Below are 144,179 nucleotides of genomic sequence, written 5' to 3'. Positions count from 1 at the left end.
CTGGGGTCACCAACCCTGGAAAAATTCAGAATATTCTTGGTGTAACAAGCTTTCAGACCAAGTAGCCGATTCTTAGTTCCTATCAAAGTTTAATTCAGCCTTGCACATCCAGTGGTCTCACATCCTGCCCTTCACCACACCCCTGGAGCATTAGGACGCTGGCAGGCATTCCTGTGCCCCAAGGTCAAATATTTGTGCGCAATGCAAATGCCATTTATATGAAGCTTTAACATGGTGTGTGACTGTCATGGATTTCAGAGCAGCTTGCACATCTCCTTCTGCCCTTCAGAGTTCCAGGGAATACTGCGCAGAACTGGGTGAAAAACCCACGGCGGCGGCAGCTCCGGGCGCCACCCGCTCCCCTCAGCGTTCGCCCCAGGAGCCGCAGCTCAGCGTGGGCAGGAGAAGTGCGGGGTTTGGGGGCGGAGGGGGCAATTTCCCCCTCAGGAGAGGCCAGTTCTGCCGGGTGTCGCTGCTGAGCGGAACACACCGCACCCCGCCGGGACAAGGCGCTGCCGCTGCCCCGGGGCCCAAAATGGCGGCCCGCCGAGGCGCCGCCGCCTCGTTGCTACGCAACCGGCTGGTCCCGCCTCCCCCCGGGAACTACAACTCCCAGTCATCCCGCTGCAGAGGGACTACAACTCCCGGCAGGCCCCGCGCGCCAAGAGCTGCCAGCCCGCACTACATGTCCCGGCAGGCAGCGGGGGCACTGGCCAATGGGCGCGGTTGATGCTGCGGGGTGCGCGGCCGGCGGTGAGCGGGGGAAGCGGCGCGGTGACATTTCCTGCCGGGCCGCCCCCGGAGCCGCTGCCCGAGCGGGGCCCAGGATGGCAGCGCTGGGAGGTCGGTGCGGGGCACGGGGGAGCGCCCAGTGCGACACGGGGGGTGCTGGTGCGGGGTACCGGGGCAGGGTGTTGAGGGGTGTCTGTGGGGGAGCGGCCGTGAGGGGGCTCGGGCCTGTGCTGTGTGAGGGGGCTCGGGGCTGTGAGGGGTCCCCGGCAGGGCAGCGGGGCTCGGCCGTGCGAGCTGATGGCGTGAGGGGACGGCTGCTGTGTGTGGGAGCGGGGCAGTGTCTGTGTGAGGCTGAAGGAGCTGTCCCGTGAGGGACCCCCCTGCTGGGTGAGGGGAGGGGGCTTGATGAAAGGCTTCTGTGAAAATGGGTGTGCTCTCTCGCTCCTCTTTGCCCCTTTGTGTTGCCTAAATTTTGTCGGAAGCACTCTGTTGCAGTCAGCAGCTTTACCTGATTTGCAGCTCTGGCCACCTAATGTTTTTCTTTTCAGCTCGCCTTTGTTGTTTTTGTTGCGTAAAAATTTTGGTGCTATTACGAAACAGATTTTGTGCTTGAGCTATTGCTCAATTTTCACTTTGGGATTTACTTCATTAGGCTTATCACATGTTATTTAGCAGCATATGCTCTACTAAATATGTTTCCACGGTCATATATGAGCTCCTTCACACGTGAGAAATTTCAAATTATAATTCTATTTTATTTGTAGAGAAAAGATGTAACTGTATCTACAAATTTATGAGTTTTAAGTTAAGACTTATTGTAGGGCTGTTTCTTCATGAGCCTCTGCTCCAGCTATTACTTGTGTAAGGCAGGAGCCAGTTCCTGTTTCAATGTGAAGTTAAATATTTACATACAGGCTTGTGTAATGGTGGGGGTAGTCTGGGGACTTATTTTATTCCTCTGTGTCCCTTTCTATTTTAAATGTCAATATGTGTTGTGTTTCTTGACTTGATTTCCCCTTCCCCAGTTGTATGAAGTATTTGTATTGTTTTCCTTAATGGATATAAACTCTTCAGGGGGATAGAACAGAACTTTATAGTTGAATAGTAACTGACAAGTACATTGTGAAAAGGAAGAAAAAGTATTGAGATCTCTTTAGGTATTTACACACCCATGACAATGTTTGGCTTGCTGTTGAAGGATGATGATGCTGAGAAATTATGGAATATCAATTTGTGCTTTTTGGGTTTTGGCACGTGCATGAATTTTTTTGGAGGCTTTTTTCTTTTGTTACTGGTTGTTTTCTGTTAAAGTTTCAATTTTGCTTTGTAGAACCAAGTCAGTTTTCACAAACACTGAACGGAGTCCCTCCCTCAAACCAAGTCAGCAGTGGAATGGACCCCTTCCATGCTTGTAGTATTCTCCAACAGCTGAAGACCATGTATGATGAAGGACAGCTGACAGACATTGTGGTGGAAGTGGATCATGGGAAGACATTCTCCTGTCATAGGAATGTTCTTGCTGCAATCAGTCCTTATTTCAGGTAAAACCATCCATTGTTCTAGTGGGGATCAAAGCAGACAGAGTATTAGTGTAGGTATGATTTTTTTAGATTTTCATGTAATGAAAGTAAGTTCTGTGTATTTCTAGATAATAACGTGCACTAGCAAGTAAAGATTATTGTTCTCTTAAGGTCAGTGGATTATCTGTGTCTGTTTCTCAAAGGAGAGTTTCATTGGAGACAATGTCACACAATTTTAAACCAAGCAAAACTGCCCCTGCTACTGAGGGTATCAGAGATACAGTAAGATCATATTGCAACTACTTGTTTTTTTCTCAAGTTACATATTTGAGCATGCATGTGAAATAACTTGCTGAAGGTTGAATGCAAAGACTTGGAAATGCCAAGATCTTTGCTTGTAAACTCAGTGAATTTTAACATGGGGTTAATGAGATAATTAAGAAGTTCCACTTTTGATTCAGTAAGAGTAGAAATGATCTTAAATTTAGGTACCCCAACAGGAGAGTTTAACACCTGTGCTAAATATGTTTGTGCTGACAGAGGGGCAAAGGCATTGGGACTAGATGTGTTTAATTTGTGCCAGTTTAATCGGTTTAATTTTGTGCCAGTAGCTAAAGGCAATAGCAGACAAACTGCTGGGTGTTCCTGCCTTGCAGATCGATGTTCACGAGCGGCCTTACCGAGAGCACGCAGAAGGAAGTTCGGATCGTTGGTGTCGAGGCAGAGTCGATGCATTTAGTGTTGAACTATGCATATACCTCCAGAGTAGTGCTGACAGAGGCCAACGTTCAAGCTTTGTTCACTGCAGCCAGTATCTTCCAGATCCCTTCCATACAAGACCAGTGTGCTAAATACATGATCAGTCATTTGGACCCACAGAACTCCATTGGGGTGTTCATCTTCGCTGATCACTATGGTCATCAGGAACTCAAAGACAGGTCGCAAGACTACATTCGCAAGAAGTTTCTGAGTGTCACCAAAGAGCAAGAGTTTCTTCAGTTGAGAAAAGACCAACTGATAAGTATCCTCAACAGCGATGATTTAAATGTAGATAAAGAAGAACATGTTTATGAGAGCATTATAAGGTGGTTTGAGCATGAACAAAATAAGAGAGAAGTGCACCTTCCAGAAATATTTGCCAAATGCATCCGTCTGCCTCTGTTGGACGAGACGTTTCTAGAGAAAATCCCTCCCGTGTTTGCACAGGCGATGGCCAAAAGCTGTGTACAGAAGGGACAACCCAGTGCCAATGGCTACACACAGCGGCTTGGAATGACCGCTTCCGAAATGATCATATGCTTCGATGCTGCCCACAAACACTCAGGAAAGAAGCAAACAGTGCCTTGTTTAGATTCGGTCACAGGGAGAGTGTTTAAACTATGCAAGCCACCAAATGACTTGAGGGAGGTGGGAATTCTGGTGTCTCCTGATAACGACATTTACATTGCGGGTGGTTACAGGCCGAGCAGCAGCGAGGTCTCCATCGACCACCGGGCCGAGAGTGATTTTTGGATGTACGATCACTCTGGCAATAGGTGGATTCCCAAGGCTCCTTTGCTGCGGGCCAGAATAGGCTGCAAGTTGGTTCACTGCTGTGGGAAGCTGTACGCCATCGGGGGGAGAGTTTATGAAGGAGATGGGCGCAACTCCCTCAAGTCTGTGGAGTGCTACGACAGCCGGGAGAACTGCTGGACAGCTGTGTGTCCCATGCCGGTGGCAATGGAGTTCCACAGTGCTGTGGAGTATAAGGATAACATCTATGTTTTACAGGGTAAGGTGGTTTGACTGCTTCTGTGATGTTTTATTGGAAGTGGGGATTGTTCAGTCTGTGTTTTCTTAAGCAATTTGGAAAAACCCCTTGGGCAATGGGGCACAGTGGGGGGAAGAGTGGGGGAACAAGGAAGAGGGGGGTTGCTGCTTGAATTCTCATGCCCTGGCAATGTGTCACTAAGTTGTAGTACTGAGTTATTGCACAGATGGCATTTTTGGTGGTATTCTGAGTGAACAATACAGTATTCAAATTAATTCTGAAAATTCTTTACTAAATATTTACCTGGATGAAATGCACCAAAGTTGAAGAAAAGATACTGTCCTGTGAAAAAGCAGTTAGCATTTTACTTGGCTAAAGCTGAGAAAATTCCTGGTGTCTTTATTCTTGGTGACTTGTAAAAGTTGATTAATGCCTCCTGAGTCTTCATTTCCTGCCCTACCCTGCTTTCTGAAGTCATCTTAGAAGCTAGAAAGAGATAAAGTATCTCAGTTAACTCTGTTTCTTTGGTCAGCAATTGCAGTACTGCCTTTACATTCAGTGCACACTGAGAAGTGCTGAGACTGGTCTGAGGCTGTGGTAAGAGGCCCACAAAGTGGGAAAGAAGAAGGAGGGGCAAGTGTCCCAGTTTTGTTTTGCTCTGTAAACACCTGCACAAGCTGGGGTCTCAGATGCACACCAGCTCCTTCTTGGGTCACTTCCATACAAAGCTGGACCACGGGGAAGAAAGAGTGCTGTAAGATCCTTATTATTAACCAAAAGAAGTTAACATTATTTCTTGACTTTGCATTCATGATCTTCCATATGATTTGCAGTTTTCTTCTTCCATTGTATCTGTATCATGTTCTACTCTTGTTGGTTGTGGCCTTAAATAGTTCTGTTGTGCTAAAAAGTTCTCTAAATCCCTCTCTCTTGGGTCAAATATCTGCTTTAGATATTTAGAAAGGAATGCTGAAGAATACTGAACTTAGTATTTGTTTTTTAGTGTTTCTTAGAACTGATAAAAGGTGGATGATATTATTATAACCTATAGAATAAGAGTGCTCTTTGTTCACAAATTTTAGCTGCACTGATTCTGTGCTTCAGTGCTTTTAGTGACAACTGACTGCTCATACAAATAAGCTACTTCCTGTGCTAACCAGCAAATTCTAAAGGGTAGTGTGATGGGTGGCTAGAAAAAAACTTGTTTGAGTTGTGCTGTAGTACAAAGAGGTTAGGTTTTAGTAATTTTTCTAGGTAAAACTCCTAAGTTAGATGTAGTCAATAAGAATAGATGAGAGTGGGAAAATGCCTATGGAATGCAAGTGTCAGTCACTGGAGATTGCACTGTGGAACAAAACTGAATAATTAAAATCAGTATTATCTGTAAGACTCTATCTCTTAAACTCTGTTCCACCAATTTTACTGTCTCACTTCTGTATTCTTTGTTATACTTGAGGTGTTTGGTCACACAACAGCTTGGTTAAAATTCTTAAGATAGCCAGGTGAAATCATGTATGATTTGAATTTTGCTAATATTGGCAAATGTAAGGCCTTTCTCCCACTGGACTTTACAAAAGTCAAGGTGGCCTTTATCCATGTTCTTTTCATGAAATGTACAGAGTGTGAGTTTTTGGTCATCTGAACTTCCTTTATCTGCAGTCTGTAGCTGCTGCTCTGGGCGCTGAGCAGCAGAGGTGTTTTATAATCTAACCACAAACCTAACCATGAATCAGTAGCTTCATACAGGTTCTCACCTGGCCTCCTTTCAAGCAAATCAGCCTAAATGTGTAACCCAGCCACCTGATACCACTAGCTTCAAAATCTGAGTGTGGTGTAAGATACAATTCAGGGTTTGAAGATTGCTAAGCCTGAGCAAATAATTGTGAAACTCCCTATCTGCAGATGACACATTGTTTCACTCTTTAACATCTTCACAAATGTACTTCAAATGTTTCAAGACTGGAATCTTGAAAGGTTTTGTCCTAAATGAAAAAGAATGCTTTAGAAGTAATAAAGGATACCTTGAAACTCTGTAAAATGTGTTTCTGATATGCTTCAAATTCCCTGTGCTTCAGCTGAACCAGAAACTCAAAGTAGGTTTTAGTCATGCTATTAACATTTTTGTAAAGCACTAAAAGGAAAGCATTTGATGGTGCTGGGGTGTTTGTTTTGGCATCCAGGCTCTAGAAAATTTAGAGTGTTTCTGTCTGTGGAAGAGCGTACTTCAGAGCTTAATTGCTGCAGATGCTGGTGTGGAAACAAAACACGAGTTATGTTTTATTTCCCCTCTCTTTTCAGGGGAGTTCTTCCTTTGCTACGACCCTCAGAAGGATTACTGGGGGTTTCTGACCCCAATGACTGTGCCTAGAATCCAAGGCTTGGCGACAGTGTACAACGACTCCATCTATTACATAGCTGGCACCTGTGGCAACCATCAGCGCATGTTCACCGTCGAGGCCTACGACATCGAGCAGAACAAGTGGACTCGAAAAAAAGACTTCCCGTGCGACCAGTCCATCAATCCATACATAAAACTTGTTCTCCTCAAAAACAAACTCCATCTCTTTGTCAGAGCTACTCAAGTCACTGTTGAAGAACACGTTTTCAGAACCAGCAGGAAGAATTCACTCTACCAGTACGATGAGGTCACTGACCAGTGGCAGAAAGTCTACGAGACTCCAGACAGGCTCTGGGATTTAGGCCGGCATTTTGAATGTGTTGTTGCTAAATTGTATCCGCAGTGTCTTCAGAAAGTTATTTAAATTCTTTTTTTGTTTTTTTTTTTTTTGTTTTTTTCAGTAACAGGCCTTAGTGATTTCAGTGGTAATTTGATGCTAGAGAAAACATGTCTTAAAAGAAAACAAAGAAATTCTGTCAGTATTTATTGTAAGATGAAACAGACAGTTTTTTGTATACGGGGATGGGTGCTCTTTAAAGGTTGCAGTCTGGGGAGGGACTTACTGGTTCAGTTTCATATTTACTGATGTTTTCCTGGGAAATGAGAAGGAGGTTACAAAGTGCAATTATCAGCATTTTTTTTCTGGTAAACACTTAATCATGTCATACTTAAGGTTTTTTTTTTGTGGTGAAAGCAAATTAAGTGGAAGAGCCAGGATAACTATGCACTACAGTGAAAGAAAATCTAGCATTAATAGTTAAGGATGTCCAAGATGTGTTGAAGTGACTTTTTTTCTCTCTTTTTTTTTAATACGGGTAAAATTTGAGGCAATATCACTAAGTTTTGTTGCTTTTTTAAAAAATTTATTTAGATTGAAAGTACATAGAGAGGAATGGTAGATCCTGATTCATAACGATCTCTTCTTTTTGTACTGTTTTTGAAGTCTGCTAAGATGTTTGTGATGTTGTTTGTGCACTGCAATTTGGAAGAAAAACTCAAGTCAGAATTGGATTGTGGAGTACCTTTGCCCCGGATGGAGGCCTGTTCATATTGTTGTACCAGTTCCTGTCTGTGGATTTCTGTTGAAATTGAGCTTAATAAGAGTGGGGGAAAAACCCCAAAACCTGTTTTTTGCCACATAGGTGTAGTGCTGTACAAACATTTTTTTAACACTGATTAAAAACTTTTTTTTCCACCCCGTAAAGGGCTTTAACCCAAAAGTTGATGGTGCTAGTACATTTTTAATACTTGTTTGTCTGAATTGGGCCAGCCTTCTGCTACTGTTTAAGACAGCCTGTTATTTTCCATGGAGTGTGTGTCTGTCTTCAGGCCCTGTCCTGTCATCAGATTCTTTTCTAACATGACATTTTTACTGCAGTGGTGTTCTTGCACAGAATGGTGACAGGATATGGCCTTAATAATACTAATTCTCTTTTATTTTTTCTCTTTGTGTGGAGTGTTCATTCTGTCTCCACTACAGTACAGTGCTATGTGCAGAGTTGGCATGTGCTCTGGTGATTTGGAAAAGTGTGGTTTAACTTTGCAAGTTGTTTTATCTTTGCAGTCAAGCCCCCAACTATCTTCTATTTCCTTCTGATCTATAATGTGAAAAATTGCACTACTGAGCTGTCAGCATTATCCAGTGCATTAAAGGAAAATTGACAATAAGCATCCATGGCTTAAATAATCTTAGGGGAAATACAGAATAAGGAATATATTGCAACACTTATCTTTATGTATTTAACATTTAACTTATTTTTAAAAAGTAAATAAGTTCAAAGTTCAGCCTCTACTTCAGTAGTGAAAATGAAATTTAAAAGGGAAAAGAGGACTCCTAAAACTTGCATCAGCTGTAATTTACCAGGTTTCTTACAGCTCTGCTTTTTGCAGAGCTTTAAGTTATCTTACTCTTTCCTGTTTTTTCTTGTTGACCTAAGTAAACCAGTTAACTTGACATGGCACTGGCCATCACTGCCTGAAAGTGCTTACCATTATCTGGCTTAACAGCTGATATTTCAGTCAGCCAAATATTGAGCTCATTGTTTATCCCCCTGGCATGGCTGAGGATTTGGATAATGTTTGTTTACTATGTGGTCTTCCTGTTCCCAAATGGAATCTTCCTAATACATGAAAATACTCGTCTGGTTCTATTTATTAATTCTTGCACAAAATGTTTGAGAGGCGAAAACAAACAAAAAACTGTGAAATGAAAAGCAAAATAAAAATGCCTCTTTGCATTACATACCTCATCTTCCAGAGATTCACCAAACTCTTCTTCCAATGCGAGCACCTGCATTTTGGTTTTTTCCTGAATCTGGCAATTCTCGCTAAGACTGCATTTTCCAATAGTGTTAAGGTGTATTGTTTCTTTGTTTAGTTTTCTTCTGGATAGTTTTATCTTTATGCATAGCCAAGAATAAGGGTTTTCTGAGAAGTACACCTAATTTAATTTTTAACTAATGATCCTTAGTCCTTGGCTAGCTCTCTTTGCGCTGTTGTAGGCCTCTAGCTGCAAGCTTTCTGAAGCACCCTCCCTAACAGTGTTGCATTTGTGTGTAAGACCATTTTTTTTGCGAAGTGTTGTGTAACTTTTTCCTTGTTTCTTTGTTTTTCTTTTTTTTTTTTTTTTTTTTGAGCTTGGTTGACTATTTACAAGATTTCTTGCTGCTTTTTGACAATCTATATTTATTTAGTAGAACAAATTTCAATATATTACTTGAAACTATGACATAGAATTGAGTTAGCAGTTGACTGGTCATGTGATGTATAGAAGTACAATATGCTGTGGTTAATTCTGCAGTAGGTTTGTTAATTTTGTTTATCTGCACTAAAGTACGAAGATCTCCATTCTGTTTAACCATTCAAACTGAGGGTGTGATCCAAGTCTGTCATGTGTTTGAAAGCTAAATCCTGGAAATTGCTGTGGGAGTAGAATATACTAAATCTTTTGCATGAGGAGTTTGTTGAGACAGTAATGTAGCTGTGACATTTTGCCAATTCTTAAATGCTTCTATGTTATGCTGAAAGTCAGATTCCTGGTAAAGTTTTGCTTTAGAGTCAGGCTTAAGTAAACTTGCACAGCACAAAAAAAAAAAAATAATTGCACCAAAGGTACTGATAATATTTGAACAGTAATCTGTACATTTTGCTCATTTGGAAATTTTTTTTGGCATTTGTTTATTTCCCTTTATGAAATGAATTTCTGGTGTTGTGAGAATTTAGGTGAGTGTAAATCTCTTCCAAAATTATTAGTTACTTTAGAAGGAAACATTTTGTAATTTCCACTTGCTTCCATCAGTGAAATTTAGAATAACTCAAAGCAGTTTTGGTGCACCAGACATGCAGTGTGTGTATGTTCTACAAGAGATCCAAGAGCTCCCTGTTGGCGAGGCTGTTGAGAAGTGGCATCCAACATTCAGTGCTCAGGTATGTTAGTAAGAAGTACTGTAGTCCTATGAGGGCAAATGTGTGGATTTTTAAACATTTTGCCATAATTGCACAATTTTGCATTTTTACTTAATGTCATGTTATGTTTCTTAAAATAAACCTATTGTTGAAATACAATGGAGTTCAACTGGTTTTGTGACAAATCTGTGTGCATTTTAGTAAATTTCTGAAAATTAATCTGTTGTATTTTTGATGTTTGTTCAGTTAGTCTATTTCTGCACTTGTGCCTCACCTGTGTGTAATGTCACTTTTTTTTTGATGTGGAAGGTGCTTTGTTCTTTTGTCTCATTCCTTGTGGCTGTTCAGGTGTAACTTCTGGTTTTTTTACACACAGGCAACATGGTCTTTCCCTTCCCTTTCTCCATGCCTTTGTCTGCAGCTGGCGTTCCAGCAGGAGTGAGTGTCAGGTGGGGCTTTCCCACCTGAGAACATTGGAAAACCCCAGCCCCCTGTACACTGAATTTCCCAGCACCCTTGCTGCAGAGCTGAGAACTAGAGACCCCTGGCTTTTAAGGCAAAGCTCCAGCATTATTTGTGGTTGATATTAAAGGATCACTTCCTTAGGGATCTAAAATGATACAACTTGATGAATAAGAAATTGGGTAAAATGGGCAAGACACTTGTGTGAGCAAAAAAGGAATTAAATTCCTGCATAAGCAGGAAACACACAGGCGATGGAAGCAGTGTCAGAACGAGAGAGGGACAGGAGTGTTTCAACCATGCTCTTTGATTCCCTAATTTCTCTTTTTTTGTGGCAAAGAACAGAAACAGGGATTGTCCCCCCAGTGCCCCAAGTTCCTGTGGAGCTCTTGTGAAATCCTTTCGATGCTGGCATGTTACAAAGCCAATGCTGTAACAGAGGATGACTTTGCAGGGTCAGGTGCAAGGAGGGTGAGCAGCTAACCGAGGGAGCTGGGGAGCCACAGGTTTGCAAATTATTATTCTCATTTAAGGATTAATAAAGATTTTCCTTCTTTGGGTACTAAAGTAAATTCCAATGTATTTTTTGAAGAGAGAAGTAGCTGAGCCCTTGAGAGATTCTTTCTCTCTGGAGGTAGATGGTGGAATTATTTGCTGGGCATTTTTTCCTTTCAGATTTCCTTTTGGAAGCGAGTTGTGCTATTTTGGAAACATCTGCTGAAGGACAGGAACACACAAACCCCTGCACACCCCCTAAAGCAAAGTAGCATTAATTAAATGAACTTATCCACTGTGTTTGTGCCCAAAAGCTGTGCATGCTGCCTGCAGGGGAATATCTCACAGCTTGGCACTCATGTGCAGCCAAGAGGTGGGGAAATAACCATCCAGCTGTTGCTTTCTCCTTATCTCTTTGCACATGTTCTCCCCTTTGGGCCTCTTGAAGATGGAAGAGTGAGACTAGGAAAGCTGGAACCTCCCTCATTCCTTAATATCTCACTAAGGTCCCTGTGCCTCACTGCTGATTTTTGTGTTTTACACAAATAATGATGTAAATATCCACCGTAAGAGGCAGGTATTGATTAACTTTTACAAAGATTATGTGATCAAGTTACTTAACAAGTAGAAGCTACAAAACCAACTGATTTTTAACATCTCTCCAAGAGGAATTTCTGAAGTACCACAAAGGTGTTTGTCAGCTTTCCCTTTCAGAAGGTGCTGGTGGGGTCTGTTTGTTTTTAACCAACCAGTAGGACACAAATCCTGTACAGACTCTACATCTTTGAAAGCTTTGGCCCTCTACAAAATGCAATTTAAAGCAGCCTCCACCTGAGGAGTTGAGGGGCTGTGAGCAGTGAGAGTGATGGAGCACATGTACAGAACCCTGAATATTATATTTCCTCAAGGAAAAAGTGCTGAAAAGCCCCACTTGGAGAACATTTGGCTGGGTTTGACTGTTTTTGAAGGATTAGGAGAATTCCTGCATGTCACAAACTTTGAGTGAAGAAGGCCTAGATCTGCCTGAAGAAGACCAAAAAGGAAATAGGAAAAGCATTATACCCTACTCATTGTAGCACCTGGATGATGGGGAGACCTTCCCAGCATGGAAGGACCTCTGTGTAATTCATGCAGGTGGGTCACAGCTCTCTCCTCTGCCCTCCCTCTTTGTGTGGCTGTGAGCCAGGGCATAGCCTGGTCCCAAATCCAGGGGAACAGGACTGGTTATTTTGTGCCCAAGTAACCTCAAGCTGCTGTCTTTTAACAGATCAGCTCCACAATTCCCACACGCTATGTGTGTATTTAGACCTTTAAGTGTCACTGAGTGCTAGCAATGATAACATACCTGTAAAACATCAACCTAAATGGTACCAAATAGATCAGTTTTAAGGAATGCCCTCTGTGTTCCCATGTCTCCTTAGATCTGCACGTGACCCCTGCTTTGCAGCCCTCACTGTCACACAAGTGTAAGAACTGTGAACTGTATGCTCACTTTGTGCCAGCTTTTGATCCTTTTGTTTAATGATAAATATCTACTTTTTTATTATCTACAAACCCAGTTCTAAATTTCATTAGATCAATTATTTTGAAGTCAAAATGGTATGTGACACATCAGTTGCAGAAAAAGATTTGCAGATAAACCCTTAAACCTTTCCAGACTGGTTCAGTTCATATTCTTTCAGTAACAGATTTCTTTATAGATTCTGAAAATTTCAGGGGAAGGAATAATTGGTGAATATCAAATTAACCTTCTCCAACAGCCAATAAATTAAGTGCTGAAATGGTCTTTATTCTGAAAATTTACATTTTATTTTTCCTAAGTAAAAGTTATACCACATTTTATATCAAAACTCGTATATGGAGAGGAAGTGTTAAGAAGAAAGAGTTGTTGGATTTGTCCTTCAATTTCAATTTTTCATAGGCCAATTAAATAGTAAAGGAGAGTTTCTGCTGCTTTTGTCCATCCCAGTCACAAGGGAGGTGTGCAAGATTTTCCAAAGTGATTTTGAAGAGCAGGCTCAATAGTATGAATTGCTATTGTGTCTGAAGTGCACTAGAAATGGTCACAGCCAATAACTAGCAGCAAAAACCTTTATAAATTAGGCAATTGCTGCTAACACAGAGATGGAAGGAGGGACAACACCTAACAAAGGCAAATCCATGTTTTGATTTTGTAAAGCACCAGTCTAAAATGGCTCAGTGGCAAGAGAACTGTTGAGTGTCCAGACGGAAAATAGAATGTACATCTTTGGAAGTGTCGAAGTTAACTAATTCTGAAAGTCTAAAAGGATTTCACCCCTTGCCATGCCATTCTATTTAATGCATTTTTCCAACACTACATCTTCAGGAATAAGTGACTCCCAAGAACTCTAGGTCTGGTGTGGTTGCATTCTCCTGGACAGGCAGCTCCTGGTGCCCTCCCACGGTGTGGAGCACAGAGGACCACATGCACCTCCAGCATCCTGTAACAAATCCCCACAGCACCTATAACTGTCTTTAAGGATTTACTCATTTTAGAAGACAGGAAAAGCACCAGATATGCTTGTTATATTTCTGGCTGTAAAACATTTTCAGAGAGAATTACTGGTAGGAGCCACGACTGGTGAGGCAGAAAGAGCAGGACCACGAGATCGATCAGCCCAAGGAATTGGAATTTGTTCCCTGACTCTGAACTAATGGTGGGTGCCTGGGGAGACAAGCATGGAGCTGCCTGTCAATACTTCCCAAGCTCCAGCAATTTGCCATCTGCAATGCCAGAGGTGACATCTCTGTGTTTAATAACCCTCAATGGATTTCTCCCCAGAATTTATCTTGCTGTCTTTTAACCACTGGAGACTTTTTTATCAAGCTGTTACAACTGCCTGGTAGAAAATATTTTTAAATGGTAGATATGTATTTTGTGTCCTGTGTTGTGAGAAGAACATCTGAGCTGGCTGGGAGAGCAACATTTGCAGCCTTTTGTGCTCATGCAAACTGGGAACTTGTGTGGGGGTTTGGGCATTTATTGTGTCCTTGCAAGGAAGGTATTTCTGCTGGGCCAAATGGAAGACTGGATAACTACATGTGGCTGCAAGGCAGGAAATGTGGGCTACAGGAGGTGCTGACTGGCAAAGTTAACTGGGATGTATAATTTGTCTATCTCCATTTACCTTTGATGAATTTTCTACTCAGATTGGCTGAAAACAGTTCCCTGGCCCACCTACAACCAGCTTTTTTCCTAATTTTCTTTTGTGCTTCACTAGTGTGTTGCAGCGTCAGGATTATAAACACGGCAGGAGAAGGTTTAAATCCCCCAAATGGGGATTTGCAAGGTAAGTCTGGTGGAAACATTCCTACTGAAATTGGGTTACATTAACCTTTACAAAGCACGGACTTGCTTTGTGGACATTGCTCATTTAATAGGTCCAAGTCAACTGCTTGGTTACTGGTAAAAAATGCAGGAATTTTCTGTATCTTTCCTCCTCACTCCAGGGTGACATTTACCCCTGATAAGCATTGCTGTGGCTTGTCAACTCCTTCATTTCTTGGGTGATCAAAGTCAGTCAGAGGCAGGATTTCGGGTGACCCAGAAGTCATGCAGGAGAACTTCAGGCAGAGGGGTGAAACACCCCTCGCAGGATGGGCAAAGACCTCCATATGCCAATTTCCTTGGACTAGAGTGGGAGCAGAGCCTGAAAAAATACATTGTAAAGAGAGATTAAGTTAATATGTACAAGGAAAAACGATAGCTGACAAATAATTTATCCACATGCACAGGGAGATGAGACATGCCAGCATTCCAAGCACAGCAAATGGAGAGTTTGCCCTGGATTTGTGGCCGGGCAGGTGAAGGGCCACCCCCGTTCAAGAGGAGTTAATGTGAAATACAGCAGCCTTTGGGTCTAACAGGTGGCAGAGGGTGTTCCAAGTGAGGGTAGAGCCTCTGATCTCAACCTTTGATCTCCTCTGGGGTGGGGGACGAGGTGAGCAGATGGGTTTAAAAGGCAGCAGGTCTCTCCCAGAGGAGCCAGCAGCCGGCACTGCCGAGGGCTCCGAGCGGCGCCGGATGGGAGCAGCCCAGTGCTCAGTGAGTGTTTGCATGTGCTGCTGTGCTTGGCTTGAGGGAACCTTGGCCCCATGGAGCCCTTGGATCAGCAGGTGAAGCTTTATTAGACTCAGGTTTGATTTTTCACAGTGCTGTCATCTTGCAAGAAAACCCAGCCCCAACCGAAAAAAACAAGCGGTGTAAAATAATTGTGCGGTCCAAGAAGAGCCCCCAGTTGATGTGGGTTACAGAATGAAGGTTGTGATTGTATGTGTTGGTTCCAAAAGACAGGCAGTTCATAAAGCAAGGAAAGAAGGTGGTAAATGTCAACTGGATTGAGATGTAAGGGCCTTGGTTGTGCAAGAGACCTGGAATTTCTTTATTCCCAAATTGTTGTTAACAGCCTCAGAGAGATTCCTGAAGAGGATTGAAGAATAGTGGAGAAAATATCCAGAATACCTGTCTAAAGAGTAAGTCTAAATAAACTAACAGGAATTAAGCAGGAAGCCTGCAGGGAGTGGTAAGTGGAGAAATGGGACATGCAGAGTTTTTTCACTTTACAAAAAGGAAATAGGGGTAAAGCAAGAGAGCTGACAAGTAAATTTGTGCCAGACAAAGACAACTTTTGCTTGGAAATGACAAAGTTGTGCTAAGAGGGTGTTAACAAAAGGGGTAATGCCCGTGGGAGAATCGTCCTGGGCCCTCCTTAGTGCTGATGTCTCACAAACCTCAAGGGATGCCACAGGAGAAATGAGGGGAGACTGGACTGTATCACATCACTGTCTGCTGATTGCCCCGGCTGTTAAACCTGCTAAAAACTATCCCAAATTTTATAATCCTCAAGTTGGATTCCCCTAAATCTTCCTCTGGAAGCCTTGTTTTGTAGTTGGGGAAGTAAGAGTCAGCTGGTGTGAGTTTTATTTTTTACTATACACTATATTTTCATTTAACTTTGGTTCCTCTCTTTGGATAACTGTATTAATTTGCTTTGATATAGAAAAGCTGGACAATGATCTGATACCATGGTCTGTTTTTATGCTAATGTTTTCTCAATATATCTCTCATTAAACAAAAAAAAACTAATTAAATGCACAAATATATTCATCATGTAAGACTTCTAAAGGTGGTGCATAGTCAGTCATAATTTTATAATTGGTGGTAATAAAAAATAGCTTTTCTTTTTAATCCCATATGTAAAGTTCAGGCTCAACCTTTTTAAAGGACTACCAGAAAATATGAATTTGAGGGGCCTGAGAATTTTGCATAGCCTAAATTTTGGTAGATTGTGAATACCAAACATAATGTTAAATAAGGAAATATGTCCTCACTCTAATCACCCCTTAATCAGTTTTATTTTGCCTAATTTCAGGACCACTTCTATATGTCAATATTTTTAGGACCTTGGTATTCTCTATAATATTTGAATGGCCTAAACTGAGTAGAATAACCATGAATGAAAGAAGCAGTGCAATGAAATGCAATTTGATAAGTAATAAGATCTCTTAAACATCAACAGACAGGCATTCCAACATCACCACTATTGCTTTTTAACTTGGGTTTTCCTTTTAAAATCTTAGCCTACAGTAATGAAGTTGACTTAATGTAATTCTAAATGAAAGTTATTTCTCTTTATGGAAAGGCTTAGGTGATAGTGTACAACAGACTCTGCATCAGAATGTTCCATATACTGTGGATACCTGTAAAGGGAAAAAATTAGTATCTGTCAGACCACTTTATTACCTAATATCAGAGCAAGAGTAACTTTGCAAGTACAATCTTGCTTGATCCTGAAATTAAAACATAGCACCCCTCATAGTGTGAAGGGGCATTTTCCTTATTATTTATCATTTCATTGTAAAATACTTAGTTGGTCGTCTTTTGATACAGCAAGGAAGTCTCAGGAAACCAAACAACTTGCAATCCTGGATATTATCCAGATAGAAATTAGAGTGGATTTACTAAATATTAGCATTTTGGGCTAATAATTTTCCCAGTTACAGTCAAGTTCCTCTCATGTTCCAGTGGAATCCTTGGAAAGGGTTGGAGCTGGATGATCTTTAAGCTCCCTTCCAACCCAGACCATTCAGTGATTCTGTGTGAAGGGCAGTGATCCTCTGGTGGGTCCCAGTGGATCAGTCTGTGCCCTGTTGCACAGGTCTGACCAGGAGTCCTCACCCACAGAGGCTGGGGATGGAGCAGGTGTGTGGTGATCCTCCCACCCTTTGAGGGCCTCTAGAGCCCTGAACATGGGCTTACACAAATTTCCTTCGATTAAAAATAAATGGAGATGAATGGTCTTGGTCTCTAGCAAAAAAAGACAGTGAAGAAAGGCCATGTCAAGAACAAAAATCAGCAATTACCTTTCAGAACAGGACTGAAAGTTTTCAGTGGAGGTCTGACTATTTTGCAAAGGGAACCCAAAACTCATCCCTGATGAATCTGAAAGATTCACAGAAAAGAGATGTATGTTTTATTTATTTTTCTTTGTATTCTCATTTTATTTTAATGACCAGAGAAAATGGGAGGAATGCAAATGAGTGAATGCCCTCTTTGATCTGTGCTGTTCCTGTGCATAATCTGGTAACCTGGCAGGCATCAGGCACGAGTGGAATTGCTGCCCATAAGTAGGAAGGAACTTCAGCCCCTTTGCAAGCAGTTTCTCAGTGTGGTTGCTGTTTTGAGGGGAGAAATATCCAAAAGAGCCCTGTCCCCCTGCAGAACAGGGGAGCTGGGCCCACCTGGGGCTGTTCACCTGCTGCTTGCATCATGGAGATTATTCTTTTGAGCAGGAATAACCTGAAATCATAAGGACTTCCACCCACGTCTGAAAAGCACACAGTGAAGGATTCACCCTGAAAAAGGTACAGCCACAGCATTGGGTTCTCTCCAGAGGACTGTGACAGGAGAAACCTCCAGAAGCCATCTCCCAGGGTGGGACACAGAGCCACAGGTGGATGTGGCAGAGAGCAGAAAGTGGAGGCACTGACTTCATCTGGGACTGGGGTCTGTCCCTGGACATGGAGGCCAAAGGAGTATTTTGAGGGTATGTATTTAAAATACAGGTGAAAGAGCTGTATTTATTGGAGAGGTTAGGATTATTGGAGAGTGAAGGGTGATCTTGGTTGTGTTAGAATTGAACAACAGAACTGTTAAAAGGCAGCACAAGGATTAAGGCTTCAAGAGTGGGTGATTCTATGTACCTCTAAATTATTTTAATTTGCTTTAAAACGATGCCTGACCACATGTTATGAGCATGCTGTACAACACACATCTCCTCTGCTCTGCAGGACACTGGGAAGCAGAGTTTGCTCTGGAATCTGCTCTGGCCATGTCTCCTCCAGTCCTTTCAGACCTGGGCTACGTCCCCCCCGATGGTGGATGGGGCTGGGCAGTGGTGTTTGGAGCCTCCATCTCAATTGGGTTTGCATTTACCTTCCCTAAAGCTTTCACAATCTACTTTAGAGAGATCCAGGCTGTTTTCAGCATCTCCTACAGCCAGATTGCCTGGACAACATCCATCATGTGTGCTACCACCTACGGAGGAGGTAAGTGAAGCAAGGCTGTGTCTTCCTTTGGAAAGAGAGATAGCACTTTCCAGGAACTTTCTCAAATAAATACATTCTCCCCTTTTGGTGTAGAGATCAGATCTTCTAAGTCTGGCTTTTTGTTTTCTGATGTTATATATTGGCAAAACTGAGAAAACCAGTAGCACTGAGTTTTTTTCTTGCCAAAATGTATGAAGCCATTAGTTGTTATTTCATCAGAAATCTTGCCATGTGTGGGTGAGTAGAGGCTTGGAATTATTTAAGTCTGGGCAGTTATTTCAGTATACTTAGTCTTTTGTTCTGTTCCTATTCTCGTCTTTCCTTTAGAAACAAAAATGTGTGACTTGTGCTCATGATTGCAGAGAAGCCACTGAAACTCAAACCCCAAATTTTGCTGATATACAGACATGGAATATGGGCATGTATATCTTGAGACAGCATTGAAATATGTTTTCCCCTAAATCTGTTGCTAAAATCTTGCTTCAGATAAGTAAGGGATTATGTTTATACTTTTCTCTGTAGAACCTTTCTAAAAGAGCAAATACATTCACCAGTTTCTTCAAATTAAGATGTTCACTGGGTACCTGTACTTTGGCTGCAAAAATTGCTTTTGTAGGAAGATATTTACTGTCCTCTTAATGAAATAATCAAATGGATGTTCCCTGAGGGACATTTCCAGGTTGTCAGTCTGCCACTTTGGTCTGAGTAGCTGGTTAATCCTGCTGTTAATGGTTAGTAGAGATCACCTGGTTTAGGCTGCTGGTGCCTGTGAGGTGCAGCTGCTGGCAGATATTCCTGGGCTCTGAGCAGATCCTGGTGCTTCTTAGCTGGTTTTGCAAGGGTGAAAGGTAAAAGGATTAACACTGAAGAACACAAGAATAGCCACCCAAGTTGAGTAACCTCACACCTACCCAAACTTGTATTCTCCAAAAAACCAAAAAAATCTGTGACATTCTTTGGGGAAGACTATTAGAAAAAATTTTGTAGATGGAAGGATCTTTTTGGTACCCTCTCAGCTTCAGGACAGGGTGCTTTGGAGGCTTCCTGGGTCACTCATTGCAAAGATCAGGGGTACACCCTGTGCACAGAAGACTTACACTCTCATGGGCTTTAGGAACTGGTTTCACATGGCAATAAAATGAGCTGGTGTGGGATGGATTAAGGTGAAAGGAGATGTAAGTGACCAGAGAGGTGTGAGGGATGAAAGAACCTTTTCAGGTCTGGCTGGAGTGGATCAGGCTGTCAGTGAGGCAGATTCCCTGGGCTCTTTGGGCTGTGCTCTCTGCTGCAGATGGACAGAAGGCTTCACTTCCAGGGGGAATAAATCAGCAGCTCTACTGAACACTGATTTCCCCTTGAACCATGGCTGAGTATCCTCTGGCTGCTGTTTGGCTCTGGTGGTTTTGTGTCAGGAGCTGAGAGAGTCAGAGTGACTGAAGAGAGATTCGTGTAGAGGGGTCATTTCCTTGGGGTGGCTGTTCAGAGCCCTCTGGATGTCTGAAGCTGAGCACCAGACACTGCACATGTCTCAGAGTGGTTGGGATTTCTGGCCTTTTATTCTCCACATTCCCTGAGTGAGGGCCCTTGACATCTGGATGGAAATAGAGGAGAGGACAGTGAGGGAACTGCTGGCTGTGGTGTTGATGGGGGAGGAAGCCATTACAGTGCCAGACCTGTGGCTTCCATTACTGATCTTCCCATCTTTAAACACAGATTTTTCTGACACCATCCTGCTGCAGAGCTGCTATTATAAACTACAGCTGTGTGTGCAAGTGCCTGACTTTCCCAGAGGCCACCTGTAACAACAGGAGGGTGCAGCATGAGCAGGAAAATACGAGATGCTGTGAAGAAAGCCGACTTTTCCTTTTCAGCATTGCATTTATATTCACCCAGACTTTGGGCCAAGAACTCTGTGCTGGTAGGGGGGTCCTGTCCCTTTCACAAACCCCTGTGTTCATTGCTCCAAGAGCACCTTTCCTCTCTGGGGGTTTGTCCCCCAGACAGTACCTGCTGCTCTTCACCTCACTCACCTTCTAAATCCTTGCAGCATCTGAAATAGATAATGGAAAAACATAAATCTGAGGAAAAATCCCTGTGTACTCTTCTAGAATTAAGGGAGATCAAGCATCTCATCTGTTTTTGTGCATGATTCATAATTCTAAACATTTTCCTGTCATGTTCTCATCTTTCAGTTTTGCTGCCAGTAACTGGTGTTGACATCTCCATAGATCTGAAAGCAGCAGCATACTAATAGTAAGAGAAGAGGGAATGGCAATAATAACAGATTTAGGACTTTCATCTCAGGGCATAAATACCTTTGAGTGCATAAGTAATTGAATACTCAGTTTGATCTTCCTTTCAACTATAGCAGCAAAAGTCTACAGCAATTCTGCAGCATCCAGTGAAGCTGCATGCTGTGTTTGAAGAAGGAGGAAAGCACCAACAAATCCTGCCCAGAGTGGTTGGAGGAATGCAGGGGATCCCTTCAAACCCCAGGTTTTACTTTGCAGTATTCAGAAAAGCTGCAGCTATCTGTATAGAAAATATTTGTTAAGGACAGCCTGCACTAGAGTAAATAGAAATAAAAATAAAGCTTCAACAAACATTGAATATAGTTTTTGGGTAAAGCCTGGGCTGCACTGAAATCACCAGGCATCTTGCCATCACCTTTAGTGGAGCCAGGATTTCATCTTTCAGCTGCTGAGTTTGACCTGCTGCACTGCAGCATTAGAAGCCTGGCATTTCGGGAAAGGGCTTCCCCAAAGGTCCTCAGGAATGGGAAGTAATGGAGTGCCCTGTGAACCTTACCCCGGTGATAGGTGCCTCTTTGAAGCACATCTCACAAGGAGTCATTTCTGTGGAACTTAGGAGGCTCATGGGAAGGTCAGTCTGCAAACCTGGGATTACAGCAGGCTCGAGTAAATACTGCACTTGGACCAAAAATCTCCTGGTTTTGTCCTTGTGGTTAACAGGGATGTACAGTGTCAGAAGTTCAGCAAGTTCCTTAAGAGCTCTCTGTGTAAGACCTTGGGAGTTAATGCTAAAGCACTGTGCTGGACAATGGTCAGCCAGAAGGGCAAAACAGCACAGAGGATTCAGGCTCTGGAGCCTGCTGAGTTTACCCCCAGCAATCCTGTGTGCTGCACAGGGCTGCTCCACACAGCTCTCTGCAGCCTCTGAGGAGCACTCAGCTCCTCCCAGGTTTGTTTCTGCCTCTTTTTCCATGTCCCAGCGTTGCACTCAATTTGAAGGGTAATGAGGAGTTTCCTTCATCCTACCAGGAGGAGCTGGTTGTGTTCCAAGGAGCTGCAGGTTTGATCCTGTTCTGCCTCACCTGCTCTCTTCCACTGGCCAGAGCCTCGCTGGTGACAAGCACTGTGTGGTGCCAGCTGGGGCTGGCTGCTGCCCAGGCCATCCTTGTCCTTGAAGCAGATCAAAGGTGCCCCACATGCATGAGCAGTACCTGCTCCCAGAACACTGCAGTCCTAGAGAGAGATCTCTTGGGGAAACTCATGTCAGGAGGAGACACCCTTGTGGAATTATAATTACAAGTTTATTTGGTGGGGAACCAAAACCCACAACAAAACCCTAACTGCCTCATTTTATTTTTCTGTATTCATAATTGACCATCCTTCCATCATCTTAAAACTTGGGTGAGGTGGGGTTAATCTTTTTGGAAAATACCTGCATTATGTAATGACTAGGAGTACTATGATCTGCAAACAACAGTGTTCCAGAGGCTACTTGGAAACTGCAGTGACATCCCCCTGTCCCCAGGTCATTGACCCTCAATTCGGGCTCAGTCAGCACTGTGCAATTCCAGGTTTTTGCTGCTGTGGAGCGAGGATCACTGTGCAGTGATTCTGCAACACATCTCCTCTCTCAAACATCATGAGGCTTTAATGAGATCTAAAGCTCTCCAACTTGGTGAAGTGTTACTCAGGCAGCCTTGAGGCAGCTGATCCTTTTCCTGCCCTGCTGACAGCTACTTGTGGGTTTACTTTTTACTTGGAAGTGGGCTGGAGGCAGCAGAGCTTTTCTGCGCCCAGATGTGCCACAGCTGCTGAGGGCCTTGCCTTGGACATGGTGCTGGTGCAGGGAGCTGATTTATCTCAATTCACCAGGTTAGTTTTGGCTGTCCAAGCTGCAGATCTCTGCTAACCAGGCTCCTTTTCACTGAAGGGAGTAAGGAAACCCCCACAAAAATTCTTCCATCAGAAAGCACAGGCAGGCTAAGTGGGTAAGGCAGGCTGGGATAAGGTGGGATACCACACTGGTTTTACTTTGGCAACACTAAGGAGTCTTTATTCATTATGTGTTTACCTTGAGCAAAAGTGTATGGGCTCCTTATCCTGTGGGAAAACCTCACAGCAAGGACAAGGCTTGAGTCTGGAACTGGAGGCAGGTTCCCCTCTGCACAGAGTGTCTCCAGTGGATTCCCCTTTATTTTCAGTACAAAGAAAAGTGACCTGCTCTGCTCTGGCTAATGTGTAATTGTCCTTCAACACAGCCTCCTGCCCCAGCTGTTTGTTTGCCTGTGTTTGTGTGCACAACGTTAAATGCCTTCAGGCTCTGCATTCAGCAGTGTTTGGAAAAAACACAGGATTTCTCCTCATTTTCAGCCATTTAGGACTTGGCATAACCAGACTTCTGACATCAAAGTTAGTAGCAAATTCTTCATGCATCTCTGAGTACTTCAACCATGTTGTGTTTTTCCTTTCTATGCAGTCATTTTCCAAATATAACAGAGGAAGATCTTCTGGGATTAAAATGTAAATGAGACAAAGATGCAATAGCAAAGGAATAATTTGTTTTAATTCCCCGGTGAAAACATTCCAGTTATTAGATCTAGATTAATTGTCACCATCTTTTTACCAACAAGATTGTTTTAGTTTGAGCTGCTGATTAAACTCCAGCAACAAGGGAAAAACAGAAGAAGTGATGTTATTGCTTAGTTTATTCTGTTTTCTCCAGGAAACCAGCACATCCTGCAGTGATGCTTCATGCACCTAGGTGGTTTGATGGCACAGACACAGGGCTGCAGCTGTCTGAGAGATTTCCTGGCTCTGGAGAAACTTATTTCATGTCATGAATGCCTCTGCCTGTCTGCACTTCATGCTATTAATACTGGGATTTAACAAAAAGCAACTTTGACATTTTATAACTTTCTATTTCAACCTCTTCTTGACCCTCTTGTAAAACATATTACTTAGTGAAAAACAAAGCCAGGAGGCCCTGCCAGTGCCCCAGGTGGTTTTGGTGCCAGCTCTGATGTCACTTGGCTCTGTGCAGTGTCACCTCCTCACCAGGTGCAGGGGTGAGGGGCTGGTGGCTCTGCTTGCAGCAAAAACATCTCACACAGCAGCAAAGAGGCTGCATGGAAATGAAAGGTCCCTCGTCTCCCAGACAGCCAAGGAGATATCAGGGCATGTGGACTGACCATGTCTGACCAACACATGCTGCTTGGAACGTGTTGGTCAGGTGCTGCCTGCACCCCTCCTGCTGCTCAGTGCCCCAGGAGCCACCAGCCAGAGTTAGGTTCCCTTTAATTAAAAACCCAGGCATGAAAATATTAGTGGTAAATCCCTGAGTGCTGGAGCCTTGTGGCTAAACACAGAGGAATGTGTTTTATCAGCCTGCTCATGCTCAGTGGTGGGGAGAACACAAGGTAGAAGAGTAATTCTGTGCCCGCTGGGAAGTGATGCTTTGTCCCCCAGCTGGCATTTTGTGGTGGCATCTGGCTGGAGTCCAGAGCCAAGAATTCTGGTGACTTAAAATCTACTCTCAAATGTTACTTTGTATCTGTATGGATTGATCCCTTGGAAAAAGTTAAGAATTTTATTAGGAACATAAATATATGGGCCTATTTTTTGAGGGTTGGGATGTCTCCTGGGACAGTTCACACAAGGCAACTGCAGAGGATGTTCTTTAGATGGCACCCAATTTAGTGTTTCTGGAGAAGGGAATGCTCATATTCCAGTGATGGTGTTGCATGGGTCCAGCCCTTTGGTTTTGCAGAAAATTGCTGCCTGTATTCTCATCCATTAATGCAGGAGCTCCATTTTAGCTGGCTATGGATTGGATTTCACTGCTGCAGCATTTTAGGAGCAAATGGAACATGACAATAGAACAGTTTTAAGAAATGGGGGGTGCCATTAAAGGCCCTTGAAAGAAGTGCAGAGGTACCTCTTCTGGCATTTACTAGATGCTGTTTTCAAACAGCAGAGTTAGGTATGGATTTCTTTATGTAAAGTGGAAGCAATTTCTAAAGTCTTTAATTGACTTCCAAAGACTCAATGAAGGAAAAACTCTGTTGGAGTTAGAGAGCTGTAGTTCTTACCTTTGGCTACTATAAACTGCTTTGCATAAAAGGCATTGAATAAAATGATTTCCAAGTACCAAAGTAGTTCACTGAAAATAAATAGAAATTGTTTTGATTCCTGAGGGGCCCAGGGGTTTTCCCCTGACCCTGTTTTTTTTTTTTTTTTCTTTTTTCAAGACAAGAAAAAACACTCAAGTTGTCCTCACTAGTCACCTTTTTGGGGGGAACTTAAGTGCTCCACTCTATGGGTGGAGTGAAATGAGGCCCTGGCAGAGGTTGCCCAGGAAAACTGTGGCTGCCCCATCTCTGGAAGTGTTCAAGGCCAGCTTGGATGGGGCTTGGAACAACCTGGTCTGGTGGAAGGTGTCCCTGCCCATGGCAGGGAGATAGTCCCTGTCCCCCCAAGCCATTCTGTAGTTCTATAATTTTAAATATTATCCATCAAACCTTGACCTTCAATAAGTAAAGGCTGTTTGATTAGAAAATCGTGGCCTGGGAATTGTCACAGAAAGCTTTGTAAAGACTGGAAGATGGGGGGAGAGGAAGAGTTTCAGATTCTGCTTTGCTCCTGGCCCCTTTTCCCTGTGTGTCCCTGTTTGAACAGCTCTGGAGCAGAGCACTGGGAATTACAATAGCAGGCACTTATTTACATGGAATACTGTGATAGGGAAATGAGTCATTCGAAAAGGTGTTTTGCAATTTTAATCAATTTTGTTGCTGCTTGCCAGCAAATTAAAAAACCTGCCCTCCAGGAAGTGTCTGCTGCCAGTGGATGAGAGCAGAGCCTGATCCCAGGAGAGAGCCTGTGGTCCTGACACGGAGGGGGAGCACTGGCACAGGCAGCTGCTGTGAGATGAGCCCCAAATTGCCAGAAAGTCTTTTTTGACCTAGTGAGCCATGGATTTCCAGCGTCAATCCCACCCTCTGCCCTCAGGCTGTTCTGCTTTGCTGGTGAACTTCTCTTCAGAGCAGCAGCAGCAGCACAAACACCACATTTAAACGTCTTTAGAAATCATTTGTTTGCTCCCAATATCACCTGCTGCGACTGGTTTCCTGCTCTAGGTCTGAGTTTGCCACGAGTTTGTGTGAAAGTTTACCCAGAGGTGTCCTGCTGGGGCTGGCTGCAGGGGCCATTCTTTAGCATGACACACAATTTAGCAGTTGTGGAGAAGGAAATTCTCCTCTTCCAGCTGAGAGTTGTTGCAGCTTCCATGGCTGAAGTTGTACCTGCTTCTTCATCTCTCTGCTCCCTGCACTTTCCATCTGTCCTCTCACCTTCCATGCTGCTGCTAAGGATGTGCCAAGTTCAATCTTAGGCGTGTTTATTCCATTTTAGTCTTATTTTTGGTTTTTAACAGAACACAGAAAGCAGGTGCTGAAGCAACTGAATGCTGGTATCCTCACAGCCCATAAAGTGAGTCAGGGCTGTACCAAAATAAAACTCTCCAAGTCATCATGCTGTGACCCCACAGCTGAGAGTAAAGACTTGTGGTCATTTTGAGTTTACTCAGTTTTATAGGAAGAAAGAAATGGCAGCAATAAAACATCTTACAGCTGTGTTGTGAGGAGATTTTAAAGCTCCAGATTAACTGTGCCAGGTAAACTGCAGAGCAAGGCCCTGATTTTTTTTCCCCTCTCAGTTGCTTCATGGTGCAAGTAGAAAAATGGAACACACATGGGGCTGTTAAGCCAAGGGGAGGCAAGGTTGAGAAAGATAAAATGTCTGTGGTGAAACTGCACCTTTCCAGCCAGAGCAAACACTGTTTAATGTTTTCCCAACCAGAGCTCCATGTGAAAACCAGAATACACAGCAAACTGGTGACCATGAAAGGGGGCAGAATTGTGCAATGATCACAGAACCATAGAATTCTGAATTATGTTGGAAGGGACCTTATATCCCATCCCACTCTAACCCCCCTGCTACCTTCCCCTATCCCAGATTACTTTAAGCCCTGTCCAGACTGTGCTTGAACACTTCCAGGGATGAGGCAGCCACAGGTTTTCTGGACAACCTGTGCCAATGCCCTGTCACACCCACAGGTGAAGAATTTTCTCCCAACACCTAACCTAAATCTCCCCTCTTGCAGTTTAAATCTATTCCCTCTTGTCCTATCAGCATCTACCCGTGTAAAAAATCACTCTCCTTTTTTTTTTTTTTTTTTTTAATAACGATGATGTGGTCCAGGGGCAGGAGAGCAGCAAACAACTTGGTATGGAGGAGAAAAGAGGAGGGATGCAGGTGGAAACACAGGGGAAGTAAAAACCAACAATTTGCGTTTAAGTAGCTGAAGGTGGCTTAATTAACGGGTGACTGGTGATGTTAGCTCGGCTGGGGGCGAGGACACAGGAGGGAGGTGACAGCCGGGGGGGTTCGGAGCGTGTCCCCGGCCGGGGCGGAGCGGCCGCTCCCCGCGGGTGCCGGGTCGCAGCGCTGTCCCAGCGCTGTCCCAACGCTGTCCCACGCGTGTCCCGGGGCTCGGCAGGCAGCGGGGTGGGGCAGCAGCGGGCTGGAGCCGCAGGTTGTGTTTTCCGCACGCACACGTGGCGTTCCTGCCCCGCTCCGCCCGGCTGGGGCGCGCAGCGCACGGACTCACCTGAGCCCAGGTGTGCGGGGCTGCGGGGCGGGATCGGGGCAGCAGCGGCCCGGACGGGGGCCCAGGGAGCGGCACCCCGAGGCTGAGGTCTGGAGAAGGAGCAGCCGGAGACTAGAGGTCCAGGGGAGCAGCATTCGGGGGGCTGGGAGCCAGGGGAGCAGCATTTGGGGGACTGGGGGCCAGGGGAGCAGCATTCGGGAACCGGGGGTCCAGGGGAGCAGAATCTCAGGACTGAGGTCTGGAGGAGCAGCACCCCAAGACTGCAGGTCCAGAGGAGCAAAATCTTAGGACTGGGGTCTGGAGGAGCAGTATCCTGGGATGAGGGGTCCAAGGGAGGAGCATCCGAGGACTGGAGCTCCAGGGGAGCAGCATGCAGGGACTGGGGATCCAGGGGAGCAGAATCTCAAGGCTGGGGTCTGGAGGAACAGGATCCTGGGACTGGGGGTCCAGGGAGCAGAATCTCAGGACTACAGATGTGAGAAGCATTATCCTGGCATGAGGAGTCCAAGGGAGCAGCATCTCGGGTCTGGGGGTCCAGGGTCTCAGGACTGGGGGTTCAGGGGAGCAGAATCTCAGGACTGGGGTCTGGAGGAGCAGCATCCTGGAACTGGGGGTCAAGGGAGCAGCATTTGGGACTGGGGGTCCAGGGGAGCAGAATCTCAGAACTATAGATGTGGGGAGCAGGATCCTGGGATGAGGGGTCCAAGGGAGCAGCATCCAGGGAGTGAAGCTCCAGGGGAGCAGCATTCGGGGACTGGGGGTCCAGGGCCTCAGGACTGGGGGTTCAAGGGAGCAGAATCTCAGGACTGGGGTCTGGAGGGGCAGCAGCATGCCAGGACTGGGGTTCAAAGGAGCAGCATTTGGGGACTGACCCCACCACTGCACCCTTGTGTTGCAGGGCTCCCCAGGCAGCGCGGGCCCGCCCGGCCATGCCGGCCCCCGCTGAGGCAGGGCGAGCGCCCGGCCCGCCGGACGGCGGCTGGGGCTGGGTGGTTGTTTTCGGCGCCTTCATTTCCATCGGCTTCGCCTACGCCTTCCCCAAAGGCTTGGCCATCTTCTTCAAAGAAATCCAGGATTTCTTTGGCGCGTCCTATAGCGAGATCGCGTGGGTCTCCTCCATCGTGCTGGCTACCACGTATGGCGCAGGTGAGTGGTCCTGCACCAGCACCCGAGCAGCAATGGGCCAGGAATCTCCACTCTGGGCCAGGAATCTCCCCTCTGGGCCAGGAATCTCCACTCTGGACCAGAGCAGAGGGACAGCAACCAAATGTCCATCTGTATGGGCGCCATCCGCAGTTCTGCTTTCTGATCATGTTTCCAAATGTTTGTTTAGGCAGACAAGTCATATGTGGAGCCTGAGGGGCTCCTAGCCAGAAAGCAGAAGATTACCTATGAAAACTTTCTGTGGGCATCAGGGAAAAAGCCCCGAGAACAGGCTGGTGGGAAATAACTAGGTCTGGGTTTCAGCCAGAGCTGAGTGTGGAGTAGAATAATAAATGAAGTAGCTGCTTGTTTATTGTGGCAGCTGATAATGACAGCAATGAAATTGCAAGTCGTTCTTATCTGCTGTAAAGCAGTGCATGTAACTGCTCTTTTTTATGATTTCAATATCACTTTCATGACTGGATGAAATACATGGGCTGCCCTTGATTAAATCTTCAGCTGGAGGTGGACAGGAACCACACTCTGCAATTGCAGGAAGCTTCATCAATATTTATCATGTCTATCAAAGAAATTCTGAGAATAATCTTTGTTTTTACAAAGGGTTGTTTTTATTTTTTTTCCCTTCATAATGCACTGTAGCGCTTTTTGAGGAGCACAGTTGCTAATGAAAATAAAGTTGCTTTGTATTCGTTTGTAAGGTGGAAGCAAGGCTTGAGTCAGGACCTATTGTAATCCACTCTCTTGTAACCCAGACTTGGTCCTACAGAGACGAGCTCTGCAAAGGCTGAGTTCCTATACAAGAACCCACAAATGAAGCACGTGGAGGGCAAAACCCAAGTAGTGATTTAGAAAGAGAAATCCCCTGCTTGTGCCAGTGCTGTTGTCCCATTTGCTGTCCCATTACACTGTAATAAATGTGCCAAAGTATTTACCTGTGGGCTGGGTCCCCTGTGAGTTGTTGGCAGCTCTGCTTTTTGTTCCAATAAAAAAATCCCCTGGTATGGAAGAGATGCTGTGTGCCTGACCATGACCAAGTGAGGAGCATGCTCTGCAGATCAGCCCTGCACCCAGCAGCACCTCAAGTTGCTCACAGGGGTTTGGATGGGGAGTTTGAGCCTCTTGGGGTTCAGCTCATGGCCAAGGAGCTGGTGCTGGAGCAGGTGAAATTCTGCTCTGATCACAGCTGCCTCCTTCTAGCTGCTCATTTCCCAACCCACCTTCTTCTCTGTCTCTCCAAGTGTTCAAGTCAGTGCTCTGTACCTGGGATGTTGCAGTGGACTTTTATCCCAATTAAATTAGCATCTCCTGCCTTTTTGCAGGAGCTTTGACTTCACTCTCCCTGATGCTGTTGCACGGTGGTGTGGGGGATGATAGAGCTGAATTGCAGGTGTCTGTACCTTTGTACAATCTCTTGCCCTGCACTGCTCAGAATTATGTCCAGTTACCAGGCTCCCCTCCTCTGCTCTGCCCTGGTGCTTGGGACCCTCCCTGTGCCCCTGGCTGAGGTGCTGGGTGGCTCAGTGGCTGCAGACAGGGCATGGTGGGAGCTGCTGGAGCACGGAGCAATGAAACACTGGTGCCCAGGAGTGTATTTAACACTCTGCTTTGACTGACTGGGCATTTAACACCAGAGTGGGTGCAGCTTCTGCATGACTCCAGTGATTTGGAAATCCTCATTAAAGGACAGCTCCTCTGAGCTGCCCAGGTTTTGCTCTGTGGCAGTGCCTGTTAGAACTGTGAGGATGCAAGGCTTGATTTACTCTGCTGAAAAACTAGAAAACAGTTTAACACTGGATTTTTGCTAATCTTTCAAAAAACGGAATTCTAAAAATGCTAAAATTTCAACATACTCCTAACTACCAGAGCTACCAAACCAGATGGTTATTGACACAGCATTTCCATCCCTTCCCTTCCTCTCCCAAATGAGGCAGAAGGGTCATGGCTGTGTGGAGGTGCAGGGGATGCTGTCTGCAGCCCCGTGGGGCACTGAGCATCTCCTGCATGCAGCATCAGGCACCTGTCCTTGGAGGGGGGACATGTCCCTGGGGGTCTGGGGGTGCCTCTGGTGGATCTGCTGGTGTCAGGGGGCCATGGAAGGGAATCCCTGTGAGGAGTGCCCCATCCCAGCTCCCTGCAGCCCCAGGGCACCCTGCCTGCCCGCTGCCCTGGCAAGGCACGCAGAGGTCGATGCTTTCACTGGCCACAGCTTTTGTTGACACAGTGCCCAGTTTCCTTGGTGTTCTCATTGGTCTAAGGACTTGTTTTTGGACTGTGCTGCTTACACTGTAACAGAGCTTGCATTTGCATTTCATAAATAATGCAAATGAGGCTTGTTTTCTGAAAATACATGAACTAACCCAAATCTCCGCTGGAGAAGCTGTGTTGATTTTGACAGCACGGATGCAGATTTACAGTGACCACCTGAGGCTTTGATTGTAGCACCAAAGGAGTTCCAGTTTTTCAGACTAAAACTGAAAATCAGCAGCCAGGGCTGTTTCTGCCCTTCACTTTCTGCTGAATTCCCCCAGGAAGCTGTTTTATACCAGCCAAGGCTCTGGCAATATATATTACAGAAGTTAATGTGTCTTATCCCCCAGTTTCTTAATCTGAACTAGGTTGCAGAAAACAATTCTGTCACTATAATACAAGTAGTAAAACAGATTACTGTGCAGTAAAGTGGATAGCCTGGACTTTATGATGGGGTACTTGCAGCCCTTGCCAGAACTCCTGTTCAGCAATTCCACATTTCCAATTGCAGAGAGCAGACTGGGAGGTTTGAGAGTGAGGAGCATCAGGGAACATTGCTTTTCTCTGACCAAATCCCACAGGCTAAAGCCCTATCAATCTGATAAAGAAGGATTTGTTTTACAATGTTTCTACTTTTCTTTTCTTTCTTGTCGTGGGTGGAAGAGCTCATTCCTTACCCCAAATGAGAAAGGAATTACAGAGCAGAGTCTTTGTTGTAGGGGAAAAAAAAAAGGAAAAAAAGATCTGATCAATGATCTTAGAGGTCTTTTCCAACCTTAATGATTCTCTGATTCTGTAAGGGACCAAGAGCCATGGCATCATCCTGCCCTAAAGGTGCTCTCACCTGCCCCTCAGCACCCAGGTAACCCTCTGGGGGTGAGGAGGACACAGCAAGTGTCCCAAAATGTGCTGCCAGGTGCCCTGGGCAGGGCTGCTTTCTGCAAACTGCCTTCTTGGGCACTGTTTGCTGTGCCAGCACAAGGCCAAGATTCCCAAGTTTTTGCCTCACGTACAGGGGTGAGTTTTGTCTAGGAAACAATTTCATTGCAAAGCCAAAAGCCTTTGGCCTTTGCACCTCCTGATTTGGGCTGTGTGGTGCTGCCAGGTTCACCAAAATGAGCTGTCCTTGTCCCACTTTTAAGGGTGACACGTTTCCAGCTAGGTTACAGATGTGTCCCTGGGGAAAGCAGGAGGCAGCAGAGCTCTCAGGAAAGAAAAGATAAGCAGTATTAATTTGCTAGTAAATTAGTTGCCCTATCCAGCATCAGGGGAAACAGCCAAACATTCTGAAAATAAGAAATAGTGATGCCACTAATTTAATAGCAGTAATGTTCTTGTAGCTCTTACAGTCTCCTGTGAGGCTGCAAGAGAGGTAAGGGTCATGGGAAGAAGTAATATCCTTCATTATGGCCAACTGTTAGAGCATGAACAATGAGCCAGCCTCCTGGCACATGTGCCAGAATAGAGAGAATAATTTAATACTAAGACAGCATCTGCATTTTCTTTTTTAAAAAAATTTAAAATGGTGACTCTGTGGCCAAATGCTTCCTCCATCTTTATAATGAAATAACAGGCTTCATCCAAGGGGAGCTCAGAGAGCAGATCCTCCTGCAGAGTCATTTCAGCTTGAATAGCTGGGGATACACCAGGGTACACTGGAGCTTCTTTTTAGCTATTTTGAAGAATTTCACTCTTTTGCAATTGCTGTGCATGTTTGTATGCAGCTTGCAGGTGTAAATATGTGCTGCTTCTGTTGCCCTTTAATACACAAAAAGCTCAGGCTCATGGCATCAGCAGCATGCATTGTTTTTATTCAGAATGTACTGCAGTGGAGTTTCAGCCTCACTACACCCTGCTGTAAAACTCCCCCCAAAATCTCCAGGGTGCTGCTCTCACACATCCAAATTTTTATTAAAATTAAGGAATCTCCATCTGTCCATTTTACAAAGACAGTATCAGAGAGACACATTTTGCAAACACAATAAAAATAAGAGTGTTTCTGGGGAAAAAGCCTCCACCTGAAACCAACCAGTGTTTATTAGTCTTGTTATTTATAGGTTTGTAATTTGGTGAAGATCAAATTACCTGAAGATTCAATTCTGGAAATGCTCCACAACTAAATCTTTTTCTCAAAAAAAACTTTCTCCCAGAGCTTGTAAGTGCTTAATAGAGCATCTGCTAAAGCAGCAAGGAAGAGATAGGGAAGCTGAAAGTCCACCATTGACCTTGAACATTTAATCCAAAATTTTATAGCTGTATTTTATTACACTGCTAGCATGATAAATTGCAGTGACAGCTTTAGAAAGAACCTTACAACATGCAGTGGCATAAAGCTATATTAATAATGAGTTTGATTCTGCAGTTTTTAACTTAATCAAAACTGCCAATGTTCTCTCCTGCTCTGGTCCAGACTCTATCAAAACCTTCTCTGCCTCCAGGAGACCCCACCCAGGGCTCTCCAGCCATCTCCATTGCTTTCAAATAGCTGTGAAGCACCACAGCACTACGAGGGGAAACTGAGGCATGGGAGGGAGGTGGGTTTTTCAAGGACAAGGTTATGATCACCTGTGTCAGCTCTCTCTACTGCTGTGCTTACAGCACTGGTTCCACAAACATTCATTCTCCAGTGGGGTTTTACTAGGATTTCCCTAGGGCTGTGCTTTCCCACCTGGGTATTTTGTGGACTCTGAAATGAAAGGAGGAGGATTATTCTGCTTATTCACAGAGCTGTGGATATCCAGCATCCTGCTATCCTGGCCCAAGCCCTGCCAGGTGCTCCCTGGAGCTGCCTGATGCTGGACTTCACCTTTTTCCTTACCCTCCCCACCTCTGGGAGTCCCATTCAATCAGCCTCCCCTGCTGTGGGAACAAGAAATCCTCCCCACACAGGGGCAATCCCCGGGGTAGCAGCACCAGAATCCCAGATTTTGATAAGAAAGCTGGATGAGGAATGATTTGATTTCTGTAATGAATGGTGCTGCAGATTCATATACTTCTCCTGACTCTCAGAGAGCACTCCAGCTCTGCAAGGTCACCACGTATGGGCTTATATTTTTTATTTTTTTAAATAGCTCTGTTCTACTTAAAAGCAATAATAGCACTGTAGGTTCAGGTGAAATATTTCTGTGTTCGTGGACTTGGTCACAAAGCTTTAACATTTTGCCCTTCATTGGAGCTATCAAGGTCACCAGGCAGCAGTAATAGAGATGTGATAGACTTAATAAAAACCAAGATTAATAAGAACTAGGAAGAAGGAAGTGAAGAGTTTTAGTTGGGGGGTTCTTAATGGTGTTAAGCCAAGGAGTAAGTCATAATCCATTCCCCCCAAGTGGAATTCAAACATGTGGAAGCTTCTCCCCCCAGGTGCCAACCTGTCCCAGAGCTTTGCAGCTCTTCTGGGGAACTGATCTCTTAGTCAGGTCCTTCAGGGTCCCTGATCTCTTGGTCAGGTCCTGCAGAGTCCCAGGGGTGGGAAAGCCCCTTGGAGACCACCAGCAGGCAGGGCCAGCTTTGGAGCAGTGTGTTAAGAGCAGGAACCAAGGGCTGTTGACCTCCAGGAATGGATGTTCCAGCCACCCAGGGAACTCCTGTCCTGCAGCTGGGATGGGAGTGGGATCCAGTGATGGGAGGGGTGAAAGCCAGTGGTCCTGCCAAGGCAAAAGGGCAGCCAAAGAAATCACAGGAGAGCAACCCAAACACTGTGGTGCCATGACCCTGTGAAGGTGAGCGGCTGTGGTGAGACCCAAACCTGCAGCTGGGGGAGCCCCTGAGTGCTGTCCCTTTGCAGGAGAAGTTATTTAAGTTATTTACCTGCCTAAACTCAAAGTGACACCAAGGACCTTGGCCACAGCCCCAGCCTGGGAGCTGATGGCCTGTGGCTCCTCTGTGCTCTGCAGGAGCATCTAAGCTGGCTAATCTGGAAACTGCAATGCCAGAGCACTGATCAGATAAGACTGCTGGATAAGGAAGAGAACATTTTGTCTTTCTGAAGCTTGGGCCTTGTCTGCTTCGTTTTTCTTCTTCTTCGTTTTTTTTTTTTTTTTTTTTTTTTTTTTTTGGCATCAGGTTGCTGCAGTGGCAAATTTCGAATTTCAGGTGGGAGGTCAGTCCCCTGGTGGGTGCAGGGGAAGGAGGATTGCTGCAATGGTTCATTGCCCTCACTCCCTTCCCAGCTGAATACAGTGCCAGTCCTGCCCAGGCACTACAGGACTGACCAGTTTGATGACTGAATAATGTGTGTCCAAACAATTTCTGCCATGCTTGGCTTGTGCATCATCTCACAGGGATTGTGCTGGAGCTGCAGCCATTACCCCCTTAAATGACCTGACTGCTCTCCTCACCCATGGGGGAGCAAATGAACCAGCTCTGGGGCCAGGTTAGCTGTTGGAGCTGCTGTGCCATGTGCTGGATTTCATCCTCCTTATTTAAAATCGACTATTTGCAATGTAAAATAACACTAATAGAAGGCATCAGGGTGATTTAGGTGTGGACAGGTCTATGGAAGCTGCTCTGTCAGGCCTGGCAGAGGAGTATTTGAGACTGTGGTTGTCACCTGGGGCGTGTGCTCACTGCCACTCGTCCCCAGTGTGTGACCATCCTGTCTCCAGCAGCTCTGCCTGAGGAAGGGGTGGTGGTCTGAGGGCTCCTCAGCCCATGCAGGTGAAAACCAAACCATCTGAACCATGCAGCTGAGACTAATAATTATTAGGCTTCATGATTAGCAGGTGCCGCCAGTTATTCTCCACACCCTGGTGACACAAACACTGAAAAGCAGGAGCTGTCCAAGTCTCTTCTGCCACCACAAAGAGTGAAAGCTGCAGGGTTTAACCCTCCCATCCCTTTTCCCCCATGTGTGCAGCTGGGCCCTGGGCTTTCCCTGTGCCTCCCTTTAAGGCTGTGCATTGTCACCAGGAGCTGCTGGCTGATCCCCCCATCTCCCGAGGCTGGGGGGCTCTGGCAGCACATTAATAACGTGGGGGCACTTCTTCCACAGGGGGGTAATGAGGAGGTTGCTCTGTTATGGTGGGCTGGTGCCCTGCTGGATAAATTACCAAGCCAAAGGCAGTGTTGTTATTCCACAGAGGGAGTGAGATTATTACTGAGGAAATTGCAGGCCTGCTCCTGTTGCTGCTTTGCTACTGGTGTAATAATAGGCTTTGTTCCATTAATATATACAATTTCCCCCCTTTCCCTCTCCACTGAGTACGTTGCACTCCTTCTTTTGTCCCCAGTGACTTCCCACAGTTAATGGCAATCATGGCATGCAGAGGTCCTATTTGTATTTTCACAATAGCTTGGAAAATATTAACTATCTGGGCAGTTCTTTTGGTGCTGACCAATGTCCCTGTGCAGGAAGAGCTCTTTAGAGCCACTTGGAAAAGCAGGAAAAGCTGAGCTCCATGTTGCAGTCTCCACTGTTGGAGCACTGGTGGTCTCAAATCTTCCAGCCCTGTGGTCTGTGCAGTGGAGTATTTTAAAGTATTTTAAAGTGTTTTATCACCTGTGTGGTCATCAAATGGTCTGACCAGCAGACCTAGAACATTTGCATTGACTCTGTGCCACTTTACCCTGTCAGAAGGTCAGTGTTGTGAAACCTGGGAAAAAACACACATTGCTGAAAACCTCTGGGCTGCAGATTTTCAGGGCCTCAGCCCTACACAGAAATATTGCAGCAGAAATTCATCCAGGACAAGTTCCAACAGAAAGGAGGAATGCTGTTACTATTACTACCAGGTTAAGTTAAAAAAAAAAAAAATACAAACCAAACCTTACAAATAAGGAGAGAGAGAGAGAGAGAGAGAGATAACACACACACACACACACACACACACACACACACACACACACACACTCAAATATACAGGGTCAGAGGTATAGGAGGGAAGAATGTTTTAGTCCCTATTAGAAATACATCAGTGTTTCACACCAGCACTGGAAGTTTTGCAGCTCATAAAAAATTCATAAGGCTCACTGAGGAAAACAGGAAGGCAATTCAGGTGTCTATTTTTTGAGCACTGTCATACTTGCAAGAGTTTAAGCCAGTCTGGATTGATATTTCTTGTTATGTGCCAGCTCTGCATTATGACCCTCTCTGGACCATAGTTCAGTGACTCAAGAAGAATGAATGACAAGGTGGCCTGGGTTAGTGGAGGAGAAGAGAGGAGAGCCCAGGGTATTTTGCTTTTTCTTCATGGTTTTACAGTCTCCTCTTCAGGGTCCTTGTCACTTCTGCAAACACAAAACTCAAGGTGAAAAGTAATTGGACAAGCTAACAAATGAGTTCAGGCTTGTTGCATTCCCCACTGGCGTGTCTCTGTGTTTCTCTTGCCACCAAGAGCAGCCTCTTTGACCTGGCTTTTCATGTGCCAGCTAACAAAGGATGGAAATCTGCCCCAGGTATGAGAAAAGAGAAGCTTTAAACAGCACAGGCACTAAACCAGGGTGATTTATATAGGCTGAGGATAGTGCTTTACATTTCTTTCATCAGTCTTCCAGGGGCTCCATGATCCCAGCTACATCTTTTGGGGATATTTGGTGCAAACTGCTGCTCTCCAGGCTGCAGAGTTTTACTGCAGGCAGAAGTGGGAGCCTCGTGGTGTGCATCCTGCTGTGCAAGGGCTTGGGGTGTAATGTGAAGCACTCCTGGCATCCTTTGCTCTTACCATGGGCTGATGGAGATGATGGAGAGCAGGTCCCTGTGAGCCAGGGGAGGTGCAGAGCCACAGGCACAGCTCTGAGTGGAGCCAGCAGCAGGATGAGGCTCAGCATCCCCGCTGAGCCCTCTGCTGCCCTGTGCTGTCCCCCTGCAATGGGTGGTAAAAGATGGCCATGGCTGGAAGTTCATTGGAAGGGAGGAAGTCACTGGGCCATGGAAGGGGCTACCACGAGGCTGGGTGGGTGGGAAGGAATGCCATCCCTCCCTGCACCAAAACACCACTCTAATGTCAGCATTCTTCTCGTTGGAATGTACTGGGGTTAATTAAATGATGCCTCTAATTTCATCATGAGAAGTTGCAGTGCTCTGTTGGTGGTGGGGCTGTGGGGACAGCCCTGACTGCTCTGCTCCCTGAGAAGCCTCAGTGCACTGGGGACATTTTCTGCAGCTGGGATGGCTTTTGCTCCTCTCTCTGACTTTCCAGGGACTGGCACAGCATTTCTGTGACTGCTCCTGCAAGGTCAAGCCAGGTAAATGGCAGCTCTCTGAGGGCTTTGCCAGCTGCTTCTCTTGCCCTGTTCTCACCTGATGCTGTAAATTAAGAAGCAAAAATCACCCTGACTCCTCTTAGCTTGTCCTGCTGCAGGCTTGCAGGAGGGAACAATGCCTTCATTTGGGTGCCAGGACAGGGAGCTGTGCTTCCTGCACGTCTGAGCAGGCAGGTATTAGCAGCTAAAGGGGCCTTGGGATCCAAGCTGCACACACTGTTACCCTAAATAGTTTTTCTGTGCTAATATACAATATCTTTATTCTTTCCATGCCAGCTGAGTAACTGGTAAATGGCAGGACCTGATTTTCAATTCCACTGTGCTGCCAGGGCCTGTCACACTTTTAATTTGTGCAATAGCTGCAAGCATAGCAGTAATTGTGTTTCACATTCCCCACAACTGCAGTGCTGGCTTCTGTTCCCTCTTCTTCAGCCTTCTGCCCCAGCTTGAGCTATTTAATGTTTTCTGAAGCTACCCCACAATGCTGCTGTTAGTTTATCTAATGTTTGATGTTTAATCAACTTCCCCCTCAAGAAATCCAGTGCAGGTGGCATGGGTGCACTCAGATCTGCTGGGTGTGATGCTGATTGCTGCAGACCCCTGGGCAGGTGAGGGTCCCTGTGTGTGCTCTGTCACTGCCCAGGCTGGCAGGGCTGGGAGCTGAAGTGTGCACAGACTGTGTGTGCCACTTTCCACCCAGAGACAGGAGAGATCTTGAAAGGTTGCTCTGCTAAAGCCTGTGGATGTTTCTGTAGGTCCAAATGACTTAAGTGGAAGTAGTTTTGGGGATGTGATTTTGCATTTCCTTCAATGCATTCAAAAGGTCTGCTGAGGACCTTTATAAACCCTTCAGCCTTTGAGCAACAACTCAAGGAAGTTTGATTTGCCAACTTTTTGAGCTTTGGGTTGGATTTTTTTGGTGTCTCATGTAGGTTTTCCTGCTAGGTCTAGCTTTTCCTGCAGGTGAGTGCTCATCATAGCTCTTACTGTGGATTCTCTGTGGCTGAGGTTTAGTCCAGATGTTCTGCTTCTGTTTTTTGATCTAACTGCTTCACTCAGGGTCTGAGAGGTCTCTGGTGCCCAGTTCTGTGTGGGTGAGGCTGCTCAGATGCTGTCCCTAGGCAAGGACAGTGATCCTGCAGGCTGTGGTTCTTTACCAAAGCAGGCTCACAGAGCCTGGACACTTCATGCTGTGAAGGAAAACCTTCTGCACTTCTGAATTTTGTCCCAGTTCCCCGTGAGCGCAGCCCAGCCCAGGCAGGTGACACCCTTGGGAGCAGAGCTCTCCTCCCCAGACTGGCAAACTTGGGGCTGATTTTCCTGTTGTAAAACTGATGGCTCTGGCTGCAGCAGGTGAAGGTCATGCAGACCTGTAAAACATTGCTGAGAGATCACACACGACAAGAATGGGGAAAAGTTTCAGTCTCATGGCTTAATAAGTGCTTGCTGGGATGTGGCTGAGGACACAGCACCCATGGAGTGTCCCCAGGGACACAGAAACACTGCTCTCATTTGTAAAGCCAATAGTTGGGAAACAAACATTTATTTTCCTCTCCTTCAGCCTCTATAGCTGACGTAGAGGAAAATAAAAGCTGTACAGCTGTCCCCATAGCTGGGCAGAAGGTATCCTACCCTCAGCCCCTTCCAGTTCATTATTTGCTGTCATGGTCCAAGCCCATCCTTGGTGATGGGTGAAGCAAATTCAACCATTTATGGACTGAAAGGAGAGGATATTAACCCTAATTTCCCTTCTCCTAAGCTGGATGCTGCAAGAGTGGGACATCTGTGAGCAGTCCTGGTTTTCCTCTCATAGCAGGGGCTTCTCTCCATGGTAGCTATCCCAGGCCAGAGCAGGAGAGGAGCCTTAGCAGGAATATTATGGGCTTTAAATGCTTTGCTCCACGGTACAGCATCCTACAGGGTGCAAGCTCTCTGCCAGTGGGCGAAGGTAATGGAAACCACATTTTCTTAGCTGAGTAATTAGATTGATTCTGCAGAAATGCAGACATGTGGAAAATTGAAAAATGGAAGAGTTGCATGCCCTTAGGCTGCAGATGAATATGGTGGTGGCTTTCTGAGGAACACTGGCTCAATTCTATTGAATTACAGGACGTGCTGAGACCAGCTCAAGCACGATGCAACTTCAGGTCCTGACCAGGGGAAACTCAGACAGAAGGGGATGTCTTTTTCACTGTGCTGATGTGAAATAGATATATATCCCTTTTCCCAGAACTTCTCATTGAATTCTGTAGTGCTCTGTGCAGCAAAAGGAGGCACCTGTGTGAATCCAGTCACAAGATTAGCAGAAAAACTCTCCATGTAATTATAGACACACAGAAATTTTAATTGAATGGTGCATTTGATGGGACTAGATCACAGATCACACAGGGGTGTTGCTGAGACTGAGCTTGTGTGCATTTAATTTATGAGTGTTTTGACCTCAGACATCAAGTAGAAAGTATTTCTATGGGCTCCATTCTCCAGATTAAACCAGACATATCTACTGTTTTCTAGTCTTGCACATTATAACAACTGAGAACTTGTTTGGGTGCTGTCAGCCATGCTGAGGCAGTGTTGAGTTTCTGGGTTTCATTCCTGTGATCAGGAGTGCTGTGGTTTGCAGGGTCTGGAGAGAGCTCTGGAGCTATTTCTGGCTGAGATTATTTAAGCAAAGGTCAATATTCTACCATGGCTCTGTGATGAGGTAGAACCTACAGCCAAATCTTCAGAGATGCCTTTAAAATACCAGTTTGCAGTGTTGTGTGAGTGGTGTGGGAAGTGGCAGGAATGAAGGCAAACAGGCACACTGGGCTCTGAAACACCATTACTGTATGATGAGTAGCACCACAAACAGCCAGGTAAATCCAGATATTGAATCTGCCTGTATTCCCCTTCCTCATTACCAATATCACTTTTGAAGCATTTTGATTCAGGATTTTTGAGTAATACAGAATCTTTTCTTTACATCTAGCAGCTTGAACTTCTGGACTGCTCTTTCCTGTTTAGCTTGGCTTTTTCTAGTTCTGGTTTTTCTGTGAGCAGGAAGTTGGTCCTGATGTACCATCAAAGTCCCTCCAATATATATCTTACTGTGATTCTGATTTTCACTGGTCTCACTTCCTCAGATTTCAATGCTTTGTTTCAGTGTGCACAGTTTTTGTCAAGCCATTTCCCTCTTTCACAATTTTGCACTGCCCTGAACCTCCTCTTTGCATAAATGCAAGTCCAGACTGGTTCTTTTGAGCTCTGGCTAATCCATCACCCCCAACATTTTCTACCTACATGGACTGCTATTAAGATTTAATTAACAACTGTTCTGCTGAAGCTTTGGTCCTGGTCAGCAATATTGGAATTGCATTAAATAGGGGCATAAAAAATGCAACAGCATTTGTGATATCTGCCTCACAATATGAGCCACTGCTTTGTGTGGGTAGTTTAACTCATCATAAATCAAGGGGATGCTGTGTTCACATGATGTGTTATTGCTGTTTGCCTTCTCTGGTGACACCTGGAAGTCCTGGGGGCAGGAGCTGTCACTGATCACACGCCTGTGGCACTGGACATGCTGCCATCTCCACCAGCAAGAGCTCTGCTTTTCCATTTTCTTCCCGAGCTCACCCTGGGAGCTGTCAGCAGCACTCAGGGCCATTGATACTGCAGAGCTTCACCTGCTTTGTGTCAAACACGCCCTTCTGTCAGAAGATGCAACCTCAAGGTCCTTTGTGCCCTCTCTCCCCAGGTCCCATCAGCAGCATTTTGGTGAACCGCTACGGCAGCCGCCCCGTGGTGATGTTTGGGGGCCTCCTGTGTGGCGTGGGGATGATCTCAGCTGCCTTCTGCACCAGCATCCTGCAGCTCTACATCTGCGTGGGCTTCATCACGGGTGAGGACAAAGCACCTCCCTCCCCTCCACGCTTCTGGTGGCCTGGGGCTTCCACAGCAGCACAAGCACAAGGGGAAGTGCTGAGGTAAAAAGCTTGTGAGATAAAAAATCTGCTGGGACAAAGCATTTAGCAATGCTCCAGATGAACTTCAGCAGAGAGAACGTTCCCTGTGCCTGTTCCTGGCTGGGATCCAGGCAGGGCTGTGCTCTCTGCAGCTCAGTCCCTGGGCCAGGCTGCTGGGGTTGGTGGCCAGCAGTGCCTCAGCTCCCCTGAAGCAAACCCAGGCTGACTGTGCTGTTCCCTGGGCACAGCAAGTCCTTCTGGGTACAAGTGTGGCTATAAAGAAAGCACCCTTGTTCCTATTTTCCTGTGTGTGATCTTCCCTCTGTGAGGAACATGAAAGGAGATTTCAGGGGTTTGCTTCAGTTTATTTGCCCTTTTCCAGCTTGTCAGGTGAGGAGGTCCTTTATCTGAAAATAAGAACTGCTGAAGTTGGCTGAAAATAGGCAACAATTTCCCTATTGTGGAAAAAAAAAATCAAAACCAAACCTGTATTTCCTTCTTGAAGTTCCAATTTGAATTGCCTGTATTGGAATATGAAATTCCGTATTGGAAACTCAAGCAGAATAAGACATAAGCTCAGTCCAGAACCTTTAAAGCCTGCAGGTGCCAGGTTATTGCTTTTAAAGGTAGATGGATTACATCTCTCCACATGAGTATAGATGCTTAATTGTAAGTATTTTTATTATTTTGGATAAGGTGCAGGCAAAGTTTATTCCAGTGCAGGTAGGACATCTGCTTGGAAGCATGAAACAATGAGCTCAAAATTGGCTTCTGAGGTTGCCAGGTGTATGGTTTAATGAATGTTCCCAATCTCTCTGCAGATGCATTAAGTGTTGCTGCTTTCTGAATGTGAAAATGTGAGCTCAACATTTAAAATCAATAAAACCAGCCACTAGCAAAGTAAATTGGGACAGAGAGTTTGTCACCCTGCTCTTCTATATCAATATTCCTTTATTAAATCTATACAGTAGTGAATAAATTCCTGTATAGGATTCCCTCTCTTAAACTTTACTCTTCCTAAGGACTGTCACTATAATTAAGTGAAACTGTGTTATTATTGCAGATTCCTTGAAAGAGACTCCAGAAACAAATTGATGGGAAATAAAATTAACCAATGTCTCCCAATATTTCTTAATGCATGAGCTTGCATCATTTCCTCCCAAACAAATGTCCCCTAGGAAGGCAAAGGGGGAAGTGCCAGGACAAGGGGGGATGACTTTCAGCTGACATAGGGCAGTTTAGATCAGGAAGAAATTCTTTATTGTGAGGGTTGGGAGGCCATGGCACAGGTGCAGAGAGAAAAGCTGGCTGCCCTATCCATGGAAGTGTCCAAGGCCAGGCTGGACAGGGTTTGGAGCCTGGGGTAGTAGAAGGTGTCCCTGCCATGGCAAGGGAGTTGGAATGGGATGAGTTTTAAGGTCCCTTCCAACCTAAAACATTCTGTAATTCTGAGTTGACTAATGCTGGATTAGCACATGGAAACCATAAACCCTTTGCTGAAAATATTCCATGCACTTTGGTGAGCAGAAGGACTCAGACAAGAAACAGGGCTTTAGGGAGGCACCAACTTCTCTGTTCTAAAGCACTTGAAAAGGTGACAGGAGGGAACTCTGTGCATAACCCCAACAGACCTAGGATTGATAAACACCTTGCTCTTGGTCCCTGAACGTGTCTGCAAGTCTGGCCCACTGTCAGAATCTGAGGTATTGATGATCCCAAGATTGTAGAAAGTCTCTGTCTTTCAGCCCTGCTACCAAAGCAGAAGCCATAATTGGTCTGTGCTGGTTTCCAGGTTGTTTATTCTGTTTATCTCTCACATGTTCTGCTGCCCTGCCCAGCTCTGTCCTGCAGGGCAGCGTGTGGGGCTCTGCCCTCAGTGGGATGTGACAAACATTAAATACCAGAAACTCCCTGGGCTGCATTTACAAGAACGTGCCAATATCTGTCACCTACGTTGGACAGTGTGTCCCCAGCCTGAACCAACAGAAAAATGCCAACACCACAGTGAGACATGGAGGGCATGAAGAAGGAGAAAAAGGACAAGGCACACCCAATTTCCTCCAGCTTGTCCCCTTTGGACCCCTAATCTAGAATCCTAAAATTTTACTTATGCACCCGTGCCACACTTATTACTTCTATCAAACACTCAGGGCTTGTAATTGATCCTGTAAGACTGAAAACTCTTTTCCATGGACAGAGATCAGAGCCAGTGTCTCTGGGGGCTCTGTCCAGGGGGGTTCCTGACCCCTGCCAGGGTCCCAGACCTTCCAGGGCAGCCAGAGGGAAGCTCTGGATTCCCACAGTCCACCATCCAAGTCTGATGATGGGGACAGTGCTCAGTGCACACAGGTGACCCTTGTGCCTCGAGGTACAGGGCTAAAACACCCCCACATCTCTCTGTCTGCACTGCTGTGCTCTTTCCTCTGAGCAGAGCACATCTTTTTGTGCATCTTTCCCTCCTGCTTGCTGAAGAAGGGCAGCAGCATGGATGAGGTGCTGGCTGATAATCCATCATCTCCAGGCATGGGAGTGTGCTGGGGAAGGAATATTAATTTGACAGAGAAGGGAAGATGCTTGGAAGCCTGCTAACATGTTTGATGCCTCCAATTAAGCTTGAAGTATCTTTGCTGGTCAGGCCTAGCATGGAAGCATTCAAGGGCAATTAGGAAGCCACCTGCCCATCATGTGGCTGTGACAGTGCTGCTGCATGAGGAGGGAGGCTTTTGTAAAGGGGATTTGCAGTAACTGTAAAGCAACCTGTAAACATCACACTCTTTCTAGCCTCCTTCCTACTAGCCTGGAAAGAAAACAGACTGATGTAAAAGCCTGTGCTCATGTAAGTCACAGGGAGCAAGGTAAAAACAAGGTTTTGGTACGAGGAGGTCTCTGCCTCAGTCCTGTGCCTGTGGCATATTAATAGAAATCTCTTCAGAGGAGCAGAGCAGGAAGGATCTGTTTGCAGTGGAGGGATTAGACACGGCAATCTCATTGCTGACTTGATTATGCCTGTTTCCATTTGCATGCAGAGCAGGAGCCAGGCTCTGCTGGTGGAGGCAGCTCTGTCCTTGGTGGCTCTCTGGGCTGCACGAGGCACTCTGCACGCACAGGAAACCTCCCAGCCTCTCCCCATTTGCTTCCCTACGGCGCTTAGAAAAAGAAATGGGGTTTGCAAGCTGTCCACCTGGACAGATGCCAGCCTGGATGCGTTACAGTAGGTGTTTCAACATGCAACCTCTTCTGAAGTCTGAGGCAGAAGCAGCGAATTTCAAAGCTAATTGCAAGGTGGTAACGAGTGGTCAGAGTTTAGTTCAATATGCACCAATTAGACTGCCATGAAATAAAAAGGGATCTTGGGTGAGGCATGTGGACTAATGAGAGCAGAGTCTTTGCCATGGCTGTAAATGTTGAGCCCTGAAATACCTGGTTGGATTGTTCCTTGCTAATAAAGTAAGAACAAGATCAATAACTACACAGCTGAGTCCTGTAGCACCACTTATTTCCTCCTAATACGAGTGAGATGTATTTAATCCAGGAAAGAACACTCCCTCTGGCACAGGTTTGCTTCTGTTCTTGCAACACCACTGACAGACCTCTCTGTCATATCCCTGGGGAGAAAATGTGGTTATTGAGTAACAATTCTAGCTATGGAAAAGCTGCTGTAGTTTCTGAAAACTGCAATAAAATGGATGTAAATATTTCCTATTAAAGTCAGCCAAAAGCTTAAAGTAAATTGAAAATCCAGTTATTCAATTTGAAACTCTCCAAATTTAATTAATGGGAAGAGCATGAGGTAATATTAAATTCGATTTGTCTGACTGGCAAATTAATGTTCACATAATAAAAAAAATTGAGATGATTATTGTTTAAGTGGGTAGCTGGCATCCAGTCTCATTTTCATCCTTTGGAAGATGTGTGGTGTGTCCCTACCAAAAATGACTCTGTGGAAACGATGGTTCAATTTCTGCTCTTACTGACCAGCCTGGGACATGGGGAGTTAATGAAAACTCTCACCTGCTGTGCTGCATCTTCGCAGGTGGAAAAAGATACATTTCTATATTTCAGCACTGTCCAAGGGTGTTCTCTAACCAGGGCTGTGGTTTTCCTCTGTGGCTCCCAGGTCATCCTGAATTTGGCCCTATAGGCATTACAAGCAGGCTGCACTTCCCAAAGATGTGTCCTGCCTAATATATGGACTATCTAAAAAAGTTCCTGCTGAAAATGTTTTGTATCCAGAATTATTTTAATGTGTTGCCATTTCAATGTTGTATACTTCAAAGTAATTAAAAAAATAACTTTAGACTTGGCAAAAATCATAATTTTGTAAACCCATTTAAACCGAAGCTATCCAGCATTGGCTGGATTCTGCTGCATCAGTTGGATTCTACTCTATCAGTGACTAATGATAGTGTTCCTTAATTAATTTCGAGGACCTTGACCTTTGTAAATTCTCTTCTGTAAAGCAATATGCCTAATTATGTACTGCACAGTTAAACAAACTAATTATATCGACTAATGAACAAGAAAAAATCTGCACGACCCTATTTTCAGGATTCATGTTCTCTGATACAATCACTTCAAGGATTAAATTTCTGCTTTGTTCTAATGTGGCTCATTCTTTCCTGGATGATGGAGTGGAAATATGTGGAGTGACTTTTAAATGCCATTTTGATGGAGTTCTGAAAAATGAACTTTTTATGAAAATACTTCATGTCATAGAAATGCTTGAAAAGATTATTGATGTTTAACTATTGATTATTGATTTTGGGCATCAGGAAGAATTGTTGGACATCAGGAAGGATTTTTTCACTGAAAATGTGACTAAGCATTGGAATGGGTTGCCCAGGGAGGTGGTGGATTCCCCATCCTTGGAAGTGTTCAAGAAAAAGCTGGAGGTGGCACTCAGTACTCTGGTCTAGTTCATAAGGTGATGATTGGTCACAGGTTGGACTCCATGGTCTTGGGGGTATTTACCAGCCTTACTGATTGTGTGACTCTATGGTTCTATATGCCAGTGCTCTCAAAAAGAACCACAGAAAACTGAAACCATCACAGAATTTGATATTTCTGCCTGCAGATTCCACCTGTGCAGGAGAAGCTGGCCAATTGAATTAGCAATGCAGATTTACAATGGCATTTATGCCTCTAAATGCAATAAAAATAAATTCTAATTAAAAGAAACACTCTGGGGTCCTGTGTAATTAGCATCCTCGGTAGCTGTTTTGCTGTGTACTTGCAGACCTCTAAATCTTTTGCATCAGACCTGCATTGCTCACAGCACCACATCAGCTGTGGCTGAGGAGGATGATGTTATTTTCTGTGCAGGTCTGGCTGCCTGGCAGCAGAGCTGGGTGCCCATGGAAGGAGAGGCCAGCCCTGGATGGATGCACTTTGGGGGTTGACACTGTCCAAGCCAAAACAACCTGCCTCAAACTGGGAGTTGTCATTCTTTAAAAACAGATCAATCCTCTCCCCCAGCAAGGGGGCTGTGTCTGGACAGAATCCACCAGCATTCCGTGAGGGAATAGTTTTGGTTCACTCTGAAGCAAACTCTTGGTGCTAGTTTTGCCACCAAGGGATTTGCAGAGCAGAAGGAAGGGGGTTCTCACAATGAAAGAGTGTTTCTGGGGTCTGGTTACACAAATGTGGCAGCCAGAACTCAGAGACAGCCTGGGCAACGTTTTTATCCAGATTGTTGTGTTGAGTAGCCACCAGTGAACCAGCTGACTGTGATTTTCCTAAAACAATGCACTGAGGAGAAATGGGTCTTAAATTTTCCTTTGTTTATCTGAACTGTTTTCCAGGATTTGGCCTTGCCCTCAACCTTCAGCCATCAGTGATAATCATAGGGAAATACTTCTTGAAGAAAAGACCCATTGCCAATGGCCTTGCTATGGCAGGGAGCCCTGTGATGCTTTGCACCCTGGCACCTCTCAACCAATTCCTTTTTGACAATTTTGGCTGGAGGGGCAGCTTTTTAATTCTTGGGGCAATTTTATTAAACTGCTGTGTGGCAGGAGCTCTCTTCAGACCCATCGGGCCAGGCACAGCACTGGTCAAAACCCAGGTGACTGAGGAAGGGAAGGATGCTCTGAAAGGAAAGATCACTACAGATGGCCCCATGGAGAACAAAACAGAAGAGGAAGGAGAAAAGGACTGCTTTGAAAAAGTCAATCAGTACCTTGACTTTTCCCTCTTCAGACACAGAGGGTTCTTGATTTACCTGATTGGAAACGTGCTGATGTTCCTGGGCTTCTTTGCCCCCATCGTTTTCCTGGCACCCTACGCCAAGCACACGGGCATCGACGACTATTCCGCTGCTTCCCTGCTCTCCATCCTGGCTATCGTGGACATGGTGGCTCGCCCCACCACCGGCATCGTTGCCAACAGCAGGTGGGTGAGGCCGAGGATCCAGTACTTCTTCAGCTTCGCCATCGCTTTCAACGGCGCCTGCCACCTCCTGTGCCCGCTGGCCTCCAGCTACACGGGGCTCATCGTGTACTCCAGCTTCTTTGGGCTGGCCTTTGGCATGGTGTGTGCCATGCTCTTCGAGACGCTGATGGACCTGGTGGGAGCTGCCCGGTTCACGAGCGCCATCGGCCTCGTCACCATCGCCGAGTGCTGCACCATACTGCTGGGACCCCCTATTGGAGGTGAGTGCCTTCTCCTCCTCTGCTGCCACTGGGCTGTCGCTTGGATTTAGACTTTTGCAAGCACAGTTTGTGGGAAATTATTCTAGATGTGTTTTCTCTGCCTCACAATCACCATTTTTCTATGAGTAACTGGACAGGAAAGGATGTCCTGGATGTCTCCTCCAGCATTTCCTGTTTTCTCCTTTCTGATGAAGTGAGTCTTGGAGAGTCATCTTTTAATTCTGGATCCCTCCAGACTCTTGAACTGAACTTGCAAAATGGGGCCTCCTGCAACACCAGCAACCTTGCACTTCAGACAGATTCTCCTGGACATTCCTCCATTTGCAAAAGGCTGGAGTCCACCAAATTTAAGTAAAACACAACAGTTCTATGAAAGCCTCTTTTTGACTCAAACCTTGCTTTTTGTCTCTAAGACCCTGAGGACTCCACTTAGGAAAGTCAGTCGTATTAGTGCAGCTGAAAGATTTAAGTCTGTTCTAAAAATAATTTTAAAAATATTTATTTTGGTGGGAATGGTATGAAATATCAAAAGGCAGAGCCCACAAAGGTCCATGTGGACAATACTGAGTCTCCAGGAGGACCTACAGTCATCTAAAGATAAGTAAGGCCAGTGATATCCTGTGATTTAACAGCCTTAATATTCCCTCTATAGCATGTGCTTCTTTTGCAATTTTAACCCTTTTCCTGGATTCAAAACTGAGATCTGGCTAATGCTTCATATGACACATCCTGCAGAGCTGTTTAATTCTTCATATTACTAGGTAACTCATACAGTGTGACAGAAGCAGCTGTATCCTCTTGCTGTCTTAGAGATTCATTATTTAATTAATGACAAACAAAAGAAAATACAATTTTAAAATGGCTGTTTTCTGAATTATATAATTTTCATCTGTGGGAGATTAAGTTAATGACTAGCGACTGCTAATGAGGCTAAAATAGTTCTGTGTAATAATCAGTAATATTAGTTTTGTAGGGTTTTCCCCACCATTTTAATAAGCAGCAAATTTATTGGTTCTTTGGCATTTTAATAACCTACTGCAGGGTTCTGCTTTAATGAAGTAAGTAAATTGTTCCCAATGTGTTTTATGACTTTATCTTATTCTCAAAGGAAAAGAGACAAGACTATCCTACTGTTGAATTTTCCAATACTCTACTCATTAAAACTCTCATTGAAACCTATTTAAGAGACCTCTAGGTCATCCTGATGAGCAGAAAAGGAAAAATTGTTGCAATTAGCGTTTGGTTAATGTCTCACCAGGAGCATGAAAAACACTCTGCATTGAAAGTGGTGTACCAAGTCAGCTAGGATGATTCAGGAAAAACCACTGACCAAAACCAGCTAAAAATTATTATTATTATTGTGATCAGGAAATCTATTTGGTAACCATAAAGCCCCTTGTTAGTGCAATGCAGTGGGATAATTAATCATCAGCTTTTCAACATTAAGGGTCAACTGGGATGTAATTAAAGGTCCCTCTTTTTGAGGAGGAGAACATATTCCAAAACGTCAGAGAGCTAATGGATGATGGGGCAGTTTCAGGGAAGATTGTCTGTACTGTGAAGGCCAGGTTAGGATTGGGTCTTACTTTAATTAGTATTTGGGATGTTAAGAATGGTCTGTGTTGCCCAGTAAATGGGAATTAATGCTCAGGATCATAATCCAAATAAGATTTGCATTATATTTTGACATAAAAGAGAATGGTGACATTTCAATTAAGCCATCTCCCTTCAATTACTCTGTAACTCCGTAGCAGAGGCATTAACCTTTGAGAGGAACCTGTCACATTTGTCTTGGCATTATCTGACACAGACAGCATCATCTTTGCTTTCCCTGGAACTAATGTTTTCCAGTTTCACGCTGTGCCCTCTCCTCTTTAGATCATGAGTGTAACTGCAGAAAGGGCAGCTGTGACCAAAAGCTGAGCCGCCTCTAATGCTGCTGGGTGACCCGTGGTGGAATAAATCACAGGGTCTTTGCCAAGAGCCTGAGATGAGACCCACTGGGCTGGTGCCTTCTCGTGGAAGTCTTCCCAAAAGCTGCTGCTTTTTGGCTGCCAAGCCAAGTGGACATCCTTGTAGTTGATCACTGGAGTCAGTGGAAATGCTGCCTGCAAGATCTGTGATCACAGGAGTAGCTTAGCATGGAAAAAATAGATGTGCTGGAAAAGTCCAGACTTTGCAGTGTAGGTTCTGTCCACTTCTACTGAACTGTGCAAATTATCAGAGCATTACCTGTACCAAAGTCAACTACCCACAGACTGAGTAGTGCAGCACATGTTCAGTATTTGCAGGCTCAGAGTGTTTGTGGAAGAGATCAGAAGTTCAGAGAATGTTTTATCCTAAAGCCACAGGAGTGTTCCTTGATATACAGGATTTGAAAACACAATACTCTTGCCATCATCTCTAAATTTCCTTTTTTTTCTTTTTTAATATATATTTTACAGGAATTATTGTTGATACCTTTGGGGACTATAAATATATGTTCATTAAATGTGGAGCTGTGATGGTCCTGGCTGGAACCTTTCTGTTCATCATGAATTATTATAATTATCGTATGCTTGCCAAGGAGGAGAAGGAAAGAAAGGCAAAAGAAGAGGATCCTAACTCTCTAAGGACAGAAAATGAAGGCAAAAAAACCTGGAACAAATACTCCACACAGGATGGGCCTGAGCTGGAACCTTTGAGAGAGAAGCGAGAAGGATTAAAGAAGGAAATGAATGGCACAAATGAAGTTTAAACCTGTTCTCATGGGCTGAATGGAAAATGACTTCTGGGTCACTCAAATGAGCACCAGCTCTGAAATCACAGTAGATTTAAAAAATTTACTCCATTCTCTGCCATGTGCATCCTCTTCTTTGTTGTAGGAGAAGGCTAGAACAGAAACAAGTCCTGATTCTTATAAACTGCTGGGACACTGCAGTATCTGCTTGCATACCAAAGGTCCTGCAAGATTTTCCTTTAGATATTCCCCATTTCCCACAGAAAAGGGAAATGTGATGCTTTGCAGGGGGCCAGGATGAGGCTGGCATGAGACAGGAGTCCTTCAGGTTCTTTGTCTGTGCAGGACAGAAATTTAACCTTAAAGTTAATCCTTGGCCTACATTCTAACAGTGCAAATTTAATTTTCCCCTAGGAGGTTACAAAGTACTTATTATCCAATTTCTGAATGCCTTACCATTTCTAGTGAGCTTTTTCTTTGCTACACCCTGGTGAGAGAGTAAGTGTTGCCACTATTAATTAATTGTTCATATGAAGAACTGAATAACAGAGGGGCTTTGGGCATCATTGCATCAGTGAATAAAGCTTAGATGAGCCAGAGCTGAAATGGAATCCACTGCCCTGAGTTGCCTAAAAGCCCTGCTGAACACAGGTCTCCCCTCACTGGAAAAGGGGAATACAGTGCATTAAACCTGTGTACAATGCACTCTGCTCACTGTGTGCCTCACACTAATCACAATTAGTGATTTTGAACACTGTCTCAGAGCTGGGACCTTGTGCCAAGTTTTTTTTTAACCTGCTTCAGTTGCATCCATCCTGGAGGGAATCCAAACCCAGCTGCCTCCCCCTTGTTTGGGCTGGAGTGGGCACCTCCCTGGTGCTGGCATTGCAATTCCTGCTGGCCCCATGCCACCCTGCTGCACAAAGTAATATTTGCCAGGTCAGGGATGCAGAGGTGGAGCTGAGACCACGTAGGAGGCTCTCATCCTGTGGTGATAATTTAGATATGAGAAAATTTGCACTCTGATGTATTTTATTCCAAGCAGCTGCTGCCCAAGAGCTGTGCATGCTGAGCATGGCATCATGCAGTTGAATCATCAGACTTTTGTGGAATTTCATGGATTTGAGTAGATAAAAACAAGGACTTTTCAGGCAGATCACCAACATTCATAGCTAAAACTAGTCTAGAAGTTAGTTCTCCTTTTTCTTTGTTTCAATGGCACCAATATGTGTTTTTTTTCTCTGAAGAACTGTATTTTCGTCTGTGTGCACACAATAGGAAGAAAGGCTTGTAAAAATACTTTCATAAATACACTGAACTATTAAAATTAGGTCATTCTGGTCTTCTTGTACAAAACCTTTTCTGTGAATTCTTTTGTTTCTTTGAAGATCAGTGGTCTTTGACTTCAGTAGGGCTTAAATTTTTGCCTTAAGTCATAACTTGTATTTCTCTGAAAAAAAAAACAAACTCTATACAAAATAATTAGGCCTTCAGTGCTTGTTTTTAATACTCTTTATTTCTGTCAAATATATATGTGATAGTTCATTTAAAAAGACATTAATAGAAGGTCATTAATATTTTCCAATATGCCTTCTGTAATACACTGTCATATACTTAATAAAACTATTTTAGAAAATTAAATTAGTTTGCATTTTCCTGTGTGTGTAATGCAGCTTCTTGATTCAGTAAGGAGTTTATCCTCTGAGGGTTTCTAGTGCTGCCTCCATGCACAACTCTTGGTCACAACCTCATGTTCCGGTTGATTTGGATTCCTTTGATATCCTTGGTGGTCTGGGCCAGCCTGACTCACACCTCCAGTTGTGGTGGGCCCAGGAGTCTGAAAGCTGTGCAGAATGACCTGGCAAGGACCTGAAAAGATGATTTTCATCCCTTTCCACCAGCTTGTATCAATAAATCCTCAGTGCAATGACCCAGATGCCCAGCTGTCCTTGTGGCAGGAGCTGATACTCAGGCACCTCATCTCTCAGAAACCCCAAAAAAGCTTTTTAGGCCATAAAACTTTGTTAATACAGGCAAGATTTTTAATAAAAGGGAGTTCTGTTCAGCTATCTGTGAAAATCCTCTGGAAAAGATGCCTTTGTTAAACTGCCCCTGAGGGCAAAAAATGTTTCATTGGATAAGTAGGTCTTTAAGGCTTCAGAATTCTTCTGACACGAAGCAGCTATTTCATTTAACCTACTCACTCTCCTGTCAAAGAAACTTACACTGCCTTTAAGGTTATGGCACTATTTCTGTCAGGTAGGAAGCCAGAGTATTTTAAGACAATGTTGGTTGTTATGGCTGGTGTTCAGTGGTGGGTGGCCTGACTCTTCCCTGTTACCACCCTGCTGCCACCCTACACTAAACCTCTGATCATGACATCCCACTAATCACTGCAGCAAAGCAATGACAAATAATTTGGTACTTATAAGCCCTAGAAATGTCTCCTTGACTCAAATCCTATGAATTCAACACCTTGCAGACTCAAGCTGTAATTCTTTCTTGGAAAGCTCTCAAACTTTCTTAAGGACGTTTTCAGTTATTAAAAATAACTAGTGCAATATGAAATAACCATTACAAAAAGCTCTTGTGACGCAGTAGAAGCTGCCTGTGCATCTAATTTAGTGATTTGTGCAGCAAATTGAACACAAAATTCATATTTACTTAGGTTTGGAAAGCACCTGTGTAAGCAAGTCAAGAGGTGTGAGAGTTGTGCCATAAATATATGTGCTAGGCACAGGGGGGATATTTGGGATATCAGATGTGAAGGGATAATTGCAAACGCTTTCTTTGGAGTGCAGTTATGAGACTTTTCTTTTCATATTTCATTAGCTTGTGACCTTATTAGAAGTAATTGCCATTGTTTCCAAGGCTGCTCAAACTTCATCAAGAGCCTGATTTGGATGCTGAATCACCATTCCCAACAACCACACAAGAAGCCAAGAGAGTGGTGTTTGATGGGGAGGTGTGACAGGTACCACAGATTGGATTTACATTTATCCCATGTACTTGTTTTTTGTTTACAGTTCCCCTCACTTCTACCCTCTCTATATTTAGCTTTCCTCTCTATATTTAGCTTTCCAAATTCAAAGGCATGGAGGTAGAATTCAAATATTTCACTGCTTTGGTGCAGCAAAATTTGTACACATTGCTCCCTCCCTTTTTAAAAGAATGTTAGAGCAGTGACTCTGCCACGTGATGGACATTTTCTGCCATCACACCTTGGGCCAGGTGCTGCTTTCCCCACATAGAAAAATCGTTTAAATAGATTGAATGAACCATGTCTAGAAAGTGCAAAACACACAAGAAGGTCTGGAACCACAAATGAGTAGAGGCAACTTGGTAGTAATTGTGTTAAAAATTAGTAAGCAAGCAAACAAACAAATGAAGTGCCAAACTATATGTTTGAAATATGCAGTCATTTTAGATGACACAGGAGATTATTCAGGAGGACAGTTCCCATGACAGCTGACACCAAATTTATTTGGTTGTGTTCAGAAAACACCTTGTAGACAACACAGGTGTATTCAGATTACATCTGGAATGAATTTAAAAGATTACTTTTATGCCCTCTGCAGTGACAGTGACATTGTCTATAAAATAATATTATTTGGACTTATCAGAACTGTGTGAGGGCGTTTTGATGAGTGACATTCATAACTGTCAGCAAAGCTTCCCACAATGGCAGCGTGGCTCAGGAGCACAGATTTGATTTGCTGTCCTCCCTGATACTCACTAAGGTATTGCTGTGCTTCAGCTTGGATTTGGAAAGAGGCTCATTTACATCCTGACACCAAAAAAATGAACATCCATGGGTAAATGGGATGTTCCGTGTCACTGTGGTCGAGATCCTGCTATCACCAGTAACAGCACCACAAAATTCCCTGTTATACACTGTACAGCCCTTTGGCCTGCAGAGCCCTGCTCTGGTCCAGGTGTGACCTGTGATGACAGTTGTGTTCTCCTGTGGCAACACTGCTGTTTGGGACAGGCACCAAACAAGAATGTGCTTCTATGCTTCCCTGGTCAAATCCATTGGCTTCCAAGAAGGGGAAGATAATTCACCAAAGATGTCAGCTTCAAGGTCTAATTCTGACACATCAGATTTCTTATGAGTCCTGGATCCTGTTTGATGTGCAAAGCAGAGCTTTTCAGATGAATGGGTATGATTGAAATGAAACAGGGATGAGCACTTGCCTCCTGCTGCAGAGCCTGGCATTCCCTTCCTGGACAGATGAGATCCTTAAGCAGTTTTAATCAGTAGGTAATCAGTCCTGACCATTAGTTATGCCTGTGATCACAAAGCACAACTCCAGAGAGAGATCTTTAGAATATCTAGGAGGTTCCATTATTAAGTGTAAAACCCACAGACTCTACCTATCACCCATTAATACTATGTATAAGAAGTGCTTGTTGAACAAACTTGCCAACTCTAATTATTCTCCCAGCAGACTGTGGAGGGTTTTTTTTTGGCACAAGCCTAATGGAACCTACACAGCCCTGCTCCTGCAGAGGCAGCATGGGCAGGGAAGTCTCTGTGATGTGTTTCAGCCTTCTGATAGCCCTACTTACCTTGTGTGCACATGCACACACCCACACCCAGCATTGCCCCGACGGATGGAAGGGAAAACCCACCTGCTGAAGGCTGGCATGAAGGGGCTGCATTCCTCTGAGATGTCTGGATTGATGTGTTAAAAGACCGAGTCACTCAAATGTGGTATCAGAAGGGATCCTCGAGCATCTTTGATGGTGCATCTTTGATCCCAGAGGCGCCAGTGGCAATGGAAATGAGAAGAGAGCTCTCATCAGCACCACCCCCAGACCACAGCCAGGGACTGGGGAGAGAACACAGGTTGCTCTCCATGTCTGGGCTTCACTTTCCACTCTTCCAGGCAGGACAAACCATGTAACGAAGTTTGTTCCCAGCTTATGACTTGGGGCATGACATATCATGATTCATATTTCTTATTTCTTTAGACTTTTTGGGTTTTTTAATCAAAAAAGACTGTGAGTGCAGTGGCTAGAAGTAAATAGAATTAGTTTACTGAGTAGGTATTTGTCCTCTGACTTACCTGTTACAGAAATCCTTCCAAATACAGTATTTTGTAGCACATTTCAGTATGACACATGAGGAACAATGATATTATGATTTCAGCTTTCAGCCAGAGAAGACAGTAATTATACACCATATAAATAGAAGCACAGTGAAGCTGCTTTGTAATTACAGTGTAACTAAGCTGTACCTCATTTACTTGTATTCTGTAGAGCATCTGGAGTTAGCAATTAGGGACAGCACATGATTAAACACTTACCTTCACCAATCCCAGTATATATTACACTATACTTACCTTCACATGTGTATTATTTTTCACTCATATCTGCTATGAACCTAGATATTTTCCAGGGATTAATGATACACTGTGGAAAGTTGATAGCCTGAAGTTCAGCAGAGAGCTATTAAACTGGCCTGACCATTAATCCCTAGAAAATACCCTGCACCAAGGTTGTTATAAGGTGAGTATGGAAAATAACTTTCCACTCATGTTGACTTTTGTCTTGATGTTACACCTTCGTCAGTGCGTAGGAACAACACCCCAAATGCAAGTAACTCCCTTGGATTTGGGTGTGTCTGATGTAAACAGGATGAATCCTCCCTCAGTTCACCTTTGTGTGCCACCAAGGCCCTCGACAGACAGCTTGTGTTCCAGCCAGTCTGTCTTAGCCACAGTTTTCTGGCAATCTTTGCAGATCAATTTTAGAGTGAACCTCCATTTTCTGAAATGTGTAATTCCAGCTTCTGTGAGCTGAGAAACAACACTGGCAGCCAAGTAAAAATATCCATTACCGGGGGAATATGTAAAAACACTGTTTCATCAGTCATCCTGCTCACACAACTCCCTCCCAGAACTCAGAGTGGTAATGAAAGTAATTTAACACACATCTATAATTAATTTACTACATTCTTCCTGCCGATGGCAATCATCTTACCTAGGAAAGTTCATGAAATTGATCTTAATGCATAAAAATAAAGATGGAAAAGCGTTAAAGGCAGCTAAACGTGGTTTACTTCTAAGCATGTAAGCATTTAAGCACCGTTTGGAGAACCGATTTGGGGCTGATTTAGCAGCAGCCATTACCTGTGAGAAATGACAGTGAGCACATGAGCAGAGCAGGGCTTTGCCCTCAACACACTCAGTCTGTGAGCACTGCTGAGAGCTGCAGCCTCTGCTCCTGCTCTGCACGGTGTGAACAAAATGTGAGTGTGGGTTCCAAGGGGCAGTGCAGGAGGGCACAAAGCTGCTGGGCAGCTGGAGGCAGCACCAGGGACACGGCCTGCAGCAGCTCTGGCTTCAGTGCCAGCCAGGAGCCCTGGCCCCAGGTGTCCAGTTAGAACAGCTCTGGCCAGCCTGCAGAACATCCAGATGTGCAGATGTGTCTGGACATTGCACACAGAACTGTGCATGTGCTGCATGCAGACAAAAGATGCCGTAAGTACACACACACATACACATATATATATACACACACATATCTATCTATATCTATATCATCTATCTCTATCTCTATCTCTATCTCTATTTCTATCTATATCATCTATATCTACATCTACATCTATATATCTATATCTATATCTATATCTATATCTATATCTATATCTATATCTATATCTAATCTATCTATCTATCTGTATATATATATATATATGTGTGTGTGTGTGTGTGTGTGTGTGTGTGTGTGTTGTTTTTGACCCATTATCACTTCAGCTGTGCCTCTTCTGCCATCCATGAGCCCCACACTCTGCTGGGCTGGTGGCTCCTACCCTCTCTGTGATCCCTAGAACTGCATTCTGCAGCTTTCATTGGGTTTCATTCTGCATTTCCCAGACACCCTGGGAATTTAATTTGCAGGCCATGACATGATGACTTCAACGTGAGCAGGAAAACCTAGAAAAGCAGGAGCCTGTAACAAGCAATACTTCAATGCCCTGCAGCAGCTATATAAATATTTATATAAATAAGTAGGAAGGCTTTTAAGTGTGTCTTCCATCACTGTGGCCTCCAAATGAGGGAGTACAGCAGCCTTACCTGGATGGGGGATAGAGGACAAAGAGCCACTTTGGTGCCCCCTCCGAGGGGAAGCACAGCCTGTCCTGCCTGAACTGCAGGGGAAACAGCAAACCCTGCATGGGAAGCACCACTCATCCCATGGAAGAGCCCAAAAGAGCATGGAAGTAGGGCAATTCTTTCCTTTTCCTGTGCCTGAGAGGCCACCAAATGGACCCTTGGCCTCTGGAGCTGTGAACGCAGCTGAATGAGGAGGATACCCCAGCCAGACCCAGTGAGAGGCATTTTCTACACGTGGCTTCCTCCAGCTGCAGAGCTGCTCACTGGCTTCTCCTTAATGCCAGGAAGAGCAGGGAGTGTAAGAGGGAGAGGCATGAATCAGCCTAAGGATCCACACAGACAACAGCAGCTCGCTGCAGCACTTTTATTACCTGCTGGCTGTCACACAGCTCCTCATCACAGGGCAGCAAATGCTGTCAGGACAGGCTGCCGGGGCTGTGAGAGGGACAGCCAGTGGCAAAATGTGAATAACAGGTCTGAAGCCAGCAGAAAGTGCTCAGGCTTGCTTTGAAATGCTGGGGTGTGAGCCCTGAACGCTTGCTTTTCACAGTGCCCTCAGGGCAGGAGTTTGGAGAAGTGTGTACCCCACAAAAACCCAAACCAAGGAGGTCCAGGAGGTGATAAAATTGGAGAGATTCTTCCACATGTGGCTGTGTTCCCAGCTTGTGCTGGCATGAATGTGACTTCACACCGTGCCCTCAAGCCTCCAGAGGCTCCTCCCCAGCCCTGACCAGCTCAAGGCATGAACTTCTACATTGTGCAAGCCCTGCACACTTTTCTCTCTACCTGCAAATATTATGCATGAAGGCTCATCACTTATTTTTGCTGGAACTAGCAAGAAAATCATTTAAAACAAAATAAATATACATCAAGTCTGTCATTTACTTCTCTTTTCTCCACCTTTTTTCCTTCCATCATTCATAGGAGCTAGGTTGGACATGACAGGGAAGTAAATAAAAAACAAGAATTCAGCAAAGAATAAAGAGAAACAGTCACTTTGAACAACGATTTGAAAAATTTTAGAATGATCAAAAATAAATGTTTTCCTTTTTTATCCAAACAAACTTTGTTAAGAAGCCCGGTGCTCCAGAGGAGTGCTGCTCGAAGAGATACACATAGTGCCAAAATAGAAACGGCTTTGGCGGGAGAAAACACATTCTGATGTGTTACTTAAAAGTGGGGAAAAAAAAAAATAATCTGGGCAAGTTTTGAGCAGCGCAGCCGCAGCGCACCGCTAGAGATCAGCCTTGCTCCGCGCTTGCGGCCGCCCTGCGCTCCTCCGGCCCCGCGGCCCCGCGGGATGCTCACACCACCCCCGCGGGATGCTCTCACCATCCCCATGGGATGCTCTCACCATCCCCATGGGATGCTGTCACCATCCCCATGGGATGCTCACACCACCCCCGTGGGATGCCCACACCATCCCCGTGGGATGCTCACACCATCCCCATGGGATGCTCTCACCATCCCCATGGAATGCTGTCACCATCCCCATGGGATGCCCACACCATCCCCCGAGGGATGCTCTCACCATCCCCCGCGGGATGCTCACACCACCCCCGCGGGATGCTCACACCATCCCCCGCGGGATGCTCACACCATCCCCCGCGGGATGCTCACACCATCCCCGCGGGATGCTCACACCATCCCCCGCGGGATGCTCACACCATCCCCTCAGGATGCTCTCACCATCCCCGTGGGATGCTCACACCACCCCCGCGGAACGCTCTCAGCCCGCCGGTCTTGCTTTGGAATGTGCGTGTTCTTCCCCGTGCGTTTCCACATTCCCCAGCGCTTCCCTCCAAAACTTTGGGCTTGGCTGTAGTTAATTAGCCGGCAGCACATTTTCCTGCAGAGGGAGCGTGTGCGTCTCTCTGCAGCAGACATCCGAACTCCCTCTGTCCCCGAGGCTGTTTCCTTTGCTTTAGCTGCTTTTTTATACTATCGTCTGCCATAAACTTTTAAGAGTTTTGTTTCCCCCCCGACTCCCATCTGCTGAGAACTGACTGTCTTAGTGCTATGCCTGACATTTTCTATCCCAAGATACACACGGACCTGGGAGGGGGGATAAAAACAGACAAAAGAAAAGAATATTTTGCTTTTCTACAAGGGCTCTCCCATCCCATGCTACATGCTCTCTGAGATTGGAGGCAGTGGGCAGCAGGACAAGTCCAGCACTTCTCTGTGGGCTTAGGGCAGGGTTGGTGGGCATCCATCCATCCATCCATCCATTCTCCCACCTCATGCCCACACCATTTTTACACTGGGGATTCTGGGGACAGTGACATCAGTAACCAAAATGTCAAAGTGGTGCACAGTGGTCCTCCACAAGGAGCAACTCTGCAGATGCTTCCCCTGGAGCAGAGCTCTTCCAGCTCTCACTCTGTGCCATACTCAGCCTTAATGCTGCAATTAATCTCCCACTTTCCCCATGTCAGGTATTTCAGAACTTCTCTGATCATCTTTCATTTTGTGCCTGGGAAATGTATTGAACATGATGTGTGGATGTAACCAGCTGTGACAAATTGTGGTATAGATGTGAGGAGCACCTGGCATACCAAGGGATGCAAAATGCCAAGGCCTGGGCTTCAGCTTCGTCTGTGTCACAGCACCTCAGTTACAGGTTTGTCTCAGGCAGAGCAGTGTTCACCCTCAGGATTTGTCCCAGTAGCTGTTAGTGTTCATACATGCATCTCACCTGATGTGCATGTGGCTTGTACACGTCTCACTATTAGAGTGAAATTGCTAAACTGCAATAGATATTTTTAACTAATTACAGCCCTTTCTGGGAAAATGTACATCAGTTTTCACTGATGCAAAAACCTACCTGTGGGTTGGATTAAACTGATGAGTCTGCTCGTGTGATTCTCCACTAAAATGAAAAAAACTGAAAATGAAAGCCAAACAACCAATGTGACTAAGTGGCACACTGAGGACAGATGTGGGCTCAGTCTCCTCCAGCTCTGAGCTAGCCAGATGTGTCTGCCCTCAGGGATGTGCCTGCCTGAGGTCACTGCTGCTCTAGGAATAATGCTGGGCAACTGTCTGAATTGGTGAATTTGGAAGCCACTGTCTTCAGGGACTGAGAATATTCCTCCTTCTGCCCATCTCTAGGAAACAAATTCAGAAAGCACTGGAAGATGACCAAAATTAGTTTATGAATTCTGCAGAGATTGCAGTGCTCAGTTTTCTAGAAGTTTTCTAGAAGTCACCATCAATGTACACAGCATTAAATATCTCTTTTTGTACTGGAGGGAGAGTTATTGGCCAGTCAAGAATTCAGATTATAAACTTCAGTATCTACCTCAGTCTTGAAAGCTTGAAGTGCCATTAGGTTTGTGATGTGCAGCAAGGCTCTTTGAAAATCCAACTGTGACAGCACATGTCCTGGGTGATGGAAACCAGATTGAAAGAGGAGCAAGCAGTTCTGCAGGAACCACGAAGCACTAACCCAAAGTGACCCCTGCAAACTGGGGTGAGAGCTGAATCAGAGTGGAAGGAGAGAAGGGTGGGTGAAGGGGCAGCACTGCAAGAAGTGTCAGTCCCAAATGACCTTCATGTCTGCCCAGAGTGAGAGCTCTTTTCTGCTCTCACACGTGGTATGTGGGCACATGCTATTCTTCCACATTCAGTGTCACCAACTCCCTTATGCCTGCAGAGGACAAGAATGAGCCCAGCATTATAATATCCATTATACACAGTACAGAGGATTTTACAAGAAATGTGACATTATCTGAGAACCCAATCTCTCTCCAAGTGAGAAAATAACCAGGAAACACCGGACTGAGTCCCAAAAGAGATGTCACTGCATTTAATGTGTATTTATGCAGCTCTTTAGAAGCAAACACGAAGCAGTGATTATGTCTAGAACAAAACGGAACAACAAATTTAGAATGCTTTAGTTCCTGCTTATCTGATTAGCCAGGAAGAACAACAGACTGATGTGCTCTGAGCAAACAGGAACACGCTGAGCCTAAATGCTCTGCTCCTTGGAGGATTTATTTTTATTTACTGCATGAAACAAGGAGGGAGAACAAAAGGGGTTTGTTTTGAGTCAGCTGTGGCTTTTGGCAGCCAGGCTGAGGCAGTCCTTCTGCACACCTACATGCTGCTGGGCTGACTGGGGCTTCTTGGTGCCACTTCCCTGCTCCTGGGCTCAGGTGCTCAACCAGCTGCAGCACCAACAGTGGCAGCTTTGCAAGGCAGCCCTGGGTGGGAGCTGTGGCTGCAGCACAAGATATTTCTCTCCTGGACACATTTAACAGTGGAGTGTAAGTGAGGGTCTGTAGTGACAGCGAGTCCCCATGCAGGTGTAAAGGAGAGCTGCTTGATGTTGCCCTGATTTTTAAGAGTGTTTTCTTTTATAGTTCTTCTGAAAATTTTAAAGTTCTTTTAGAAGTTTTCTATACCTTCTAATGTTTACATATTTCTACTAAAGTTCTGACACACTGCTCATGTAAATAATGATTGTTCTACATTCTTCTTTGTAAGAAGAAAAAATTAATAAAATGTTAGTTTAACCAGTGTAGTTAGAGAAATAGCAATTTCATCCTCCAATCCACTGCCACTTTTAAAATTCTATATATTACAAAGTTAAAAATATAATTAGCTCTTTTTCCCTTTTAAAGTTACCGAACTTCTGTATACTCATTTTGAGTCCAATAACAAAGCATTATTGCAAAAAACAGGCCTTTTTAAGCAGTCAGGCCTTTCTCAGTTGCACAGTTTTAAATCATAATATATGGAGCAACCCACACAGGAGAAGATGTTTTCAGCACCCAAACCCCAGGAAAGCATTCACCTGCTCCTTCCTGGCACCAGAAAATCAAACTGCAGAGAACAACTGGAAGAAATCAGCTTCTATTAGTCCCAGTGCTGAAGGAGTGCCTCATTTCAAATTTGGCTTTTCTGAGCAAGTTTTGTAAGGAGAGAGATTTTAACTTCTGGCTTTTAGACACAGACCATTGCAAGAAACACACTGTGTCTCCTTTAGGCTCAAGGACCCAAGCATCTGAAAAACCCAAGCATAAGGTTCTGCCCTTCAGTGGGCATTTTCTGCTCTTCAGACAGGTATGAGACCCTGATTCTGTATGGAGGAAGGATGCTCCAACTTGTGGCTTTGGACAGATGTGTTCAATTCTCCCTAAATCACATCACTTACTGCTCAAGCCTCTTGCCAGTTAAACATTTGCACCTCACTTTTATCTCTGCTGACACTGTGGAAGCTGCTCTGCTGCTCCACCCAGCCCTGTGATCACTCAGCTTTTCCACTTGATGCAATTCCAAACACAGGGCAAGTTCAAAGCAGAGCTGAGGATGCACAACTCCTTCCCAGCAGGGTGTGACACTGAGGATTTGAAGAGGGGAGGTCCTGGCCTCTCCCCCTTCCTCTGCTTCTTCATCTCATACTTCACAAGTGCACCCAGTGCCCTTCTCAGTCTGCACTGTTAGGTCCTACATTTCCCTGTGCCAGCAGGCTTTAGGGTGGGTGAGAGCTGGATGCTAAAGCAAAGCATATCCCTAAAGAGCCTCTCTCTCTATTCCCCATGTCCCAGTCTGGCCACACCATGAAACTGAGACAAAATAAGCAAACCAAAAGCCTTAATGAACTACAGCCATACAGCAATACAAATCCCAGAAAAATGGATGGGAAAGCAAGCCTAACCTGTCCTGAGAGCCCCTACTTCTAGAGTGAAGCAGTTCTTGCTACAGGGTGCTGCATTGCCCCAAATAAAATTCCCACCCAAGTCATGCTAGGTTAGGTTTCAAGGATAGCTCAGCATTCAATGTGTGATGTGATGTATGGTTACCCCTGAATTTTTGTTCCAGACTCAGTGATACTGAATAGTGCCCTCCCAGATTTTGGGATGATGAGGGCAACATCCAACTAAAGCATCCCAATATTTCTGTGCCATCTTCCACAGGCAAGAGGAGACGGCTGGGAATGTTACCTGCATGGATAAGGAGAAGACTGATTGAATTGAGAAGCAACATTGGTAATCCTGATTTGAGGAAATGCCTGTGTTTATCAGGGCATTACAGCCTCCATTTATCTGTCATCCCTTCCCTTCTTCAGCTGACCAGTGGGATTTTACTCCGGCCAGACCTGGCAGTCTTGGTTTTGTGTATTTACTTCTTCCTTGTCATCCCTGCAAAAAAACACACACACCACACACTGCCTGCTGTATCCATAGAGCACACAGAGAATATCAGCTCTTATAAATGCACCAGAAAGGTCAGAGTATTCAGCTGGCATTGCAAATCAGCACCAGTTATGTACTCTGACAGCACCAGATGTCAGCTCCAAAATGAACTGCATCTGTTCAGCAGTACACAAGGAGCAATGCATGAGAGGATGAGACCAGACTCTGGAATGGCCCCTTAGAGCCAGGGCTGTGGGCTTGCATGGCAAATACAGCACAATCCATCTGCAAAGACAACTTTGGGCTTCTACCCTAGACTTGTTGCTGTGTTTAAGCTGAGATGAGAATGAGAACTGCAGGTAAAATGCAGCAGACTAACCTGGGGCTGGCCTGACCATGGCAATTCCCTTTCCCAGCTCTGAGCAACTCAGGTCTGCTTATTTTTCCATCAGCTCTTTCCTACTCCACATCCTGTTCCCACCAGCTAAGGGGTGTTGAGTGGGGTTTCCTTCATCTTGGTCAAGCCCTCAAGCAGCATCTTCCTTCCAGAGTGCCAATTTTCACTGACACCAAGGAAAGAGCTGGTTTGGTAGTGACAGCCAGGACAGGATGACCTGCCCTGCCCTGGAGCATCCAGCCTGGAAAGGCTCCTCAAAGTCACATCTTTGAGTTAAACCTGCCCCTTGTGAGGATTGACAAAATATATGCTCACTGGACCTGATGAGGATGGTTTGGTTTATTTTGTCTTTATTTGGTTTATTTTGTGGTTTTTTTTTAAGGTAAGGGCAAGGAAGATTTTCTTTCCTCCCTTGCACATTGCACCTGACATGATAAATCTTAGAACAGTAATGAGAACAAGTTAGTATGAGACTATATTTTCTCTTCTCATAATGAGCTTTGTCATGGAAATGGATTGATTTTATGTCACTTTCTTTCCTCTTTATAATTTTTACGGGTAGAATGAGTTAGCAAAATTTTCTTTCTCATAAATTCAATATAAATTTGTCTTAGCCTACGTAAGTCTGTGTTTATTTTGGCCACCTATTTCACAGATCCCCTGTTTACAGCATGGGAAAGAAGGGAAATGGCCAATCAATCAAAATCTGGAATACTGAAAAGGTCACAGCCATTCACAGGATACCAGCATCCCCTGCAGCACCAGGCATTGCCCAGCTGCTGCACCACTCCAGATGTGCCTCCTTCTGCCTCCCCTGTAGTTTCCCCAGGCTCTGGAGGAACAGGGAGAAATTCAGATTTTACCTAAAGGAAACCAAGGGAGGAGGAATGGCAGTGAGAGGTTTCTGCCTCCTCCAGCCAGGGCAGCTGTCCCGTCTGGCTCATGGCGAGGAGCGATGGCAGCGCTCCCGTCACTGCTGTCACCCTGCACCAGCACTGCCAGCCCCACGGGGGGAAAATGGATTAAACATCCACCAACTTCATCCAACTGCTCTTCCCTGTAGCCCCAAAAAGCTGCAGACTCGATGGATGAATCGTTTCCCCTTGAGTGCTGCATAGTTTTCTCCATCCTCTCTGAATTTCTTGCTTACCACCTTTAATAAATCCTTTTTCTCTCCAATTCAACAGCTGCCACTGTAGCAGAAAAGCAAATTTTTTTTCCCCCAGATACACACAAACAAATGAGAGGCTGAACTTTAGGTGTTTCCCCTTGTAAGGCTAAACTGGAGACCTGCATATTCATTGGTGCTCTTTTCTCACTGCACAGACTAATCGAAACTTGAAAATCCTCTAAAATTAAAGCATGGAAATAAAAAGGGATTTAGTCTTTCTGTAGCTATGTGAAAAATCACACATAATGTAATTACTAAAAGTAGGACTACAAGTTGTCTTCTGCTGCCCAAGCCAGCAGGACAGAAGGTGTGGGAGGCCAGCACATACCAAAACAGCCTCAGGGTGTACTGAAAGGTGCCCTAGTCCCTGCTAGGTAACAATCTGGCTTCTAGAAGTCAAAATGGACCAAAAGTTTAAACTCATATTGAACCTCATCTCACCCCTCTGAAAGCTGTAACCCTTTGCAGTAAGACTTCATGTAAGAAACCAACTCACTACTTAATGGGTTTTTGGATGTCAACTCTTTTCTCTGTATAGGAGAAAAAAATGAAGTAGGGGAATTTTGCATGAAGTAGGGGAATTACATAAAATTTTGCATTTTATGTAATAAAAGCAATGAGGGGATGAAGGGAACATGTGGCCACTATTTTACAAATTTAGCCAAGCTCCATCTTTGCTCCCATTATGAATTAACATCTGGAGATAAGAGTTTAAAATCCAATATTGCTTTGAAAACAATGCACAGACACAGCTTCAAGCTGTTGACTTAGCTGCATGTTACAGACACTGTGGGCATTGCATGACTGCTTTGCAAAACAGCCCCATCAGACACTGCAGAAAGGGAGGGAAACAGAGGCAGACCCAGGGACCTGCAGAGGGAATCTCCCTCTCCCTTTTCCATAAGGATTAACTGCCCTCCATCAGTGCCTCAAAACCATCACACTAATAAGTGAGAGAAGAGACCAACTCACTGTTGAGAAGGATTCATTTTTATCTTCACCTTTAAAGAGAAGCTTTAGGAAATGTGAAAAAAAAAAATAATGCAGCAAATACTGGTTTAAACCACTGGAACATTGTAAAGCCCATTACATAAGGGGAATAAGTCCTAGAGAAGGAGAAAAAGTATTTTAGCTATTGAAAAATGGCAGCATGCAGACAAATGGGCATCATCTGGCTTTTTGAAGGCATGAAGCTTGGAAATTAGAAGTCAGCTTCCATTGAGAGAGAGGGAGCAAGAAAGGAGTATATTTAGCTCCTGTGATGCTAATAGTGGAAGGTTTGTATCCCTTTTCCTTCTACAGGGTAGCTGATTAAACAGCCACTGATCTAGGGAATCTGTAATGTACAACCAATGCGTAAGAAAGAGCTCTGACTGTGTATTCACAGATGAAGATAAATAAAGAACTCGAGGTACTCTATTAAAAAAAAAAAACCAAAACAAAAAACAAACAAAATGAAACAACAACAAAAAAAAAAACAACAACAAAAAAAACCCAACCAAATTTTTGGGTTTTTTTACAGCAAACTGTGTTATTTTGCCTCAGCACTGTTGGGAGTAAATGTAACTGTAGCTAAGCACTACTCGAGGTAATAGAACAAAATCCCCCAGCTCAGTAAGCAGTGATGAAATCCTCCTCATGATGAAATCCTCCTCACTCTTGCTACCACGAGTTCTGAAAAGTTGGCAAAATAAAACTTAGAGAAGCAAAAATACTTCTAAATCCACCCAAACAAAAGGCTGAGGGGGCAAGTGCAAAACCCAAGGGGCCTTTTTCACTAAAATTTGTTTTTACTCCTGGATGAATCTTGACACCCAGCTGGAAGGAAGCAGGGCAGGAGGGAGCACTAAGTGAGCTCCTGGTTCTAGGTCTGTGACAGTCTGTCCAGCTGCACAGTGACCAGTGCTGGGCACACCAGCTGACTGTTAATTGGCTTGTCAGACAGTTCTAAATATTCCTTTCTGCTATAAGTAGTAAGGATGGGGGAAAAAAGCCACCTGGGAGAAAGCATCAGTTTTCTGTGTTGCAGAGTTTTTTGATAAATCATATTTTCTTGGCAGCTAATACAGATTTGTCCACAGAGCTGTTCACCTCAGCTTGTTAATGTAGGGGCCCTCAGATGTTGTTCACGTATGGATGGAGTTATGAAAGTGTGCTGTGATTTATAGGCACCTTTCAGTTTACATGTGTGATTTACTTAGACTGGGATTTGCTTCTTTAGGGAGTTCTGCCCTGGCATTTGCAAAGCACCAGACCACAGCAGGTCGTGAAGGATTTGGTGAGGAGAAATCATTGCTGTACATGCTCACAGAGCCAGAGTGCTCCGAACAAGGGCAATAAGAAATGTTTGCTCTGCAAAAGCTCTTTCAAACCTTCCTTCAAAAAATCTGGTTTTTCTGCAGCATTTCTTTGCCATCTTACAGCCTGTAAGGAGCCATTCAGGACAGAACTTTGAGCAAATATGTCCTTCATTTCCTAAATCAGGAAAAACAGCTCTTGCCCTGATGAATACACCTGGAAGAAGTCAAGTGCTTTGAACATAGCTCCTTTTCATTATCATTGGCTTTGTTTGCCAACTGTTGCCCATTCCCTGCAGCAGGACAGAGCAGCCCTTAGGTGCACAAGGCATCCCAAAGAAGGGCTTGGTCTGCAGATGCTGAGCAAGCTCAGCACACTAACTCTTCTCCATCCCCTCCTCCCTCATCTTGCCCATTTGGACAAGGAGGACAATCCTGATCTCCTTGGAAAGCTGCTATGAGTGGCTGACAGTAATTCCAAAGCAGTGAAATGTGATTTACAAGCTCCCTGGCAGCAGTCTTTAGGGTCCACAAATCATGAGGCAGTGGGAATGCTGTCACACCCCTGTACCCCTACAGTCACATCCACTTCTTTGTACTCCTGTCACTGATTTTTACTGTTCACCCAGGTCTCACCTCTCTGCCAGCCAATAAATGCTTCATGCTGGAGAATTTCAGGGAACTGGGTGCACAAACAGAGGGCAGGTACCATAGCAAATTCATTCTTGCCACAAAAACAAAAGGGGAAGGAATTTGACAGGGACCCTGGAGTGTTAGCTTGACAGAAACAGCCAATAATACGATTGCATCATTTTAGCTCATTTTGTTGTCTATCTGGTATGACGATTCCTCTTAGGTTCATGCCACCAGAGCTGAAAATTTAAACAGAATTTACATAATTTAACACTTCTTTAGCATGGGTGACAATGATTTCCCTTCATTTTTGTTTTCATTAATCCCAGATTTGCTGTTAGGTTGGTTTGTTTGTTTGTTAATCCTACAAATGAAATTAAACCAAAGCTGTTATACATGAAGGGCTTGCATGGATCAGATCTTTTAGTGTCATACTGTGTTATTTTACACAAAATGATTAGCTAGTAATTGGTTTAATGGAAGAAAAAACAAACAAAAACCTCAATGAAAAGAGTATTTCATGTGCCATGCATGGCTGAAGTTATGCTAACTGTGCAGAGTATCAGTGCTTTGTGCTGGACACTGCCTTGTTCCCAGTGAAACCAGCAGAGATATTCCAGGGCGGGAGCAAGCTCAGATGCAGGAGCAGTTGATGTAATTCATAATAATATAATAATAACTCACTGTAGTGTTACTGATGCTGGCACTTGTGAGCTGATGGCAGCATATTCCAGTAATGAGCACATCCCCTGCCTCTGTAAAGTGCTCCAAGTGGTGCAGGAATATCCCTACTTTTGGTTCTCTGTGTGTGTGTACCACACCCCCCCAGACTTGCTGTCCTTTGCCACCAAGGCAGCTGTGATAGATGGCTCTGTAAATCATGGAAACATGAAACTTTGGTTCACCACCCTGTAATATCCCTGATTATCCCAGCTTGGTGTCTGCAGTGGCTCAGCTTCCCCCAGCTCTGCTACTCATCCATCTGGACCTTTGGGTCTATCCCAAACCCACTGAGCAGAAGTTTTGATGCTGCAGTGTCAGAATGACAGCAGAGAAGTAATTAAAGCTTTTTAAAGAATCTGTAAAATCTTTTACATACTGCATCAAAATTTAAAGCATCATTTTGCCTTGGTGTCTGTTTAGAAATTTGACTCCATTCTGTTAATACCAGGGGAACTGTGTTAATTTGCCCCAGAAGAGGATATGTCTCTTATTTTGATCAGTGGCATGACCAGGATATTTGTGTATTTTCTGTTCTAATGTCAGAGTGACTTGATGACATGCACAGGCTATTATTCAATAATGATGCCTAAATGGAGCTATCAGAAGGGTTATTATCAAGGTTATTAAAAAGCAATTCTTTCTGCCTTCAGTTTAACCATGAATTGCAGAGCTAACCCTCATCTAGGTGAGGATGTGCATATTAATCAAGAGGCTTCCTAAGGTCTACCTAGATATCCCAAGCCTGGATAATGATTGATTTACTCTACTCTTAGATTAGCACACAATCATCCAGGGGTGTTGAACATCTGACCAGCAGAATTAATTCATGATGCCTGGCATCCATTTTGCAATTTCCTCACATCTGTTCTTTCTGGCTGAGACATTACATTTCTTTTAAGAGCCCAGAAAATGGCACATAGAGAAATGTTTGTGGTGCAGGCAATGGTCCTACTAAAACCACTTTCACTTCAATATTTTCCAGGAGAAATAAGCTTTCTATAGAACAATATGCCAGATGCTAAGGCATGGAAAATGCCAGTAATTTTTCAGGAATCTTTTGTAGCTTGCTTCCCAGAATTACATTCCTAGGCAAACCAAATTTAATCAGGTTAGTTCCTAATGAGCCTGTGAACACCATTTGGGCTGAGCACCAACTTTAGGGAAATGTATTTAATTTCACTTCTTGCCTTGCTAAGGTAAAGGGCAGCTCCACATTGCTGTCACATGCTTGCAGCAAATCCTGAATGCAACAGGAGCTGCATCTGTTGAGCCACTTTGAACAGAATCATCAGCTGCCTCAGGACTTTCCTGCTGACTCTGCACTGTCAGGGCACACATTCCAGGCTTGCCAAGACTCTCACAGTGCTGTCAACCTGACCAACACATCTCTTATTAAATGGTTTCCCATTTGCTGTTATCATCATTTTCACAGGCTGCACTTCAGCTTTGCTGTGCACTTCTAACACTTCCAATATTGCATTTTGCAAGTGAGGAGACCAGAGATGCCCAAGTGTCCAGCCCAGCTCCTTTCCCTGGCAGCCTGAGGGTGACAGCCAAAATTACAAATGGTCACTAAAGGCAGGCAGACTGCTCTGGTCTATCCCTCAGTTATGTTATCAAAACTGCTCATCCTGTCCTGGGAAGTTGTCAAGGATGAAGAGTGCAGAAAAAAATGTGAGGGTGGATTTAATAAAGATTCTTCTGAGAAATATTGTTTGCACAATCAATAAAAAGCTTTGGAGGGGCTCTCAGGGCTTTTGGGCAGCGATTTGTGTAAAAGGAGCTTCAACAAAATGGGAGATACAGGCATTTCAGAGGGGGCACTGAGATTCACATCCTTAGGTTTAAGTGATGATGTGCTGATGGACAGACCTGTGCTGTTTTTTAAAACACTGCTGTGAAGAGTGACAATGATTACACTGATTTGGAGCAGCTGCCAAAAGTGAGAGGAAGGGAAGAGATATCATTTGTATGCAGAAAGGCATAACTATCAAAAAGCAAAGTGCATTCTGAATTTCATACCTGTCATGGAATCAGTAGCCTGGAAGCTGGATTCACAGTAAATAAAGAAGGGTCAACCAAAACTACTTCAGTGGAAGCAGATGAAAAGCCTTGTGGAGAATCATCTCAAAAACCTACACACTCCTATTGAATAATTCAGTGCTTGGAAACCCATGTTTAGTTGTTTCTTCTGCTTATAAAGCACAAAATACTAGGATTCTATATTTCTGATGTTGTGGCATAAACTGAGGTGAGCAGCACTTTGCTCTGAGGAAGTTTAGGTATTTTCTGATAAAAATTCCCCTGTACAAGTACTCTGTCTGTTAGCAGAACAGATCTTACTACACACAGCACTATCAGAGCCCTGCTTCCCCATCCACCAAGCCCAAAAGAGATAATCACTTCTGGCAAAGCATCTTTATTACAAGATAGGGTGTACTTCAAGCTTCTACCATGGAATAAGCAAATTCACCCCCCGGGAACAAATAAATCAACAGAGTTTTGCATTCCCCCTCCAGAGCTGAGTACCAAACACCGATATCTCATCCTGCTTTAAAGTGAAGCTGTTGGATTCAATTCTTCCTCTTTTATGAGAAAACCTATTTTTAGGGAGGATTCAGCAAACAGAAGAGCACCCAGCCCACTAATCTCTCCAGGGTACAGCCCCATGGGACCTACAAAGATGGAATGCTGGTCTGCCAAAGAATTTTAGGCATGTCCAAAAGCAAAGTTTTGGGGAGCAGAGCTGCTGAGGGCTTGGCTCTGTGTGGAGCTGAGGTGCCCCCAGGGTGGTGGGGACATGGGTGGTTTGGTTCTCATCATCAGGGCTTGCTTGAGCCCAGCTCAGCAAAGTGGACTCCTGTGGCCTGATAATTTATGCCTTGTTATGCCTTAGCTCTGTAATTCACCAAAATAAAGAATAACATTCCTGTAACAGAGATTAATGGCTGTCAGGCTGCAAAGTAATTTTTCAATATGAAATGGAGCAAAACTTACATTTTTAGCACAATTTCCCAGTTCAGTGATGCACCTGGTAATAATTATGATTTACATTAACCATAACATCATCCTTCTTTTATCAACTTGCATTAGTGAAGAATGAAATAGGCTCTTATTAAATGTTTCATGAAATAATTCAAATTACATATGGTAAAATTTCCCAGCTTCCACTAGCCAGGCTAAAAATCAACAAGAATAAAAATTATTTGCTGCTGTAAACCCCTGATTCTATGTTTGGAATTAGGCAAGTAGAGCCCTAAGAGCTCTTGTGGTTAAATTAATTATAAGAACAGTCAAGAAAAACTTCAAGTCTACAATAATCGTGCAACTGCAAAACTCATTTTATGCAGATTTTCCATGTGCTGAGACTGAGTTGAGGCTCACTTTTTCCTGTAAGAATTTGCCTGTAACAAAAGAAAAGAGGAACAAAACCTCTTCTATCCCCAAAGTCAGCAAAGTTCAGCCCTTCAAGACCACCTAATTAATTAACTTCAGGCAGCAGGGCTGCAAAAAAGCAATGGAGTTGGTAATTTGTTGCTTTGCTAATCTAGGGCCTAAGTAGGTCCCTCATCCTCCAAGGCAGGATGAAACACTTTCCTAGTGGAGTTTCTTGCTAATATATAATAAACTCCTACCACAAAACCAAAAGACAATGTATTTTCCCTGGAATTTGTGAGGAATGCAAAAAATTTACATGCTAAAGCACTACATGAAAAGAAAAAGGCACTGGAACAGAGTGAATGATTTGTCTTAGAAATACAGATAAATGAAATACAGAACAAATGGAACCCTAAAGAGCAGGTAAATTCATTTGAATAATGGGATTATGATTTATGATTTTCCTATTGCAAGAGCGAGCTTCGATTCCACAACCTTTAATTATTCACTGGTTGCACAAACGCTGCTCTGCTCCCGTGCATGGAGCACCAGGAGCCCAGAGAGGATTCAGGGGAGACCTCAGACATGGATGGCTTCTGTCCTGATGGCTGCACCTCTGCCAAGAGGAGCCCCTGGCCAGCAGCTTCCCAGAAATCCAGAAACCCTCCCTATAAATCTGCCCCCTTCCACTCCAGCAGTCCCTGGAGCACCTGCTGGAGACAGAACCGCCCAGGTCAGACTGCAGGATGCTCCCTGCCACATCTCAGGGAACCTGCTGATGTTTGGGGAGCAGCAGTGGGTGCAGCTCACCCCAGAGGAGCAGCCCCAAACCTGCACCAGCCCCACTGCTGCCAGCGTGGCTGTTTGGGGACAGGGACAGCTGATTTTGGCCAGCACTGCCTGGCACAGGGGTGCAGAGTGCCCAGGTAGCAGCTCAGCCTCTCCAGTCCAAAGGGCTGCTCCATCTCCTCTGGCTCACTCAGTCCCTATCAGCTGAGCTGGGTAAGAGCCTGGTGCTGCTGTCTCTGCCAGAGAAAAGTTCAGCATTGCATCATTAATTAGGATGACTGGATACTCTGGGATTTAAACTAGTGATTAATGAGCCTCTCCAGCTCTAGCTCCATGTGAACAACTATCTAGTTCATGTTATATTTAATTTATTTAAAAAAGCCTCACCAAGGCAGTAAATCTTGCTCAGAAGAATTAGTGGAGAAAGAAATAATACACTACATTTATTACATTGCTTGCAAGTTTATATTCACACTCTCTTGCACTAATTTGAATGTCTTCTTTAGAGAGATAATAAAATTTATGGTTTAAGGGTTTCTTTGAAAATTTGTTTAGATTGGAAATGGTGATGGGGATAAAGACAGGGTAAAGGTGATAGGGTAAAATGGGTATGGCAAATAAAGCAAAATAATTCAGATGAAGCAAAAATACAGTGCCTTGTTACTCATTTTGGTGTAAAGCTCCCAAGCCCTTTGTGGTAAGACAGCATATTCTGCCAAACCAAACAATCCACTGTTAATTACCTTGCACAGGAAATTTGAATTGTACTGGCTGCATCACACAGGTGCTCAGACATCCTGGGTTTCCTGGTGGCTTTTGCTATTCTTAAGCAAAGGTCACAGTGTGGGGGTGCGTGGCAAATGCATTGAAAACACAATTTGAACTAATCTGTTCAGAGCATTAATCCCCTCCTAAGCTCCCTTTGCTCCTGTAGGATTTATAATCAAAAGCTGGGATCATGGCTGCTGGGGCAGAGCTTCCCCTCACATCTGCAGGCACACACCAGCAACTCAAAGGCCACCAGTCTTAACTAATTCCTCTAACTGTGCTCAGTGATCTCCTCACCAGGAGTCAGTCCAGGCTATCTGCAAATTTCCATATGTTTGAAGTTCCTCTCTCCTCTTTTATCTTTGTCTGAAAGCTGTCAAAACGCGGCTGCAATTTCATAGGGTAATGGGAAAGAGATTAAGGAACGCACACATCTGTCACCTAAATGCGTGCAATAAGGAGAACATAAAATAAATAAAATTAGGGTCCCATAAAAGCAAACAGCAGCAGCCAGATCTGGTGCCTCCTACCTCAGGTTAACTCCAGCAGCAGCACCTCTGCAAGCCACAGGTCCATCCACAGCAGCTCTCAGGATATTTTCATTATTTTCAGCCTTGTGGCCAGGGATGGAGGTGAGAAGGATGAGCATGCTCTCCATCCAGCCCATTCCCCTTTGCAAATGGGGAAAACCTAAACCCCCTGTGACAGCTGTGCCTCCTCTCTCATGGAGCTGAATGAAAACACCCGAATTTCAAAACCCAGAGCAGAGTCTTCCTGCAGCACATTAAAACCACACCATTATTAAACCTAAAATGTTATTCTTTGGGATTACTCCAGTATCACCTGTGGAAACACTATCAGCCCTCAGCTTTCCTTATCTGTACAAGACTGAAGAGATCAACCCAAACCTGTCCCAGGCGGGAGAGCTCCAGTTTTCCCAGTTTGAGCTGGGATGTCCACACAGCTCTCTGCACAGGAGGTAATGGAGATTGTGGAAATGGGCTCATTCTCTATATATTTAAGCAATAATGTCCTAGCAAACCTCACATTTTCAGCCTTTACCCATAAATGGTTAGGCTCCTAAATTGGATCCATTATCACCCAAATGAAGACACATACCAGTAAGCTAATTATGTTTCTTACCAAACTCGTGAATAATTAAATATTTTATTGTGATGTTACAATTTGTATTTATTATCCTTTGCTAAGGAGTGAAATTAAACATAACGAGGTCTGTTAGTGCCTCTCTTCAGAGACAAGCCTGCATTATAAGCACCTATATCATTTGCACCAATGGTGATTAATAGGTTTAATTTACTTGACTTGCATATGTTGGAATTTGTGAGGGGGAGAGAGAAGGAAACTCAGGTTGTTAAAATCCTTTTAATTAGACTAATAATGCCAAGTTTGCATGTGTTAACTAGGGTGCACTATTAATTAGTTTTAGTAGGCTGTTTTCTGAAAGGTGGCACTGTAGCATTCAGGCCTGTCTTGTGATCCCAGGGGAGCTGATAAGATGACAAACAGAGCATGACATTACACATAACAGCAAACAAACAGCTTTTAATCTTTCTGGATGAAGAATTGGGGGTAATTGATGGGCGAAACACTTGCTGCACTCTAGCTGCCTCTTCCTCTTGTTGCCTTTACTGGCAGAGCATCCCACAGAGCAGCCCATCCTCAGCAGTGGTAAACTGTAGTTATGGATCTCAAGCCCCCAAAAACTGACAGCTGAGGGCTTGTTCACTCACCAAGAGCTCAATTCTGGCGTTTCACAGCTAAAACAACTCTTCCAGAGCAGGAGGCAGCAGGCTGGACAGACTGGTCCCACTGGCAAACAGCTTTCCCTGCAGGTACCCCAGTGCCCTGAGCATCACCAGAGCAGCACTGGCCATCTCCTCACTGTCTCACCAGGGCCAGGCACAGAAAGGAAGGGACAGATTCTGCCTCTGGTCAGGAGAAAAGCACCGATCCAGGCAGAGGTTGGGAAGGGAGGAGAGATGCCAGCAGTGAGGAGAGCATGTGTGAAGCTCCCTGGCATCAGTTTGGCTCCTGTTTGCATGGAGGTAAGAAACACAAAATGACTTAAAACAGCTTTCCATACAACTTACTCCTGAGTGCCACACTGGCTGTGTCCCACTGTCAGTGCTGAGGACAATCAGTGGGCAGGCAAAATTACCTTGTGTGAGCAGCTGGCACCATGATCTGTGTGCCCTCCAAACTCTTCTCCAATCTGAACAGGACACAGACTTGGCCAGGTTTGGTGTTCTCAGGTCTGCTGGCCATGCTCAAATAAGTTATTGCTCTGGACATCTCTTGCTTTGCTGCTCATTTACATGAATTTCTAGCCTAATATCTTCTCTCAGTGTCCAATAACTGATGCCCTATTTCTTATGACAATTGCATGGTCTTGAGTAACCAAAACCCTCAGTTCCCAGAAATCTAAAAGCTAGAATCTATTAAATGGCCTCCAATTGACCTTTTTTTCAATTAATTTCCCATTGATTTTTTTTATTCTCTCGGTCCTGCAGCATCCTGCACCCATGAGTTCCACAATTTTTTTAGGCATTTCCTTTCTTACATATCTGCTCAGTAGTGTCAATGTCACATCTCCCTCCCTTTGTCACATTAATAAAAAATTGAGAATAAGTTCCCTGACATTTGTAGTAGTAAAGGCTATTTGCTTCTCCAAGAGGGGCATCAGTTCACATACAGGATAAGTGACTCAGGGATACTAAATATATACAAATTATATGAATAAATAGATGCTTAATGTATGTTCTTTGATTGTTAAAGGAACAGATATTGAATCTGAGTCTAGTGAACCCACCGAGGGATTCCCAGGAAATGAACAGCAGTCTTTAGCATTAAGTGGAGATCAAAATCCAGATATGTCTAAAATCTCTTTTGATTTGCTGCTAAAATGTATTTACAGACAATTTCCTACATGACAGGAAGCCTATTTATTGCTTTCATTTCTATTTGGGCAGCATATGATCAAATAGGGATCTGATCTCTTGATAGAGGCATATAAAGTTTCCTATATTTAAGGTTGCTCTTTAGAGACACCACATTAATTCCCAAGTGTCTCACACTGTATTTTGATCTCTACAAATTAACGACTATTAATTTAATAACTTTTAATATACTCATAATTTAATTATACTTAATATTTTACATCCTCAGCCTTTTGTTTCTGTTTGTTAGCAGGCTCCAAGATAAACTTTGTCCTTCTTAGTCCTTTTTTAGGGGAAAAATCTCATTAAGCCCAGGTTCATAAATTACAATACCCCTGCTTGTATAACTGAAGCTAGATGATGTGTGAGGGGAACAGTCGAGCTACAGACATTGGCATATTCTGTTCTTTGGAGTCACAATAAAAACAGAGATTCAGCAAATCTTCCCTCACAGAGGACATGGAGCTGAAGTTGGGCTCTGGGTGAGGCACATCCCTCCACTCCCTACTACAGCTGTTCAACTTGAGTATTTAAAACATCCTCCCAGCCTCGTAGTCAGTCTGCTTAACTCCCACTGAAGACTTGCTGAGCTGTTTCCAGCCTAAGCAAAGACATATCAGGAAAGCAAAGCCTCAGAACTCAAGTCTAAAAAAAGAAACCCCATCATGTTCCCACTCTCTAAAGCAGGAGCCAGGGCAGATCTACCTTGCAAGCTTTACAAGAAAGGTTTGAGGCAGAGGAGGGCTCTCCTGGAAAGGCTGTTAGATCTATTTGCTAATCTGCCTGTGCCAGGCAGCCCTCTGCACCTCCAGCAGAGGCTTTCCTGCATCCTCCCACCCCTGTAATTCCATTTTCACTCAGATGGAAGCCAGGACTATCATCCTTCTGAGGGACAACTCTGCATTGTCAGCTCAGGAGCTTCTAGGGAATATGTACACATTTTTCAAACATTTCCACTTACATTTTTTCCCTACACTGTATCAAGCTTTCCTGATTCAAAATACATTAAAACAAATGGAAAGGTGCCCATGACAGTGACTTTGGTGTCAGGTTCCAGGTGGAGGCATTACTTCGAGGATGAGGCACCTAAACCCTGAGCCCATTTACTCTGTCACCATCTGTCATGCCTTAGAGATGAGAAAGCCACCAGCAGTTTAGTCCACAAATAAGCAGAGGTTAAATGAAAGCAATAGCCACACAGAACTGTAAAAAATGCTGGGAAACATTGATAGGTGTTTAAAAGGGGAGGAAGAAGAGAGGAGAAACAGTACCAGAACATGTGCAGGTCCCTCTTTCTGTGTCTCAGCTGACATCTGAGCAGTTTGGGGCTGCAGCCCCCGAATTTGTCTGAGATGGGCAGGCAGTGCCCAGCACAGATGAGGGTCACAGCTGAGCCAGAGCTGCACATCCAATTGCCACTGTCACAAAACCTCCAGCAACAGCTTATTGCAGCTATTCTGAACGAGCATCCGGTGACCAGAAGACATTCCCTGACAAGTGATGTGTCTGGCAATGCCCTGCCTGTGTACTTGGGCTTCCCCCGTGATGAGTGGGGGAGTTAGTGGCAAATAAACCCATTTTTTTTACCATTTACCAACTGCTAGGCTGTGAGCTGCCTTTTCAGTCAGATCTTGTCAGCCTAAATAGCAGCACACTCTGGAGTGCTGCTCTGGGATTTGAAAGGAGACACTCCAGATCCTTCAAGGAAAATGGGTTCTGGCCATTCTTTGCTGCTACAGACATCACTGTGGTTTACACCTGGTGCTCTGCTCACAGCCAGAATTTAAAATCTGCCTTGCACTAAGGAACGAGCCTGTACATTTCTCCATAAATATGGATAAAACATGTTTTGTTTGGCACAGATTCTTCTCCTGGCTGCAATGAGACTTTGGCCATGACTAAATCACCCATGGCAGATAGAGATTCCAAAATTGTGATAAAGATTTCTGGCACAAACCCAGCCTTCAGGTGGGGAATCCATAAGGTTTTCTCTCTGAACATTTTGAACACTCTGAGGCATTTTTCCCCTAGTTGGGATAAGGTGAACTTTCAATCATGCTTGGATAGTAAGAAATGTTTCAGTCTGAGTTTTTAACCTTTCAGATAGAGTTTTGGACTCCAAACTAAGTAAATTGTGGGCTAGCAAGTATTTCAAACCACATGCTATTTCACATTACAGACATTAAAACTTTAATCTTAAAAAAAAAAGTGTGATTTCAAAGCATCTTAAAATTCGAATAAAAAAGACACGTCGGATCCACAGTTCAAAAACTAAAAAAAATCAACCACACCAATTCTAGGCTAGACTTTGATCTCCAGAATTTAGTTTCCCAACATAAATGAGAAAATTACCAGGTCCTTCCACATAGATGAGGAAATATGCTTATTTTTAATTCCTTCTGGCAACTAAAGCCTACCTATCACAGCTGGAACAAAGACACCCAGAAGAAAATACCAGAAGGAGGTTATGATAATAAGCTTATTTTCATTACAGTAGGATTATATTTTAAACCTTTCATTAGGCTCTTAAAATTTCAGAACATGCTTCTCGATGCCTACATTTTTGAAAGACAAAAGAAAAACAAAAGGAAAAAGTAAAGTCTGACTCCTGTGGATGAACCCAGTTTTGTTGCATAGAGAAGATCTTTTTGTAAAGTTACTTAATTATATTCAGGGGACATCTAACTCTGATTATGACTAGAATCCTGCATGTCTTCATTTACAAAGTCCTGTTGGAGTCTGTGTGTCCTAAGCACAGGTCCTTTGAAGCATTGCTAAGTGGGGTAATTTGATTGCATGAGTTTTCTTGTAAAAATTATTGTCTTTCTGGATATCTAATTAAAATAAAGATGTAATAAAGAATTTATGGTTTTAATTAGAGCATAGATCTTAAAGCAATTATAATGTGATTAATAATTTCTTAACAGGCTTTCTTAGACAAGATGAAGAAAAGAAGATTTGGGCCCCATGAAAAATCAATATGCATTACACAATTACACTAACGAAGCTACACAAAGCAGTCTAGGTCTCAATTAAATTGCTCCTCATGTTAAATTGGTAATGGAGTCTGTGCTTACTAATGAGTCCATCTATCTGTTTAGTCATTTTGGGGGTTTTGAACAATGGGGTTTTGTGGGTCTTTTATTGGAAAAATGCTTCAACGCAGATGTGCTTATGGCCTCATCCTGCCTGGGTTCAGGCTCAGAGGACAGGGTGAGCAAGTTTTGCTCCAGGATCAACAGACAGCAGCTCCAGTTCCTAAAAACACACCTTGGAGACCATCAGCATCTCCAGGAGCCATAGGCAGAAGGCCTGCACAAGGCTCCCTTGCTTATGTACTAAAATTAAAGTAACTGAGCGAGGACACAATACAAATCTACAGTGACTGATGAATCAATACTAGGCAAGAAAGATTATTCACTATTTCTCATAAAAGCAGGAGCTCCAGATAGCCTGATGAATGTACCAGGGAGCAGGTATGAAAGGAACCAAAAGAAATACAACCCCAAGAAACACCCCCACAAAAGTTTCTGACAAAAATATATATTAAGAATATAAATAGATTCAAAAGGGGAAGAGGGAACTCACTGATAGGCAGGTTTTCTCCTAAAGGTCCAGATGCCAGGTTGGTGAAGCCCTAACACAGGGATGGCCCAAAGACATCAGAGAACACCTAGACCTGCCCTAACTTGTGTTCTTAACCATTTGCCCCTGATTGCTGCCAGGGACAGGACACTTTTCACACAGTGCAGCTGTTCTCTTCTTCCTTGGCACTTTTTTAGGTGATGATTTGGTAAATATTGATGAGAGGGGCTTGGGGGGGGGATGAGATTATAATGTACAGCTTGTGTGTCATCACTGAAATTTCTACCAGAAATATTATTTTACCATTCATTAATAAGCTGTCTGAACTGGTAGAGCAGAGAATTGGATAAATTCATATTTTACAGATCAAATGAACTTTAAAAAAACTAATAGTTATACACTCACTCATGCAAAGACAGCTCATCTGACCAAGCTGCCCAGCAAATGAAGCCACACTAATTTAGATGTACTGCAGAAGGAAAATGATCTCACACCAAACTTCTAATTTGTCATTCTGTAATATGGATTGTGGCTTGGAAACCCACTAATTGGCCATTAAGAACATATTGTTATAGAGGTGGACTTCTTGATGTGTGAAGAACAAAACTCCCAAACTTCTGAAAGAAAGAAACCACCATTCTCTCCAAATGAGTGTAGAGGACATTGATGTTTCATTGTGTTCAGTCTCAGCTATCACAGAGCTCAGATTTATTTTGTCCTGTCAGCTTGGGTGCACCCCTGAGCCTTCAGGGAGTGATGCTGCCCCACCGCAGCCACACACAAAGGTAAAGATGCTGTTAGAGCTACCTCCAGATCTCATTTCCTGGGTACATCCTGAGCTCCTTTAAAGTCCTTAAAGCTCCCTTTAAAAATGCAGCATCCTTCAGCCAAAGGACTGCACGAATTCATGATGATTGCAAAGAGTTGGTCATATTAAGAAAGAAAATATTCAATTATTTCAATAGGGGAAAAATACTATCTTATTCCAAGTTAATGCTGTCATTTCAGTTACTTGAAAATCTGATTCTAAAAATCCTTTAAAACCCTTCAAAAGGAGTGCAAGGTATTCCCAAGATTTTCCTTTCATGTTTTTGTCTCTCCCATCCAAGATGTTTGGGTTTTCTCAATGCTCTGTGTGACTGAGGGATTCACCAGACACAGGACAGGGAGGCACAGCACATTTCAATTGCAAGGACAACTCCTGGCAAGGTCCTGTTCTCACTGCCCTGTCCCCAAGTTCTACCTTGGCTTAGCACACCCTTTCCTCCCATTATTTCTTTTCATATCTCTTTTTCCATCAGGAAACCACTTGCCTTGGCATGCTTTTTCATCTTCTCATTTACATGTCTCCTGCAAGACAAACTCCAGCATTGATTTTACCACAAGATAATGTTAATAGGATCAATAAACCACAATGACTACATCAAAGAGTCTGTTCTTCACCCTCCAGGACTGCAGAAGGTGCTTTAGTCTTAAAGTACATCCAGTACAGCATCTCTCACTCTTCTTATCTACTCTTATGCATGAGAGACTGTCTGTCTGCCAGGTGGAAAATAAATTACTAGCTTGTTGAAATAATTTAAATTTTAATACTGCTTCAGCACATATAAAATATTACTGATGCAATTAAAAAATAGACAATCAGCTCAATGCATCTAAAAATGGGTGTGGTGTGCCCTGAGAGGAATAAATGAGGTCTGGTGGCAAGACTATGGTAAGCACAGATTTCTCCTTCATCTAAAGAATTCTCAGCTGGTAAAAATCAAGTGTCCTATTTCATTCAGGTCGGCTGCCATTTAATGATTTTTCTAAGAGGAGATTGGAAAAGACTGGTTCCCTACAAGCCAGATCCTCTAGGATGGACAGAAGTAAAGGAAATTATTCAACAGAAAGGGAATTTCAACAGAGTAAAGGAAATTATGTCCTCTTCAGTTTCTTGGCTGCTCCATTTATTAAGGTGATCCTTCCCCAATGGTCACAAAATAGGAATGGTCCTGGTTAAAGGATTGGTCCACAGGTTTCAGCAGAAATGTTGCTCAGGCTCCTTCAAGCACTGTGCACTTCCTGGGAGAACTCACATGGTCCCAGTCTGGTTAATTTTTGTTATTCTTTTAGTTTGCAACCAATATCTGACACTTGATCTCAAGGCATTTTGCAGACAGTAATAAAAGAGCTGAAAGCCAACCTAATTATTTTTCTCTAGATCATATGAAGTATTTCAGTGAAATTCTACCGATTTTGTTCAACTTTAACATTTGACTGGCAGGTCCTGTGGCACTGGTGAGTTTGGAGGCATTGTAGGGGCTTGTCCAGGTGAAAGTTGGCCTGGGCTGACACCCAAGGACATCTCTGTGTTGGGGTGAATGGGAACCAGGTTTCTACCTCAAAAATAATCAATTTTTTCAGTGTCTGATTAGGGTAAGCAGGTGTAACACTGAAGAGTTTTAAAGGTTTAGACAGAGGATATGAAAGCAGCAACTAAAAGTCATCAACTTCCAGGAGAACCTGTGAAACAGGGCAGGGCTCAGCACCTTCCCCAGGAAATGTCTGTGAAAAATCCATGTGAAATCCAGCCAGTCTGGGTAAATCAAACCCAGCAGCCTGCATTTATGAGACTTTACTGGAGATAACAGCTGAGATTTATAAAGCACTTCTGTAATTCAGCAACACAGTGCTACCAAAAATTCTTCCCTAAGGGTGCCTGTAAATCCAAAACCTCTAAAAACCAGATTTTCTGACTCTTTGTCTATTGATTTAAATAGACTATGTTATCCCCAGAGCACCTTAAAGGTCTTATCAAATTTTTTTCCAGTTTTTTATTTGTGCATGCCAAATAAAGCCAAGGCTTTAACATTATACTTAATGAAGCAGATTTATTCTGACAGATTAAGTTTGCTTAAATTTAAAACAAAGTTCAGGATTTTAAAAACCTAGATGAGATACCATCATATGATAGCATGCCAGTGTAGCTCCATAAATATATGGCTTATATTTTTTTTGTTTTTGTTTTAATAGTTCTGTAAACTCAAAAAAAAGTATATCTACTTGTATTTAAATATGAAGAGCCCCATTATAAAAATTCTGCTCTAAAAATAAATTGATGGTGAGAAAAAGCAGCACAATGTGCTGTTATACCAGTGCACATCAGTGTTTTGGAGAGGGTCTGATTTTTTTAAAGTAATTTGGAGCAAACTCCTGTTTCATGCAAGAGCCAACATGCACAGCTCAGGTCAGCTGTGTTTGTCTTCCTGAATCTTGAAGTCATGAAATAACTTCTGATTTATTCCAAATTTACCTTGTAGGGCTTGTCTACATAGCAAAACTAGGGAAATACATCCACATTAAAAGTAGATACCAGAGTAAAATAAATTTGATGAATCATATTTACTTTTTTGTAGGGATCATTATTCATGACTAAAAGAGCAATAATTTGATTTTTGTTTCCAAAGTGAATTAAGGTAAGCTCAATTAAATCCAGTATAATTCTGTAGAAGACTGTCTTTTCAGAGACTTAATGCTATTCAGTGAGTTGTTTTTAAAAGATACTTTGGAATGGTTTTACTGAGGGCCTCCTAGTTAGACCAGGGACACTATACGTACTTAAAAATGTACATAAACTCTTTTGTGACCACTAAGAATAATTTTTCAGTCTTATGGATAATTTTTTTTCTTACTATATAAACCTAGAATAGCTGTTTTAAATTAGAATTGTATCTGAAGGAAAAAACCCAATTAAACACTCAGAAGAATACTGCAGCTTTGCTCCCAGTAATGTCCAAAGGAGATGGGAAGAACAGCCCCACGCTGTTCCATGGGATTAGCCAGGAACTGGGACTTCATTTCATTATGTAATTACAATTTCCCTTTATTTGCTGAGATGATTTAGCTGTAGGTTGGCTTTCTAATGTCTGTCATAATGACTTAACTAGCTCTGGGAGCACGAGCAGGATGAAATAAGAACAGACACGATGCATTCAGCTCAAAGGTCAAACTGTGGCCTCAGCAAAGCCATCCCTTGCTGAGGGTCCCACCTGGGTGCAAACTTCCCACCAGGGGCTCTGGCCACAGTCTGGCCCATGGAGCCTCCAAAGATAATTTGGTCAAAGTGCAGCTGGAGAAATGACTTTAACCTTTGAGTAAGTGTCCGGTGCTAAGCAGGTATGAACAGCATCCAAGGCAAAATGTCAAAGCAGAACAAGTGTGAGCAGTGGGGGAGTCAGGGAGGGACATCAGGGCCAAGTCACACTCACAATGACAAACGCTGCCATTTCTTTGTCTCCCACTTCTGTAAATAAATAGACTTTTAACAATATGGGTAGCAGAATCCTCTCAAAAAAGTCAAGGCTTGCCAACTTTACTGCCACTCTTCAATAATTGCAGTAATTGCTTTTCAAAGCTCTTATTTGTATTTTTACTACAACCACTGTTGAGAAAGTCAGACTTTTCAAATCCACTTCAGAAAGTCCTCTGGATTCTACTTACAGGCTCATTATCCAAATGGTTTGGTTCACACAGATTTCCCAGCTGTAATCCTGCTATGTGAGTGCTCAGAAATGGCAATGAGGGTGAGCAAAGGGCAGAGCTGGTGCAGTGAGAGTCCCCCAGAGCAGCTGCTCCCTGGGTGTCTGCGCTGTGCTCCAGTCCAAAAGAGCCTGCTTGCGTGCCAGGGAGGATGTTTTCAGCTCTGTGGGGAAAAGGCTGATCAAAGCTCTGATTAAAGGGGATCTCACAGGGTCAAACTGAGCTCCTTTGTTCTTCTGACTGCTCTAAAAACATTCAAACTCAATAAAGTTCACTCTTCTCTTAAGGACAATTAAACCCTTGCTTGGCCAGCTGGCCCAGCTCAGATTTACTTTAGAAATGCAGAGGAAAGGGGTGCATCTTGAGTCTCATAACCTGAATTCTCTTCATGTCATTCACTTTTTTCCAAGCTGTTAAAGTTTCATTTTAAGTCATGTTTCCGTAAAGGCTGGATGTGCAGTTAAGCCAATGAAAGAATGCATTTCCTCAGCCACTCAGCACACGCATTTTTAAATATTTAGACGATTTCTTTATGCCCTTCAGTCAAAACTGCAATAACAAAGGCTAATTACACCAGAACTGCAGCAGTCCCCATGACACTTGAGGGTACAGCACCCACAAAAATAAACTTGACTTCAAGAGAGTTTGTCTAGAAGGTAAAATACTTTTTATGACTATACAAACACTAAAGACAAAACCATGTCTGTTAAATGTGCACACAGGCAGGGAATAAGCTGTGATTTTCATAACTAATGCCAGGTTTTAAGTGCAGTCCTCATCATTTAACTACTGCATGAAGTCCTGTTACAGAGCACAGCACAAAGTCCCTACAAATAGACACACAAATATTTTGTATATTTTGTAAGTAGTGACAATGTGTTTTGCAAGTTACCAAGCAATTCTTTCTGAACTAAGCCATCTCAATTTTTTCTTTTCTTTTTTCCTTTTCTTGCTCTTTTTCAGATTTACACAAGCAACATAAAAATGTAGAAAAAGCCAATTATACACTGCAATATAAACCATTACATTTTTTTTTTTACCCCTGCTCTGTGGTTTTACACACACACACTCAAAAAAAAAAAAAACAACCAACAAACAAACAAAAAAAAAACACTGGAATGAAATGTTTTTAAAGCTACAAGTTAATTTCAAAACAACCAATGAATCTTTTGTTCACAAATTGCTTGACAAGATAGAAATTATGCTCCTTCAAAAAGTCTTCATAACAATTTAACCTACTAATATGAGTTCCTCCAAAGTAGTGATGAAAGAATAGAATTATTCTGAATATATCCCTGTTCCCAGACATATGCATATCTGTTCCTCCAAGGAAGCAAGTGCCTAAGGGTTATTGACTGCTCACCACTGAAAGCCACATGGATCCCAAAGAACTTTAACCACAGCACAACTGAACCAAATTAAAATCTGACCTTTTTCACCAGAGCTTGCCTCTTGCTCCGCTGTGCAGGAATAAGCAGGGCCAGAAGACACAAACATGGACAAACCCCAGGTCAGATAAGACACCTGAAAGCAAAAGGGAAGTGCCCACACCCTTTTTAGCCTTTACAGGTACAGGGTGGGCAGGAGCAGGGGGGTTTGGCATACAGGATTGGTCAGACCCCAGATCACTCCCTTGTTGGAACTCAAAATGTCCCTCAGACATTTTTGGATGTTCCGAGCCCAGGTCAGAAGCATTTGAGACCCTGGCAGGCAGCTGGAAACAGCTGTGATTTTGGATTTGAGCCATGGATAACTTGCAATAAACTGCCTTGAGACGGAACAACAGAAGACTACTAAGCTTTTGTTTTGAAAGCATGGGTTGGAGGAGAGACTTTTCAACCACACGGAGCCACCCCTGACCTAGAGGTGAGCGCTGGCACTCCCTAACACCAACAGCTGAGGAGGAGGGATTGCTCACATGTTGCCACTGGGGGATCAATGCACATGGACTTGCTTCTACCCCTAAAAATCAGCAGCAATGTTCCCACAGCCTGAGGCTGCACAAAATGGGGACAGCTGGGATAAAGGGTGTCCTGGTTATGGATGGATGAAGGAACACATGAGAACCTGGGAGAAGCCAGATGTAGGATTAACACCACCAGCACATCCTGAGTCCCGGTGACTGGAATTCCTGACTGTAATAAGCTTTATAACATCCTGCTTTGTGTGCTTCTGCTCTCTGTGCAGCACCTTATCTCAGGCTGAGGAACTCTGAGTGGAATAAAGCCCCATCCAATGCAAGTTTGGTGGTGTGTCCACTATGAAACCATAATTTAGTGTCTAGACAAAGAAGCTCTCTTCCATCCTGGCTTCACTGGTGACAAAGTCAAATTGAATTAAATAAATAAAAGTTATATTTTCTCTCTGCTTGAGGAACATCAGGTGCTGAAAATCTGTGATTTATGGAGTGTAAGTAGGCAGTCCACCCACCTTCCCACCAGACTAACATCATGAGGGGATCAGAAATTAAATGCCATATCTTGCACCCAAGTAAGTCATTCTGAAGAGGAAACAATTAATTAGTGCCAGGTAATATTGTCACAGGCTGGTTAGGTGACACAGTGCAATTCCCCAACCAGCTCAGAGCTGCAATGAAGACACAGCAAGGTTCCCTTCCACTGAAAGCAAATATCAAAACAACATTCATTATCTTCTCATGAAAAGGAAAGAAAACAGTGACCTTGGCAGAATTTGTCTCTCCTTCTCAGTCGTTCAAAATAAAACTCAGCCAAGGCAGCACTTCTCCCCCAAGCCCATCAGAAGACAAAGCACAGAGCCTTTTTAAGCACTGAAGATGTTTTAAGATGGACTTTTCCTACAGGGATTTCAGAAGCCCCATTGCAGATGCAGAAGCCAATGGAGTGAAGCATGGGCCACTGAGTCCAAGAGGGAAGGAGGGCAGTGTGCTACAGAGAGATGCTTTAAACCATTATTGGAGATCTGTAGCTAAGCTCTCCAGTGGCCTGCTTCCAGCTAAAAGGCTTCCACTTGAGTGCTTCAGATCATGTAAGTTTGTTTAAGATGAATAATTCATGAAGGGTACATAACACCATCCTTGAATAACTTTTCACTCAGCACCTGCTTGACAGGGAGAGAGCTGACAGAGCAGTGTGGCTTCAGAAATCCAACATTAGCACGCTATGTGTCCCAGCAAGGGACGGGGGACACATTCTCTTAACCCTTTTTTGGGATGGGTGCCTGAGGAAGCCAATTGCAGTATCTCGTTCCCTGATTAGGACTATTTCAGTTTGTTGCCATTATCACTGAAATAAAAGAACGACAAGTAGTGTGAAGAGTTATAACTATTTGCATTATAGACCTTGAAGAGAATATGTGAAGAAAAGTGTCTGTTTTTATAGGCTTTAAAAACAAATCTATTGCACACAAAGGCCCCAAGTACAACCATCCCCACTCATGCTGAGCAGTACCTTGTAACTCAAATAGTCCCACTGAAATCAATTTGGAATTATAGAGTGCAAGGAAGGAAAGAACCACCTGGTCTTCTGGTAGCAAAATAAGATGAGTAAGGAACAGGTCTTCAGCTGAAATTAATGGGATTTGCCTCGTTGTGCCTAATGGAGCTGTGCCCATTCCCATCAGCCTAGAGTCCACTGTGACAGTGGGCTGCTTGGAGAGCACTTGGTTTTAATTACCAACGGTAAACACTATGTCCTTAAACTTTATAGACCTTATATATTTGCCCTACTTTATTTTGTAGATAAAAACTCAACTGTGGCCTGATAGGCAATTTAGGAATGATTTATGGACTCTGTCTGCTGTTCGTAACAGTTTGGAAGTTGCTGTGTGACAGAAGGGAGGCATTTTTTTTCTCATTTATTTTGTTAGAAAATGGTTGGAATAGAACTGTCATATATTTCTTTCCTTTATAAAATTGAGAATTTACTTTTTAGCCAGGCTTAAAGAAAAAAGGAAAAAAATATAGGGCAAGACAAGATTTGAAGAGAACAATGGACACAATAGAAAGAATGTGGGATCTAGTGCATGGTAGAGGAAGAGCACAGCTTTTATAATTTATGCTGTGGGCCAGCAGTCTCAGCAGTGAGCCTTGTCCCACTCTCACCCCAATCCCAGGGAATTCTCTCTAGAACTCCATTTATTTTGGCTTCTTTATCGCTGGTAGAGGATTTCTGGCTGCTGCTCTCAGGCTTGATGTTTTGCAAGTAGCTGAGCAATTCTTTCTGCACTAAGGCATCTCAAATTTTTCTGAGATGCCTCAAATCCAAACTGAGACTTGGATTAGGCACAGACATCTCTCCATTCCATGTAAAAGAAATGGCAAACACATGCACACACAAACCAGGAGGGGTTATTTTCCAAACCCAGAGTATTTGGGGATGGTCACCCCCTGGTACACAAAGTCTCCAAAAGAGATGTTTCACACAAATCAATATTTTGTCTCCTGTGTACTGCAGAGCAGTGAAGTGAAACAGGACACTCACCCAGGGCATTCTGAGCATGCACATTTTAGAAGGAGTAGGTTTTTCCATCCAGGAGTTCAGAAAGGTTTTGTAATTGGTGGCTTCTGTGACCTCACCGTGATTTTTGCCCTATACCAGAGTGCTGAGCCTACCTGAAAAGTGATTTGTAAGTCAGAGAGAAATACTGAAATCCACAGACCTGGTGTATTGACATGCACTTTATCCATCCTGCTGTTACTCTGCAAGCCAGCATGATTCCCTGCTTTTACAAGGGTCATTTGAGACTTTTATCTGCGCCAAATCCTGCTCTTGCTTCCTGCAGGGCATATGAGAGAAATGACACCAAACATTATTCTTTTACCAAGGGAGAGAGATTATCTCTGTGACATGGGTGCTTTGTGGGGACAGCCAAAAAAAGCCAGTAGGAAAGAGTGTTCCATTCCTCATGCTGAGGTTGCCTGAGTAGTGAGCTATTGTTTGGAAGGGAAGAAGTTCAGTGGGCCTTTCAGTGTAATTATTTTGCATCTCTCCCTGTGTAAAGCTGGGCAGAAATCTGGGCTGGTGAGGCAGTAGGGGCCCACAGGATGCTCTGGCTCAGGATTCCTGCCTCAGTGTCCTGTCCTGGAAGGTGCACAGGAGTTGCTGGCAGGTGTTGTGGGGTTGCACCAGTCTTAGGGAGTGGAAACATCCCCATGAGGAATGAGGGCTTATTCTGGATAGCTGGGAAAAGCAGCATGGGTAAACTTGGGTGTCGCTATAGGACACGTGAAGGCACAACTCGAGCCACTGCTATTGCAAAGATGAAAAAAAGGAAGTTTATTTTCTGACTCCAGCATTTATACTTTTCCAAAGGTGATAGTGGATTGGAAGGTGAATGTTCCACCTCTCCAATGACATTGGACAAACTGTTAGTACATCAAGGTTCTCCGCCTCTGTGGAGGAATGCAAAACAATAGATTGTTTACAGAAAGTTGTGTGAGAAAGTTCTCTATAATAATGCAAACTCAGAAGGCTTTGGAAAATCTTAGGAATTAGGGCAACACCTGGGGATTAGGTACTGCTTTTGGGCATCATTAGAATCCCCAGAGAGGGAGATTGGCAGCAGAACTGAAAGCCAGGCTGCCTCTGAGCCTTCAGCTGGAGGGCAAGTTGGAGAGCAGGGTGGGAGCCCATCACGGCACTTTGGCTTCCAGGCTATCCATGTCACTGCTGGGCCATTGTGGGATAAGGCAAAATGGAAATATTGGAAATATTTAAGTAGCTTATGGACTTCTCCCATTCAGAAAGCTTTTGTTCTGACCTGTTCCTACATGTCTCCTCTGACCTGGACCAGGGGCAGGTATTGAAGGGCTTTTTAAACACTTACAGCTCTGCCACATTTCTGGGGTCTGCAGATCCCCATTTAATCCAGCAGCAGTTCTGTAAAGGGCCCACATTGAATTAGTTTGATTTGATCCATTATTATCTGTTTCAGCCCCTGTCCTTTTCCTGCCTCTCACTAGTCATCTGATTTAATTGCCTGATGATGAGACTCTGCTCATATCAAAAGGCTGTCTCTATGCAGGACCAAACCTTCTTCCAAGGCACTGTTGAAATATAAATTGAAATAATCTTCAGAAGTTTACAGAGTACTATGAGCTGAATCCAGATCTGACCATTAGTTATTAATTGTTCAGTTCAAGAAATAACTATTTGATAGAAAATGGGGTGGAGACCTGGGAAATAATGACTTTTATGAGATCTCAGTGACTGATACTTGGAAATATATTATTAAGTTTCTGCAGTGTGGCACTGAGATCTCCCACTGTCTTCAGGAATAGTAATAGCACCCTCTGATTTTGTGTCTCTTGCAGGGTAGAGACATTAGAGGTCAGCTAAAAGCAAAGGAGGCTTCAGAAATGGCTTACCAGGGTTATGCTCTGCCTTCCAAGGGGTGGAAGAGCCTGGTTTGCCTCTGGAAGATCCCTCTAGCAATGCTTTTCTTCTTTCCTCTTCTTCCAGCTTTTCTACCTAATTTAGCTCCTTCAGCTCCACATGGATTTATAAACAGGCTTTCTATGAATCACCCCCTTTTTAAAACTGAAATTAAGAATGCATTGTCTTCCTATAAATAAAGAATGAAGACAGGAGACAGGAGAACAGCATCTCACCCCTTTCCATGCTTGAGAGGTGTAACACACCCACAGCAAAGGAAACAAGGGGTGTAGTGCCATCCCACAACTGTGTGGGAAAGAGTGGACAGAACAAAGCAGCTTCAGGTACCAAATCTTATCCTGGCACACACACATGAAAATGATGCCAAAGAATTATATGTTCAACTATCCAGCAAAAATGTGCAGACAAGGAAACGGGAAATAATAACTGTGTTGCTGGTGTGCACGTGGATGTAAGAATTACATCTGTCCTCTCCAGCAGGCAGTTATTCATGATCCCTGATGGATACCATCAAAAGCAGTAGCCAAAGCCCTGAAAACTGCAGCAATAGGTGGCTGATGGAAGGGAGGTTTTGAGTGTGTCCTTTTGAGACATCATTCTGCCCTGCAGCAAAAAGGATGGGTTAAAGGGCACTGTGCTGCACTTGGAAGGTGATGCTCAGCTCTCCCCAAATACAGATGTCCTTTGTGGCCATGAGAAAGGTTTGGGCAGAACTCATAAAAAATTCCCAAAGAAGAGTGATGTCATACCAGAAACCTAAGAGAGAGATTAGACCACCTCTGTTTCCTGGGGTACATTATCCAGTGAGCAGGAAAAAGCCCATGTGCAACCTTTATTTGCACAGAGGTGTTGTACAGAGGAGAGAACTTGTCTCTAGCCAGGAGGAGCACACTCCTGACCCAAGGGCACACATTATTCAATTGACATTGTGGCAGCCAAATCAGCACCCTGCTGAGGCACATGCTGTGCAAATACAGTCACAGCTGCATTGGTGGATCCAGAAGAAGGAATAAATACAAGTAAATGAGCAAAGGCTTCCTGCACATGTAGCTGTTCTGAGCTGCTTCTTGGCTCTGTGCCTTACCCAGGCTGTGCCTGCAGAGGTGCCCAGCCCACGGCCTCCTGTGGCAGGGGGATGTGACAAGTTGCTTTGTCACTGAGCTACCTGGGAAGGGGAGGGAGCCCATGTCCAGCAGCACTGTGAGGGGTGAGGGGACACAAGCCAAGCCTCCCCGTCCTCAGCAGGTCTCCATTTGCAAAGGGAGGTCAATAACCAGGCAGGGCTCTCACCCTGCGTGGAGGTGCAGCAAACCTTGATGTGCAGCATATATCCACACAGTCAGAAACAGGTTAGGGCTCTCTGGGTAGGAACCTGCAGGCATGAGCCTCAGGAAGGATGATTTTTCTTTTCTGACTGCCCTGTAAGAGAATATAGGGATCAATTCCTCCTGCCTCAGTTAATGGCCTCTGCCTCAAGGGTTTCATTGCCTGATTGGGGATGAGATTGTACAGGGATTCTGTAAGAACAACAAAAGTTCTATCTCGGAGGAATTGATGACTCCCAGTCTCCCCACACCACTGATATGGGTGAGAATGAAGCAATTAAACCACTAACCAGAACCAAATTGAATGTAATATTCATATTTGTTATGCTGTACTTTGGGCTTTCATTCCTTATTTGGTTCTTTGCAGAGGTTCCTAAAGATTTATGATTTATAAAACTGTCAGGCTGCCTTCTGTTTCATGGGTCCAGTTAAGGAAATCCAACAACATGTGAGCTTTGTGTTGTGAACCTGTACATATTTCTTCCCTGTAGAGTTAAGCCTGCCAAAATGAAACTGATAGTTTGGAAATGAGAATGCTGAAGAGGCAAAAAGGACAATGGTTTTACTAGAACTAGTGAAACCCAGCAGGAAAGAATCCTAGAGCAGGACTTAGTGTGTGTCTGTGTTATTTGAAGAAGAAGAGAAGCTGTGGGGTCTAACTGTCCAAGGAGTTTAAGATACCTGGGGTTTAGGTCTGTTTCTCCTGACAATCTGCTGGATGACCTTGGACAAGCAAACTTTCTTGTTCCACACTTGCTTTTCTTACAGTTTGTTTTTCTTTATCCATTTAAATGGGAAGCTCTTAGGATGGGGTTTGGCTCCTAATGTGTGTTCAAACAGAAGCTGTGATGGAGAGACTTTTGTCTCTGCTGTGAGGCTCAAGGTGCTACAGTAATTCAAACAATAATAAAAAAGAATGAGTGATGCAGTATAATTGCATGAATAATAGCTTACATTTTAAGACTGTTCTTCCTGCCAGATCATCTTTGTGCTACTAAGTTCTGTTTACTCAGGGAATATCCAATAAATAATAAATAAAACCTCAAGCTGAGACTCTCCCAAGCACAGCAGGTAATTTAGGTGTGCTGTCCATGAAAATTAATGCAAAGCATGTGCCTAAATCCCTTAGCGCTCTCAGAAAATTCTTAGGTTGAATATTTAATCTCCAAGCCAGGCAATTGGCAGGGTGGTCTCTGAATGCAGCAGACAGGGGACAGAAATCAAGAGGAGATTGGGTGTACTTGGGTGGAGAGCTCTTACTCACCTGAGCAGCTTTCCTGGTCACTGGCTGCTTTTGCTCCCTCCCAGTCCTGTGGGAAATCACTGGGAATCTACCACTGAGTCTCTGCAGGGCTGGGAGGCTTTTTCCTCCTCTGGATTCTGAGGATTAACACATGAGGCAAGGGAAAGAAGATTAAAAAGGAGAAATAGCACCTTCCTAGCATGCAATATGCCATCTCTCTCTTCCATCCCCACTGCTCCAGCCTGGGCTTGTGCTCCTGGGATTTGCAGTGATACATTGCTTTTGGCCAGGGCCAGTGGGACTCACAGTGGAAAGAGCAAACAGGAAGTTTAAAGCAAATCTGGGCAACCAGCTCTTCATTTCTCATCTCCAAATCTCCTAAACCCACTGCAGGGGGAAGGAACAACACCAGATTTCTTGTGAGCGCCACATCACAGCGCGGGACGGGAGCGATGTGCTGGGAAAGGGGCTCAGCACAGCCCTGGGAGATCACTCTGGCTGTGTCAGCATGACAGACAGCAGCCTCCCGACTGCTCTGAGCACATTAAAAATGCACTTCCCTGTTGCAGAGTTTCTGAGAGAGAGAGGGCATGATTTATGTCTGCAGTGAGATTGAGCCACCCCTCAGACTAGGCCTGGAAGCCTTTGACGCAGTGAGAATTCAGTTGTGGCACAATCAGAAATTATGTTAAGGTAACTACAAAGTAATGAGCTGAGTGTGAATTAGGGTAGAGCTGCAGTGTGAAAAGCCTGACCACCTTAAGACAAGGACAAACAATGTTAGCTTGCCTTTGTAAACCGTAAACTATGTAGAAGTGTATCTAAACTGCCATCTTCTCACTAATAAATGAAGAAGGCAGCATTAACCATATTGGTTTGAGGTGTGTTCTGTCCTGTCCAGCTTCCCTGTTTGCTGAGGACCCTGAGCTCACTTCCCCCCCAGCAAAGCCCCTCTCCTGTGGCCCTGCCACAGGGAACCTGCCCCTCTGGGACTCCTCTACAAGCAGCTCTGCCCCTCTTGCTCCAGCTCTATTTGCCACAATTGTTCCTCCCCCGACAATTTTGCCACCCTTGATAAAAACCTGAGCGATGAAATGAGCTATCTCTGACGTGGCCATACATATTTAAGCATTTCTGTCACTGTGTGTTAGAGTTGCAGGTGCTTTAATGTAGTTGCTTAGCTCCTTGCTTCTTGCACAGCATCAGGCAGTAATACTGGGCTATAAGGTTTCAGGAGGTAAACAAATCTCCTCTTTCTTACCCTTTCATGATGGCCATTACACTTATATTACCATCAGAATCACAGCAAAACAGAGCAGGTTCTGTAATTCTGCGAGGAAATGAGGCTGACAGCATCAGAGCAAAATACACATCATTAACAGAGCCCTGCTCATGACACAGCTCTTAAACACACAGCTCAGTGAATATTCATGCTCCACTTTTGAGGGACACTAAGCTTAAATTTTGATATTGCAGCTGCATCAACAGCTCTTAGGCTTCCTGGGATTGGAGTGGCAAGGAAAAACAGCAATTCTTAGTGTTGTTCAGGGTATCTTGCTCTCAGTAAACAAGACAGAGGCAAGTTTCACTACAGAGGAGAAATGGAGGTAGACCTGTATTTGAAGAAGTGGATTTTGAATATTATGATGCTGGGTTCATCATTAGAGGACAGACCAGATGGTGAAGGCTCAAAATATAGTCTCATCCCTATGCAAAGGGATTTTTACAAATGCATTTTAACTTTTATTGGAAGTTTCCATGCACATGTAAATCCCTCTGTCCTGGACTGAGCATATCTTAATGCAAAGCACTTATGTGCATTTCAATAAGTAGCAAGAATAGCTGATAGTCTTTGCAGTATAGAAACTATTTGGTCTCTATACTTTGAACATAGAGCAGGAATTTTCTATGTTCTGTCTTTTATTTAAACAGCACATTTCATGTCAGCAACACCTTCCCAGACACAAATAAGAAAGTCCAGTTATATGTATGTCAGTGAGCCCCAAATAAAATTTTAATGTTCAGGATGCACTTTGAAGACATTGGTCTGCTTAAATGTAGTTCACAATTGTGCTAATATCTTAGGGATGTGCATGCCTATATTTTCTCTAGTAGATTTTTTTTAAAGTCCATAAAACTTAAAAACATCACTGCAGTTCCAGGTGAAAAAGGTCTAAAACACATTTCAAAACCAGTTGTGTGACTGCTCAAGCAATGATTCTCTGTCTCAAGAGAAGCCTGTCCTGCAGGGAAAACTAACAGATCAAAACTCCAGAGGTAAAATATTTAAACATCTGTTCTGAGCAGAGTGTTTCATAGTCTTCTAGAAACTAACAGGTATTTTTTTGCAGTATGCCTAGAACTACACCAATAAAATTATTTATTTTCCTCATTTATTAATTTTATATATTTTGTTTATTTGTTGTTTTTGTTTGTTTTGGTTTGGTTTTTTTTTCGAACAGCATTCAGTTACCATTCACTGTACTACAGAATTTTGCTATGTTGAAATGAATTTAACTATCCTGGAGAATTCACCCAAAACTTGGTATTAAATCTATTCCCAAACTGAACTCAGCAAACCCAAATCATAGAAATTATCTAGAATGCTTTTTACTCGACTTTTCTTGACAACAGGACTGGTAAATATATTTTGCACAGGAATTTTGCATTAGTTCATTGGTGCTGCTTATCCTCAAGCTCCCATTAGCAGCATCCCTGGAGAGAGCTCAGCAAATTCTCCTGCCAGGTGTACCAAGCCCACTGAGGCTGTTCATCAGCATTCATCAGCATTGTTTTGCTTGGAAAACTGACTGCTGAATTTCAGGAGCCCCAAACGAGTGGAAATTACAGGAACAGTGATTCTCTCTCCATTATTCTCTTCAGAAGACAAAGACCTGGCCTTATCTTTCAGGAAAGAATTTGCCTCAAAGTGAATCATAACACTGAAACAGAAAAAAGTTTGTGGTTTTTTTTTTTTTTTGTTATGCTTTGGTTTATTTTTTTTGTTATGCTTTTTTTTTTTTTTTTTTTTTTGTAATGGGAAAATCCTGCAAGCAATTCAGCTCCTTCCAGTAGCACTATAATTACATCATTGCAGGGGGGTGAAGGAAGTGCAGCCCCACCACTCCCAACACACAGAAAAAGCTCAATCTCTCCAGAAAGACATTAATTACAAAACAAATGAGTGTATTAAAATGCCATTATATTTGCCCTGAAGAAAATTGTGAGGCACAAATTTAGTATAGTGGCAACCCACAGTTTTCCTATCAATAAATGGAAACCAATACTGTTGATTTCCATGTAGTTTCACAAACTTAATAAAATCTTTGAGTTTTCTGAAGAATCAAGGTTCTTACAGTTCTTTCCTTGTCTTTTTTTCTCCTCTGGTGTGGGAGAGAGGACAGATGGACTCCTGGTTGAATGGACACACCTTCAAAGAAAGCAGACATTTCACTCTAGCAGACAGTTATTTTTGTCCTTTGCTACAGAAAGACTGAGCTAAATTCTTCATTAAACTTTTTCATTTACTAAGGCTACAAACTCAGCATTAGTGGCTGCTGGCTTGTGAGTGTGTGTATGTGAATAAAATGAAGTGCAGACTTCTGTCTCAGTCTAAAAGAAGAAAGGGGTGCAAAGGGAGGGTCATAGCAAAGCAGTGCAGAACATGGGGAAGTCAGCCAAAGTGCCCTTTTAGAAATGGCAGTCTTCCCAGCCTTAAAGCCTTTTGTGAAAAATAAAATATTCTATTACATTATTTTCCAATTTCAGCTGCCTCCCTTGCTGGGCTCCAGGGTTGTATATTTCCAAAAGTTCAGGAATATTTTGCTGCTCACCATCTGCCTCAATAGCTGGACATATTGGACATCAACACCAGGACCAAACATCTGTGGCCCAAGGGCTCCAGGCAGTCACCAGTGTTGGACCAGTGGGGATATCCATGCTCCAGATATCTGCAACCTCATTGATCACAGCATTGTGGGCACACAAAAATAAACTTCCCTTCCTCACTCACTCCCCTTCCTTCTCAGTTAACATCAGCACAAAACTGACTTGCCAAATTAGGATGTGCTTGGGTTTAAGGGGAAATGTTTCACTGTACCCTGATTTTGGGGAAATGTGCAGAGGGGATTTCTTGGCAGCCTCTTTTGGGTCATGGATCACTCTGCAGTTAGTTCCCACACACATGGCACTTGGTCAGCCCTTTCTTGTAGCTCAGGCTCCTCATGGAATTACTTTTATTGCTAAAGAAGAGAAATAATTTAGCATAAGGCTGCTAGAAGCAGCCAACCAACTCTGCATTTGGCTTGAACAGGCTCATGCTGAAGCCTGATGTACTACAAACATCCTGCACTGGGCAGGCAATGCCTTACACACCACAGGAAAAGCTTTTGGGAAGGTTAAGCCATGTAACCTCAGAGAGTCCCCCCAAAAATACACACTCATGTTCAAAAAGACACTGCTAACTGTTCAGAAATATCTACTTTGCAAGTCTCATCCTGGCATTTTATGTCCTGACAATCCAGAGGTTACTTTAGGAACAGGCTGGATCAGAACAATATATCCTACAGCAAATGCTAATCAATAAAAAACCCAACCCAACAAATTAAAACCATGATTCTTAAGAATAGCAGAGCTGAATGGAAAGCTGTGAAATTTAGAAAATATTTTGATATTTCTGTTTTCTCCATTGGCTTATTTTATTGTGAAAGCTGATGGGAAAAACCTTAAAGCTACACCGGCACGGCTTCAGGTTGCTTTATTCAGACAACATTTTAGACCAATTATCCTGAAAATATTTTGGCCTAAAATCCCATTTTGCTTCATGGCAACTTACTGCTCTTCTCAAAGTAAATAAACAAATTCTCTGCATCTGTAGTAAAGCAGATGAAACATCTGAACTCTAGGTGTTGCTGTCACACAATTTCTTTGCTAACTCCCTGAATTCTAAGCTATTTGCTCAAACCTCTCTTTGTTGGCCTTCTGCATGGTAAACTGGAACTCTGCACATTGATGATTCTGCTCCTGCCCACACCAGAAATGGGCCATTCACACACACATACACAGAGGCAAACAGAAAAACCATGTATACATGACCCACTGTGACCAGGACAGAAAGAAATGCCTCTACTTCAGCTTGGACTAGAATAACATCCCTGATTTTGGTGCAGCTGGGAAGGAGGGAAAAACAAAAGTTGAGGTTGTGTCACCCAGTAATTAAACTGAAAGTTCTCATTGTTTGTTTTCAATCTCTCTCTAGAGTGTAGAACCCCAAAAAACCCACCCTGGGACAGTTGTACACATGTTAATTGGCTGTATCACCCTGGGGAGGGTCTTCTCTTTCCTTGCTAGGCTGAAATCCGTGTTGGGGAAGGAGCTCAAAGGTAGCAGATAAACTTCTCTCTCCATTTCAGTGGCTTCACATTGGTTTGCACCATGGGAGGAGCTGTCCCTTTAGAGCTGCCTGCACACAGCTCAGAGCAGGAGGAATTCTGCAAGCAGGGCTGTGCACAACAACACAGAAAATCTGTATCAATTTGCAGCTGTTGTTAGAGGAGACGAACCACAAGATTTGAATAACTGATGCACGGAGAGCGTGGGGAAAGGGCTGGTATTTTCAGGTCAGCTAGAAGCTGTTGTGTTTGGAAGTGAGAGGAAAAAATTGTTCTCATTGCCTTTATGAAACATGTAATTTTCCATCTCCCTTCCATGCCTTAAGAGCTTAATTGGACACAGTTGATGTGGACACAAGCCCAGCTCCCGTCTCAGGCTTCTGTTTCCAAAGGTCACAGATTTCATGCTGATCCTCTGCATTATGCTACCATTTCCACGAGAACCTGAGGAGGGGAACATTAATTGCCTGTGACTGTAATTGGCTTTGTGATGTTTGTCAGGCCAGTGGCTGGGAGCACACACCCCAGAACAGCTGTCAGACACCCAACCTGGCAGAAAGTCACCGAGCGCCAGCAGCGTGCACCAACAGGACTGACATTTCCTCTGCCCTCCCAGGCTCTGCCATCAAGACAGATCTCTTGACATACTGATTCTCAAAAGGGACTAATTTGAATTAGTTTCAGCTGGTGCAAGGGGAAGATGCAAACATGAGCAGCCTGTTGGCAGTGAGTTCATCCCCAGTCCCCAAAGAGAAACGTGTTCTCCTGGACCTCTGTGCGTTCAGGCTGTGATGAGGTCACTGTGGTATCACTGACACAGCACCGACACTCCTGCTCCAGGGCTGGCTCAAAAAAGCCAAAATCAAAGTAGAAAACCAATGGACAGTGAGCAGGTACACATGGTCTAACTGGCAGTAATATCAGACCTGGTTTCTGTTCTGCTAAGTCAAAACCAGTCCTTCCTTTGAAGCCAAGTAGAGCAACTCAGATCAATCAAAATGTCATCAGACAGAAGTTGTGCTCTGTGTTACCACCAGAAATACCAGAACTGATCTCCTGCTCTCCTTGATGTAATATGCACCAGAGCAGAGAGGTTTGAGTGGGATTTTTAGATCCATATCCACCAGTTATACAGCAGCTCTGTGCTCCTAAAGAAATTCCTTATTCTCCCTGCTGAACAAGTCTCCAGTTTGCCTTTAGCCTGATGGGATCTTTGCCCTGGAGTGCCAAATTAATGAAGAAGTGATTTCAAAATGGAACACTTAGGAAAAACCCTTATTTCCAGCATATGGGAAACTGGTAAAAACCCTATTAACAAAATGATTAAGTAAGACCTATGACCTAAAAGACTTGAAAGGTGACATATCTGTCTGTGGTCATGGATTTAAACAATTTGCTGCATATTTCTATGCAAAATGTAAGAGATAAGGAAGCTCCTCTCAAAACCACAATTATCTGTCTAAAGTATCAAGCATGTAGGTACTCACATGTACAGTTTCAGATTAGAATTACAGTTTCACCTAATTACAGAACACAGCAAAAATACATATATTGAAATGTTGGGTAAAAATGAACTTACCCCTTTAGACACATACATATTTACAAAATTATAGGAGAGAAAGCAAACCCACTAAACGCACACCACGAACACATGTGCACTGTTGAAGGGAGATGCTTCTAGCAATGCAACACTAGAACATGAGAAACAGAGCTGGACTGGAACATGTTTTTCTCCTGAGTCCCACAAATTGGGTTGTACAAGAAAAATCCAGCCCAAGAGTCCCATTTGTTTATTGCAGTGGTACAAAGACCCTTCCCTGTGTGTGCAGAGAGAGCATGGCTGGAGCAGCCTATGCTGATCAGTGCCACAGCTGCTCAGGAAGGTAACAGATAGGACTGAGCTTGCTTTTTACCTCAGTAAAATTAATCTTAATTATAGCAACTCATTCACGGCATTAATGTGAAATACACTGTGAGGCTGAATGTAAATCACAAATTCAACTCAATTTATACCTGCAGCAGCTCTTTTCCACATGGTTAGGGAACGTGTTGTAAAAGCACCACAAAAATTCATCTGAAGCCTTTTCTCTCAGCTGTAGGAGAAGGAGGGTCCAGTGTTAACCAGCAGATATACTCTTGGGCAGAGCTGAGGAACACCAAGAAAAGCCAACAAAAGATTCCCTAGACTGCAGATGAGGCCATGCATATGTTGCTTTGCCATTTGGACCTGGCCTCAAACCGTGAAGCTGGAAAAACAGAGAAAAGCAGCAGAGCCATGGCAGTGACCTCCCTGTGAACCTGAATTGGGTAGCACTTTGCTCCCTCCCATGTTTTAATTCATATTTCTGTGCTGACTGTAATGCTGTGTACTGGCCCCAACAAGAATGAAATTAAATATTTATGCTTTGGTGATGAGATACTTTGTTACCCCATAAAACATGCACATATGGAACTCTATTAATTTATGCTAATTCCTTATTTCTCTAGAAGAACCTTTCTCCTCATTAGCATTTGATCGTTTAATACAACTTTACAGCACACACTAAATTGAAGCCCATAATCTTCTGTAATTGAGGCTTTGTGTGAACTCATTGTCATTTTTCAAAGCAAAAAAACAAGAGGGGGTGGGGAGATGTGTGTGGCAGCCTGGCCTGGAGCAGGATCAGCTCTGCAGGGATGTGCTGGCAGTGCCAGCTGCAGGCAGCACAGCTCCATCAGGAGGCTGGACCTGCCCTGCTTTGTGCTGAGCAGGCATTCTGTGCTGACCTCAGTGGGGGGAGAACCTGTCCTCTGGCAGGCTTCCAGTGCCTGCCAGCTGGGCCTGGGGATGGGGAGAGAAAGAGAAAGCAGAGATGGAAATGGCAGCCCACAGAGCAGCCCTGCAGCAGGGGCAGTGCCCAGCTGACCCTGCCCAAGGGACCCCCTGTCTCACCTCTGCCTCCTGCTGAATCCTTGCATGAACTTCCTGACACTGTGTTTAGAAGTGGAGCTACTGGGGAGGAAATCAGTGCTCTTTCCCTTGCCATAATATTCCTTTCCTTTTTGTCCAGTGGCCCAAATTCACTTTCACTTAGCCACAAGTCTAATTAAATTAAGCAAATAACATTGGCTAGTGCACACCTGTCCCCCTGGATGGGATTGATTTCTGCCCTGGTGGAACTTCCCAGGCTGATCTGTGGGAGTCTTCTGATCAGGAGGTTTGCTCCAGGCTCATCTGTAAATCAGAAGTAAACCAAAAGATTTCCCATTTCAGGAAAAGAAGAAAACAATGTTTTTGTCTTTCAGTATGTGGTCTCAAACAGAAACCAGCAGGGAACAGTGGGATGCAGTGCTGAGTTTCACATTGCTTTATCTTCCCTTTGTCTTACCTTTCCAACATCAGCTGGGAATCTTCAGAACATTGAAAAGACAGCTGGCCAGCTGCTGGATTTTTCTAGCAGCACTACAAAAAATACCCACAAAACGTCTTAAAATCTCAAACATCACAATAAAAAGGTCTGATGTATACATTGATATTTTATATACATATATGTAAAATATGTGTCACATTTCTGTCATTGTACATGGAGGAACAGCTTAGTATTTCTGGAAACACTGGTTTTGCTTCTCACAGCACTGTTTACTTGTTTTCCAGGAGACTACAGGAAATGCATCATTGCAACAATTCAATCAGTATTTTTAGGTTTTTCAGTGCTTCTGTGTGTCTTGCACACAGTGAAATGAGGGTCATTTTTACCTCTAGGAGTTCTCTATTATTTTTCATGACAAGAGGAACTCACACATGCTCATGTCCAGCTATCATTGAACTTGAACTGATAGGATTGGAAGTGCCAGTGTTAAATAGAGTCTAGGAACACGTTTCAAAATGCAGACTGCCTGACTTTCCTGATAAGGATACTCTCATTCAGGAGCTTCTGATACACTTACATCAAAATTATTTTGAGTTTTAATTGTAAGAGTTGTCAAGTAACTGCAGATTGCAGCTTGGGTTTACACATTCTTGACATTTACAGCTTCAAGGTTTAGGGAAAGGCACTCAGCCTCCACCAGCACAGCTGAGTGATAGCTCAAAGCTAGACAGAAACCATCCAGCTGTGGAAGATTAATAATTGCAATGTGCAAAAGCCCCACTTCATCTTTGGGGAGGAGTTCATGAGCACTGCCATAAATGTATCCTTAGGATTGCACAGGGGGGAGCACTCGGGATGCTCTCATCTGTTCTCAGGGACACACTGGCAAAGACATAAACAATGAAAAAGCTAAAAATATCCATTGCCCCAGATACAGGAAACACCTGCAGCCAGCAGAGCACTTAAAACTCAAATAAGTCTCATTGAGTTTGGGGAAGAGTTAAAAACCTGGCCACTGGCTGTTCTTGAATCCAGATGTCAAAGACAGCATCACTTTGTTCCGTGGACATTAAGCAGTGGCTTCAGCACCAACTGCTCTAGCCTGAGCAAACACATGGTATCAGCAATCTACAATCAAAGACTCCACATTTTTAAGTTTAAAATAACATTTCCTATTTAAATGCATCTGCTTGAACTGCTGTTTATTTAAGTTGTCAGTTAATCAATGAAATGTAGTTGAGCTAGGAGCGCATCACAGCAAATCAGTGTAATCACCTTCATCTTCATTTTACTTTAACTGGACTCATCTCTCCATTCAGTCCCTGACCAGAGGCAAATCAGAAGTGAAAAAACAAGTATCTTTTACCAAATGGAGTAATATATCTATGTTGATTCAGCTCTTCCTTTCATGGGAGCACATCTTTATGTTCCAAAACCCTCACTTCCAGTGTCTTTTTTCCTAGGGCAATGAGGGGAAGAGATTGGATTACTCACCTAGAAATTAACAGCACAGCCTAAATCTTGTCTAAACCCTTTATCAAATAGCTCTTCACATTTCCTTTACACCTGGCTCAAGGCAGGAATCAACTGTACCAGTGAGCAGCAAAATGCACCCAGGTCTCTGTGGAGGTGACAGCCACCTAATGAAGGCAGCTTGCCTCAAATCAGTTACACCATCATTTCACTGACCATAAAATGACATAGTAAGTGCCTCTTAAAGACAGTTACCACATGGTTATTGCTGCTTTCCAAATTGGATTGTCATCACAAGTGTTCAGGAGTGAAAGATACAGGTGGGGAGCTCCTTAATTCCTTCGCCCTGGCAGGCTGCAGCTCCCAATGCTTATTCATTTTGCATTAGCAAGAAACATCAGAACATCTCAGCTCCCCACACCACGAGGTAAATTATTCCTGGAGCACTGCACTTGGTAGCCTCAAATTTAATTACCTTGTAATCTGCAGGTCATGTTATTGCTCTGTGGTTACATGATTTTATTTTTTTTTATACCTATTTAAATAACCTCTAAAAAAAATGTGACATTGGAGTGAATTTCTATAAATTGGTCCCAGGCACACTGTTCTCCCAATATTTGAAAAATTGAGATTCTGTTCTCAGTGAGCATCTGCTGGCTAATCCTGTATGCTGTTTTAAGAATGAAACTCATGCTTTAGCAAGACACAATGCTTTTTAGATAAAGCCAAAATATTAATGCCAACATGAATTTCAGTTTTAAGCACAGATAGCTGCTCCCAGATCATCTTGGGTAATCTTCCCAGCTGGAGATAATCCAGAACAAGTTTATTTCAAAAGATACTTGCAGATTATGAGTTTGTTCAGTAGTTTATCACTAGTTTAAGTATATTATCAGTATCTTTTGTGATATTTCCTCACATTCAGCATACTCAGCCCTCAATAACAACAGGCACAGGCTCTTTGGTGGATGAGAGCTGAAGTCCAAGCATAGAAGGTGGTCAAGTGCTACATCCTTCTCTGTTCAAAAACAGCCCTCTCATCAAAAGTTTTCCAAAAAAGAAGAGTTCTATACATGGCTTTTGTGCCAAAGAGTGTATAGGTATATTCACAGGGGAAAAGTTAATTGTTGTCCAGAGACACATTCCACCACTGTGGACAGCAGCTGAGTTACAGTCTAAGATCTGTCCCCCTAATTGAAGTGGAACGTTGACATCTAAAGACCTTTTTTTATTTTTTCCCCCAAAACTACAGGAAATTACTGTAGCTGTCTCTGCTGGCCACTTCTGTATTTTATTTAACCTTATAAATATTTTACAGGTTTTCTTAATTTAAAACCCACAAATTGCAATAACAAATGTATTGAATTCTTTGCTCCATGGTACTTGATTAATGTTAATGCCACCCATTGTTTTTTAGCTCTGGAGAACCTCAGTGTGTTAGTAAACAGTTTATCATTTCTCACTACATAAAGGAAGAAGCACACATATATTTTTGTTGCAGGCATCATCTTTTAACTTTTCTTTATCTTGAAAGCACTATTAGGTTTTCCAACTAAATGTTATAAATCTGTGCAAATATTTTTTTTAATATTTTGACCATTAATCTGGTTAGAGGAGGAAGAAATATTTGCTCTGCCCTAGAATTTTCATGATGAAATTTTAATCCAGAAGAGAAATTAATTACAAGCAGTTAGTATTGAAGTTAAGTATCTAACTCTTATCACATCTGGTTTATAGAAATAACTAATCCTTGTGCTAGAGCAAACTCTATAGGAGGCATGTGAGCTCTCAGTTGTGCATTGCACTTTTTGGTAGAAATATTTTTTTGTTTGACAGATCCAAGTTACTAACAGATTTTACTCCCCAGTTTGCTTTGTGGCCCTTTGAATTACAAATATCAAAATATCACAAGTATCAGTGTGATCTGCTCAGTAATACTTGGAGCAGCAACTCCCACGATTAGTTTTAGATGAAGCATGGATTGATGATTTGCCTCAAAACTATGAACAGTTTTTCCTCCTTCCCTCCTCACCCTTCTTCCCTACTCCTTTGTGAATCATCAACAAGCACCAGATGCCCTCTGAAATATGAAAAAGGGATGTACCCTTCTAGAAGGAATTTCTGAAAACCAGGTAAATTGGATACTTCCAAGCAGTTCTGCTTAGGGAAATGGGTGGCTGCTCCTGTTATTACCTGAGAATCTTCAATCAAGAGTGGTAATTTGCACACCTGAGGGAATAAATATGAAGCAACTACAGCAGAATATGCCCAGGTGGAATCCACAATCAGGACTCTCTGGCTAGAAAGACAACAAGAATTTTTCCTCTCTTCAGCTGAGGGGGTCTCGCTGCTTTTGATAAAACCAAAGGAGGCTTTCCCACTGTGTTCAGAAAACTCCAGGGTTTCATCTCTTGCAAGAAGAAGTAATACATTAATGGGAAAATCTTTTTCTAGACTGATGCAGACTTGTTTCAGGTACTTGCTAATTGACAAAGCAAGCCTCAAGAGCCATCTAGAGGTTGTTTGGCAAGACTCATTTTTATTAATTTAAGACCGTGGCTTTCCCATGTCAGAAACAAACCCCTAGTTCTTTCAGGTTTTTCCCTTATATCCAGCATGGTAAATCAGGAAGACCTCTAGTTATCTCACTTGAACTTCAGCACTGTAGAGGTGGTGTCAGAGCAGCCTCCCCCTTCACCACAATACAGCTTTTTTATTAATGAGCAGCTGCATTCCTGTGGTACAAGAATAAAGTGTTACAGGAGGTGCTACGTGAGGCAGAAAGCATTTGGCATGAGGATTGTGATCTTGTGAGCTCCAGACACACTCCAGGGGAAAACCAGGACCCAGTAAGGCAATGAACAGACTTTGCAAAACTGGGATTTGCTATATGATGATGCTTTTGCAATCCTGATGGTGTTGTCTGACCCAAACCTGGCTTCCCTTTAAGTCAGTGTGGAATCAAACCAAAGTCAATACCTGAACTGGATTTGCTGAGGGATGGAAAGAAAAAGAGGTTTGCGTGAGATCTGTGAGTTCAATCCCACAGTTTGCAGATAGCCAAAATGTGGCAGCCTCCAAACAGACAGATTCTTTTTGGGGCAATCATGGGAGATGTTTTTGAGGTCCTCACATGGCTAAGAAATAAAGGAGAGAACAGGGTTTTGCAGACAAGGTGATGGGAACAGTCCTTCAGTCCTAGCAGGTGTGTGTTTCAGTTTGTACCTCCAGTCTTTGGTGGATTGTGCTTTTATTCAGATTTCAAGACATCTTCAGACATTAGGGGTTTTTAGTGTGAGCAATGGAGATAATTTTATGTGTTGGGTTTAAATCTCTGTTTGTCAGAAAAGAACAAGTATGACCTTTTACTAAATCAGACTGAAACCACTTCCTGGCACCCTTTATTCTCCAGAGAGGAATCCAATGAAGTTCTTGAGTAAGGTGCTTTGATGTTATTCCATCTTGTGTTCATCTCAACAAAAAACTTGGACTTGAAGGTCTAAACATACTTTTCCAAATCAAAACTTTGCAGTGACGTGATAAACACAGCTATACCTATTGAAAACCTTCTGAGTAGGAAGCACATTTATATACAGAAAGAAACACAGCAGGAATGTTATGTATTCACTTTCGGTTAAAACATGTACTCTGGATTTAGAGGAATCTCTTTGATATTTCCTGTGCAATTAATCTGCTGGAGGAAGTACTTGAATGCCAGACTGGAACTACAGAAACACAAAGGGGATGAAATGCTGATGTAGCTCAGTAAAACTGAGCCTACAAAGCTCTCCAGAGCTACACAGATACTGAGATTGCCTGCTCCAGGGAAAGGAGATTCCTGCAACTTGCATTTGTTTGGATTTTCCACCGAGGCTGAGTTTCTTGGAGAATGAGAATGCATCGAGCAGCAAGAGAGGTTTAATTTCAGGATATTACACCCTGCTAAAATGTTTCTAAAGTGATAAACCAGGCAGCTGCCTAATGGAGTCCCAGGGCTGCAGAGCCAGCCCAGGCACAGCTCCACTCCTGCATCCTGCACAGCCCCAGCACAGCCCAGATGTGGAGCAGAGGGGAGCTCCTGCAGATGCTGCTGGGTGATGCCAGGGGCTCTTTGACTGCTGGGAGAGGCAACCAGAGGTTTCATCAATGCCTATTATGAATGAGCTGAAGTGAGATGCTTCCATAAGGGATTTCTGTCTTCAGGATGCATAAACTGGCTCGATCAAAATGCTGAAGGTAGAGAGAGACAACAAAGATAGAGACTTCAGGGGGGCTGCTGTTCTGTTTATGCCAGATATTCCAGCCATGACTCTGAGTGTCAGTGAGAGCAGACAAACAGTGGAAATCTGAAAACTGAAAATCATGGCTAAAGTGTCTTTCCAGCAGGGGTGTATTTCTCTGTACATCTGAATTCAGAACACCGGACGTGAAAAATATGATTTAGGAGTTCTAACCTTTAGAGAGACAACTGCACAAGAAAATGTGTTCTTGTAAAAGATGCCAAAACACAAGTTCACTATAATGCAAGAGCCATATAATTAACAATAAGGAACAAGCAAAACACGAGAAACACAGCATGTAAAAATAGAACATAGAATAAAAATACATGTGTACACACACACATGTATTCATATATGCAATATGAATATGAGGACAGCATCTCCTGGTAGCTCAGCTATGCTGCACAGTCAACAGTGCCATATGTAACCTATCAACTTGAGGAGATCAAAATAATATAAATTATTTAACAGTGTTTCTCTTATGGCCATGGCCAGACCTGACCCATGGAGAAAGGCAGGGCTCTCACTTGGAATTGGCGAGTTGGTGTAATATAAACATAGTTAGGTGAATATTTATAAATCTCTGACTTTTGCATACTCACACAGAGCCTAGAACTATATTAACTTCTAGTCAGTACTAACAAGAGCTCAGAAGAGCAGACCACCCAGTTAATCAGTGATCCTGCCTAAAATTGTTCAATGGTCTCTTGTAAAATGCAATTTTAAACTGTCTTTCCTTAACATGATAAAATAAACAGTGGTGGTCCTCTGACAGAAAGCACACAATAATGCTTCAGAGAGTTCATAGCATTTAGCACTTTTAAATGAAGTTACAGATTGAAACTCAACACAAAACTCTTAATAAACATCACAAATCAGGAGTAAAAAAAAGTGGTTATTTCCTCATTTGCCTACTTAGATGGATTTAATAGAGATATTCTTCACTGAAAAGAAAAGAACAATGTTGCAAAACCCCAAATCTGAAACTCCAGGCCTTAATGGCTAAACCATTGTGGGGTCTTTATTCCACATCCTCACAGTAACCATTGCCTTCAGGTAACATCCAACTCCCTCCACTGAGAATAAGCAAGATCAAAAAAAAAAAAAAAAAAAAAAAAAAAAAGACAATAGTAGATAATGAATTATTGAGAACAAACTAAACCAGCAAGTAAACACCATGTCTTTTAAAAAGCAGGTTTTTGATGTCTTTTGGAGCTAAGCTAAGTTGCCCACAGTCTATTACAAGTCTGATTGCTTCTGACAGAGGGCAACACTTCACACAAAGAGCATAAAACACTCTTAAACATCAGAGAAAAGCAAGAAAGAAATGCAGATGAGACATTAAAAGGAGCATCTTGGGCTGGATGTTTGCTTTCTTTAGTAAAGTCACATCTGTCTGCAGCATGATCTAGGAGTGATGAGGTCAATGTTTGTATTTCAGAGTAGAATCAGGCTCTTTTCTTCACCCAGGGATCAGTGTTCTCATTCCCAAGTAGTCCCAGAGAAATGAGTGAGATTCCTGCAGGGTAAGCGGAGCACTCAATGTGTGCAGATTGCAGGTGCATTTATGCCCAATTTCAGAGGTAACATATTCTCAAAATTATCAACAAATGACTTGGAGTTTTCCTTTGTGTGACACAATCGTAAGACATTACTTTTTAATGTTCTTGTAACACATTTGCAGTCCCACTCAGCCCCCAGAGAATACTGCTGTGTATATAACAGCAAAATTTGTGATATATAATCAAAATCTACAGCTTTCAAGGAAAAGTATCCTTTAAAATTTGCCATGCTGCCAGCTACACTGAGCCACACACTTTGTATAATAGAGACCAGCCTGTATATTTGAGAACAGCTATAAGTAAATATAGAACCACATCCTACCTGTAGATATTTGCTATATGATTTTTCCTCACTTGCAGGCCCCTCTGTCCACAAATTACAGGCTAAGATGTGGTCCAAAGCCAGGAGAATACTTCAGAGCTTTCTTTACTTTCTTTACTTTTCATCTCTTGAAGCACAGCAGTCTAGCTGTGAGCTCAACAAGATGTTTAAATTCAAAATCTGTGAAGCTGACAGACCAAGAAAGAGGAGAAAAAAACACACAAGAATAAAAATTTCAGCATGTGCCAATGTATAAATGAAAAGATGTCATGATCCTTTCTCTAGACCATGATCTCTGTAACCCTCTGACTTTGCTAGCCTGAACTGAAGCTCCAACATTCCATCTTTCCCAGCAGCATCTTTGCATGACACCCAGTGATCCTGCTGGAGGATTTTCATTAAATTCAGATGTTTTCATCTGCTGCTTTTCATCTGTGGCACCAGGTTGCCAACTGCATCAGACTGGCTTTTATCAGCTCACAGTCTTGTTTGTCACGAGAGGAGACAGAGCTCAGATGTACTGAGGAAAAAATCTGTCCAAAAATGTTTGTCAGGAAATGTCCGTGCTTGGAACAAAATCGTCTGAACCAAGATGGAGGGCCTAGGGCTCTTTCTGATTATGGATTTTGTGGATTTTTTAAAATTAAACTTACATTTTATGGATATCCCAAATCAGCAGCTGTTGTTTTAGTTCCTGGTACATCCACACACATTTTACTCTTCATCTCAAAGAACGTTTTGCAGAATTTAACCTATGATTTCCATACTAGCAGCTAGAGATTGCATTATATGCTCCAGATCACCTATAGATTTTGATATTTTAACACCCAGATATGACATGGGGTCCTGAAAATTAGGATATTTATGATGCCAAATGGTTGGTTTACACAATTGCTGCTCCATGGACTGAACTTATCAGAATAGCAACATCCTTCCCAGCAAAGTTTGCTATTTTCCTAAACAATCAATTCACTTCAATCAAATAATTGAAGCTATTAATGTCATTATGTTAATTAAAATACATTAATGTTTATACACTGAACCTAGAATCAGATAAAGAAGAATGGCATATATTAAATTCACTTAGAAAATGAAAATTTCTTTCAAAATGAGTTTGAAAGGAGAGCACAGAGCTACTCACCAGTTTGGTTTGACACAGAGAAACATTTTCAATTAAACCAAGGAAAAAGATGTTTCTGAAAAATTTGGAATCTTTAGTTCTAGTGGTTTTTTTTTTAATGGAATGCATTTCACTTTGCTCTTCTCGTGTTTCAGTTTGCCATTTCTAGCTGATGCTCCTTCATTTTCTATTTCAAGACTACTTTTTTTTCCTCTGCAAAATTTAATTATTTGTTTTGATTAAACAGGCAGAAGATAAAAATACACTGCTTTGGGCAAACTGATTATTTCAGATGAAGCCAAAATCACTTTTTTTTTTTTTTTTTTTTTCCCCATAGAAAACAAAACAACAATAAAAAACTAAACAGTGTCTTCTACCTCAGTCACCCCGTTCTTCAGCCTGGCTGGCACTTCCCAAGGGTAGAGGTGAGATGAGAACAAGCAGGGAACTGAGACTTGGAACCCTTGAACTTGGATCTTGCAGGACATTTATGAAATATGATGCAACAATTCTACCTGTGAAATCTCCCAGCTCAGCTTGTTGATGCTAAAATTACAATAGGTCCAGTTCAGACCAATATTTCTGTTTATTACATCTCCAGCTGCCTCTTTACTTCAGCTTTAAAGGTCTCAGGGCAAGAATGTCTGACCTGTAGGTGAAACACTTCACTTCAGAATTCTTCCTCTGGTATTCCCTGGTGTCTGTCCCTGACAGTGCCTGAATTTCCTGATTTTCAGCCCACTGCCCCTTAGGCACAGCCAGCTGTTTTCTGCCAATGCCAGAGCATGCATGACAGGCGTAACATAATATTAAACACATTTTATCCATGGACTCTTCTGGGCTATGTTTGCTGTGTCTGGGCTCCTTGCCAAACCTCTTGGCACACCCCTGCCTTTTGCAGCATCCAGAATGAATTGATGACTGAGACAACTTATATGATGGAGTAAAGTACCCTTACTGGAAGTGACAACTGTGTTCAGGTCTAAGAACTGGTGAGTTACTTAAAAATCAATTTTCCCTATTAGCCAATCAATAAACTAAAGGCAGCTTAGAGGTCACTGGAGCAAAAATATTTCCCCTGAGTCATGAGTTGGGTTCACAAACAGCCCAGAAACCAAAGACCTCCACCCTCCCAGTGCTGAAGAGCTCACACTGCAAACACCCCTTTTGTCTATAAAAATGCAGCAAACATGGCAACAGTGCCCTGGGATTGCAAGTGAACAATCCTGGGAGGAATTCCACTGAAAAAATTTTTATCACTTTTTTTTTTTTCTCTTCTGCATTGCTTTCCACTTTGCTTAAAATACTCTTTACCTGGTGCCTTCTTTTCATGATAATCCTGGTTTAAGCCGTGTCAGGTATGACTGATAACATGATATAAAAAAAAAAAAACCCCAAAACTAGGGGAGGAATAAACCCAGAGCCATTCTGAGCAGAGCACTTTCAGTGGCTGGAGTCCATGTAAAACACAGAAGTCTCTGCAGGAAGCTGAATTTGAGGATTTTTAAACTAAGTCTAGGCTTTAAAACCCTTGCAGACATGAGAAAGGTATTGAATATCTGCACAGAAAAGCCACAAAGCCACAATTTCCACTGATATGCTGTGTTGCTGTACATAGAAAATTTTGAATATACACCACAGTGTAATTTGTTTGCTTTTTTCACATATGGGGACTAAATACCAAAGTATTTCATGAATGGGGAGCAGGCCCAGGCTTCTGACCCACAAGGGGGCTTCTAGAGATTTTCTTGGTTGGATCTACTCTGTTCCTTGAGTATCTCATAATCTCAGAATCCCAGAATTTACAGCTTCAGAACAGCTGTAAAATCATGAAAGGTGCAGTTAACCTCATTTAGAGGAACAAATCTTTGTAAGGCACAGGAATAAAAAGTGATAACCCCTGAAAAAAGGCACTCCTGCCACAGCTTCCTTCACTGGTTATAGAATATTTTTTCTTCTTTTGTTTTGGACACACACAGAATAATTGAGGGGAAAATTCTCCCTTGGGAATTGGTCTTGAACACTGCTAAAAAATTATACCAACTGCACAGCAAGCACTCGAGCTGCATGAAGATGAATGGAGGGGCAAAAATGTCTAATATTCCCTGAAAGTTTTCTGAGGTTTTTATGGAGAAATTCAAGCCCATGTATCTGCTAAAATAGCCATTGCTGTGAGTAGTTTACCTCACAGAGAAGTTCAAATGCTCTTTTTATTGTGTGACAGGGCAGAAGTATTCACACCCATCAGGTTTACACACAGACATAATCAATTGCTGCTTTTCTGACAAAACTCCATCACTGTAAAAATGCTCCATTAAATGCCTGGCAATAACATTCTGTAGATGTTTTATTGAAAAAAACAAGTTTCTATAAGCCAAACTGCACACAGCATACTGGTAAAAATGGGAAATAAAATGTTCATGCAATGGAAATATGTTCAAACCAAAAAACACTGGTGTAGAAAACACAGAGAAGAGCTCAGTAAATAAGTTTACTCCAGACTATAAAATTCTTGTGGCAATCAAGAAAAGCCTGGTTCAGGTGGTTGGTTGGAATGATATCAGGGAGATTGGCACCAGGAAAATGACCTTTGGTGCTCTTTCTCCTTGAAAGCTCTGTTCCATTCTCATATTTACTCTGTCAGTAGCTCAGTTCCCAGAGGATCTATGTCAATATTTTTTGGAAAACATTTTTGTATGACTTTTCTTAACAAAAATTTATCTCAAACCCACCAGATTTCTTCCACTGAAAGTACACTGGAAATATTTTGTCTCTTTTAATTGCAAAAAATGTTTTGGTTTTGGAGGAAAAGCTCCATGTTTTCCAGAGGGGAAAACAAACCTATTTTCTAGGCAGTTATCCCCCATCAGCTGCTCCTCACCAGGCCTCCCACCCTCCTGGGAACTGAGCTACATCAAAGCAGACAGACCCTTCTCTCTAGCTGTAGGAATTGGTTTTGGTATTTTCTTTTACTCTGTTGACAATTTTCAAGCTTCTATTTTAGTTTCTTTTTTCTTCAGTTTTTAGTATAAATTGTCCCTGGTCTCCTAGTTTATATTTCATTCAATTTTTCCCATGGTGGTGGTGGTGGTTTTGATTTTGTTTTCTCCTGTGTTGGTCACTGAACCTTGGCTCTTGCATTATTTCTTACCTATGCCTTCTGTAGTAAATCCCCACACAGCCTTTGAATCCTTGAAGACAGAAAAACACAGAGCCTTTGAGGAGATTGTCACCTTCTGGATTTAGGAATGTGTGCAGCCCGGTGAATAAATCCCTGCTCTTGTCTTCAGGTTTGCCACACTTACCTCTGTGACCCAATTTTAAGGGAATCCTTTACATTAAGTTACAAAACTCTGAATTATCTCACCACCCAGGGGTTTTCGTTATCCCACTCCAAATCATGTATATATTTTTTCTTGTTTGGAAAGCCTTGCCTATTCAATTTATCCTAGGAAAACGTATCATCAGGAAAACATCCCAAAATACGATTATCTTGGGATAATCAAGCTGGATGCACTGAGTAGCACTGAGAAGCTAAAGATTAAGTTCCAGGGGACTGAACTGGTACTGCTGGCTCTTGAAATCCTGGACTTGGAGCAACAACTTAGACTCATTCCAAAGTTGTAGAGATTATTCCTCTGGATATTGCACAATGCAGCAGACTGGGCTATGGAGTGCTCCAAGATCCTGTTTATTCAGTGCATAAAATTTATCTCTGGGGGCCCCAGCTGAAGAAAAGACAAAACAATTTTCCCCGTAAAGTTTTACAGCTGCTCCAAGGGTCCTCCACTAAAAGCCTCCACACTTGTGAAAAGGAGAAGAAAAGGAAAATGAGGATCTGCTCCCAGTTCTGAAGTGGGAGTAATCGCATTTATTTTATTTCCTTTTATTTGAGACTAATGCTCTTTAGAATAGAGACCACAGTGCCAGGGAGGTTCCTCATGATGTGCACAAGGGATTGCTGAGAAATTTTGATTTAGAGCCATGTGTAGGATGAGGGAACAAACCCCTGAGTGCACCCACCACTGTGCACACCTTTGAATTTGCTCTGTGGGGAATTGGCTCTGCCACGCTCAGGAGAATGGGATGGCCCAAGAACGTGGCTGTGGAGCTGCACCAGCTTTCATCAGCCAAAAAGATGATGACTTTAACCCCTGTGGAGACCACCTTGGCATGTCCACTCCCCTGCTGTGCCCAACATTCAGCATCACATTATAGCTCCTAAACACACGTTCAGCTCAGGGGTGTTTGCAGGGCCTTTATTCAAGTGGCTGCTTGAGGAAATAGAAGCAGATCTGCAAAATCTCAGCGTATAATATATTAGAAACAGAATAAAATTCTCAGGGGGATCTTCACTGGGGCCAGTGGGATGATTCAGGGGATTATGATGAATGGCTACTGCCCTTTCCTTCTTCCAAATAAACATTTTTGTCCCTCTCCACTGGAGCTGGGCAGCAGATGCAAAATTACAGCACAGAAAAAGAGCATAATTTGCCCATAAAAATGTTGCAATAAGTTGTTATATAACTGAAATGCCACCACCTTTAGTGCATCCACCCACTCATTTTACAACCAGTTAATATTTTTCTGAACTTACACGTCGTATTCTATCCTGCCGCCTCTGCAATCTTTTTGCCTATTTTTCTGCCAAAGCCACAAGAATAAAGCTGTCAACATTGCAGCTAAGCCATCTTTCTTGTCTGGCAAATTGTCTAGTGGAGACTATAACCTCCTGGCTGCTCCACTGCATAATGTAAGTATCCTGTCTTAACAAAACAGAATTTAAATATTCTTTAGATACAAGATATCTGCAGGCTTCTGTGCAGAATCAAGTTAAATATATTTCCCTGACATTTTTTACTTTTCTCCTGTGGGAATGGCACCGACATTCATATTAAGCTGAACACGTATTGACATGCTTAGAGAGATGTTATATGGCTTTTCAACTGAAATATCTCCAGGTATTTGAACTGCAATAATAAATATGGCCACTCCTGAGGGAAGGAGGGAGCAGCAAGAAAATCCCCTGAAGAGTGTGATTAAGAACTGAAGTGAGCCTCTGGCATACAGTAGTTATGCTTTGAATGTGATTGGGATTTATGATTTCAATTAATGCTGGAGCACAATTTTAGAAAGTTATTAGCAAGCTCCTGGCTGAACAGAACACAGTTCATGTGTGCATTCCTCCAGATTAGCTTTATCATTGTGTTGTTTACAAACACTGGATCCTCTCAGATGTGTTTTGGGGAGGCACAGACGACAGCTGCAGAAGAGCCACATGGACCAAATATGTGGCCTCATCTGTGGGGTAGTTTTTACTGTATTGGAGGAGCTTTAATTTTACATTTGAGAGACCAAAAGAGAGAAACTTATAAGAGAAGAAAGACCAGTCTCTTTTTCTCTGCTTTTCCATGTTGTGTCCCAAGAAAGGCTCTGGGCTGTGTGTTCGTCTGAAATTTGCTGTATGTACAACACCAAGGAGCTGGGCCCTCCTGAGGTTCACTTACAATTTACAAACTGACCAAGGCCTGATGTGACTCTCTGTGTGGGCTTGTGCTGTGTGTACCTATATGCATTTATATCTTGATATTTATATATTGATAAATATAAACATGTTTTGGCTTACCTTTTTTTTTTTTTTTTTTTTTTCCTATAAACACAGTTCTCCCCATCTGCCTCCTGATTCTAGAATTTCAATGTCATCTGTATTTGGTAAGGCCCTGTCACCTCAGGCAGGGTCTGCTCCTGGGGATCTCTGTGCACCCAGAGAGAGCCCAGGAGCTGCAGTCTGGGTCCTAAACTTGTCTTGGCTCACTGAGCTGAATAAAGCTATTCATAAAGGCAAAAAAAATCAGGTGCAAGTGGCTGAAGGCTTGGGGATTAATGAAGCATTTGGAAGGGAAAGCAGCAGAGTTTTCTCAAGGCTGCCCTGGACAGCTGGGGAGGGGCACAGATGCCCTCAGGTTGCTGCTGCCTCTGGCAGCAATGGCAGCAAGGACCAGAACCTTGTCCTCCTCCACCCTGGTCACTCACTGTCCCCTGCTTCAGTTTCACATCTTCTACAAAAAGCAGGAAAGGCCCCTCGTTCACTTCTGTCAGGTACTAACAAATATTTATTCATGCTTCATTATGTAGCTAGGTCAGTGTAAACACTTTGGTTTCTAAGGATGGCAACAATCATTCTTTCTCAGAAGAAATACCAAAATCTCCATTTAGACTGGGTCTTACATAAATCCTCTCTCTCTGGGTTTATATGGTTGAAGAATGAATGCAAGGGACAGCAGAATTATACCTCCTTGCTTTCCTATTGCCAACACTGCAGTATTTCAGACAGAGCAGTTTTCTGTGAGAAGCATTTCCTCTTTTATTTCAAAGCCTGATGCCAGGCTTGAAGCAACACTGTGGCTGCCAGCACATCTCACAGCCACTTTGGCCAAACAATATCTGCCAGAGGGGAGAAAATCTCACTGAGGCTTCAGGCACAACTCTGTGACAACAATAGAGCAATTAACTTTTGAAACCAACCATTTCAATCCATGCATAACAAGAGGAGGAGAAACCTTGCACCTGCATTATCTGCTGCATCCTTGAACCAAGACACGCAAGTGTTTTAAACTTTGTGAATTAAGATTAGACTACAGAAGACACAGCTGATCCAATGGAGAAGAGATTCTGCTTCACACTAATATGTTACTTGTGATTCCTGTCAAGGCTGTGGGAAGGAAAATCTCTGAAAAATCATGTCTTCCTTAGAAATTTTGACATTGTGAAAAGCACAGTAGCAGTGCCTTTTGAAGTTTTGCTCTCAGTGGGCTTCCCATGTGTCCAGGCTATAGTACAGCAAGGCTCCTGGACACAGGCTTCACAATTTTGGGATCTCCACTGAGGCTGGGAGCATGGAGCAAGAGGGAAAGAGGCCAAAGGCAGCTCTGTTTCCTTCAGATCACAGAATTCTCTGTGCCAGCTGCCTTCCACCCAGAGCAATGAGAGGCCCAAGACAAAAGTATTGGTGTAAGTTGAGAAAATTTCTGAAGCACTTCAGGGGTGTCTTTGGTTTAACCCACCAGATACACTGGAAAAGGAAAGGAAAATGAAATCCACAGCTTGTGGGTGCTCTTAAAGCTGATGTTAGTCCTCCACAGCCTCGAGCATGTTCTTACTACTACTCTATATTATGTTTTACAGTTTCAGAAAATTGTGAACAAAATGGTTTTTGGCTTGTTTGTTTTTCCATATATCAAAGGCAAAGCTTCTCCCTTTGCTTCCATTGAATCTCAAACTGACAAGGCTGCTCTTCTTTAACAAATCATAAAGCACCTTATCCTGCCAAGACATCTTTGTTTGTGCACCAGCCACATCAAATGCAGTTAGTGCAGGGCTGGGAATACTGTTTATTAGTTAACCACAGCTGCAGAACTAGCAGATGGAGCAGAGCACATTTTTGTTGAAGATCAGAAAAGTAATGACTACTGTTCTTTTCTTTTTCATTTTTAATCTGTCACTGCTTCACGATGGAGTTGCAGATTTCGTTAGAGACTTCATAGACTGGTGCAGAAACCACTGTATCCATTACATTTAATTACTCCCCCATTTGTTTAAACAGTGAGTGATTTTGTTAAATTGAATTGTTTTCCTCTGCAGCTTACATGAGAAAGGGGCATTATAATTACAATCAGGTTGGCATTTTAAAGTTATAACATTTGTAAGCTACAGCAAAATTTTCCAAAGCCCTGTAGAAATTACATGCATATTTAAATGCCAACAAAATTTGCTCACATGCCACCTTTAAAAATTCTTTCTCAGTTCTGTGAGCTGGAACTGAGATCCCAGCTGAGGAGTAACAAATCAAAATGACTGAGTGGGCAGCAAAACCTGCATCCTCTGAGAGCCCCCAGAGCAGAGACAATGATGCACTGCCAAGGAGACAGCAGTAGGACTGGGGCTGCTCACTGTTACTTGGAACAATTCCCCCTGGCTTTACTAAAAGCAACAAGCAGAACAATAAACAAGAAATCAGAATTTTTAGTCTTTTCATTTCTAGCAGCCTGTCCAATGAAGCAAGTGTGCTACCATTGGTCTTACCAGGATTTCAGGTCATACCACTTCTCTTACACTGATGAAGATCTCCTTGTGTTTCCAGCCTTGCACTGAACCTTCCACACCTCCAGCTTCCATAACCACACCTAAAGCTTCAACAAAATCCAGACCTGAGGATCTGATCAGCCTACAGCTTCCTCAGGGGCTGATCTGGTGACAGGATCCAAGGGAATGGCATGAAGCTGTGTCAGGGCAGGTTTAGGCTGGATATTAGGAAAAGGTTTTTCACCCAGAGGGTGGTGGAACACTGAACAGGCTCCCCAGAGAAGTGGTCATGGTTAATCAAACCTATTGCCACATCCTGCAATGGATGTAAATCAAGTTTATGGTCTACATGAAGAAATGAGCTTTGTCAGGGCTCTTGCTACAAAACACATCAGTAAAAATGTTAATTCCATGAAGGACAGAAGATCTGCTCTTCTGCAAGTGAAAGTGGGGATGAGCAAAAGGAGTAACTGTGTGAAGTAATTTTTCACTAAGGCTAGCAGAAAAGTGGGGTGATAAGAAACAGTTTTTTTCTGATTTGGGGTGCTCTATTGCACTGGTCAGGGGAGGTGAAGATGCCATAAGCCTCTCTCTCCCAGAATTACCCCAAAATGTCCCTTTAAGATCACAGCAAGACTACAGATGTGTTCCTGCACCAACTAAATGTTCCTCCATGACAAGAGAAACCTTTGCTGTCCATTTAAAGAAGCTTTAGCCAGCACCAAATAAAGGCCCTTCTCCTCAATAAGATAATGTTTAGTTCAGGTTCCTTCCATGAGTAGCATTTTGCAACCTGAGTGTATTTCTCTGCTTGAAGGTATTGGTATCCTGAAGAAAAATGGGAGAGGTTTCCCAGACTCAGAATTGCTAGGAGCTGCTAGGATTGAGGCAGTGAAACCAAGGCTCTGAATGCACAGAATCAGACTCTGCCAGCAAACTGCTGCTCTGTGCTGTCCTAGGGATGCTCAAACCCAGCCCAGGCAGTCACATAACCAGAGGCAAGATTGCTTTGCTGTGAAAAATAACTTGCCTGCACCTCTGGCCTACAATGCATGGCTTATATCCAATATTAATGTGCTATTGATGTGAAGATTCACACCAATGATAGCCATAAAAAAAGGTGGATCTTTTATCACCTGATGGATTTGAAGGAAGAATGATTCCTCCAGTCTCTCTCTGCCAGGCTTTCCCCCTCACCATGCCTCTGATGTGCACATTGCAGCTGAGCCAAGTCAGGCATGGAGCACCACAGCTGCCAAAACAGTTAATTTTAATTAATTCCACAAACCAACTAAGGCAGCCCTGTGGGAATCCAGGGCTTCCCTCTGGCTGCCCTGGCAGGTCTGGGACCCTGGCAGGGGTCAGGAACCCCCCTGGACAGAGCCCCCAGAGACACTGTCTGTGGTCTCTGTCCATGGAAAAGAGTTTTCAGTCTTACAGGATGAATTACCAGCTCTTAGTGTTTGATATCAGTAATAATTAAGTGTGGCATGGGTGCAAAAGTAAAATTTTAGGATTCTAGTTGAGGGGTCCAAAGGGGACAAGATGGAGGAAATTGGGTGTGCCTTGTCCTTTTTCTCCTTCTCCATGCCCTCCATGTCTCACTGTGGTGTTGGCATTTTTCTGTTGGTTCAGGCTGGGGACACACTGTCCAACGTAGGTGACAGATATTGGCACGTTCTTGTAAATGCAGCCCAGGGAGTTTCTGGTATTTAATGTTTGTCACATCCCACTGAGGGCAGAGCCCCACACGCTGCCCTGCAGGACAGAGCTGGGCAGGGCAGCAGAACATGTGAGAGATAAACAGAATAAACAACCTGGAAACCAGCACAGACCAATTATGGCTTCTGCTTTGGCAGGGGGCTGAAAGACAGACTTTTTACAACCTCAGAATCATCAATACCACAGATTCTGACACAGCCCCACTTTAAGAGTAGGGGAAATGCTGAGGATGAAATCCTGCAACAGTGTTCCAAATACAGGTTTAGAGGTTTAGCCAGGTAGTTTTTACATCAAATAAATTTTCCTGAATAGCAGCTGGATGATCTCTTTGCTCTGTAGAACCTGGGGATGAAAAACTCACTAGAAGGTTGAACCCATGCATCTCTCTGAGATTATTTCTTGCAGGAAGATGAAGCTGTCTTCAGCATCAAAAAAGAAGAAAACAGCATTAGAGTCAAAACATTCTTTGAAGACTCACAGAATTCAGACACAGTGAATTCCTTCTGTTTCTCCTCCTCATGACCACATTTGTCACAGACACACTCAGCCTACATCTCTCTGGATACTAATCTCTGTGGTGTGATTTTGGTTTACATTCTAGCAACATGTCCTCAGGAGATATGTCTAACCTTGACTAAACCAAAGGAGTCCAAAAAATCAGTGGATCTACATCCAACTGATAAAAAATTCTACATTTTTCTTCCCACAGACTACTTGCAATTGCCACCCACTTTCTAACCTTTCCTGTTTTGAATCAAAAAGAGAACACAGTAGTCAGAGAATTGAATTACAAAGTAGTGAAATAAGTCAGAAAACTGCACAGCATCAGTCAGAACAGAACATTGCCTGTGACACAGGAGATTTTTGATGCCCCATTTTCATGACAAAAAAATGTGCAACCCTAGTGCCACCCAAAGTTTTCACAATGCACTGGTGAACTGACTGCAATAATGTGTGCTGGGCACTTCACCTGTCCTCAGATTGGACTTCACAAAAAGGGCCACAGCAATTCTGCCAGAAGGAAATTGTTCTTTCTGAAACAAGCACATATGCAGCAGAGGACAAATCCCTTCCATGTAGAAATCTGTAAACAATGAACCCAAATCAGTCAGTTTAAAATTATTTGTGTTTTACTTCTATGTCTAATAGGATCCCAAGTGTCTGTACAAGCTGGATTTATCAGTTTAAAGCATCTTTAACTCAGGAATTCTAGAAATCAATCAAAAACTAACTCAGTCTCTAGGGCAGATAAATCTTAGAGGACATTTACGGAACTCTGTGCTCTTGAAATAAAATCATCTTATATATCCACATGCCAAAATGGGCCACCATGTATCCACATTTAATAAGGTCTTGGTAGAAAGCTGGCATAGGAATATTTTCCAATTAAGATATTTAGGTGTATCTTTATCCAATACAGATAAACATACATCAGATATTTATATCAGGTATAGTTATAGCAGAGAAACACACACTAGAATTTATTAAATGATCCCACTAAAAGTTTTATAACTGCACAGTGTTATGTACATGCCATGCACAGCCTGAACACAAGAGATTATCAACACATTCTCTATAAGTGTCATTTTAAATTTGAAAATAATTACTGGCACTACACTTTATATGATTTTAAATAATTTAGGACATCATCTAAAACTTCAGTGCCCTCTTAAAAGTTATAGCTCCAGTAATTTCTGATTCATAAAAAAACATCTGAAGGCTTTATTATGCTTTGGGCTCCTGAATACGAAGAATTTCTCCTTGCAGAAAGACTTAAAGGGTGAATAAGGATGAATAAGAGATATGAATAAGGGTGAATAAGGATGAATAAGAGATGTCTTATTTATTGACTTACAGAAGTATTTGTAAAATACAGTTGGCTGCACTGATTGTAGATATGTCAGATTATTATTGTCAGAGGCACCCCCAGACCTCCAGGTTAAGAAGGGCTAATGTATTTCTAAATTTCCAGATGTACTTCTTAGCACTTATGCATGCTTTTGGCTACTTGGAATTGCTGTCAGAGAAGGGAATCCTTGAAGGAGCAGTGTGGTCTTCCACAGAGCCCAGATCAATGGCTCTGGGAAGGGAACCTCTGATCCTCTCACAGGATCAGTGGCAGATGCTTGGCTAATTTGCTCCTGAAAACCTCCCACAACAGAGTTTCTCATCTCCTCAAAGCTGGTTTTGCCTTGTCTTGCTTCCCTACATTTCTGATGTGCAGGCTACCCTGGGATTCACCGGAAGGATGAGCAGCACTGGGGAACATCTCTCACATCATGCTGCCTCCTCCCCTCTGCTGGTGCTGCCAAGGTCACGCTGAGTACAGACACCTGGGAGAGAACAGCATCCAAAACCCTTCACAAAAAACTGCATTTTAAAGACTCTTTCACAGGAGACATTTCCAGGAGGTCAGAACTCTTGCCAGTGGAACCCCAAAACGCAGCCCCTCAGAATGACACACACCCCTGGGGAGTGCCAGCCAGGGAGTGCATAATCCGTGCTCAGGGAAGTCAATGCTCATTGAGGCAATTAAATATCATGCTTTATATTGCTGTCACTTGTAATTTAGTTACACTGGAAATGAAGAATGGGTTGTCTATGCAATTGCTATCATAAACGTCACCGAGTCTTTGTGGAAGGATTCACAATAAAACACTAAGTTGCCATTATCTCAGTGGCAGGTCTGTCCTCTCACAGAGCAGTAGGTAATAACTCTTTCACATTTGCAAAAGAAAGCAATATTTGCACTGCAAGGATGTGTCCTGTTAGTTTGAAAATAATGTCAATAAGGTGCTCTCCTTAGAAACATCTCCACCATCCAATTGTTTCCCAATCACAATTCATTTACTCGAGGACTGCACTCTGCTAGAGAGTGGGAATGATCCTGCTCTCATAATTACTGCTCCTATGTGCAAACATTGACAGCTCAGAGGCAATTCTGGCTGATTTAGCCAAGTGAAAGGTTAATGCTTGGGAGCTGCAGCCAGAATATTTCTTCCAGCAGGAAGACATTCAGTGTGCAATAAAACCTTCTCCCCAGCTCCTGTCGAGCCCTTGTGCCAGGGCTTTGCTAAGCATGGCTTCAGAGAGACAGAAGAGCTGAGACACAGGGACAGGAGCCTCCCTGGATCATCCAATCCTGGCACTGCACAACAAAACACCCCAGGAACCTGCACAGTGAAAATCTCCAACAGCTCTGTGCTGAAATCTCCCTTTCTGTGCTGAAATGCACCTTCCTGGCACTGCAGCAAGAGGGATTCGAGATAAAAATAATTACATTTTGTCCACTCCAAGAGGAATTTCAGAGACAAGCTATTTTATCAATTATTGGTTTGGGTTTTTTTTTTAATCTGTGGCCTCAAAAGCAGCACTCTTACAGTAACAAGGCAGTTACTGAGCACTGGTTTACACTTTTCAAGATGCTTCATTGAAGGAAAAGCACTCAAGGGAGTCAAGTTACAAATTTCTTGGTGGACAGTTATTGATCTTTCTCAACTTTTAAGGTCATCATTGGAAGATACAGGGTATTTATCATGTCTGAAACATACTAGAGAAAAAGACTATATTGAGTGATTTAAAAAAAAAAAACAAAAACAAAACAAGTTCTTGTACTGTCCCAGAGTAGAAATAAATTTAATCAACAGCTACGTAGACAGTCAGGTTATATCTCACACACACACTGGCAGCCCTCCCATATCACCTGGTGCAGGTACAGAGTTATTCACATTCACCCTGGAGCTACAGTCACACAAGACCCACACTGAATTTCAGAAATTAGAAATTTCTTCTTAGAAATACAGTCCTGTCCTTTGGGAGGTGCAGGATCCATTGGGATTTCATTCTAATCAACATTACTTCAGGCAACAGGAGATCTGTGGTGTCCCATCTGTGATGTTTTGGAGAGGACTGATCTTTGGAGAACATGATCCAGTCCTTAAAAACCCTTTGTATGGTGTCTCACACTGAGAAACCAAAAATGGATAGAGCTTAACACTCCTTATTCCCAGGCTGCATCTTGAAAGACAGAGGCTAAATCACATCTTGCCTTGGGAAGTTAATTCAGGCTGTTGTAAACCAAAATAAACAAGCGTAGAGGTCTAATATTTTGCTGTGTTTATTGAAATTCTCAGCATCTTTCCAAGGAGGTGATGCTCTCCTTTGATAAAAGGCAACTTTAATTGCAATAGGTGTTAGGAGGCTGTCTGGTGTATCAATTGCTGCATGCTTCTCCAGTGAGATGAAGTGAAGGGAATTAAAGCTGCTAATGATCATGTACATGAATACATTAGCAAACAACTAAGATAGTCCTCATGTGCATGTGCTGCAGCACAGCTGTCAGCAAAATGAGCATTATTTTATTTTTTTTTAACAGTAGCCCTATTTACTCTGCCATCAGGCCAGTATTTTTTTATCATTCTTCCATAGCCACTGATAATTACCTATATATTTTGTAAACTGCAAGTCTGTTTTCAGAGCAGAAAAGGCACTTAGGCACAGATTGACTTCAATTGGCTTCGCTGGCTGCTCCACAGAGGAACAGCCATCATATGACTTTTAATCTCCTATGAAACAAAATGATTAAACTGTCAATATCAGATTGAGCCACCATGACGGCCACCCTGATGGAATGGTGCCTCCACACTGCTCCTAATAATATGTATGCAAGGAATAGATTTTTCTTTATAATGCATGTAATTAGAATACAGGACAAAATGTTCTGTTCAAATTCATGACATGCACAACTAATAGAGAAGGAGAGAATGAGGCCCTTGGCTATTTATTTGCATGAAAAGGCTCTAATATAGGATATACTTTAGAGAAATTAGTTTTTAATCGAGGTGACTGGATGAGATTTTAACCCTGAACTGGTTTTGAGCTGACCTGGGAGAATTTATGCAGTCATAAAAGTGATGCCCTGGAAGCCAGATGGGTGTCACTTTTTCATTAATTTTTGAATATCTTGTGCAGTCAAGGGGAGCAGAAAATCAGACTTTTTAGAGGCTCACCTGATGTGAATTTGCTCTGGTGAGACTGAATAAAAAAAAAAAAGCAGATAGAAAATTTTAGAAGGAATGTATTCTTTGTAAATTTGGGTGTTGGAGGAGTTAGGTACATTGATTCAGCAGTGATTCCCCCTGCTTGACCTGTATGAAAGCAAAACCTACAGCTGTAGCTTTCTATGAATACATTAAGTAGGGCAAGTTACTCTCCCAGCACAAGTCTATTACAGACACTATTGCTCTGCAAATTTAACATAACTGATCCAACAAGTCCTTGAAGGAGCATTTCAGAACACAACTGCTGCTTAAACAGCACTGCTCATTTAATGGCTGACAGAGGAAATTTGTGGGTTTTACTGTAGATTTTGTATTAGGTCAGGGCACACATCTCTGATCCCCTGGGAAAAAGAAACTTTGAGAACACCTGAAAAGGACCTGCAGCTCCACCACCTCAGACCTTGATGAATCAGTGCTAACAGCATGAAGTGGGGACAACAATAATTTCTGCTGTGTCAGACCATTAAACAATTGCTCATTTGGCATCTTATTAGCAACTATCAGTTTGAGTCAGATCCTGCAAGTCATTTTTATACAAAAGCAATCTTTTAAATAATCAGCAGAGACTTGGGAGGCACCCCAGTCATTGCTGGTGGTGTTTGAGGTGCTGCCTGACCCTGGGCATGCATCAGGGCTGGGATTTTTTGCTTCCCTGCTCCTTTCCTCCCAGCAGTGTAATCAAACTCCAGAAGAAACTCAGACACCACCAATTCTAGAAATTCAGCATCTCACCCTTGGGAGTCCACAGCACAGGGCTGGCCACCACTGGAACCAGCAGCCAAACATTTCAGACAGGGAAGGAGCAGACTAACAAGCACAGAAACCTCACAGTGGTGAAGGACATGGAGACATAAATTATTACTCTAAAAGTCAACCCATTAATTAGGGAGAATGCATAATTTCTTTCTGGTTTTAGGCTTTGAGGAGGGCAGAGAAGAAAGAACCTTTGATGAGTGGGGAAAGGCAAGGGCAAAGTGTCTTCTGGTGGCTTAATGAAGAGGTCACAGCAGCGGGGGGAAGGCAGGGTTTGTGTGCAGATGAAAAGGGTGTTTGTGTGAGCAGGCCAGAGCCATTTCGGACTTTATCTAAGTTTTGGGCAGTTTCACAGACAATCTGTCCACAAATTTCTGTGCTAATTGCTAAATCTACCTTTTTGGGGGAAGCTCAGCTTCCAGTGTATACCATTACTAAAAATTAATAACATTTTTTACAATATTTGTCTCTTACTGGAAACTCTTCCAAGTCAAGTTCTCCTGGAGGCTCATATAATTTAATGCTTTCACATCTGACTGTCCAGAAAAGTGTGTCAGTGCTCATTCCCTTTCCATACTTTATCTTCCAGCACTGCCAAGAGCTTTTGTAAACATACTTATTTTTTATCTTGGAAAATAAAAGCTAATAAATATAATTAGAGAAGATAATGCAATGATTGATTCCTCATAACATCAGAGAAGAAAGGTGAGTCCTGAAAGCATTTTATCCTTCTTGGGGAATTGAGCCAAGTCTTAAATAAGAAAACAAACACATATAAAGGACCTCAAAAATAACCATGAAAGAAAGATAAAGACTCTTCCCCTGATACTTTGAGCAGTTGTGAAGAGAAGGAATAAAACTGAAGTGCAGAATATTGAAACTATGTGAACTCAGAGGGAAAAAAAAAGGGGGGGAAATAAAAAGAAAAAAGGAAAATACCTGCAATATGTGTTGTTCAGGCATTGTGAGACCTATGACTACCAAGAGCAAGGCTGACTTATTTCAGAGAGCCCCTTAAAACAGCATCCAGCTCTGCAAGCTGCCTTTCTGGAGTTCAGCTTTTTATAACAGGCAACCCTTGAAAACTCAGTGGGGCTGAGTTCCATCACCTGGGGAACTCAGAGCTGACATCAGCAAAGGGTCCTTGACACCTTTGACAATATCTTTGTATCTGGTGACTGTTTGTTCCCAGGTCAGTGCTCACCCTCTGCTGCTCTGGAGAAGAAATGTAAAAAAACCCAACAAAGTTACTCGTGAGCAAATCCAAATACTGTGCAGAAACTCGTGGGCATTCCCCTCTAACCACATGTGCTGTCCCAGCCTGGGAAAAGTGGCATCCTGGATGGAGAAAAAATATCTCCTGATTGCTGTGAAACCCAGAAGCAGCAGCTCTGTGAGCAGCTCGAGGCTTTCCTGAGTGCTGAGCACATCTGCACAGCACCTGGCACATCTGGTAATTTCCTGCAGTGATCATGCTTGGGCCGCTTGACACAGCTGGATTTTTTTGTTTCTCTTCTATAATTCCATGATCTTGGCTGTTGAAAATGGGAAATGCAGACAGAAAGGCTTTTGGAGGATGGTAATGAGGAGCCATAAATGCTTTGCTAGTACAGTTCATACATTCCTTGTATCCCCAGCTTCCTTCGTGAGCTAATTACTATTCAGGCTCATGTTTTGGTTTCTGAGCAGTTGGGAAACTTGTTGGAAGGTGTATGCTGAAGCTACACTGTCTCATTATGTGACTTGCTTCCTCAGTTGGAAAAATCATCTCTGACAAGCCACTTTCCTGGGTGCAGAGCTCAAAAGACGCCAAGAGGCTTGGGGCTCGATGAAAGGTATTTGATGCCAATTGCATTTGACATATGCGGGTTTGATATGTTCCTGGCTTCTAAGTGATGCCAAAAATGCAGTTTATGAGAATAATATAAAGGCAGAGGACAGAGATCTAACCTCCTTCAGATAATTGCTCTGAGTTGTTGCAAGGTGACCTTCATCCCCACACAGACAGCTTGTTGGTGAGAGTGCAAAAACATTTATCTCTCCCAATTTTCCGTGGGCACATCAAAAACAGCCTGTGCTGCTAAAAAAAGCCATCTCTGACCCTGTGTCTGCTGTGCAGGTGGGTGAGATGGTGGCCTTTATCCAGGCACATAGGAGCTGTCCTCTGGCTTCCCAAAGAGTCACTGTCTGGGTGGCTTCCTAATCCCCTTGGTAAAACCAAAAATTTGGTTTGTAAGGAGAGAGACCTGCAGCATGAAACCTTCCAAAGGTGTAAATCCAGCTCTCCTGTCAGCCTTGTCCTTCTGTCAGGCAGCTGTCTGGGGTCTGGGCACTGACAAACAGGTGCTGGTGGCCACCACAGATCCCTTTTCCTCAAACAAACAGGGATGGAGGCTGTGAGAGGTGGATCCTGCAGAGCCCCACTCCTGAGTGCACCCCCTTTCAGAGGGGTGATTCCCCCAGCTGAGTGCTGAATTGCCCTGGTTATAATTAAACTCCAGGTGAGGCAGGGCACAACAACATGAAAGCACTGGGTGCCTGTGTGCTGAGCTGGGACAGACACACAGCACCAGCAAGGGCTCCATTTCCCTGGCCTGCCAGCCCCCAGGGCTGAGGAAACACTCTGGAAAAGGCATGGAAGCGGACATTGGATCTACCTAATTCCATAATGTCATTTGTCTGCTCAGGAGACATCTTCCCTGCCTGCCCTGTGCCAGCAGCACCCTGCCAAACATTCAGGGCAGAGCACATGATCCCAAAACCATTGCCCAATGTGATCCCAAAACCATTGCCTGACATGATCCCAAAACCATTGCCATGCCTACAAGGGACAGGGAAGGATCCCCAGCTCTCTCCTGCCTGCAGGGCTCCATCCTCCTGGGCAGCCAGCAGAGCTCAGTCCCTGTTGTCACTGTGAAACGTAAACTTTAAGGAATTTAGAGATTTTAGAGGAGCTAAGATTTTAGTTAGAAATAAGCCTTACTAGAGTTAATTAAAATAATAATAATAAATGAGTAGGACTTGATGAAGTTAGGAGTTAGTAGTTAACTAATAATTGATTGCTTGTCAGCACAATGTTTATTTAGCTGGGTTTATAATGAAGAATACACAAACTGACAAATTGCTTTTAAGAAATAAGACAATTGTGGGCCTCCTCTGTTCTGAAACAAATTGAGCACAAGGAATGGGAGTTCTACCAAGAGTTCATTTGTCATATTTGCATTGAAAAGGTAGAAAGGTCAGAAGGAGGAAGACTTCATTTACTTCCTCATTTTGGGACCCCTCCCTATGAAAAGGACCACTGACCCATCTCAAGGAACAAACTAGGCATGCTTAATAACTTTTGGAGTGATTAGCATACCAAGCGGGGAATGGGATGTACCAAAATTATGAACATGTATTTGTATTTTGGGTATTCAATGCTTGTATGGATAAAAGGACTCTGTAATCACCTGGACGCTGTGGTGTGGATCTGGGAGCCATCCCACACACAATAAACACACACTTTCTAACTTTAAACTGCTAGAGAGTTTTTGTCCGTCACAGTTGGATATCGGTACTAGATCAATATCCATATTTTTTAATAAATCAACTGGAGGGCTGGCTGCCACTTCAGCACCTCTCCTGCTCTGAGGAGAACCATGCAGGGAGCTTGAACCACCCTGGTGACAGCTCTCCAGCTGGGAGAGCAGCCTTGGGAATGTCCTGAGGAACTGGCATTGCCTGTTTCCACATCCCAGTCCCTCCCTGCTGAATTTGCCCTGCTGATTCCTCAGTTGCCTCCTCTCACAGCCCCTCCTGGGGCACCTGTGCCAGGGCAGGCTCAATCCCATGCTGGCAGGAGAGGACAGTGCCCAGCAATCACTCTTAAACTTTCTTCTGTGGCAGGAAAAGTGATCTCATCCCTTAGGATGAGGCCGAGGAAGGCCAAGGGCTCTGAGTTTGTATTGCCCACGCTGACCCAGCTGGGTGGACAGCTGGCACAGGCTGGGGCAGCACACAGAATCCTCCTGCCTGAATATTTGGATATTCCCCAAGAATTTTGCTCCAAGGTAAAAAAAAAAAAAAGAGCTTTTCACACCAAGATCCTTAATGTAGAAATGAACAGGAAAAACAAGCTTCTCTTTTAGTGATTCACTTTCCTTGCTGTCACAGCAGCACAGAGCCACAAGTGAGGAATATTTAATGATGTCCTGTCTGGGCTGGGCAGCACTGAGAGCCCCAGAGCCACTCATCAGCACCAGGGGGGAAGAGAGACTGAGTCTGTGCCTGCCTCTGCTCACTGAGCATTTCCATAGGTGTTTTCCTTCTTCCAACACTCCAAGAGTGACCTCACCTCTCCCCAAATGTCATCAGCTGCAGTTTGCTCTCAGCAAATTGCTTTGCTGCTTAATGAGGGCAATTTCCATGCTTGCTTAGATTTTGCATCTCTTACTGTAGGGGCCAGAATTAATCTACCCTTCCTTTGGGAAGAAAATACCTCCTGTACTTCCTCTGGGAAGAATATTTTCTGTCCTCCAGCTGTCCCTGCTCACCCAGAGCTGCCTGCTGAAAGCCCATCTTACCCTGGTGAGATGCAATTGTTCCCAGAAAAGACACAGCGAGTTTAAAGATGCCTTTGAAGCCTAGTTCACTCAAGAACTTTGGAAAATTGCTGCCCTAAATCTCACAGCTGGAAGTTATGGATGAAGTCTGGATGTGGCTGGGATGGACCCACAGCTGCTTTTTAAAGCAAAGTGTAAATAGCACGGCACTCTTCAGAATCAAGCCCTGTACATGCCAGAAGTGGTACTGCATTCCAGGGATATTTTACTAAAATCTCCAGAACAGGAAATCTCTATTTTCTACAATAAAATTAAAAATTCTAGCCTGTTTTTACAAGCTGCAATTCCCAGCTATTCAAATTCATGTCTTTTACCCATCATTGCAGTACTTTATTGAAAATGTGTATACTTGTAAATGCTGTATATCATCCAACTGCTCAGATTTGGTTTGGGCTAGAAATTACATGTGCACATAATAAGACATAATCCTGGTTTGAGAGATGCAGACAGATAAATGGTAGGGTACAAAACTCCAAAGTGGAACTGCTACATACATTTTATTTATTTCACACGGGTCCTCCAGGAGCAACCCAGCTGGAAATGCAAACATCAAACCTCTAGATGACTTTGGAAAACACAGGCCAAAGAGAATGAGCAATTTGCCACAGACACACAGGGAATTTGCAGGAGCACCAAGAATGGGAGCAAGATATCTGAAGTGAAATTTAAAATGCTTGTCCTAACACTCTCCCTGGTACAACACTACACTGCTGATTCTCTGCTTTCTTCCTTAGGTATCTCATTCCAGCTTCTTTAATGTCTTTTAATAACATTAAAAAGAAAGCAGGTGCTTCTATTTATGAGTAGGAAACTTAGAAGTTCACAAGAACAAAAAAAACAATGTGTGTTCCCAGGCACAGTAAGATTTCTGAGCAAGCCTTTTTTATTATTCAATTTAAACACAAGTAAAATATATAGCTGTTTCAGATTTGGTTCCTCTCTGAAACATGCCTTGTAAAACAATGTTTCTCTCCCCCTGTAATTCTGACTCCACAACACCAGTTTTATTTGCCAGGCCTGGCAAACAATGATCTATCCATCCATGTCATGCATATTATGTCAAATTTATTACGACAGCTATCCAGCATATTTCCTGTCAGGGTTTCATTCTTCCTACAGATTCTGCAAATGAGCAACAGTTTTAGTTACAAATGTCTCCCCATGAGGCAGCACTCCTGACAATAGAGCAGAACTTACTGTGTTTCTTGCAGAATTGTGACACCCATACAACCAATCATTGTGACACACTGCTGAGGAACACAGTTCTGCTCTGTGGTTGATATATTCCCAACTCAAAATGAACAGGAAGGATACTGGGAGTCATTCAAACCTTGATTAGTACTTGACTGGGTCACTCATACATCTTCATGCCCCAACAGGAGAAGACAACCCAAAAAATCAGCTGCACACGGCCAAAGACCTGAACCTTGGGAGAAGTTTGACCACAGGACAAGGGATGTTTGTGGAAACATGAATATCAATCATGGAGCAAACCATGGAGCAGAGAGAGCTGCAAGGTGTTCCTGACAAATGGTGGCAGTGCTAATGAGTGTCTGGAGTAAACGATTCTGTTCCCTTTTGTTGGAAATCACTGAGAGCTTTGTTAGCTCTGGCCACCAAAGCTTTAGCACCTGCTGAGAGTGAGACTCACTGACTCACATGCAGGTAGATAAATGAACTGGGGTTCATTTGGACAGGAAAATGCCTTGTCTGGTTCTTCCCATCTGGGGAAGCATCCAGTGCCAGTGGAACTTCATAGAAAATGAAATTCAGTCCCCGCTTTGCAAATTTTCATCTAGGAAACACTACAGAGACAAGCTCTGAGCTGCATCAGAAATAAAAGAACCGTCCCAGCAGCCCCCAACAACACTTACAGTCTTCTCCTTCCTGCTCACAGCAATTCTTCCCTTTCTGTGCCCAGGAAACCCAGCCACGGTCTCACTTCTCCTTTGGTTTTGCCTGCAGAGGAGCCTGGAGCCAGCCCTGGCCACTCCTCTCTGCTGAAGGCTGCTGGACAGCTTTGCCCAGGCACCAGGCAAGGCAAGAAATGCTTGGGAAAAGCTGGTTGTGCTTTTGCAGGAGGATTTCCCCATCCTTTCAACACAGCAAACCTCCATGCAAATTGTACCAACCCTGGAATTTCTGTTGGCAGAGGTTCAGCAGGGAGCTGCATGCTTGGGAGCATTATTGTCCATTCCAGACTCTGCTGCTCTGACAATCTGTGTCTCACAAAGAGCACAGAAATGCTGCATTATCAGCATCAGAGCCAAAGAGGATTAATGTGATTAGTCATAAATGGTCTGAGAAAAACTCATTTTGGAGTTTAGAGGAGTTCTGTTGGAGAACTGGCAAGTGCAAAGATATTGAACATCCAGTAACCATTTAACCTAGTGTGCCAACATTATTCTGCTTTGGAAGTTTATACCAGCAACTGAAAAAAGCTAGATTTAAATAGCTGTCAGAGAAAATGAAAAGGCTTCACAGCTCTAAAGATCTGAAGAAAAAAAATGCAACCACTAAGGGTATTTTTTAAATCATGGAAAAATGACATTGAATAAGCTAACAATGGTGAATTTCATACAGCAGTAAATAGGAATATCACTCTTCAGTCCTGGGTTTTACAAAAGAAACCAATGTCACTTGGCAGATAGCAAACTGAGGTACAAAGAAATAGAAAGGGGTTTTGTCCTGGTACCTCAGGAGAGCAGCTGGGAGCCAGGAACAAAGGGCAGGTGTGGGCAGGACCCCAGTGCCTCTCCTGTGAGCAGCACTGCCCATCCACACAGCTCTGCAGCTGCTGCTGCTGCTCAGGAGCACAGCAGAGCCCAGGGCTGAAGGGGATGAAGAGGATGAAGAGGATGAGCCCCTCCCCTGCCATGGCATGGGGTGAGCCCCCAGCTCTGGTCCCACTCCCTCCCTCCCTCCTCAGAGCCAGCCTGCAGGGTCAGCCACGCCAGGCTGACACTGGCCAACCCAGCCACAGGGCAGCAGTGATGTTATCTCCCAAATCCCAGCCCTCTCAGGACCTGGAGCAGATGTTCAGCTCACTGGGTAGTCCCTGAGCCCTGTGGATGTGCTTTGAGGGATGCCAGAGCACACAGAGTGGGCACAGCTTAAACTGTGGAGAGGACTCCTGTTGCTATTCTGTTGGGTACACAGAAGCTTGGTAAGTTTAAAAGAGAAAAATACTCAATTTTATTTCTGACTTAGCAATACTTAGAATTCTAAAAGTGGCAGTGGATTGGAGGATGAAATTGCCACCTCTCCAACCACACTGGTCAAACAAACAGTCCATCAGTTTTCTCCTCCCATGCAAAACAATCATTATTTACATGAACAGCGTGTGGGAACTCCAGTAGAAATACATAAACATTATCAGAAGGCTAAAGAAGTTTTATGAGAACTTTAAAACTTTCAAAAGAACTACAAAAGAAAACACTTTTAAAAATCAGGGCAACAGACTCCCACCAGGTCTGATCAGCCAGCACTAAGGCTGAGGTGCAGAATCAGCTCTCCAGCAAAACCAGCACCAGGGTCCAATCCTGCAGCAGCAGTGCTGGGTGACAGCTCTGAGAACCAGGTCCAGGGGGACAAGGAGCTCTCCCAGGCTGGTGTGAGCAATAAACTCCTCTGCAGGTCCCAGTTACATACAGCTGGAAGTAGGTGAAAGTCAAATAAACCTCTCAGAGGTAAAAAAGAGCTAAAAACACCCCATCAGCACCTAACTTCTCCCTTCCATCTCTGCTTACAGCAAAGCTCATGCTGAAGTGGTTTCCTGCTGTGGGATGTGTTTGCAGAACCCTCAGGAGCCATTGATCACTTCCAGGGGTAAACAACCTTGTTTTTCACCAAGAACAGAATGCATGGATGCAGAGCTGCAGGCTGGGAGTTACAGGGTTTTGCAGCCAGCAAATTCAGGGAATAACTCCAGTATAAAATTAAAAAGAAAAAATAAAAAAGGAAAGAAAAATGTTGACTCCACCTCTCTCTGAACTCTCTTGAAACCCAACAGCTTCTTGTCCAGTACAGGACACAGAGCAGCTTCCAAAATGTCACAATTCATGCATCCAAAGTCTTTTTATCGAAACAAAACAACGATAGCAAAAAATTCCAGGGAAGAAACAAGCATTGGCTGTACCACAGGAAAATTCAGGTTTTGTCATGTGAATCAATCAAAACCAGGACATTATTCCTTTGGTTTCAGAATAAACTGTTATTTCCTAACTTTCAGTGAATAACATCCATTCCAAATGGTCATTTATCTTCAAGAGCAAAAATAAGTCTTCAACCACAGTACTTCAAGTGCAGATTATTGTCCTCAGAGGGGGAAAAAAAACAAGTCTCTTTTCCAGTAACCTGTGAGTAAAACAATTTGCTTCCTAATCCCAGAAAGGACTCCACTGAGCAGAAAGCTACCTGTGGCTGCCAGATCATGGATTTCAGGTGGTTTAAGGCTGGGTTTTTTGGTTTTGGTTGGTTAGTTGTTTTTTGGTTGGTTGTTTTTTTGGGTTTTGTTGGTGTTACATTTAATTTTGTGGTCTCTAAATGTGGTGGTAGGTAAAAGATCAACATTTCTAATTTAAACCCCCATTAATGGAAAATTAAGTAATTCCAGGGCCAGGAATGACTATTAATTTTCTGAATATAACCAGGATAATTCAAAATATTCTCCGTTTCTGAAACAATGGAGAATTCTTGGCTCTTCACAGGATTTGCCTCTAATGCTCTTTTGTTTTTTTTCTTTTTATTATTTTTTTTTATTTCTCCAGGTTTTTTTTTGTTTTTGTTTTTGTTTTTTTTTTATATATTTCCAAGACTGACAAACATTTCCCAGAGTATGAGAGCTACAGGAAATCAAGGCCAAGGAAAATCCATTAAATCCATGTTTTCATATAGATTTTTTTTTCCTTTAGCTTCAGTGAAAGCAGCAGATTGACCTCTCTCTTTAGCAACCACCGTGTATTTAAGAGACCATCAGGAATTTAACAAGCCAAGTGCTTTATTTATCCCATAATTAAAAGCTGCCCTTCCCCACTCCCTTGAACACATAATTTTTTTTTCAAAATACATATCAAGATGTTATTTTCTCTTAAATCTCCTTTAAACTGTCCCCATCTGTCCCTGGGTGCAAGTCTCTCACACCCTGGGGAAAGGCTGTAGCTATACTTTGGTTATCCCTTGGTACATCAAAATTGCAATGTGTTTGAACAGCAAAACACTGATTTTCTGTTTCACATGGAAATTGGAACCTGTGCTATTGGAAATTGGAAACACAGCATTATGGGCAGGAACCTGGCTGACTTTTCTTCCTGTTGGTGCCACCTCCCCCTTTCTCTTATGGAGGTGGGGAAAATAAAGAGATAAGAAAAAAAAAAGAGTCCAAAAAAAAGTAAAAAGAGGAAAAAAATTCTCAGGTTTCTTGAAATAGAGTCTGCCTTGCTTTGGGCTGGTTTTGATTGGCTTCTGTATAATTAGCTCTTGCTCACAGCTTCTGTGATAATTGTACTCTATTAATTGAGCATATATTGTACTCCATGCAGTAAGCAAGTGATGAAGCTGTCAGTATTTTGTTAGCTATTACACTGCCTGATTCTTATGGGCTGTTTGATATTAGTAACAAATTAGCCAATTTATACGTCATAAATAAGATTCAAAAGCCCTGCTTTATCAACTGGAGAGAAAAATACTGTTAGCTTGGTTGACAAAATGCTTGTACTAAGATTCCAAGTGCCTTTTGGCAGGAATTCATCAGAGCAGATGTATTCCTTCTATCAGGCACCATTTGGTTCAATTATTCTTAATGTTTAATGGCAGAATAATTGAACCAAATGGTAATATATACCCCCATAAAATACTTTCATCAAATGCTTTAATTGCTGGATCTCTATAACTGCAGTGCCTGAGAACTTTATTCTGCTTATTGACACCTGACAGACTACGATGTAAATACATTACTTTAATAAATCTCTTGATGAGCTTTGTCAGAGGTGAGCATGAAACCCATGCAAACAGGTTTTCCACTGGTAGATGGGCTGGGAACTGGAACAAACAGGGGGAAAAGCAAAGTGCCCCAAAATTTCTTCCTCCCAATCCCAGGCACGCCTGAGCAGCCACCCTGCAGGAGGAAGGATGAGGGTGGCCATGCCTGTTCTGTGCTTTCAAAACCTATTCCAGACATCTTCCCCCTTTCTAGGGAGCATCTTGGTCTAAATGGCAAGGCAGTTCCTTGTTTTCCACTTACCAGGCATTTAAATGCTTGTGCTCAAAAAGTTCTTCCTTGGGCTGAATCTGCCAACACCCACAAGAGTTGTGACAGCAATAACGTGGGGTCTGGCCCACACTCCATGAAATTGGCAGAGGCTGAGGATGGAAAGGATGGCTCAACACACTCCTGACCCTCCCTTGGCAATCTGGAATGCCCAGACAAAAGCAACAGGAGGATGGGTGAGCAGGGGGGAGATTCGGAGCCAGGGGAGAAATTGCAGGGAGGGGGTAGATGATTGTTTGCACTCCCTGCTGGATGCAGGGAAGAAAACATCTGTAACTGGAATGATCATAATAGGAAGGAATGGCTTGCAGGTCAGGGGGAAGACTTAAAAAGCAGAAGGGGATCTCTGGCTCCCCAAGGCACTGCCTGGCTCCAGTGTTGTATTTTTGGCTACTGTTGGTGCAATGGTGGTCACAGAGCAGGGCTCCTCACTGCCAGGTAAAGGATGTGACAATCCAGGTACTGTGCATCCAAAAATGGCCAGGAGACAGTGAGGAGATGAAACCACCTTCTCCCTGCTTCTGGGAAACTCCCAGGCTATCAATAGCAACAGAATTCAATACTAAGCTGAGGTAAGGGAAAAGTACAGAAATGCCTGCCAGTGTTACAGGTCCATGTCCTGATCTCCACACCACTAAGATCAATGCAGGTACTGGTCCTGGACACGCCTGTGCAGGCAGGTGCCATCCCAGTTTGTGCCAAAACAGAGAGTGCCCAGGAGGACAGAGCAGCAGAGAAAAAAGCAAAAAATGTGAGTTCCTCCCAGGTCCCCAAAGAGCCCCAATCTGCTGAGACACCTGCTTTAACTGCAGCCACTGAGCAAACACAAACACGGTGCAAAATCCCTTGTGAAGAATTCTGCTGGGCTTCTCAGAGGATTAAACAGAGCAGAAGGAATGGGGAAAAGATGCATTTTGAAAGATTCTCAATTAGTTTCTAATTGCTGGCATCCAGCCAGTCAGGAGATGCAGGGATGGGAGGGGAACCAAGGGGTCAGAGAAGTTGCTCCCAGACCAGAGTTCCCCCAGTGCCAGCAGATCAGAACACCAGGGCTGCAAGGACAGCCTTCACCTTGCACTCCTATTTGTGCTTTAGACCTGAGAAATTAAAGATTACACTATTGTGGACCTATTGACTATTCTGGTTTTACCAGTCTTTCAGTCTTTTTTTTTTTTTTTTTTTTTCCTCATTCTGGGTAAAAACAGAATTGAATGAAGATTGAAGGGGTGAAGTCTGTGGAAAAATCCTACCCACTGAAGTCTTCATCATTCATCATGGTATGGCATTTAGGTACACTACAAGAAAAAGCCCCTTCCAGTACCTGAAGGAGGCTACAGGAAAGATAAATGTGACTGTTCATCAGGAAGTGTAGGTTTTAAGAGAAAGGTGGTAAATTTGGATCAGATATTGGGAAAAAAATTGTTCCCTGTGAGGGTGGTGAGGCCCTGGCACAGGTTGTCCAGAGAAGCTGTGGCTGCCCCATCCCTGAAAGTGTTCAAGGCCAGGCTGGATGATGCTTTGAGCAACCTGGGATAATGGAAGGTGGTTGGCAGGGAAGGTTTGACTAGATGATCTTTAAAGGTCTTTTCCAAGCCAAATAATTTTGTGATTCTGTGAATGGGAATTATTGCGAACTATTAAAGCAGCACCTGCTCTTGAATTGCTAAATTAATGTTTCATTGTAGTTCACATATCCTGCGTTAGGGATGGGGATCTTGGGACATCCTAGAGACACTGCACAGCTCTCTCTGATGGCTGGAAGTGATACAGGTTCTTTCTGAACCACCTGCTTTTAATCCCCATCATAGCACGGAGTGTGTGGGGTTCTGTTACACCAGTAACAGGCAGCAGAGCAAAAGGAACTCTACATACAAGTCCTGCAAACGTGCTTTCCTGCTGTTGCTGCATTTTCAGGTCTTTGAAAGATCTGGAAACAACCAGAGAAGAACTTGAAAAAGCCCAAACTGAATTGTGAAACCTGGAAATCAGTTATTGGGAGGAGGCACTGCTCTGGCATAACCCTCTGTGTCCTTTCCAAGGGAGCCTTATCACATGGAGATGGGAATTTCCCAACATGAAAATCCAATACAGGTGTCATGAAGAACAAGCCAGGTTCAGGAGATGGAGCATGACAGTGAGAATCCTTCAGGTTTGAGAGCAGAAATTTCTGCAATGAATATAATCCAGATGATAGTGGGGGGGAAGGGGGGGAATCAAGATGAATTTATTAAGGAAATCAGTAGGATTGAAGCTCTAGGACTGAGTTGGGCACATGGAGAACTGACAGTCAACTGTTCTGCTGTTGCCCTCAACAGTTTTGTCCTGATGAGGAAGCACTCAGCATTCTCAACACTGGAATGAGAGCAGCAGTGTCCTGCTCCCACCATGGTAAACACAGAAAAAAGATTCATTCTTTTGCAAGTGACATTCTGCACATCTGAGAACATTTACTTTCTGCTCTGAGTATTCTCTGAAGTGAATGTAAGGATGACTGACAGATGTTCAGTGGACAAGCTGTGCACAAGGTGTGTTATGTCAAGCATTCCACCAGGGCTACACGACAATAGAGGTGGAAAATTAAATGCAAAATAATGTATTGCTCCATTTTCCCTGTGTTTTGCACATACTTGTTTAGAGCACAGCTCAAAAGGGATTAACATCTTCGTATGGCATTCCTCCTGCTGTACAATATGGGAAAACCACTTGGGAAAACAGCAGAAAAAGCCTCTGGCACTGAGGGCTTTCCAGCACTTCAGGAATGCAAGATCTAGGCTGAGCACTGCTAATCAATGAAGCCGAACTTCAGTGAATGCACAGGATCAAGAAAGTCCAAGAGAAATAATGGGAGTTTGTCTGACCTTGTATTAATACTGGATTCTTTGGGCAAGCCCTAATAATTTCTTTTGACATCAGAAAGGAATGCTCCAACCAGAATTCCTAAAAGGCCTCTTTTCCCATGTCTGCCTCAAAAATGGAAAAATACAAAAGGGGCAGAGAAAAAATCACCCCACCAACTTTTCCTTTCACTGTAAGGAAAAAATAGAGGGACGAGTCCACAGCTCATCCTGCCCAAACATCTCCAGGAGCTCCTTGCACAGAGCTGCCAAGACCAAATCACTTCATTCAGGGGCAAGTCAGGACATCCTAACAACCTATGCAGGGTCAGGGGATTTTAGGCCTGACAAAGAAAATATTTCCACCTTCCCAGTAAAAAGTCTGAGCTTGTCTGTGCAGGAGGGAGGGAGGACAGTGCTGCTCTGCATTCAGCACGCCATGCCCATCTCCCCAGTGCAGGTGGCAGAGGGGGGATGAGCCCTTGGGTGCTGGGTGCCAGCACTGCTGGGCTCCTGCTGGAGGGCAGCAGTGCCCCCACAGCTGCAGGGGGTTCTTTGCTCAGCTCTGGCTCCCCTCCAGCCCGGGATATTCCAGCAGTGGGGTTCAGCCCCACGCTGCTGCCAGTCCCCTTTGAATGAGGGCTCTGGTCCCACGCTGCCTGGCCACAAGGTTGGTTTTGGGGGTCAGCAGCCAGGCAGGGCAGGGCAGCAAAGGCCATTTGTGCTGCCCTCCAGGTCAGCTCTTAATGGAAGCTCAGGGAAGCTGGTAGAGGGATTGAGCTGCTGAGTGCTGGCCGTGCTCCACCACAGAGCCAAAGAGAGCAGTGCCCCTGAACAGAGTGGCATTTCCTAACCCCCTTGACTGACCTGCCTGTGAAACAAAGGAGCAACATCCCTCCTAAGGACTTGCTGCAATGCCCTTTCTTGCCTGTTGATTTTTGTGTGTGTTTTGGAGCAGCAGTCGGCACCCAGCTCTAAAGAGGCTGCCACATGCAATTACAGAGAGAAGGTCTTGAAGGACACAGAGCTGAAGCAGAGAGATGTTTGAAATAAACTTAAAGGGAACAGCTTTGTTTAGCTCTGTGGCCTTTGGCTGCCCTGTAATTCTTTATGTCGATTATAATAGAAAGATCAAATTTCTCATTTTCTCACCTCTGTATCTAGAGAAATGTAAAATTTCTTTCACTTGATCTCTCTGAGCCCTATTTTCCCAGATTTGCTTACCAATACTTTGTCACTGTCACCTCCTTGATGATGACCTGTTTGTATTCATCCATGCATTCAGAAGAATTGCTCTGGTAAATACAAAGGTCTCAGTTTCCAAATCTGCACATCCCAACAGCACTTAATCCATGGAGCAACCTATTTCTGTCAGTTGTTTCCTTCTCTCCAGGCTTGGCTAGCTCTGTTATATTTCATTAAAAAATTAGCATGGATTTAATTGTGAATTGAGGGCCAGGATATTCCCTGGCCCATTCCATATTTCAAAGATATTCCTATTTTTGAAAACACAAGGAGATTCAGAATGAGGAACCTCATTCCTCTGTACCAGGGAATATTATCCTCATGGCATTATTGCTCTTACTTTCTCCTTCTTGGTGATGTGTGAGGAGTCCAAGGACACAAGGAGGGCAGATGTGGGAAACACCACAATTCCTGTGTGGAGGATTCTCCTTGCAGGCAGGGTGAGGTACAGAAGACACGAGAAGCAGAAGCACAGAGAGGATCCTCCTGGATCCCCTTCCCAAGGCACAGAGAGGATTCTGCTGCTTTTCCCAGCCAGCCCTGGGAGCTTTCTGCCCATCAAGGTCACTTTGTGCTTATGAAATAGAATGTGGCAGGGGGAACTCAGTGGCAGCAGCCTGTGTCTGTCCACACAGCAGAATAGACACATTCAGGTCCTGTCTCCAGCCTGACACTCATCCAAGACACACAGAAACCCTTTTCCCTCTTCAGTGCTCTCAGTGCTACAGCAGAGGAATGGCTCAGGACATGGGGAGCACCACATGGCCACTGCCACTACCCAGCACCCACCAACACGGGCAGAACAGAAATGCAAAATTCACATTGTGCACTCGAGATTCTTCTACAATCTGCTACCAGGTCTTGGATAAGTCAAATCTTACCTCGCAGCAGTTATCTTTGAGGGGTAACATGCAATAATCCATGTATACTTTTATTTTTAATCTTTAGCTGGTACTTTGGGAGACTGAACAAAGACACAGACGTGTTGAGGATTCTACCAAGGGTGCATCTGTCTCCAGATGAAAGGATCCTGACATCAAACTGACTGCAGCTGGGCTGGAAAAAGTTCTAAATCACTGCGATCAACACAAGTTTTGCACCAAAGTACACATGGCATGATTTCTTCTGGGTGACAGGCAAATCCTGTTATTCTACTTATGAATGGGTCTCATTAAGTAGGAAAAAAAATTGTTGGTGCAACCTGTTCCTTTTTAAATTAAACATATTAAAGTTGATAGATACCCCTAATTCTCTGCTCAGCCTTTTATGTGTTGCAATAACACTGCTCCCATTGTTAGGGAAAGTCTTGACTTTGCATAATCTGCTTTTCATTTCCCTGGCAGCTGCAGATCATTCTTGGTGACTAAATTAAAAACAGTTTCTTTCAAGAATCCACCAGATCTGTCCTCCTTTTTCCTCCCTGTACCTACAAGTTAGGGAGAAAAACAGAAAACAAAACCTTCCCAACAAGCATTAAATCCTATCAAATCAGGCTGGAAGGTCACCTCC

The 144,179-nt window shown here is 43.4% G+C and overlaps 2 protein-coding genes and 1 long non-coding RNA gene across 5 annotated transcripts; 2 read left to right on the top strand and 1 right to left on the bottom strand.

Moving 5' to 3' along the window:
- Nucleotides 1–684: 684 nt before the first annotated feature.
- On the top strand, nt 685–9,964 carry KBTBD8 (kelch repeat and BTB domain containing 8). 3 transcript variants are annotated; one of them, XM_021550994.4, is made up of 4 exons: nt 685–843; nt 2,063–2,273; nt 2,909–4,023; nt 6,301–9,964. In XM_021550994.4, exons 1-4 carry the CDS (start codon nt 717–719, stop codon nt 6,762–6,764), a joined length of 1,917 nt encoding a protein of 638 aa, XP_021406669.2. In that variant the 5' UTR covers nt 685–716; the 3' UTR covers nt 6,765–9,964. The 3 variants fall into 3 exon arrangements, with proteins under 3 accessions (XP_021406669.2, XP_085446451.1, XP_085446452.1); XM_085590325.1 differs by lacking the exon at nt 685–843 and adding an exon at nt 849–871; XM_085590326.1 differs by lacking the exon at nt 685–843 and having other exon boundaries at nt 2,134–2,273; nt 2,864–4,023.
- Nucleotides 9,965–27,023: 17,059 nt separating this feature from the next.
- On the top strand, nt 27,024–52,834 carry LOC110482051 (monocarboxylate transporter 2). Its single transcript, XM_021550972.4, has 5 exons — nt 27,024–27,257; nt 28,146–28,393; nt 41,601–41,744; nt 47,610–48,458; nt 50,903–52,834. The coding sequence occupies exons 2-5, from the start codon at nt 28,177–28,179 to the stop codon at nt 51,193–51,195; spliced, it is 1,503 nt and encodes a 500-aa protein (XP_021406647.2). The 5' UTR covers nt 27,024–27,257; nt 28,146–28,176; the 3' UTR covers nt 51,196–52,834.
- Nucleotides 52,835–59,939: 7,105 nt separating this feature from the next.
- Nucleotides 59,940–141,917, bottom strand: LOC146766235 (uncharacterized). Its single transcript, XR_014958107.1, has 4 exons — nt 134,198–141,917; nt 110,983–111,170; nt 103,364–103,437; nt 59,940–103,209 (listed from the first exon to the last, which is right to left on the bottom strand). It is a non-coding gene; the product is annotated as an uncharacterized LOC146766235 (long non-coding RNA).
- Nucleotides 141,918–144,179: the final 2,262 nt, after the last annotated feature.

Source organism: Lonchura striata, chromosome 12 (genome assembly GCF_050655825.1).
Source record: "Lonchura striata isolate lonStrDom1 chromosome 12, ASM5065582v1, whole genome shotgun sequence".
NCBI lineage: Eukaryota > Metazoa > Chordata > Aves > Passeriformes > Estrildidae > Lonchura > Lonchura striata.
The sequence above is the reverse complement of the archived record's forward strand: the minus strand, read 5'-3'. Positions and strand labels throughout refer to the sequence as shown.

What these genes read in the sequence shown, in the direction of transcription:
- LOC110482051 (XM_021550972.4), top strand. Translation starts at nt 28,177, where the DNA reads ATGCCGGCCCCCGCTGAGGCAGGGCGAGCGCCCGGCCCGCCGGACGGC. An exon ending in CTGCGTGGGCTTCATCACGG is followed by an intron (nt 41,745 to 47,609) that starts GTGAGGACAAAG and finishes ACTGTTTTCCAG; the next exon opens with GATTTGGCCTTGCCCTCAAC. An exon ending in GCTGGGACCCCCTATTGGAG is followed by an intron (nt 48,459 to 50,902) that starts GTGAGTGCCTTC and finishes TATATTTTACAG; the next exon opens with GAATTATTGTTGATACCTTT.
- KBTBD8 (XM_021550994.4), top strand. Translation starts at nt 717, where the DNA reads ATGGGCGCGGTTGATGCTGCGGGGTGCGCGGCCGGCGGTGAGCGGGGG. An exon ending in GCAATCAGTCCTTATTTCAG is followed by an intron (nt 2,274 to 2,908) that starts GTAAAACCATCC and finishes CCTGCCTTGCAG; the next exon opens with ATCGATGTTCACGAGCGGCC. An exon ending in TAACATCTATGTTTTACAGG is followed by an intron (nt 4,024 to 6,300) that starts GTAAGGTGGTTT and finishes CTCTCTTTTCAG; the next exon opens with GGGAGTTCTTCCTTTGCTAC.